Raw genomic sequence first — 111,305 nt, forward strand, 5'->3', positions numbered from 1 at the left:
ACAGAGACCGTATTTAACACTGTTTACAAACCACACCGACCTGCTCCTTTTACATATATAATTGGCTTCTTAGGTAATATCTGTGTTTTCGTTTAAATATCACATAACAGTGTATATAACAATAATGATAATAAAAAAGCTAACCGAATTTTATAACATACATGTATAATTCATTTGTCACAAAAAATAACACGGGCAGTCACTTGAAACGTCATGATATATACACGTGCATTTCAAAAGGTCTCCAATACTTTTAAATGACATACGTATCAATTTACTTGTAAACGTTTCTGTCATAATTTGCGTGCCCCTGTGTTTTGGCTGAGGTGACCAAGATTGCATTTTACGGTCTCGGAATAGCAGTTGAGACTGCTTGTTTTACACATGTTCATAGAAATTTAACTGTCGAAAACAGATATATCTAGATTTAATATCCCATGAAAAGTTACATAATATAAGACCACGATCGAGAGCATCGTGGGTAGCGATAGGCCAAGGACATCTCCTTGCGGGCGGTGTATGGGATTTGCAAATTGTTTAGTCTAGATGAAATAAATGATTATTCTAATTACTGGTTTATGTAAATAATGAATGTACTTGCAATATTTTCAACGTTGGACATTTTTGTTTTGCTATAATTAATAGCGATACTGCTATCGTTTGTGCGATGAGATGAGATGAGGAGGTTTTGCCGAGTCATCTCGGTTTTCCCTGTCGACACCAAAATAAAACTTGTATTGTAAGGTATTGACCGTGTATTCTGTTTATCCTGCAACTTTTTCATTATACATACAGAAGATGGCATTCAAAACGAAAGCAAATTGCCTGTTATTTACACGATTTCGCTCAAATCGAAACACTTCTTTGATGATCAAGAAAAGCTGCATTCACTAAACCAAATGAGTAGGTACTCCTTTTTACTACCGTGGGAAATATGTAAGCGACGTCATTCCGGTGATTGTGACGTCACTGTTTGGCGGGACTGACTGCCGTTTCATTCACTCCTACTAAAAGTGACGTCACTGGAATGTTCGGGATCAAGTCATCAAATTTAGAAATTGAATCAAACGAAAGAAATTAAACATTTATTTACTGACATAGTAATATTTTCCTATTGCAACTATTACAGGAAATTCTTATTATCCGGTATCGAGTTCTGTGTCCGACCTAATGTCGATATTAGAGCTGAAAATGCATTGTTTCTTGATATCGTTCCGCTTCTTTTGTTGACTTTAAATTCGTAAAATGAACTTTACCCGCGAAGGGCGTCAGAACGCTTGTTTTCAACTGGAATAAACACCGTTGTGATAAAGACCTTCCAAGTAAGGCAATTAAATGAATATTTTGATCAGAGAAATAGGGGCACAAAAAGTCAATTTTCTCCAAAAGTAAGCAAGTTACACTACATTAATTTTGCTGGAACACTTAAAAAATCGTTCTGATTTCAGAACAATTGGAATTATGAAGATACCTCTTACAGTAATTTTATTATTATTATTATATATAATGTAAGTTAATAATGTAAGTTGATAATTATTATCTGATATTATTTAGGCAAAAAACACAAAATAAGATAAAAATGAAAAAAAAATATAGAGAGGTTTAAGCAAACTCTTCCCGAAACAGCTTAGATAATCTTTAAATGCCAACTACTTTTCCGAAACGACTTTATTTTTTTAAATCGAAAGATAGGATTTATTATCTATTGTAGAGTAGTAAAGTTATTAACTTACCTTTAATACAAAACGTATAATCATCTTCTGAACAATAAAATAAATATAATGTTCATTTTCATAACGCGGGTTGTGTTGTGTTTCACGCCGTCGTTATTTGACTTTCGCTGTGCCAGACGGCAAAATGCATCTTCCCTGTTAATATAGATAACACAGGGGATTTTACATTTGTTTAGTGTTGCAATATCATATCATATATCATAGATTAAAAATTTCTTGTGTTATATTTGTTTTTAAGAAATCTTTTATTTGGGTTCGGAAAGGTAGTGGGCTTTTTTAATAAAATCGGCAACTTGAGACTCTATTCTAAACCAAAGATGTATATGACTTATTCACTTATAAATACTTGCTTAAAAAATAAATATCCACCATATTCACAAGAATACATTACTTATCGTAAATCCAAATATATATTTTTCTGTATTGCGATTGTACTTAGAACTGAAAACATTTTGATCGTAAATAACTTAGCTATTCGCTGAATACTAATACATGTACATTGTGTAGTTGATTATGAGCATGGTGCTGAATCTGTAGAATATATATTATTATAAAGAGCCATGAAAAAACAATATTTCTTTGTTATAAGTTATTCTGTAAAAAACGTACATCACATAAGATGTAAAAGTATTTCAGGAAAAGTAAATACTCACGCTACATTTTCACAATTATATTGCCATGGCTCTTCACAGTTCTCCAGTACAATACGAGTTCCACGACAGTGAGTGTCTTGGGTTGCTTTGACACTTAGATCCATGTCGCGACACTGTGTTGTGCCCGATATGCCATGGAATACTCTCACCCTCATCAACTTTCAGCTCACCATGCTTGCCCTGTAGAAGATTATATGTTATACTTGATCATGTATGTGTCCATATATGTGTCAGTATGTCACCAACCATCATTGTCTAGATCTAATTTACTTTGTGTGTCTTTTCAGACCGTGTTCATTGCTGAATAAACACCTTATGACGTTAACTGACTTGAGTCCCATTTATGAACACGGTGAGATCTCTAAAGTTCATCCTACCACATCTCCACAATGCCAGCTGTTGCCTGCCCTATCCCTGACTGCGACTTTGTCACGGAGGACCTGAACGCCACTATCGTTGCGGCACTCATCACGGCTTACTCCGCTGTACACAACTCGGGACAAGCAGAAAAAGTTGAGAAAGTCAAACGACCAACGCTCATGATCAGCGCCGCAGGAACTAGTGAAGAGTGGGCCTACTTTGAATCCCGCTGGTCTGATTACGTTTGTTCCACGAAAATGGAGGGACGCGATAAAGTAGTTCAGCTACTTGAATGTTGTGACGAACCACTCCGCAAGGATTGAACTCGATCTGCTGGTGGTAATCTCGCGGACAAACCTGTTGCAGAGGTTTTAACCGCCATTAAAAAGCTAGCAGTGCGCGAGGATAACACAATGGTCGCAAGAGTAGCGTTACATAACATGCGACAGGATCGCGACGAAAGGACAAGCCGGTGTCTACAAGTTTGTAATAAAATGTCCTGGATGTGCGAACGACGTCAATTACACTGTTGCTATCATGCGAGATGTACTAACACGTGGGATTTCCGAACCGGAACTACAACTCAATCTGCTCGGTCACAAGAATCAGGACATGACACTGGAGGAAGTATTCCGATTCGTATAGGCAAAGGAAGCCGGTAAACGTTCTGCTTCTAGACTATCCGACTCCCACCCGGTTGAGGCAGCCAACAGTTCATACAGGAGAGGCAAGTTTGACAGATCAACACCAAAGGATATATCTAACAAGACAGATCCATGTGCGTATTGTGGAAAGAAGGGTCACGGCAAATCGGCCCCTGCTCAAATTCGCAAAACCGAGTGTACAGCGTATGGACACATGTGTGAGCATTGTCATCGACAACATCATTTTGAAATTGTGTGCAGAAGTAAGGATAATCCAAAACCATCTGATCGAGGCGCGATTTCTGGAAGTGCATCATTTGACGCTGTGTGTACTGCTCAATACTACAATTGTATCGTTAGCGAGTCCGGTATGGAACGTTCTATCCGTATTGATCATCACATCTACGATGAACTGACAAATTCCTTGGTGAAAAAACGATCACAACCACAACCATTCGTGAATGTCAAGGTTCGTGTTACACGTGAAGACTATGCGGCTTTAGGCTTCAAGCTTCAACGTGATACCCGCACCATGCCATTACAGGTTATGGCCGACACTGGATGCCAGAGTTGCCTAGCAGGCCTCAAAGTCATCCGCCGTCTTGGTTTACGCAAATCTGAACTCATACCGGTAACAATGCAGATGTACACTGCTATATATACATACAGCGGCACCAACATTCTCGGAGCAACAATTCTTCGTTTGGCGTCCGAAGACAAGGCAGGCAATATCAAGGAGACGAGACAAATGACTTACGTTACAGACTCAACAGACAAGCTCTTCCTCAGTCGCGAAGCCTGCGCCGTCTTAGGTATCATTCCAGAATCCTTTTCGCATATTGGCACTCAAGACACCTCTGCATACACCAATGCTACTTCGTCTCCCGTTAACCGCCAGGATGCACCATGCGATTGTCCTACACGTGAACAACCTCCACCGCCTCCGACGAAACCTCCTTTCCCAGCTACAGCGGACAATGTCGGCTGGTTAAAAGATTACCTCCTCGAGTATTACAAGTCGAGCACATTCAATACGTGTGAACATCAGACCTTACCTCTAATGAACGGACCACCCATGAAACTGATGGTAGATCCCAACGCGAAACCAGTTGCCCATCACACACCTATACCCATTCCGATTCACTGGCAAGATGCAGTGAAGGCTGGATTAGATCAGGATGTCCGTCTTAGGGTTCTTGAACCCGTACCGATCGGTAAACCTGTCACTTGGTGCCATAGAATGGTTGTTTGTGCGAAAAAGAACGGTACACCTCGACGCACCGTGGATTTCCAACCCTTGAACGCGCACGCCACTCGCGAGACTCACCACACTCCTTCGCCATTCCACCAAGCGCGATCTATTCCACACGGAAAGCAATTGACATTATTTGATACTTGGAACGGTTATCACAGTGTACCAATTCGCGAGGAGGACTGACACCTGATTACATTCGTCAGACCTTGGGGATGGTACCGCTACAAAACTGTGCCCCAAGGCTACATCGCATCAGGCGACGGGTATACTAGACGTTATGACGAACTTGTCTCGGATATCCCTAACAAAACCAAGTGTGTCGACGATGTGCTCTTGTGGTCCGACACTGTTGAGGAGAGCTTCTTTCAGGTTGTACAATGGCTTGACATATGCGGACGTAACGGGATAACCCTCAATCCTGAGAAGTTCCTATTCGCCGAAGACACTGTAGAATTTGCGGGATTTGAAATCACCAGCGATAGTGTTCGATCATCACAGAAATATTTAGGTGCTATCTTGGACTTCCCTACGCCGAAGAATATCACAGATGTGCGATCATAGTTCGGACTAGTCAATCAGGTAAAATACGCCTTCAGCATGCATCCATTTCGTGAGTTACTCAAGCCTGATCAACCATTTAAGTGGACTGAAGATCTTCAACGAATATTCGAGGAATCTAAACCGTCATCACAAACAAAATTGAAATGGGTGTTCGAATTTTCAATCCAAGTAAACCAATGTGCCTTGTGACGGATTGGTCGAAGTCTGGAATAGGATTTTGGTTGCTACAAAAACACTGTGTGTGTATCAATGAGAGTCCCGTGTGCTGTCGCGATGGATGGAAAGTAACACTTGTTGGAAGTCGGTTCACGCACGCCTCGGAAATGCACTACGTGCCAGTTGAGGGAGAAGCTTAAGCCGTAGCAAATGCTCTAGATAAGGCTCGACACTTCGTTCTCGGGTGTGACAACTTGATCATAGCGGTTGACCACAGACCGCTTTTGAAGCTATTTGGAGATAGATCTTTGGAAAATATTCCGAACAATAGACTTCGCAACCTCAAGGAAAAGACACTACGTTATCGGTTTAGAATGCTACACGTACCTGGCATACGACATCACGCTGCTGATTGCATCTCCAGACATCCTATTGGCGATCCCGATAAACTCGTTCTCAAAGATGACATTGCAACTATGTTCTCATCAACCACTGACTTAAGTGTACTTCATGGTTTACGCACACTGTCCTCCGGATTAACCTTTGTCAAGAACATGTCATAGCGGCAGCTTCAACAACCCTGAATGCCATCGATTTACGTTCTGTAACATGGGATCGTGTCAAAACAGCCACCACAAGCGATGACAACACGCAGGCGTTACTCGTGTTGATAGAATCCTGTTCCGAACACTCCGCATGAACTTCCGAAGTCACCACAGAAATATTTCACACTCCGTGACGACCTTCATACAGAAGATGGTGTGGTTCTTTACAAGGAGAGAATAGTCATCCCACCATCACTTCGACAGGAAATATTGGTCATTCAGCACATCAATGGGTTACTTCAATTACTATTACTATTACTTCAAGAGCTGAGGCTTCAATATTCTGGCCTGGAATCACACCTGCCATCGCGTCGGTTCTGGCATCATGTAATCACTGCAATCGTATCGCCCCGTCAAACCCGAGTGCACCACCAATGCCTTTTGCCACACCTGACTATCCGTTCCAATGTGTATGCGCCGACTACTTTCATTACATGGGATGTAACTATCTCGTAATCGCCGATCGTTATTCTAACTGGCCAATAGTGGAGAAAGCGTTCGATGGTTTTAGCGGCTTGATAGAAAGCCTCCGAAGGACATTTGTTACTTTTGGCATTCCAGATGAACTAGCCTCAGATGGAGGTCCCGAGTTCACTGCCATGAGCACACGTCGATTCCTCGAAAACTGGGGTGTTCACCATCGACTATCATCAATCGCCTTTCCCCATAGTAACTGTCGCGCTGAAGTGGGAGTCAAAACAGTGAAGCGATTGATCATCAGCAATACAAGCACCAGTGGAGATCTTGACACTGATGCGTTTCAACGTGCTATTTTCCAGTATCGTAATACACCTGACAGGGACACAAAACTATCCCCTGCTATGTGCGTGTTCGGTCATCCTATACGGGACTTCATCCCTATACCACCAGGTCGGTACATTCCACATTATACATGGATGGAAACCCTAGCAGCCCGTGAAGAAGCGTTAAGGAACCGACATATGCGTGACAGCGAACGTTGGTCTGAACATACTAAACGTCTTTCGCCACTGGTAGTTGGAGATCGTGTGCGTATCCAAAACCAAGTCGGACCCCATCCCCTCAAATGGGACAAGACCGGTGTTATCATTGACGTTCGCCAATCAAACCAATGTAGTTCGTGTTGATGGGTCTGGATGTGATACCCTGCGCAACAGGAAATTACTCCGAAAATACATCCCTATTATTACCCCTCCAGCGCGTCTGACGATCGATAAAGACATTGCCATTGGCCTTCCTCATCGTTTATTGCTACCTACCTCAACTGATCCAGAAATTGCTAAGAAAGGGAAAGCTTTTAGTAAAAACACAGTTGCGAGTCCCACTCCTTTCACACCGACGGTCACTAGAAATGAGGAACATTTATATCGATCATCACCTGGTAGCATCCTTATGGGCTACTAACTGAAAATCATACAAATGATGGGGCTGACCCGCCCCCTCCCCTCCCCCCCCCAGGGGCCTGGTCAAAAGGGGGTCAATTTGTCTATTTCCATGTAAACGACTTCTTCTCTGAAAGTAAGCATGGGATAGCACCCATATTACAATGGTAGCATCCTTATAGGGTGGGGATTCAAAATTGTACAAATGATGAGGCTAGCCCCCGGGACCTGAGGGGCGGGGTCTAGTTCTATATAAACGACTTCTTCTCTGCAACTAAGCATGGGATTATGCTCAAAATGCAATGGTAGCATCGTGATAGGCTGGGGATTCAAAATTGTGCAAATGATGGGACTGACCCCCGTGGGGCCTGATGGTCTGGGTCAAAAGGGATCAATTTGGCTATTTCCATGTAAACGACTTCCTCTCAGAGCTAAGTATGTGAGATCAATCATAATGCAATGGTAGCATCGTTATAGGGTGGGGATTCAAAATTGTTCAAATGATTGGACTGACCCCCATGGGCCTGAGGAACAGGGTTAAAAGTGGTCAATTTGACTATTTCCATATAAACAATTTCTTCTCTGCATGTAAGCATGGGATTAAGCTCAAAATGCAATGGTAGCATCGTTATAGGCTGGGGATTCAAAATTGTGCAAATGATTGGGCTGACCCCCCAGGGTCTGAGGGGTTGGGTCAAAAGGGATCAATTTGGCTATTTCCATTAACGACTTCCTCTCTGCAAATAAGTATGTGAGACCACTCATAATGCAATGGTAGCATCGTTATAGGGTGGGGATTCAAAATTGTTCAAATGATGGGACTCACCCCCCAGGAGCTAAGGGTGGGGTCAAAAGGGATCAATTTGGCTGTTATCATATAAACGTCTTCTTCCCTGCAATTAAGCATGGGCGAGCACTCATAATGCAATGGTAGCATCCTTATAGGGTGGGGATTCAAAATTGTACAAATAATGGGGCTGACCCCCCAGGGCCTTAGGTGCGGGGCCAAAAAGGTCAATTAGGCTACAATTTTCATATAAATTACTTCCTCTCTGAACCTTTGTATTGGATAGCACATTTGTATGGTATCTATAGCATCATCATATGATTGGGATTCAAAATTAAATCAATTTTGGGGTCAATTTTAGTCTTTGTGATAATTACTAAAAAAATAAAACCAGGTGAGCGATACAGGCCCTCTGGACCTCTTGTTTATTTAAGTCAACCATCATCATATGACAGGCTGTTCAAATCGACTTTCATCCACGGTTCGTCATCCTTCCGTTAACAATTCTTTTTATCACGATTTCTCAGATAGTAGAGAAGGGATCTGTCTCAAATGTCATAAGCATTTCCCCCTAGGACTCTAGTTTGTGCATATTGGGTTTTGGAAATGATCGGTAAACAAGATGGCTGACAGGCTGCTGCCATCTTGGATTTTGAAAGTTGAAGATTTTTTCTGCTATTTTTCAGAAAACACTAAAGAGATTGGTATCAAATTCCATATGTAGATTCCCGTAGGACCTTAGTTGTGCATATTACATTTTGAGACCAGCAGATGAATAAGATGGCCGACAGGCCAACTGAAGTTTGTTACCACTATTCTAATAAAGGGCTGAAGGGATTTGTCTCAAATTTCATATGAAAGACATTTAAAAAAAAAAAATCATATGTAGGTTCCCTCTTGTTGTGCATACTGCATTTTGAGACTGATCGATCAACAAGATTGTGACAGGTAGCCATCTTGGATTTTTATAATTGAAGTTCGTTATTGCTATTTCTCACAAAGTACCTAAGGGATCTTTCTCAAATTTTATATGTAGTATGTACACTGTAGTCAAAGTTTGAAAAGCAGAGAAAAGTTCCCTCTTTCCATAGTCAGAGGTAGATCATCCTTTGGTGGGCGCCAAGATCTCTCTGGGATCTCTTGTTTTATCTTTAAACAATAGCGAGTGACCATGTTGCATGCAGGGATAATTGAACGACATATTCAAAGTTTTGATAATAACAAATAATCATAAGTAAGAATTTATATAACTTCAATCTTTAATTAACAGTTATTTATAATCTATAAATTTGCTAAGAATGAAAAAAATGTACATTTTTTTGTATGATCTTTACCATTTACATGTACGTACATGGTACATATGGAAGACTGACCAACATTTACAAAACAATAACAATGAATCGCTAATCTGGGTGGTCTTTTATGGACAGTATCACCGAAAAGAGAAAATGTTGTTTAAATTTCCATCGACCTCTACAATATCAGTCATTTTTTAAGATTGTTTTATTAGAGATACATGCATTGTAAAAGTGGAATCATTAACGGCATGGATATTGTTACTTATTTTGCCTCAAAGCACTAACATATCAATAAGTCAAAATATTGGCATTAAAATAATTAAAAAGCATAGCACAAATATTATCACAAAACGGATAGTTTGAAAACACACTAAGTAATAATATCCACACATGAATTTTTTCAAATTAACTATACATGCTATGAGAAATAGGTAGAGCCTCTACTGCATCTTTAATACATTGGGTCCATAGTTTTTAACATATATAACCAGTAAATGTTGCTGGTTAAACCTGTCTCCTACTATGAGAAAGTTGCCAGTACTAAATATATTCCGCATTTACACATTACAGAGTTATCTGCTCTTGCAGATAGGTATTAATTGTAACGTCATATGCTTGTGAGCGTAACGTCATACGTTTCGGTGAAAATGACGTGAATTGGGCTCACAAAACAATGACGTGACAATCGATACCTACCTGCAAGGGAGCTAACTCTGTAATATGCAAAGACGGAATAATGGGGAGCAAAGTTAATTCCATATGCATCATTAAAAGAACCTTCAAAAGTAACTAGCAGTTGCTAGCTATAACAGAAAATAAAAAATTTAAATAATAATAATATATAAATAAAAAATTAAAGTAAATAAATACTGCAAAATCAAGGTGACAAAGCACCAGACAGTTTTGATTAGAATTTCTGAGCTGAATTAAAATACTAAATTATCTCCTCCTGGTTTGAAACTTTAGGTCAGACATATCATATTAACCAAAATTATAAAATACATGTACATTTTGTACTATCTAAATCTCTGTTAAAATTAATTTATCAAAGTCGACCAATCCTATCCACAATAAAATGTGTAGAATGGGTTGATGTTTACAACAAGTATGTAATGTCTCTCTTCATTACTCTCTTTATAATTAAATCTGTTTTATTGCACAATTATAGTGAAAGTGTACTATTCTCTTTTATTTCTATAAGAATTATCTAGTGAAATGAAATTAACCTTACTTGGAATGTAAAATGACCAATATATATTTAATATAAACCATAGAATGTTATGGTATAAAATCCTTTACATGAGCTTAGTCTAATTCTATAGTATAATATTCATAGGACTTTTAGTTAATGTATCAAATACATCATATTGCATCAAATTTGTTCATTGATGGAGTTAAACATTTTCTGTTGAAATGAAAAATACAGAATATCAAAATATTGTAAAACAATAGCCAAACTTAATACATATTTTATAATACCTGTATTTGGACTATCAAAACATCATCCTACAAACAAGGATATACTATATTTCAAAATCAATTACATGTATTCTCAATAAATATAAAAAATAATTTGATATGTCACATTTGTTTGTTGTACCTGATTTGAATAGTTTTCAAATTAGCCTATACCTTTCTCATAGATCACATGCATTGACAAATGTACAATTTGTCTGAATCGCTCACCTGCTACATGTGTGTACTTACAATTGGTATTGCTACAGTCTAAATATATCAGATATCCACACCTCTTAGTATTAGTTAAAAGTACCTTAGGATATAAACTGTTTTGGCTTACTGACTTTGAATGAATTCAAGGTCATTTATCTGAACAAACTTCGAAGCCTTTGTCCTAGCATGCTACTTGCTCAAGAATAGGTTTCTAAGCCCGTGTGGTATTGACAAGACGTCCATCAAAGGATATACCATAACTGATCCATGTAACCTTGGATGAAGGTTAACATATATCAAGATCATTCATTATATAAACCAGATAGTTCTTAGTAGCATTTATTGGAGCAAATAGCAGTCCCCTCTTAATGTATGGTTGGTTATTTTTGTGGAGATGATATTTTGTGGAACACTTCTATGATCTCTATATTTGAAACTACCAAAATATTATTTTCTCATTTTAACTTAAAATCATGGATATCCATGAAAATATCATTTCCACAAAAATAAACAAGTATACAGTTTTTAGAAAAAGGCTGATGCCAGAAAAAGGATGTTCTTCAGGCAGGTCAGCTCAACAATTCATAAGACAATATTACTAACAAAATGAAAATAACTACATTATGGTGTGGTTTTGTTATGAATGAAATGACCACTGTCAATCAGTGAATTCTAAAATTAGAGGTCAAATAAAGACTAAACTTTTGTTACACTTTGTATAAAATTGGAATGAGCAGCTATTAGTTCTGTGATGATGTGTTCCTCGATTTCCACGCCACTTTCCAGCTGAGAGTCTGACAATTTGATCACTTTGTGTAAGTCTTTTGTCACAACAATGACTTCTTTCTTTCTTGTTTCCAAAAGGTTAGCAACCACCACCTATAACACAAGTGAGATATAATATATACTATAAAATCCACATAACTGTTCAGATATACAATGTTATACATCTTACAAAATCCACATAACTGTTCAGATATACAGTGTTATACATTGTACAAAATACGCATTACTGTTCAGACATACAATGTAATACATCATACAAAATACACATAACTGTTCAGACATACAATGTAATACATCGTACAAAATACACATAACTGTTCAGACATACAATGTAATACACCGTACAAAATACACATAACTGTTCAGATATACAATGTTATACATCGTATAAAATACACATAACTGTTCAGATATACAAAGTTATACATTGTACAAAATACACATAACTGTTCAGACATACAATGTAATACATCGTACAAAATACACATAACTGTTCAGACATACAATGTAATACATAGTACAAAATACACATAACTGTTCAGACATACAATGTAATACAACATTGTTTAAAATACACCTAACTGTACAATGTAACTACTTTCATATTGGTAACAAACTGCCTTGATATTGACAAAGTGTGCTAATACAAGACAAGAGGCCCAGAGGGCCTGTATCGCTCACCTGTTTTTTTTAAATAATTATCACAAAGACTCTGACAATTAGAAAAATTAGCAAAATTGACTCCCAAAGTATAATTTTGAATCACAACCATACAATGATGCTATTGATACCATACAAATATGCTATCCAATACATAGGTTCAGAGACAAAGTAATTTATATGAAAATAGTAGCCTTATTGACCTTTTTGACCCTGCGTCTATTGCCGTCTAAGGCCCCAGGGGTCAGCCCTATCATTTGTACAATTTCAAATCCCAACCCTATAAGGATGCTACCATTGCATTATGAGTGCTCTTCCATGCTTAGTTGCAGAGAAGAAGTCGTTTATATGGAAATAGCTAAATTGATCCCTTTTGACCCCACCCTTCAGGCCCCTGGGGGGTCACCCCATCATTTGCAAAATTTTGAATCCAAACCCTATAAGGATGTAACCATTGCATTATGAGCTTAATCCCATGTTAAGATGCAGAGAAGAAGTCATTTTTATGGAAATTGACCCCTTTTGACCCCGCCCCTCAGGCCCCCAGGAGGTCAGCCCCATCATTTGTACAATTTTGAATCCCCACCCTATAACGATGCTACCATTGCATTATGAGTGCTGTCTCATGCTTTGTTACAGAGAAGAAGTTGTTTATATGAAAATAGCCAAATTGACCCCTTTTGACCCCGCCCCTCAGGCCCCCCGTGGGTCAGCCCTATCATTTGTACAATTTTGAATCCCCACCCTATAACAATACTACCATTGCATTATGGGTGCTATCCCATGCTTAGTTTCAGAAAAGAAGTCGTTTATATGGAAATAGCCAAATTGACCCCTTTTGAACCCGCCCCTCAGGCCCCCGGGGGGTCAGTCCCATCATTTGTACAATTTTGAATCCCAACCCTATAAGGATGCTACCATTGCATTATGGGTGCTATCCCATGCTTGGTTTCAGAAAAGAAGTCGTTTATATGGAAATAGCCAAGTTGACCCCTTTTAGCCCCGCCCCTCAGCCCCCTGGGGGGTCAGCCCCATCATTTGTACAATTTTTAGTTAGTAGCCCATAAGGATGCTACCTGTCAAATTTTGTTGAAATCCGACCAGCGGTTATGGAGAAGAAGTCGATTGTTGACGGACGCCGGACGCCGGACGGACGCCGGACGCTGCGGTATCCCATAAGCTCACCTCGGTCCTTCAGACCAGGTGAGCTAATAAACTGAACCAATATTGAAAGCGTGCCAATCGAATACATATAACAGCATCTGGAAGATTTCTCAACTCATCATGGTGACTACATCATAATATGACGTCATAGTTTGATGATGACTCATTGACAACAGACAGACCCAGGGGTACATTTGTATGTAACGGTAGGGATAGCATATATTATACATTAAAGGCCCACTACCTTCAGAGGAAAACACAAAGGTTTCTTAAAAACATTGATAACATCAGAAAATATATACCAATGGCCTAAGATGAGGTTACAACACCAAACATATGCAAGATTTCCTGCGTAATGTTTGATAACAGTGGAGATCGAGTTATTTCGCTGTTTTGCCGTCTGGCGCAGTGATAGTCAACTACCGCGCGGTATTTAGGAAGACGGCGGGAAACATAAGACGACCTGCGTCATGAAAACATTTTATTTATTTCAATCAAATTTTTCAGAATGTGATGACACGTGTAGTATTAACGGTAAGTTAATAACTTTAGCGACTATACAAAAATATCGATCTCGTTTTACTTTCCCATTTTAAAAATTAAAAGCCGTTTCGGAAAGGTAGGGGCCTTTAAATCTATTATTATCATGGATTTGCTTACCTGGTGACAGTACTTGGCCAGGGCTTGTTGAGCTTTTTTCACTAAAAGTTCATGATCAGTTTCAAGCTGAAAAACACAATTAAATAATTAACATATTATAAAACAAATGTAATGAAAGTGTACTTTATAGTTAAGATTTGTATGTAATGAAAGTGTACTTTATAGTTAAGATTTATGTGTAATGAAAGTGTACTTTATTGTTAAGATTTGTCACAAATCAGTTTTTGAAAATGTTTCACAAGGTAAATGTCATTGCATGTCACTCTTGTGACCCCCTATGAAAATGATCAAAAATATACTACCACAAATGTACATGTACGCTGTATATGACCTTGAGGAACTGACCTTAAAAGAGACAACAAATGCATTAGGGACCCATTCCTTTACAAGAGGCTGTAACATCTTTGGGACCATCTCAAGGGACAACTGTAGGGGACCATCTCCAGACTGAATTTTATGCTCAGGCTTTTGAAATAAAAGTCAAAATTGTATTAAATGTATATGCATAGATATACAGACATTGAATTACGTATAAACTGTACTTTCATGAGTAAGACATTACCTTAATTATCTTTTTATCTTTACTCTATAGTGCTAATTTACATTAATTTTGTTTTAATTAGTGTTTTTCTGGCTTACCATTTGTTCTTTTGGAATGTAGAAGTCTGAGACAGCAGCAGCTAAGTAGAGCATGACTTTACTGGTAAGAAGACTGATGGCCTGACAGGAGGCATGTAACAACTGTAGGTACTCAGACAAGGTCTGGAACTCCACTCCAAGCAGACGGTCACCATCTACTGCTGCTTGGTGTTTCCCTAACTGTGTACCAACCATCTTCTCAAACTTCTCCTTCACTGTGCATTACGTGAGAGAAAACCATAGAAATATCGAAACAAGTCTACTTTCAAAGAAGAAATAATGTATCTAAAATTGGATAGACTTGCAAAAATATATTAATGAATATAGTATCACACTAGCATAATTTTTCTACATTCATGAAATATGATTAAATCTAGTTTTGATTAGTTGGACATTTGTATTTGACAAATAATTATAATATGCAATATTTATCTGGTACAATGAAAGCACCTCTTTATACAAGTTTCAGACTACCACAATTATTACTTAAGTACAGTGTAGTATATATTTGTCACCTTGAATCTTTGAGCTGGAATCTGTTTTGAACTCTAACATGTCTAGATAATTTATATGTGAAAAGTGCCTAAGGAAAGGTCTCATGGATCTGCTACGATGGAGAAAAATGACAGCATAGCCCTCCTGTAGGAAATATCTTTACCAGTTAAGGTGAATTTCTCACGAACAATTAATGATGGATTGTAAATAACATATTGCTTTTATAGGACTTTTTATGCTATTTTATTTTTCAGGTTTCTTGGTAAAACATCAAACATTGGTCATGGTTGATGTATAATCACTTCAATGTAAAGTGAGAAACTGTCAAAGATAGGAGAAAGAACACTTCTATCGATGTTTGTTTCAAATAAAGGTATTGGTAATTAGATTATCCCCTTATAATCAATTTTGGTGGATTAAGGATTCTTAAAATTCCAGAAATGTTTTCTTCTTTAATTAATAATATAGTCTAGAAGTTCTTAGCATGATTTGATTGTTAAATGTTACACAAATTAAATAACACAGTACAGATCTGGTTACAGGCAGAAAAACTTTGACATCCAAATGTTATTACAATAAATCATAATGTCTTTTAAACAAGGATACTCAGCTGATGATGCCCCTCTTGTTCCACTGCTGAAATTATCAAGAAAACGAACAGTATTGCTTTCAAGAGGTACCTTGGTCCCGCCAGACTGAAACAACAACAAAATAATAAATTATTACAAACAATGCGCACATAATAAGACATATGCACTAATAATAATGTTTATATTTTTTAGTTTAATGAAGTTTCAGGCAAAAAAATAGCAATTGTAATTGTTTGAGTTATTTTGTTTGTCATATTTGCATCATCATTTTGGGCAGTAATGTTGAATTTATAATCATAATATACAGTGTAACTTGTCTAAACCAGATGTTAACGGGACCATGTCTATTTGTTCGTTTATACGTACAGGTGTCTGGTTTATAGAGGATACGACCTTTTCATAGTTAACCGCGATGATGTAGCTATATTATAAGACTCTTTCATATGTGGATATGAAGGATAGGAATATTCTACCCGAGGGTCACAAAATGTAGTAAAACCCGAGGCTTGCCGAGGTTTTTGCATCATTTTGTGATCCCCAGGGTAAAATATCCCTATCCTTCATATCCACTTATGAAAGAGTATTTTTCTTTCATATCTCAACGTTTTATTGCAATTTTACAACTATAATATCCCACCATTTTGAAATAAAATGGAAGTCACTGGAAGTCAATTTTCCATACATGAAAAATTATGTGATATTTTCAACACAAATTCAGTTGTTTGCATCTTTTATAGTAAAACCAGTCATATTTGCGAAAAAAAATGTTATAATTTTGCAGAGTAAAAAGAGATTTTGTTGACGCTGTGACGTCACCAGGCTTTATTGCATGGGTAGCCATGCAATACAGCCTCAGGCGACATGAGTTTATTGCCCTAGACCAGCCAGTATTACACCCATAGGTATGAAAGAAATAGCTCTGAATGATGGACAGCAGATGTAAGATCTAGAGCTGCCCCATCAACCATAGTGTAGTCAAAGCATCAAGCCGGAAAAAATGATTAAAAGTATTCTCAAATACATGTTCAAGTGAAAATTTGTCACTATATACAATCTTGCCCAATTAAGTGTCAGCAGACATAAAACTGATTCATTATCGGACAGTAACTTTGATTCAAAGGCATAAATAGATAGTGTTTATTTTGGTTGCTACGTGTGGTCAAAACATTGTTGCCGGTTTGCCCAAGTTATTTTGCAAAAAAAGGTAATAGTAATTACCGTATTCGACCCAATAAGCGCCCATGTCCCTATAAGCGCCCCTCCCCCTTTTTGAGGCCTCAATTTCAATTGCCCAGGCATAAATAAGAACCAAAGCTACGTAAAACAGTATAAATTTGCAATAATTTTGACTTATTAGCACCTTTTCATTTTTATCAATTTTTTAAGCGCTCTGGGCGCTTATTAGGTTGAATATGATATACAAGATTACTAAGAGAAGTCTGGTTAACAGAGTAGATAAGTTCCAGTTTATAGAGGTTTTAGTTATTACTAAATTGTATTAAGAAACATGCCTGGACCACACAATTTAATTGGTTTGGACAAGTTTCCGGTTTGTACAGGGTACGGTTTACTGCAACAATGTTTAAGGTTAACACGACGAAATACTTTTTAACATTGTATTGTATATGATATCCAACAAATGTAATCAGGATGGAATAATTAAGACCTCATAAACGTGTAGGAGTAGGTACAGTTTAGACAAGTCATATACACTGTATATATATATTTATTTTGAATTTTTTTTTTTTTTTATGTTGTTTCAGACCTCTCTTATTTTAACAACAATGAAACGACAAGGAGAAAATGTAGCAACCTGACCAGGATTCCCGGGACCCTCCCAACACTAGACGAGTGCTATACTGACTGAGCTACATGGTAACTGATCATGCTACAACAACATTAACCTCCCCTTCCCTCGTAAATTTACATTGAATTTGTATCTAACAACTGCAAACTAAATCTACTGGTCTATCGTACTATACTTCAGCAGGGGCAAATCATCTAGAGCTGCATGTACATGTTCTACTTTCAAGAGCTATAAATAAGAGAGATCTCAAACAAGAGGCCCACAGGGCCTTAACGGTCATATGACTACCTTGGCAATAGTAAAATAATTTTCATATGGTGTCACTTTGTCAGGACCATGTCAGGATCATTTTCAATTTCTTTCAACAAATTTTATTTCAAACAAGAGGCCAAAGGGCCTTAATATGTAGGAAATTAATTAGATATAGTGTCATCTTCGATTTGGGATCAACCAGAGATGTAACAACACTTTGTTGGGACCATGTCAGGATCATTTCATGCAAGTTTCAGCCAAATCGCATTGGTAGAACTTGAGAAGAAGTTCAAAATGTGTTTTCAAGATGGCGGCTGTGGCGGCCATCTTGGATTTAGGATCGACCCGAAAAATAACAACACTTTGTCGGGACCATGTCAGGATCATTTCATGCAAGTTTCAGCCTAATCGCACCAGTAGAACTTGAGAAGAAGTTCAAAATGTGTTTTCAAGATGGCGGCCATCTTGGATTTCGGATCGACCCGAAAAATAACAACACTTTGTCGGGACCATTTCAGGATCATTTCATGCAAGTTTCAGCCAAATCGCACTGGTAGAACTTGAGAAGAAGTTCAAAATGTGAAAAGTTAACGCACGGCGGACGACGACGGACGAAACATGACGACTATAGGTCATCCTGACCCTTCGGGTCAGATGACCTAAAAATGCTAAAGGATAAATAATTAAAAGCTTATAACATGGATCGCCAGAGACGCTAGATCAGTCAAAGACGTTCAGTTTTCTAATTCAAATTATTTTGTCATGCAATGGCTGAATACCATTGTGAATGCTTATATGTAGTCTTTGAGACCAAAACAAAACTCTTACAGACATGTACGTGTGACAGTCAACAATCTGTTGTCGGTAGTAAACTTCATCAGTCGCCGATCTCATAGCTTCATCAGTCGCCGATCTCATAGCACTCAAACAGCTATAATGTCTTCATTTTCACTCCAAATTTTGCACAAAGATGCATTATAGCCAGGGGTAGACACTAACATTTTCACCTTAGTAGACCAGAGTTTGTTATCTTTGGCAGCTAGCCCTGATTCTGTTGTAGGGGCCCGTTTTAAGAGGATACTTTAATTTAATTTCAACCTAAGAACTGTGACGCGTGGGAACAAATACAAGTTACTAAAGAGTAATTATAGACTGGATATAAGAAAATACTAATTTTTTCTCAACGCGTCGTCAACACATGGAACTCATTATCAGATACGGTACCGGTGGACGATGCAGAAAACATCGACACTTTTAAGAGCGGACTGAACAATTTCTGGAACCACCACGATTTAAAATTAAATCCCAGCTGTTTTCATAACCTTCGGAACCTGAAGAAATAACTGTGATGGGTCAGAGAGGCCACCGGCCTATTACACGAAGACCTCAAGGACCGGTTACAGGTAACGTTAACGACTTTACTTCTACTGTAATTCTTAACGACTATATGAGTATGGCTGAATACCATTATAAATGCTTAAAGGCAGTCTTTGAGACCAAAACAAATCTCTTACAGTAATGAGGACAACAAATCTTCCTTTCTCCCTTTGTCTCTCCACAAAATCATTCAATGTTCTTCCTTTCTCCCTTTGTCTCTCCACAAAATCATTCAATGTTGATCGTATAGTATCGTATTTGTCAGGCACGGACACCTGTCGAAGAAAATTTGAAATGCTTTCGGCCATCTTTCAATAATCAATGTTACATAGGTGCTTGTGATCTTCAACCACAGAAGGGCCTTGAATTCAAACATACAGATGTTTAAGACAAAATGAGAGGACGATTTCGACCTCCTTTACAGGAGAGTTCCTGTGTTTGTTATCTTTCAAGGTTGATTGTAAGTGTCCCATATATTCATCCCTCTAATTATCATATCTTCATTTTCAAGTCTTTTCTCTCTGATCAACGCCCTCATCTTTCGACAATGAATCGGAAAATCACAAGTTTGTAAAATGACACTTTTAGGAACTTCAAAAATGTTATCGTAAATTTTGTGGCTGCATACATATAATGTACATGTACATGTGCCAGTATGCCAGTAACCAGGGCCGTTTTCGTTTATTCGGAACAACCGGTTCGACCGTTGATTAAAGTCATTATATCAAGTATAAATCCTGACGGACCTGCAATTTTTGATCCAGGTCCGTCTTTAATTAATAAACGAACTACTAGGTCCAACCATTCAAACCGTATAATCGAAAACGGGCCAGTTCTAATCTTACTTGCATGTTTTGAAATATTTGGCTGCACAATATAGTCGATGGCCTAAGGCTATAAGCTTTAATGGACTTTTCACAAAAGTTAAATCTGTATGATTTGGACAAAAAACAAAGCTCTAATAACAATGCATACAGTTTTGTGATTATTGTACTTCTTTGTCGACTGTTGTTCAAAAGGGATTGGATTATTGAGACAAACCAATTCCAGAAGTTGGTAAAGATTAGATTTGTTAAGAATAAAAACCATTTGGAGAAATTTGAAATTAGCTATAATGCACACTTTCCATCGTATGCCCATAGCGAACCTGGGTTCATTTTAGCCCGAGATACTCTGGCCCTGACACCAGACTTTGTCATTAATATGACAGATAAATGTCTGGTTTAGGCCCAGAGCGAAGTGCTTTGGTAATGGGCCAGGTTATCTCCCATTCAGACTGACCTCCAAGAAGCCCTACTTACCTTGGTCTTTTCAACAAATGAATAGTTTATCTACTCAAATATAACAATCCATCAAAATTAGAGGTGATTTACATACTATGAGAAAATGGCGACAACGAGGAGGAAGATTTAAAGTTGCGTAAAGGAAACTAATGTATTGACATAATAAAACTTGCATGCATGATAAAATGGATTGCTATGAGTAGATAAATTATTCATTTGTTGAAAAGACCAAGTTAAGCGACGCTTCTCGGTAATAATGTTTTGTAATTAGGCTCAATTGGAGATGACCTGGTCTGATACCAAACAGTGTAGGCGAGTTCTACCTTTTGATATAGCACTGCGCTCTGGCCCTACACCAGACATCTATCTGTCATAATGTCTAAGTCTGATGTCAGGACCAGCCTATCTCGGGCTAGGTTCATTTGAACCTGGGACCTCCAAACACTAGCTGGATCACAAGGACCTGGCACAAATTTCTAACCAACAGGGATAGAGAAAAACAGATATATTTTTTGATACAAGATTTTTTATAATAAATGGGTTTTATATATTTATATATAATCTCCTTTGGGGTGTTGTGTCCCACACTTTTTTAGAAACTCCATTTAAACATCAAAGTGCTTTTTTACTTTGACCGGAACCGCCTAAGTCATTTTAAGCCCACCATCATCAGAAGGTGGGCTATTCGAATATTGCTTTTTGTCCATGGTCCGCCGTCCTTCCGTCTGTTAACAATTCTTGTTACTGCTATTTCTCAGAAAGTACTGAAGGGATCTTTCTCAAATTTAATATGTAGCTTCCCTTTGGGCCTTAGTTATGCATACTGCGTTTTAGGACCAATCAGTCAACAAGATGGCCACCAGGCAGTCATCTTGGATTTTAATACTTAAAGATTGTTACCGCTATTTCTAAGAAAGTACGGAAGGGATCTCTCTCAAATTTCACATGTAGATTCCCCTAGGGGTCTAGTTGTGCAAATTGTATTTTGTGTCCAATCGATCAACAAGATGGCCGATAGGATGCCATCTTGGATTTTGACAATTGAATTTCGTTACTGCTATTTCTCTGAAAGTACTGAAGGGATCTGTATCAAATTGCAAATGTAGGTTTCCCTAGGGGTTTAGTTGTACATATCGCATTTTCGGACAGAACGATGAACAAGATGGCCAACAGGCCGCCATCTTGGATTTTGATAGTTAAAGCTTGTTACCACTATTTCTCAGAAAGTACTGGAGGGATCTGTCTCAAATGTCATGTGCAGGTTCCTCTAGCTCCCTGGTTATGCATATTGCATTTTGGTACTGATCAATAAACAAGATGGCCGACAGGCTGCCATCTTGGATTTTGATATTTGAAGTTTGTTACCGCTATATCTCAGAAAGCGCTGAAGGAATTCTTCTCAAATTTCACATAAAGGTTCCCCTAGGTCCTTGGTTACGCATATTGCATTTAGTGACCAATAGGTCAACAAGATGGCCGACAGGCCAACATCTTGGATTTTGGCAATTGAAGTTTGTTACCGCTATTTTTCAAAAAGTGCTGAAGGGAGCTGTCTCAAACTTCATGTGCATGGTCCCCTAGGTCCCTGGTTACGCAGATTGCATTTTGGGACTAGTAGGTCAACAAGATGGCAAACAGGCCGCCATCTTGGATTTTGACAATTGAAGTTTGTTACCGCTATTTTTCTGAAAGTACTGAATGGATCTGTGTCAAATTACATGTTTAGGTTCCCCAAGGGGTCTTGTTGTGCATATTGCATTTTGGGACCCCTATTTTCTTTGTCAGACATAGATCATTCTTTGGTGGGCGCCAAGATCCCTCTGGGATCTCTTGTTTTTTAGGAACGCTTCTCAATTTTACTGATCATGACCAGCGCAACACTACGGAACTTCAATAATTTGCGTAATGCAGTCATGATCTGTTAAATTGTTTTTTCAACAACTGTATATTAAGTAATTAAGTAATGTTATTGATATAGGGATTTAGAATTACATATGTAGGTACTATTAAATGATCTACAGCAACATTCTATTGATCTTTCCATCTGTCGTCAGTCGAGTCTGTACGCATGCCTGCTGTCGTTATTGGTAAAGGAGTCTTTTGAGCTACCAAATTGCAGCTTTGTTATCTCACGAGGTTAAGGTCAATGTTCTTGTTATGTCCTTTACTACATTAACTGTTTAGTTATTTCTGTAATTTCAGGTGACACCAATCCAGACATGTTCATTAGACGGTAAGTGATTTCATCCTTAGTAACCAGAATGAAATGGCATCTCTCACTATAATGCTGACAAAAATTATACTCTTTTTCAAAGAAAATAATTTAGTCAGTGTTTATCAATTAATATCAGAAGCTATAAGTATTTAAGTGTAGCGTTTCTTCAGATATGATAGCACTTAGGCTAAGTTGAGATGCTGTTGTATATCATAAGTCCGGGATGGAAGGTGACTACTGCAAGGAAAACTAGAAAACATCCCTTTAAAATTCACATAAAGATCCACGTAGTAAAATTCACAATAAATCCATTAGGAACGCACACACTGGTACACTGTTTCACTTAAGATCATTCACTAGGTGATATCCATAATTGCGAAGTATTCAGTACATCCCAGGTATAATTTCCATAGTCACAAAACACACTAAGTGTGGTAGAATAAGCTGAAGTATTATATCTTATCTTGAGATACTTGAAGTAAGTCCTAAAGTTTTCATGTAATCTGTCGTTTCGTCACTTACACCCCCTTATATACCTCTTTCATACTGTTCTCTAGTTAGCTAAAACCTCGCTCCTCCGACCTTCATTCTCATGTTCATTGGCTGAATCTTACTATGATTACGTATTTCTACCTACTTCCATCCCCCCTCCCAACCTCACTCTAATTGGCTGGCCAGAGTGACCACTAACTAAATTTAGCTCTCTGTTACTATTAATACGAGCACCTTACGCAACCTGCCCATCAAACTGGACCCTAATACACAGCCCTATTCGTAAACAACTCCTTATATGGAAAACGGAATGCAGTGCCCTAGCTACCTAGGTATACCTAACGACCCTAGATGGGCATGTGCAGGTGGCCACCTGGTCCCTTACTGTCCTATATATGTATATATACACTATACATACTGCACATATATAAACTAAAACTATCAACTAAATAGTATAAAACTGTTATTTTACAACACAAATAAACTTTAATTTTAACAACTAATAAAAACAGCGTAACATAAATTTACACGTTACATAAGCTTAAATACGTATTTTATACATTGTAGCTTTCCCTAAAAACATTAATGAAAGTTATACATTTGTATGAAATTGATCTTATCTAAATCTTTGATATAACATTATTTTGTACACTTACTTGGAATACAGTGTATTTACATGTATATAATCCACTTATACAGGACATTACAGAGAGTTGGCATTGTCCTTCAACATGTTGTAAGTATACCAGAAACTAAGTTTTCATAATTTAAATTTTATCCTAATATTGTTCCCAATATAACACAGTAGTTAGGGTGTTTCTTGGTTTCTAAAAAATGAGATAACTAAGAGAGTCTCTGGATTTATCCATTATTTTAAATCCATATTTTGTAATTTTCTCATTTCTTGCAACAAGATTAATTGTATCTGAAGTCAAAATATGATTTATGAAAAATAAAATGAACCAGAGCTTTGAAAGTACCCAATGACAAATAATGATCCATATTGCTGTGTCTCTAATTAAATATTCAAATTTTTTATCTTAATTGAAATGTTTGTAGAAAATGGCTGCACCAAAATCTAGCTTTTCTAGTGTAGCCGAAGATGAAGTGCTGTTACAAACTATAAATAGTACTGGAGTTATTACTCTGAATAGACCTAAAGCCCTGAATGCTCTCAACCTGAATATGATTCGACGGATCTACCCACAAATGACAGTAAGTACAACTCATGGTACAGATGACTTTTTAGTAGAAAAAAAGGAAAATCGACCCACAAATGACAGTAAGTACAACTCCTGGTACAGATGACTTTTTAGTAGAAAAAAAGGAAAATCGAGTTACATTTGACCTTATCTATGATTATAGGATTTCATATATAAAATAATATTATTTCCTGCATCACCAGAGACCCTCAAGTAATTGCACTACGTTATTCTATACTTATCAGAAAAGTTTAGCATAGTGTACCCTGTATATATAGTTTCCTGCAATTTTCGCTTGTTCTTTATAATAGAGTTGGGAAGAGGACCCTAAGATGAGAATGGTGATCATTAAAGGGGCTGGAGAGAAGGCATTCTGTGCTGGGGGCGACATAAGAGGTGAGTGATGTTTCTCTATGACCCTGGGAGGAGAAGAAGGGAGGTAGATAATGTTATCAGTAATCCTGAGGGGTGTGACATTCAAGGTAGATAATGTAATGTGTCTTTGTATAACCTTGAGGAGGTAGGAAGAGGCATTAGCAATCCAGATATGAACATTTAAGTCCTGCATAACCCTTGAGACAGTGGGATGATGACTTTAAATGTAAAAATGTCCTCTGTAACCTTACCTGTTGCAAGGATATTTATCCCTAAAAACAAGAAACAGATTGATAGGTATATCTCTCGCTGTAGTTTTAACTCCTTTTTGAAATACCTTAACTATGACACCTAATCATAGAACATTTATCATGTGGATTTTACCCTTCATACTTCTCCAAAGGCAAACAAAGCCAAGCTTTCCATCCCCTAGAACACATTTCAGCTATAGTAATTACTAGCATGTGGTGAGGTGAGGTTTGTGTCAGACCACATATAAACTTGGTACTATCCTTCCAACTCTGGGTTAAAAGCTCAAGGCTTATGTAGGCCAGTCAGTTCTAGAAACTATCAGTATAAATTGGTAAAAAACCTGCAGGCTTTCTGCTACATTCAAAACCTAGTGCATATTTAGCCCACCATCAACAGATGGTGGGCTATTCAAAACGCTTTTTGTCCGTGGTCCGTGGTCCATCCGTCCTTCCGTCCGTTAACAATTCTTGTTACCGCTATTTCTCAGAAAGTACTGAAGGGATCTTTCTCAAATTTCATATGTAGGTTCCCCTAGCTAGGGCCCTAATTGTGCATATTGTATTTTGGGACCAATCGGTCAACAAAATGGCCGCCAGGCAGCCATCTTGGATTTTGATAGTTAAAGTTTGTTACCGCTATTTCTCAGAATGTATTGAAGGGATCTTTCTCAAATTTCACATGTAAGTTTCCCTAGGGGCCTAGTTGTGCATATTACATTTTGGGACCAATCGGTTAACAAGATGGCCGACAGGCTGCCATCTTGGATTTTGATAGTTTAAAGTTTGTTACTGCTATTTCTCAAAAAGTACCAAAAGAATTCTTTTCAAATTTATTTTACAGTTTCCCTTAGGGCCCTAGTTGTGCATATTGCATTTTGGGACCGATCGATGAACAAGATGGCCGACAGGCCGCCATCTTGGATTTTGACAATTGAAGTTTGTTACAGCTATTTCTCAGAAAGTACTGAAGGGATCTGTCCCAAATTGCATGTGCAGGTTCCCCTAGGGGCCTAGTTGTGCATATTGCATTTTTGGACCGATTGATGAACAAGATGGCCGACAGGCCGCCATCTTGGATTTTGATAGTTAAAGCTTGTTACCACTATTTCTCAGAAAGTACTCCAGGGATTTGTATAAAATTGCATGTGCAGGTTCCCCTAGGGTTCTGGTTGTGCATATTGCATTTTCGGACAGATTGGTGAACAAGATGGCCGACAGGATGCCATCTTGGATTTTGATAGTTGAAGCTTGTTACTACTATTTCTTAGAAAGTACTGAAGGGATCTGTCTCAAATTTCATGTGCAGGTTCCCCTAGGTCCCTGGTTATGCAAATTGCATTTTGGTACTGAACGGTGAACAAGATTGCCAACAGGACGCCATCTTGGATTTTGACAATTGAAGTTTTTTTCCGCTATGTCTAAGAATGTACTGAAGGTATCTGTCTCAAATTGTGTGTGCAGGTTCTTCTAGGGGCCTAGTTGTGCATATTGCATATTGGGACCAATCGTTAACAAGATGGCCGACACACCGCCATCTTGGATTTTGATAGTTTAAAGTTTGTTACCGCTATTTCTCAAAAAGTACCAAAAGAATTCTTCTAAAATTTCATGTACAGGTTCCTTTAGGGCCCTAGTTGTGCATATTGCATTTTAGGACCGATCGGTGAACAAGATGGCAGACAGGACGCCATCTTGGATTTTGATAGTTGAAGCTTGTTACTGTTATATATCTCAGAAAGTAGTCATGGGATCTTTCTCAAATTTCATGTGTAGTAATATGTAGTAAAAGCTTGAAAAGCAGAGAAAAGATCTCTCTTTCCTTTGTCAAACAAAGATCATTCTTAGGTGGGCGCCAAGATCCCTCTGGGATCTCTCGTTAAATGACTAAAGTTGATTAACCAAAACAAAGACAAGTCTTTATTTTCCCTTTTGAATTTTATTGAATTTATGAATTCACTATATATATATTCAATTTTGAAAATGATTTGGTTTTCAGCTGTGACAGAAGCAGGAAAGGTTGGAGACCCACTTTCTCAGAATTTTTTCAAGGAAGAGTACATCTTAAATTTTAAAATAGGTAAAGCTGCTCAGGCTTAAATGAAAAAATTTGAATATGTTAGACTATATCTAACTTCAGATGAACTCTTAATATTGACATTTGACAGAATATGAATTATACATATAGTCATTTATTAGATTCAACACTTGATGTACTAAGACCTTATGTAGATGAATTAATGTTATTGACATGTGTCTGTTATTTTGATAATTGCAAACATATTAAAAAGCAAATGTGAAATGCTGATGGAATTTTGTGCATTGTTTCACCTTGTAGGTTTAGGTCAAATATCTGAAGGTAATTATTTAACTTGTCTGATGATTTTCCCATCCCAGGTACATATGATATTCCTTACGTGGCCTTTATCGATGGAATCACCATGGGAGGCGTAAGTATTTTCCTAAGATTATTTTGTATTCAATATCAACACCTATTAACTGTAAATCTAACTGAGATAAGGGAAGCCTGATGAGAAGTTTATGTAATTTATATACTAATATAGGTATTTAATGTCTTTATTTGTAGGGTGTTGGATTATCTGTTCATGGAGATTTCCGTGTAGCCACAGAGAAAACTTTGTTTGCCATGCCAGAAACAGCAATTGGTAAGCTATTACTTTAGATAATGGTCAATAGTGATGGATATTTAATATCTCCCTACTAAAAATTTCTTCATAATTAACTTACATAATATATAATTAACTTACATAATATATAATTAACTTACATAATATATAATAATAATAATAATACTGTTAGAGGTATCTTTTTTATTCCAACTGTTCTGAAATCAGAATGATTTTTGAAGTGTTCCAGCAAAATTAATGTATTTTAATTTACTTACTCATGGAGAAAATCAACTTTTTGTGTCCCTCTTCCCCCGATGCAAAAATTCACTTGGAAGGTCTTTATCACTACGGTGTTGATTCCGGTTAAAAACAAGCGTTCTGACGACCTTCGAATTTGCTGATTTAAACTCAACAAAAGGAGTGGAACAATATAAATAAACAAGATATTTTCAGCACTAATATCGAGATTAGTCAGGCATAGAACTTGATACTAGATAATAAGAATTTCCTGTAACAGTTGCGATAGGAAAATGTTACGATGTGAGCAAATACGGTATATGTTTGATTTCTTTGTTTTGTTCACCATTTCTAAATTTATATATAAAAGAGCGAGTCCAACACAGTAGTTCCTTCCATTAAGCTGATTTTTTAATCAGATAGTTGTTGACATGTTTCAACCATTTCTAAATTTGATGATTTGATCCTGAACATTCCAGTGACGTCACTTTTTAGTCCTGTATGAGCCCAAGTGATTTGACCTTGCAAGCTTGCGTTTTGCATTCATTTGTGGTATAATGGTGGCAATTTGCACTCATATACAGCATAGCATAGTTTAAAATAATTGTGTAAGTTTACCTTGAAAGATTTTATCATTTAAATGTTACTTTGACAAAAATAAAAAGAAACAGTAGGCCTTACTGCATTTGTTGGTGATACCATGCTTTGTTTAATAGATGAAATTCATGAAATATTTCCCAAAAAACATCATTAGCATACTTCTGAAACATTAAATTAATGATTTGAATTGAATTTGTTTGAAATTGTGTGTAAAAAATCTATTTTGGTCTTCCGCCATCGAAAACCGATGAAACCGAGGTACTGGGTCGCTACCATTGTATCGTGATTTTTTTCGTGGGTTTTGGGTTTTTTTTTTATATTCATTGAAAAAGTAGGGATCTTTAGTCCAAAAAGTTTCGGAAATAGCATTCATTTCTTCATATATTTGAGTTGAATACATCACATCAGACCTGTTCCCGACATCGACTGTAGGCCTACATTGTACTTGCAGTTATTGTGATTTTTCAATATAGTAGAATTTTACGATGCATTTGCAGTATGCTCGATTGAAAGATATATTCTAAAAAAAGATAGTGTTGTACAATTTCTTACAGCATATAACTTTGATAGTCCATGGTAACGTTATGAAATAAAAACTGTTGTTTTCTCTGTATCAATATATTAATACAATACGGGCCTGCATGCATGCTCTTGGCAAAATCAAACTGATCCCCCTCAGGAGTGTCTTCATCGACGTTCAAGCATTTTGGCAAAAAATCAATAAACAACAAACAAACAAACAAAGATTAGTGTATACCAGGTATATTAATGAACACCGAAAAACTTTGTGATTTGTGATCAATGTGTTATTACCATTTTTTTCTCACTTTTCTTCATTTTGAAACTACAGCTACATGGAAATGACATTTACAAAAGTTTTTCTATTCCAAAATACTAAATCATACTATTTGCTTAGATAGGTGATTAAAATAACAGTGTTATCTACTTATTATAAAAAAATCACTGTGTATATATATATAAATAAGCAGGAATCTGGCTTAGTGTTAACGTGAATATCTTCTGATCTTTCGATTCTCACCACCTGCGGCATTTTTTTTAATATACCTTGCAAACATGCATATTTAAACTATTCACAAAATCTGGTGAGGGCTACATGTACATGTAGCTATTACTACAAAATATGTAATTATATATCTGAGGATTTACATCGGATACACGGTCAGTATCTTAAAGTAGGCCTATAGGTTTTATTTTGGTGTCAACACGGAAAGACGAGATGACTCTGCAAACCGCGTCATCTCCTCTCACCGCACAAACGATACCAGCATCGATATTGATTACAGCAAAATAAAAATGTCTAACGTTGAAAATATGGGTTTGTATATTCATTATTTACATAACATAAACCATTCTGGACGGTAAAACAAATCATTTATTTCATCTAGGCAAATAATAATTTTCGAATTCCATAAACCGTCTGCAAGGAGACGTCCTAGGCCTATCGCTACCCACAATGCACATGATCGTGGTCTTATATTATGTAACTTTTCATCGATTATTTGATCAAGATATATCTGTCTTCAACAGTTATATTAAGAACTATGAATATGTGGATGGAACGTGTGTACAAGATAAAGACAACCCATCTCAACTGCTATTCTGGGACTGTAAAATGTAACATTGGTCAGCTCAGCCCAAACACAGGGATATTCGAATTATTCTTCATGTAAAATATGTAATTGCTATGTATGTCACGTCCACATTACTGAAAAATGCGAAAAATGAATTATGTATTATGTAGATATCGGTTATCTTGTATACTAAATATTTTTCTTAAGATTTTGCAATACCAATGATAATTTTCAAAATAATTCACAGATGATACAGCTCTTCTAAATCAAAGACTAGACCAGCTAAGTATACATACATTCCATAACCATTGGTTGTTTCCTATCGTCCAGGTCTGTTTCCTGATGTTGGCGGTGGGTACTTCCTGCCTAGACTTGGTGGTAGTCTAGGAGTGTTCATGGCCCTTACAGGCTTCAGACTGAAGGGACGACATGTACAAAAGGCTGGGGTGGCAACTCACTTTGTCCAGTCTAACAAGGTTTGTCCAGTTCTTTGTCCAGTCTAACAAGGGTTGTCCCGTTCTTTGTCTAGTCTATCAAGGTTTGTCCCATTTTTTGTCCAGTCTAACAAGGTTTGTCCAGTCTAACAAAGTTTGTCCAGTTCTTTGTCCAGTCTAACAAGGTTTGTCCCTTTTTTGTGCAGTCTAACAAGGTTTGTCCCGTTCTTTGTCTAGTCTAACAAGGTTTGTCCAGTCTAACAAAGTTTGTCCAGTTCTTTGTCCAGTCTAAAAAGGTTTGTCCAGTTCTTTGTCCAGTCTAAAAAGGTTTGTCCAGTTCTTTGTCTAGTCTAACAAGGTTTGTCCATTCTTTGTCTAGTCTAACAAGGTTTGTCCAGTTCTTTGTCTAGTCTAACAAGGTTTGTCCCGTTCTTTGTCTAGTCTAACAAGGTTTGTCCAGTTCTTTGTCCAGTCTAACAAGGTTTGTCCAGTCTAATAAGGTTTGTCCAGTTCTTTGTCCAGTCTAACAAGGTTTGTCCAGTTCTTTGTCCAGTCTAACAAGGTTTGTCCAGTTCTTTGTCCAGTCTAACAAGGTTTGTCCAGTCTAACAAAGTTTGTCCAGTTCTTTGTCCAGTCTAAAAAGGTTTGTCCAGTTCTTTGTCCAGTCTAACAAGGTTTGTCCAGTTCTTTGTCCAGTCTAACAAGGTTTGTCCCGTTCTTTGTCTAGTCTAACAAGGTTTGTCCAGTTCTTTGTCCAGTCTAACAAGGTTTTTGTCCAGTCTAATAAGGTTTTGTCCAGTTCTTTGTCCAGTCTAACAAAGTTTGTCCAGTTCTTTGTCCAGTCTAATAAGGTTTGTCCAGTTCTTTGTCCAGTCTAACAAGGTTTTGTCCAGTCTAACAAAGTTTGTCCAGTTCTTTGTCCAGTCTAAAAGGTTTGTCCAGTTCTTTGTCCAGTCTAACAAGGTTTGTCCAGTCTAAAAGGTTTGTCTAGTTCTTTGTCCAGTCTAACAAAGGTTTGTCCAGTTCTTTGTCCAGTCTAATAAGGTTTGTCCAGTTCTTTGTCCAGTCTAAAAGTTGTCTAAAAGGTTTGTCCAGTTCTTTGTCAGTCTAACAAGGTTTGTCCAGTTCTTTGTCCAGTCTAAAAAGGTTTGTCCAGTTCTTTGTCCAGTCTAACAAGGTTTGTCCAGTTCTTTGTCCAGTCTAACAAGGTTTGTCCAGTTCTTTGTCCAGTCTAACAAGGTTTGTCCAGTTCTTTGTCCAGTCTAACAAGGTTTGTCCAGTCTTTGTCCAGTCTAACAAGGTTTGTCCAGTCTAACAAGGTTTGTCCAGTTCTTTGTCCAGTCTAACAAGGTTTGTCCAGTTCTTTGTCCAGTCTAACAAGGTTTGTCCAGTCTCTTTGTCCAGTCTAACAAAGGTTTGTCCAGTCTAACAAGGTTTTGTTCTTTGTCCAGTCTAACAAGGTTTGTCCAGTTCTTTGTCCAGTCTAACAAGGTTTGTCCAGTCTAAAAGGTTTGTCCTTTGTCCAGTCTAACAAGTTTGTCCAGTTTGTCCAGTCTAACAACAAAGGTTTGTCCAGTTCTTTGTCCAGTCTAACAAGGTTTGTCCAGTTCTTTGTCCAGTCTAACAAGGTTTGTCCAGTTCTTTGACCAGGTGTCCAGTTTAACAAGGTTTGTTTGTTCCAAAGGTTCTTTGTCCAGTCTAACAAGGTTTGTCCGGTTCTTTGTCCAGTCTAACAAGGTTTGTCCAGTTCTTTGTCCAGTCTAACAAGGTTTGTCCAGTTCTTTGTCCAGTCTAACAAGGTTTGTTTTGTCCAGTTTCTTTGTCCAGTCTAACAAGGTTTGTCCATTCTTGTCCAGTCTAGTCTAACAAGTTTGTCCAGTTCTTTGTCCAGTCTAACAAGGTTTGTCCAGTTCTTTGTCCAGTCTAACAAGGTTTTGTCCTGTAGTCTAACAAGGTTTGTCCAGTTCTTTGTCCAGTCTAACAAGGTTTGTCCAGTTCTTTGTCCAGTCTAACAAGGTTTGTCCAGTTCTTTGTCCAGTCTAACAAGGTTTGTCCAGTTCTTTGTCCAGTCTAACAAGGTTTGTCCAGTTCTTTGTCCAGTCTAACAAGGTTTGTCCAGTTCTTTGTCCAGTCTAACAAGGTTTGTCCAGTCTAACAAAGTTTGTCCAGTTCTTTGTCCAGTCTAAAAAGGTTTGTCCAGTTCTTTGTCCAGTCTTACAAGGTTTGTCCAGTTCTTTGTCCAGTCTAACAAGGTTTGTCCAGTCTAACAAGGTTTGTCCAGTTCTTTGTCCAGTCTAACAAGGTTTGTCCAGTCTAACAAAGTTTGTCCAGTTCTTTGTCCAGTCTAACAAGGTTTGTCCAGTTCTTTGTCCAGTCTAACAAGGTTTGTCCAGTTCTTTGTCCAGTCTAACAAGGTTTGTCCAGTCTAACAAAGTTTGTCCAGTTCTTTGTCCAGTCTAACAAGGTTTGTCCAGTTCTTTGTCCAGTCTAACAAGGTTTGTCCAGTCTAACAAGGTTTGTCCAGTTCTTTGTCCAGTCTAACAAGGTTTGTCCAGTTCTTTGTCCAGTCTAACAAGTCCAGTTAACAAGGTTTGTCCAGTTCTTTGTCCAGTCTAACAAGGTTTGTCCAGTTCTTTGTCCAGTCTAACAAGGTTTGTCCAGTCTAACAAAGTTTGTCCAGTTCTTTGTCCAGTCTAACAAGGTTTGTCCAGTTCTTTGTCCAGTCTAACAAGGTTTGTCCAGTTCTTTGTCCAGTCTAACAAGGTTTGTCCCGTTCTTTGTCCAGTCTAACAAGGTTTGTCCAGTTCTTTGTCCAGTCTAACAAGGTTTGTCCAGTTCTTTGTCCAGTCTAACAAAGTTTGTCCAGTTCTTTGTCCAGTCTAACAAGGTTTGTCCAGTTCTTTGTCCAGTCTAACAAGGTTTGTCCAGTCTAACAAAGTTTGTCCAGTTCTTTGTCCAGTCTAACAAGGTTTGTCCAGTTCTTTCAGTAACAAAGTTTGTCCAGTTCTTTGTCCAGTCTAACAAGGTTTGTCCAGTCTAACAAAGTTTGTCCAGTTCTTTGTCCAGTCTAACAAGGTTTGTCCAGTCTAAAAAGGTTTGTCCAGTTCTTTGTCCAGTCTAACAAGGTTTGTTCCAGTTCTTTGTCCAGTCTAACAAAGTTTGTCCAGTTCTTTGTCCAGTCTAACAAAGTTTGTCCAGTTCTTTGTCCAGTCTAACAAGGTTTGTCCAGTTCTTTGTCCAGTCTAACAAGGTTTGTCCGGTTCTTTGTCCAGTCTAACAAAGGTTTGTCCAGTTCTTTGTCCAGTCTAACAAAGTTTGTCCAGTTCTTTGTCCAGTCTAACAAGGTTTGTCCAGTTCTTTGTCCAGTCTAACAAGTCCAGTCTTTGTCCAGTCTAACAAAGGTTTGTCCAGTTCTTTGTCCAGTCTAACAAGGTTTGTCCAGTCTTTGTAACAAGGTTCTTTGTCCAGTTCTTTGTCCAGTCTAACAAGGTTTTTCCAGTTCTTTGTCCAGTCTAACAAGGTTTGTCCCATTCTTTGTCCAGTCTAACAAGGTTTTCCAGTCTAACAATTTGCCAGTTCTTTGTCCAGTCTAACAAGGTTTTTAGTCTAAAGTTTTCAGTTTTGTCCAGTCTAACAAGGTTTGTCCAGTTCTTTGTCCAGTCTAACAAGGTTTGTCCAGTTCTTTGTCCAGTCTAACAAGGTTTGTCCAGTCTAACAAAGTTTGGCAGTTCTTTGTCCAGTCTAACAAGGTTTTGTCCAGTTCTTTGTCCAGTCTAACAAGGTTGTCCGTCCATTTGTTCTTTGTCCAGTCTAACAAAGGTTTGTCCAGTTCTTTGTCCAGTCTAACAAGGTTTGTCCAGTTCTTTGTCCAGTCACAAGTCTAACAAGTTTGTCCAGTTCTTTGTCCAGTCTAACAAGGTTTGTCCAGTTCTTTGTCCAGTCTAACAAGGTTTGTCCAGTTCTTTGTCCAGTCTAACAAGGTTTGTCCAGTTCTTTGTCCAGTCTAACAAGGTTTGTCCAGTTCTTTGTCCAGTCTAACAAGGTTTGTCCAGTTCTTTGTCCAGTCTAACAAGGTTTGTCCAGTCTAACAAAGTTTGTCCAGTTCTTTGTCCAGTCTAACAAGGTTTGTCCAGTTCTTTGTCCAGTCTAAACTAACAAGGTTTTGTCCAGTTCTTTGTCCAGTCTAACAAGGTTTGTCCAGTTCTTTGTCCAGTCTAACAAGGTTTGTCCGTTCTTTGTCCAGTCTAACAAGGTTTGTCCAGTTCTTTGTCCAGTCTAACAAGGTTTGTCAACGGTTCTTTGTCCAGTCTAACAAGGTTTGTCCAGTTCCTTTGTCCAGTCTAACAAGGTTTGTCCAGTTCTTTGTCCAGTCTAACAAGGTTTGTCCAGTTCTTTGTCCAGTCTAACAAGGTTTGTCCAGTTCTTTGTCCAGTCTAACAAGGTTTGTCCAGTTCTTTGTCCAGTCTAACAAGGTTTGTCCAGTTCTTTGTCCAGTCTAACAAGGTTTGTCCAGTCTAACAAAGTTTGTCCAGTTGTTTGTCCAGTCTAACAAAGTTTGTCCAGTTCTTTGTCCAGTCTAACAAGGTTTGTCCAGTTCTTTGTCCAGTCTAACAAGGTTTGTCCAGTTCTTTGTCCAGTCTAACAAGGTTTGTCCAGTTCTTTGTCCAGTCTAACAAGGTTTGTCCAGTTCTTTGTCCAGTCTAACAAGGTTTGTCTTGTGTAACAAAGTTTGTCCAGTTCTTTGTCCAGTCTAACAAGGTTTGTCCCATTCTTTGTCCAGTCTAACAAGGTTTGTCCAGTCTAACAAGGTTTGTCCAGTTCTTTGTCCAGTCTAACAAGGTTTGTCCAGTTCTTTGTCCAGTCTAACAAGGTTTGTCCGGTTCTTTGTCCAGTCTAACAAGGTTTGTCCGGTTCTTTGTCCAGTCTAACAAGGTTTGTCCAGTTTTTTGTCCAGTCTAACAAGGTTTGTCCCATTCTTTGTCCAGTCTAACAAGGTTTTTCCAGTCTAACAAAGTTTGTCCAGTTCTTTGTCCAGTCTAACAAGGTTTGTCCAGTTCTTTGTCCAGTCTAACAAGGTTTGTCCAGTCTAACAAAATTTGTCCTTTTCTTTGTCCAGTCTAACAAGGTTTGTCCAATTCTTTGTCCAGTCTAACAAATTTTGTCCAGTTCTTTTCCAGTCTAACAAGGTTTGTCCAGTCTTCTTTGTCCAGTCTAACAAGGTTTGTCCAGTTCTTTGTCCAGTCTAACAAGGTTTCAGTCTTTGTCCAGTCTAACAAGGTTTGTCCAGTTCTTTGTCCAGTCTAACAAGGTTTGTCCAGTTCTTTGTCCAGTCTAACAAGGTTTGTCCAGTCTAACAAGTTTGTTCATTCTTTGTACAGTCTAACAAGGTTTTTCCAGTTCTTTGTCCAGTCTAACAAGGTTTGTCCAGTTCTTTGTCCAGTCTAACAAGGTTTGTCCAGTTCTTTGTCCAGTCTAACAAGGTTTGTCCGGTTCTTTGTCCAGTCTAACAAGGTTTGTCCAGTTCTTTGTCCAGTCTAACAAGGTTTGTCCAGTCTAACAAGTTGTCCAGGTTTTTCAGTCCAGTCTAACAAGGTTTGTCCAGTCAGTCTAACTTTGTCCAGTCTAACAAGGTTTGTCCAGTTCTTTGTCCAGTCTAACAAGGTTTGTCCAGTTCTTTGTCCAGTCTAACAAGGTTTGTCCAGTTCTTTGTCCAGTCTAACAAGGTTTGTCCGGTTCTTTGTCCAGTCTAACAAAGTTTGTCCGGTTCTTTGTCCAGTCTAACAAGGTTTGTCCGGTTCTTTGTCCAGTCTAACAAGGTTTGTCCGGTTCTTTGTCCAGTCTAACAAGGTTTGTCCAGTTCTTTGTCCAGTCTAACAAGGTTTGTCCAGTTCTTTGTCCAGTCTAACAAGGTTTGTCCAGTTCTTTGTCCAGTCTAACAAGGTTTGTCCAGTTCTTTGTCCAGTCTAACAAGGTTTGTCCAGTCTAACAAGGTTTGTCCAGTTCTTTGTCCAGTCTAAAAAGGTTTGTCCAGTTCTTTGTCCAGTCTAACAAGGTTTGTCCAGTCTAAACAAGGTTTGTCCAGTTCTTTGTCCAGTCTAACAAGGTTTGTCCATTTGTTAACTTTGTCCAGTCTAACAAGGTTGTCCAGTCTAAAATGGTTTGTCCAGTTCTTTGTCCAGTCTAACAAGGTTTGTCCAGTTCTTTGTCCAGTCTAACAATGTTTGTCCAGTCTAACAAAGTTTGTCCAGTTCTTTGTCCAGTCTAACAAGGTTTGTCCAGTTCTTTGTCCAGTCTAACAAGGTTTGTCCAGTTCTTTTCAGTACTTTGTCCAGTCTAACAAGGTTTGTCCGGTTCTTTGTCCAGTCTAACAAGGTTTGTCCAGTTCTTTGTCCAGTCTAACAAGGTTTGTCCAGTTCTTTGTCCAGTCTAACAAGGTTTGTCCAGTTCTTTGTCCAGTCTAACAAGGTTTGTCCAGTTCTTTGTCCAGTCTAACAAGGTTTTGTCCAGTTCTTTGTCCAGTCTAACAAGGTTTGTCCAGTTCTTTGTCCAGTCTAACAAGGTTTGTCCAGTTCTTTGTCCAGTCTAACAAGGTTTGTCCAGTCTTTGTCCAGTCTAACAAGGTTTGTCCAGTTCTTTGTCCAGTCTAACAAGGTTTGTCCAGTTCTTTGTCCAGTCTAACAAGGTTTGTCCATTCTTTGTCCAGTCTAACAAGGTTTGTCCAGTTCTTTGTCCAGTCTAACAAGGTTTGTCCAGTTCTTTGTCCAGTCTAACAAGGTTTGTCCAGTACAAGTTCTTTGTCCAGTCTAACAAGGTTTGTCCGTTCTTGTCCAGTTAACAAGGTTTGTCCAGTTCTTTGTCCAGTCTAACAAGGTTTGTCCAGTTCTTTTTGTCCAGTCTAACAAGGTTTGTCCAGTTCTTTGTCCAGTCTAACAAGGTTTTCGTGTCCAGTCTAACAAAGTTTTCCAGTTCTTTGTCCAGTCTAACAAGGTTTGTCCAGTTCTTTGTCCAGTCTAACAAGGTTTGTCCAGTTCTTTGTCCAGTCTAACAAGGTTTTGTCCATCAGTCTACAAATTTGTCCAGTTCTTTGTCCAGTTAACAAGGTTTGTCCAGTTAACAAATTTGTCCAATTCTTTGTCCAGTCTAACAAGGTTTTGTTCTTGTCCAGTCTAACAAGGTTTTTCCAGTCTTTGTCCAGTCTAACAAGGTTTGTCCAGTTCTTTGTCCAGTCTAACAAGGTTTGTCCAGTCTAACAATTTGTTTGTCCAGTTCAAGGTTTGTCCAGTCTTTTTGTCCAGCTCCAGTCTAACAAGGTTTGTCCAGTTCTTTGTCCAGTCTAACAAGGTTTGTCCAGTTCTTTGTCCAGTCTAACAAGGGTTCGTCCGTTCTTTGTCAGTCTAACAAGGTTTGCCAGTTCTTTGTCCAGTCTAACAAGGTTTGTCACTTTCTTTGTCCAGTCTAACAAGGTTTGTCTTGTGTAACAAAGTTTGTCCAATTCTTTGTCCAGTCTAACAAGGTTTGTCCAGTTCTTTGTCCAGTCTAACAAGGTTTGTCCAGTCTAACAAAGTTTGTCCCAGTTCTTTGTCCAGTCTAACAAGGTTTGTCCAGTCACCTTAACAAGTTTTGTCCAGTTCTAACAAGGTTTTCCAGTTGTCCAGTCTAACAAGGTTTGTCCAGTCTAACAAATTTGTCCTTTCTTTGTCCAGTCTAACAAGGTTTGTCCAGTCTAACAAAGTTTGTCCAGTTCTTTGTCCAGTCTAACAAGGTTTGTCCGGTTCTTTGTCCAGTCTAACAAGGTTTGTCCAGTCTTTAACCAGGTGTCCAGTTTAACAAGGTTTGTCCAGTTCTTTGTCCAGTCTTAAAAAGTTTGTCCCATTCTTTGTCCAGTCTAACAAAGTTTGTCCAGTTCTTTGTCCAGTCTAACAAGGTTTGTCCTGTTCTTTGTCCAGTCTTACAAGGTTTGTCCAGTTCTTTGTCCAGTCTAACAAGGTTTGTCCTGTTCTTTGTCCAGTCTAACAAGGTTTGTCCCATTCTTTGTCCAGTCTAACAAGGTTTGTCCAGTTCTTTGTCCAGTCTAACAAGGTTTGTCCAGTTCTTTGTCCAGTCTAACAAGGTTTGTCCAGTTCTTTGTCCAGTCTAACAAGGTTCGTCCTGTTCTTTGTCCAGTCAAAGTTTGCCCTGTTAAAAGTCTTTACTAGATATAAATAGACAAGACAATTTTCAGCTTTAAAGGTTTATAATTGTAAAATCAGCATTGAAACGAAATGTTCTTTCATGTGACACTTTTTAGTTGAAATCATTCTTATATCCTTTATCATCATTATTTCTACTACTAATATGTTCCATTTCTGTTTAAATCAGATTTCTGAATTGGAGGCAGCATTAATTGGGCTTGATAATCCTAGTCACCATGACATTACGACTGTGATAGAAGATTTCCAAAGTAAAGTAAGTTGTATGATAAAGATAGAAGATTTCCAGAGTAAGGTAGGTTGTACGATAAAGACAGAAGATTTCCAGAGTAGGTCGGTTATCGATAAAGACAGAAGATTTCAGAGTTGGTAGGTTGTATGATGTAGACAGAAGATTTCCAGAGTAAGTAGGTTGTATGGTAGGTTGTATGATAAAAACAGAAGATTTTCAGAGTTAGGTAGGTTGTATGATATAGATAGAACATTTCCAGAGTAAGGTAGGTTGTATGTAGGTTGTATGATAAAAACAGAAGATTTTCAGATTAAGGTAGGTTGTATGATATAGATAGAACATTTCCAGAGTAAGGTCGGTTGTATGGTAGGTTGTATGATAAAGACAGAAGATTTCCAGAGTAAGATAGGTTATATGATAAAGACAGAAGATTTCCAGAGTTAGGTAGGTTGTATGGTAGGTTGTATGATAAAAACAGAAGATTTCCAGTGACTAACTCAATTTGCCCTCTTCTACTTCAAAATTATACATTCCGTTTAGCTCTTCTGTTTCTAGAAAATCCTTCATCTATACACTGGAAGATCTCCCCAAATGATTTCTGTTTTAGAAGATCACAAATCGAGTTGTTGTCTACTTAAAACTGGATAGTTCACTCATGTTTTACTATGAAGAAGAGATCTTGAATTAAATTACCATATTAAAGAAAGCTTACACAAATAAACTGTCTTACTTGCTACTCACAAATAAACAGGTTATTATTGAAATTTCACCTTTTAAACTGATTAAATGCAGTGACCAATGCATATGATGTTACTATTAATGCAGATTTCCGGGAGCTTTCTTCAGTTTTACACTATTATATCTTTATTAATTTGTAGGACATGATAAAAATGTACACAACCTAGGATAAGTTAGTTTATTTGCAAAATTAAAACAAAGAAAGTATTAAATGAAAAATATTAAATAAATTTTAATCAAATAAGGGAGATAATTCAGGTATTTGATATAAATGTTGTAAGTAATAATGTCACTGTGTACATGTATGTGTTTGAACAGCCATTAAGGTTTGAACATTTAATAAAAAAAATGATCAAGCCTGATTAATAATGTGTTGTAGAGTACTGATGTTCCAGATGAAGACTTTATTCTAAAGCCTGACATGGACAAGATTAATAGATTATTTAGTGCTAAAACATTGGAAGGAATATTTCAAGATTTAAAAAATGATGGTTCAGATTGGGCAACAAAACAGCTACAAACACTACAAAAAATGGTAAGTTTTTATTGTCCAGATAACAAAAGACCTGCACTTAGTGTCATCAGCAAAGTGACTAAGTATTAAGCAAATTTATAAAATACAGTATGTCTGTCAGTTTCAAGGTTTTGTTTCATTTGCATAATAAAATTTTGATATTTTATGTTGACATGTTAAATAAAATTAAGCTAATAACTTACAAGAAACAAACACTTATCAAGTTTTTACACAAAATGATGTGTCCCTTTTAGTCGCCAACCTCTATGAAGATCACACTGCGGCAGATTTTAGAGGGGAGAAATCTGTCGCTAGGAGACTGTTTACAGATGGAATACAGACTCAGTCAGAGATGTATAGATGACAAAGATTTCTACGAAGGTGTTAGAGCAGGTAAATCACAAAAAGTATTAAACTGGACCTGTCAAAATTCACCATAACTCACAAAATCTAGACACCAGTGACATATTTAGAAATTCATTGACATATATAATAACAATAGTATTATATAGTTCCCTAGTTATGTAAATCGCAAAATGCAATCTCCGTGAATATGTCCAATATAGGAAACCATGAAGTATTGACCCCACAAATTTAAAGTGCTTTACACATGTGATGTACAGTACTCAACTATGTAAAGTAAATTTTAATTTTACAAGCGTCCTACTGATATTGAACTATTATGGTAGTAAATATCTATCATGTATATTTTTTATTGATCATTAACAATTTATATGTCAAAATGGTAATGTTGATTTTATCTCCACAGTGCTTGTAGATAAAGATCAGAGCCCTAAATGGGACCCCGCTACCATTGAAGGAGTTACTAGTGATAAGGTTGACTGGTACTTTTCTGTACTGCCGGCTGAGAGGGAGCTGCAGTTATGATAAACAGTATCAAATGATATAAATTAATGATAAATCCAAAACTTTATATTGACATGACACAGAAGAGTACTAAAGGATTACTGTTGTTTTCATGGCTGTTATGTATTCATGAATTCATATACAATGAACAACGAATGTTGGGATTGTTTCCTGTGTTAAACCCACAAGTTAAACCAAGAAAGACAGTATACATTTCATGTGAGAAAGTTTGTGTTAATCTTGTAAAAATGGATTTATTTTGGTGCAAATGAACTGGTGCAGTTTATCAAATGGTTACAGAATACCACAACTTAACAGTTTGCATTTAACAGTATTATTTTTCACCCATACTTATCTTCAGAGTTCCACAGTCTCATCTGTATATATAAGTACTGCGGTACATGTATGTAAGTGCTATCAGTATGACAGATTGCAATATAATTACAATATAGACTTTATAAATACAGATGTACATGTTTCTTTCTCAAATCATAGAAATATGCTTAAATCATTACCTAATTTATATTCAATTCATTTGAATTGTCCATGTTGGATTTGTGATAATCTATGATTAAGGTTACCCCCATATCTGTCGCATGCTACATCATATTTTGTTTCTTACTTCCAGAACAACTTTAGTTCATGAGGCCAATTTTAATTCTTAAAATCTTTAAGTAATGAGATTTGGCCAATACTTGTATGGACATTATTTTTAACTAGATCCATGTATTTGATAATTTAGACTGCAAACATTAAAGTGAATACTTCCTTAAAGATGCTCCGCCGCTGACAGAGCATAAATGATATTCATCATTTTAACAATAATTTGTGTTTAATCGTGTGTACATATGTCTAATTAACACAAAAAATAATGTAAAAAGATTTATTTTGCCTTTGGTGCATGCACAATCAGTACTTCATTCCATATAAGATATAATGCCACGGAATTTTTTCGGGATGCAATTAATTATTCTTAATATTTTTAACTTGAAGTAAAATTAGAATCTCAAACTTTTCAATGATGGTAATGGTGTAAAGTAAGTAACTTTTGTAACTGAAGAAAAATACCAAATCGTCTGCTCCAGCATCTTCAAATTTTAGTATTAAAGTGATTTTGTATATAAATGTGTTTTCAGAATACCAATCTTTGTATTACCTTGTCATTTGATGTTATAAAAGTTATCAACTACCTGTTTATAGTTGACATTATTATGTAACTAGTCAGTCAAATGGATTAACAGGTAAATAGTATTGTTAAAATCTTTATGCTTTTTCAAATCATTATGATCATTATTTTGAAATTAAGATATTAAAATTATGTACTGTATCACCTTCTGAAGAGAGATCATTCATACATACACATGGACTTATACAAATATGATAAAATTAGAATGACACATGATGATTAAAGTTATTGCATTACATGTATAGTATAGAAAGTGGTTGACTTTAATAAGGGAGCTTATTATAAATCGAGAAGATATCTGTATTTCCATTCACTATTCACTATTACTATAATAGAGTAACACTGCTGTAGTAAGTATATATGGACACCAATAACACACTAAGCATGACCATTATGACGTCATTAATATTGACTCGGAAACGTGAACTGGTCACCATCAACATTGGTGTTCCATTGTATGGATTAAATCATCACCAATAAACGGTTTATATAGTCAAACCCCAACAACTTAAATGGGGAGACCTCCAAAATGAGATATAATGTAAGTATATTAGTATTAAACTATCGTTTTAAGGCATAGATACTTTGTGTGTCCTCTCATTTCTCCATGATCCCCATGAATGAATTGTGTGTCCTCTCATATCTCCATGAATGAATGGATCCGTTTGTAAAAGGTAGGTAACTCTTGGAATATAACTTGTTTTGAGAGTCGCTAATAAATAAAAACTGAAGGAAGATGGAATACTTATGTTTTGTTTGTTTGTTTTATAATTTCTTTATGGAAGAATTAAATACAGCAATTTATTAGGTTGACCTTGTGAACCTATGATACAGTTATGCATTTTGACAATAAAAATGGCAAAGCTATTCAACGAATGATTTTTCTCTCTGAAAGATTAGTCAAATGATTACACCGTATATCATGACACAGACAGAGCATACTTTAACACACATTCAGCTCCATATGTGGTACATTAAGTTTGTGGATAAAAAACTTCACTTAAACAAGCGATCCAGGAATGTTACACATTATTATAGGTCTGACCAACAGGTAATACTAATATTGTTACCAGTCACCAGCAGAAAAAATGATTCCAATGCATACCTGGGATGTAAATTTCTAACATTTTAAACTCGTGCTTAACACGATAGATTTAACTGAAACAAGCCTGTACTGAAACTGGGACGATTCAGAGTGATCAAGGGAGATGCACACACTGACAGGTACCCAATTGAGCTGAACATTTGTAAAGTAATGCAATGTTTAAAAAATGAGATAAGTCCATGCATGTATGTATATCTGTGTAATGTTTTTGGGCCACATGGAGGGAGAATTAAATTTTGTCATATGTAAGCTTAATAAACATATCAATTATTCCACAAATTGTCTCATCAGCATGCGATCCAGAGATCTGAAATTATAAGCCTGTAAGCTACGCTGGGGTGAAGGACTACGACATTCGTTCAAAAACTTTACTTCATTCAATGTCACTGGCCAAGAATAAAATCATTAACAACTTCAAAAGGATTTATAAGTGAATCTTAATGGGGCTTATATACGTCCTTGCAACTTCTTATTAAAAGGTCCACTGTTATTTTAATTTTCAAAATGAGAATGTAAAACGAGATTGATGATTCTGTAGAGTCGCAAAAGTAATTACTAGTAAGCTTACCGTTAATACTACACTAATCACTACCTTCTGGATAAATTTAATTAAGATACATGTTCATATTGTGGGTCGTCATTTATTGTTTCCCGTCGTCGTCCTTTACCGCGCGCTCGTTGACTTTCACCGCGCCAGACTGCAAACAACGAAATGAATCTTTCATGTTTATTTATAACCGAGATTACGCGGGAATCTCGCATTTGCTTGGTGTTGTAACATCATATTAGGCCATCGATATTAATTTTATTATGTTATCATTGTTATAAAGAAACTTTTAACTTCTGTTTCGGAGAGGTAGTGGGCCTTAAATGTCATTAATTCATAATTATAAACGAACAACAAGGTTCCACCGTCAGTCAAACATCAGAGCCATGTTTTTAAAAATGTTTTGAACTTTATTGATATTCCTAGATATTACCAAGGATTTATAAGTGAGATTTATTACGTTTTACAATATATAGATATAAAATAGACCTGCATGTTGTAAGTAAATCAGAGAAATTAAAGTAAAATGAAACAAATAAATTCCTTGGTACTTGGATCGTTTTCGATTATGCGGTTTGACTGGTTGGACCTAGTTGTTCGTTTATGAATTAAAGGCGGACCTGGTGATTTTATATTGTTATGAGACGAGCCTGACAAAGCCCTCACAGACCTGTATCATGAAATAAAGACTTTTATAAACGAAAACGGCCCTTGTCTCTTGAAAGCTAATTTTCTTCGGATTTATGTTTGCAATATTTTTTTACTTATGTCAGAAATATTTATGTACATGTAAGTAATATGAATAAATTCATCGAAAATAAACATATACCGAGACAGTGTCCGGATATGTTGGTCCTATTTTGCTATCAATTTACATGTCGGTGGATATTATCGTAAAGACGCTTGTAGCATGAACTATCCTTATCAACAAACGTTTACGCGAGTCTGATTTGTCACGCTTGTTTGTTTATGTCATTTCTATTTCCGTGTTCATGGACCGGTGTTTCTAGAATAATTCTTTTCTCGTTATAACATTAACATAGAAGTGTATTTTATATTCATGAACAGTTTAGTCTATGGGAAGCCTTCTGTCAAGATTAACGTCACTGCCAGGTATTGTATTTCTGATTATCATCGTGTCATTTTTGTTGTCATGGAATAACTGTAAACACATCCTCGCAGTACGCTACATGTAACAGTTTCGGCACATCTAAATTTATTGCTCTAATATATATTAGACCAAATAGACCCAATAATACAGAAAGATTTATCGGACTAACATCCACGATACTCCAGATGATATGTACATGCAAGCATTGTCATTTACTTTTAATCTGTTAATTTGCATTTGGAATTCTGAATTCTAAATAATTGCCAGACACTGAACGCTGGTCGGTGTTTTTTCTGTGAGTACTCCGGCTTTCCTCCACCCACTTACCTTGTACGTCCTTACGTAATCCTGACTGTAAATAGGGCGTTAAACTCCGAATTAAGTGTGTAGGGCTTCAACTACATAATCAGATACAAGTTACATGTAGGGAGTTTCACAAGACCATAATATTTAGGACAGATGTCTATCCATAATACAACAATGTTTTTCATATATATTCTATGAGAGTCTTATTAGACCAAACACAAGTTACGTGTAGGGAGCTTCACAAGACCACCACTCTCCGACTAAATAAACATTCATTAACACATTTGTCTTGCTCCGTTTCTTAAAGAGTTTCATGCTATTGCCTCTAGTTCTTATTGAAGACATGGTAAAGAGTTTATCAAGTTTATTAATAGCTTTCAGGATTGTATATGCTTCCAACAACATCATTCCTTTTACCCCTATACTAAGATTTGAAGTCCTAGTTTTAAGTCTCGAATACAATGGAAAGTGTACTCGTTTAGATGCCATACGTTTGACGTTTTCCATTGTTATTTTGATATGTTTAGCAGCACGGTAACATACCTGTATGTCGTATAAAGTTTGGTCTAATGAGACTCTTGTACAATATGAGAAACATTGTTGTATCTTTGCAGACAACTGTCCTAAATATTAACCCCAGGATTCTGTTGCGTATGTTAACGGATTGACTCAGAGCCAACATTGACAAAATGCTTGGTGTAGTGTTTCAAACTTTCACCTTCATGAGCCCAACCATGTGTACCGCCCTATACAAGTTGCTCATACGACCGCATGTTGACCACTAACGCTGGATAAACCAGTTCCGGAAAATGTGCAATGTAGAGTTTCAACACTAAAACACTCCGTATGAAGAACGTATTCTGTGTACTAACTTTGGAATACATGGGCTTTCGTGTGGACACGATTCAAGTTTTTACTAAAAAATATTGACAACCTGACTACGCCCCTGCATGAAAACTTTTCCAACCAGCAACAGACCATAAACATACTAGGCCTAGAGGTCATTCAAAGAAACTAGTCAAAAGCAAATTTAGACTATACATCTCACTTCACTGGCAACTTGTTCAATAACAGAATTCTCTCTCGAAGGAAGTACATGTGTGGTCTCATCATCTACGATAAAGTGTTTCAAATATTGGAAAGGTCATAATGCAAAATCCCAACTATCTTTTGTTGAATATTAAAACCAACATTCTAAGTAAATGATCGAAGTCGAATCGGATCAATATCAGTATCATGGACATAGAGATACTGCTATGCCTGCTTTAAAATTCTACCATATTGTGAAGTATTAACTTTTTTAACTACTGGGGCGATTTTAAAGTGTTTTTAAATCGTGATAACTGTTTTGTAAATGTGTTGACATTCAACAGTGTGTATATATTATACAAACAGTGATAACGACACTTTTTACGCAACCTGAAGTCACAAGTTAAAGGTACGCGTCTAGTTTATAAGTACAAGAATTACGAAAAGACAATATGTTATACAAGCTGTCGAGCTTACTAAAATTTCAACAACACATGATCGCTGAATTTCATTTTGTTAACAAACGCTACGCGTAGGTCTTTTTCTCTCTTAACACTGTTTATTTGTAATCGCAGATTGAAAATAATATTTAGAGTTTTGGTCTCTACTGCCGATGTTCGGGTTTTTGTGTTAATAGTCATTTGTCAATTCAACAGTGTTATCAATGTCATATTAAAGTTCGTTCGATTCAACTGGGTTGATATTATTCCTTAAGCTTAGAGTCATATGCAAACAGTTTCATAGCTTAACAACGTCAGGTAGGTCATTTATATATTTATCAGAAACAGAACGGGACCCAGCTAGACACTGCCCTCTGGTACTTTAGTCGATCGTTAAATCTACTAGCCCAGACTTAAAACCATGAATGACTACTCTTTGTTTTAAGTTTGAAAGAAAGTTTTCAACCCATTTTACCACGTTTCTAGTATTGCAATAGCAGGTCGATCTTCCTTCAAAACATTGATGGCTCTTTATCGGTGGGTTGAGGACTTGCCAAAAATTAGGTATTCTTTACATAGGTTAGTTACAGAAACAACTGATTGTGCTTTTTTTCTTGCGTATTTCCAAAGGAGCTTGTATTATTTTTTCATGTTTTACACCAGGCCCTTTTCATAGACATAGTGCTAACGTCTAATCTGTAATGTTGCACACATTACCACCTGCTTTACAATGTAAGTAACGTACCCACTTGCGCCTTTTGTGGCAGATTGACTGCTGTGCTTCAATGTCACGATGAGGTATCCAGCGTTGTCTTACCTGAAGTCGTCTTGTTTACTGATATTGTTTCTTCAAAACGTTTGGTAAGGGTTTCAACGTAGACTTTACAGACTTGATTAGTTGTCTTATCGCCATATTGTAGTACTGTATGTTTGAACATGCGACAGTATCGAGTTCCTCGCGTATATCATTATATTGACCTTTGTGGCTATTCTTTCTATCAAGTTGGTCTTACTCTATACAGCTTGACAAACAGAACATATGAATTTAAAAGTTATTAAACATGGTCGCTACGTCAAGACATGGTAAATAGTCAGCATCTTCGACCATACCTTTCTCATTACTAAAAAGTCGGTCCAGAATTCTGGAGTTCTGGCCATCTCTGTATCTAGTTGGACTTTTTTAGTGCTGCCAAAAAAGTGTCGCGTACAAATTCCAGGAACCAGCTAAATATGTATGTATCAGATGAATTTGAAGCCAAGTTTGACCAATTTATTTCTGGAAAATTTAAGTCCCCGGTAATTAACAGATGGCTAGCATTCCTAAATAAAAATTTCAAACATTAGATTTTAGTAGGTTGTTGAAGCTGTTAGGGCTTCGATAAATGTTAGTAATCAGACGCTTGCGCTTGTCACCATTTTGAAGTTTAACTTCTACAGATAAACATTCTTCAAAGGTTGCTGTGTTTTCTACCCTTTGAACAGTCAGGTATCTAAATCTGGGTACTTTCTAAAACTTCTCCTCTAATGGTAATACTTTTTCTTTCCAGTCAGCAAACGTAAACTAGGATATTTTTCATCTTTAAGCAATGTAAGTTATTCCATTTTGTTTGTAGTGAGAGTAACCAAATTTGAGGAAACAAACGAGGAAGTCCTTAATATGGTCACTATTAACATGGCTAACACTTATGTCTTGGTTGTTGTTGTCTTCATTATGGTTCCATGGACGAAAGAAAGTTGCATGTTGGGAACCCCTCCCAAAGATGGTTTGGTCAGCATCAATATCTGTACAAGTGTCCAGGTCATAGTAGTTGGACTCAGAATAAAGATTGCCATCGCAGAGTCGCTGAGCTGGTGTTATTAGACTAAATATAGGTGCACTGTGTCTAGACGCAGAAGAGTCCATTGCTTGAGCTGGGTCCAGATCCAAGACTGTGTAATGTACCTTTGGGGTTGTTTGACTATCATCTGTAGGTGATGATTTTTGCTCCTTTCTTTGGTTTTTACTTGGTCTCTTTTGATAACAATCGGAGATGGGAAACAACTTCATGATATTGACTTTGTCTTTTTTATAACTTATTTTTATTCAGTTTTTCCTATGCAATACACATTACATAATAATTTCCTTATCATTCTCACTGTTACCATCCTCACCTCTAAATTATCAACCATACATAAAAAATACTATCTCTATCATCATCATTTCATACATCCTCAAGTAGTCATTTTTGCTCCTTCTTTCTTTGGTTTCTACTTTGTCACTTTTGATAACAATCGGAGATGAGAAACAACTACATAATGTTAACCTTTGTCATGGATAGTTCTGTAACAGGAGAGGAGAAAATGTAGCGGCCATACCGGGGCTTAAACTTGGTACCTCCTAACCCTAGCCAGATGCTCTTCCGATTGTACCTGGTCGCCGGTAATTGACCCAGTCAAGTCATGCTACATCCATCTCTCCTTTCACAAAATCTTTTCCCTGGACAACATAAGATCAAGGTCCTTATACACCCACTGTAGGTATTTAGTTGAGTTCCAATTTTGTTACTGGAGAGAAAATATAGCGATTACACTAGGGCTCAAACCCAGAAGTCAAAAAAAAAAGACTGGATTAGCTAAATTATACAAGTATATTATTTTAATTTATATTAGAATTCCTCAAATCATGTAGCAGGATGAAACCACAATAGGTTTCTGGCAAAAGGGGTTAAGCTACAAACACCTCCATTGATGGAATGCTATTTTGTGTCTTTGCTTATGAAATTGATTAAACAGTATGCATAAACTTTTCGGAGATGTTGATTACTTTTTGATGAAAATGATTTATATTCACATTTCTAAATAAAACTTTTCATCATATTCCAATAGTGCGGAAAATGTCTACGTCCGAAGGAAATCCTGAATCCATTATCAAAGTTCATCCTCACAGTGGGCATGCAAACCGTGCTTGGGAACACATGAAGAAAAGCCAAAAAGTGATAAAGAAAAGTCTTGTTGAAGATCCTGAGTCACCAATTCCCGAGAATCACCTTCGATTTGTGTGTATTTCTGATACACATAGTCGAATTGAGAATGGTGCATACAAGATACCACCTGGAGATGTTCTCCTACATGGAGGAGATTTCTCTATGATCGGACTACCAAAGGATATACACAAGTTCAATGAATACCTTGGTAAGTTGCCCTTCTAAATCACTTCTTTATATCTAAAACAAATTTGGTAAGGCGAAGTGATGAACCGTCAATTGAGACTTACATTTTTTCTATAACTATCAAATTCTTGAAAAAGAATATCTAAATTGTGTAAACATTGAAGGAGCGTGATTCACATTTGCAGTTCATATGAATTTCTATAACATCATAATCAGTATCAATGGAAACAATGATTTGTCTTTCCTCCCAGGAACTTTGCCCCACAAGGTGAAGGTTGTTATAGCAGGGAACCATGACCTGACCTTTGATGAAGAAATGGTGAAGAATCATCGCCAAAATTTGAGTATGATGTTTGGTGTAAGAGAACAATTTTATGAGGCTTACATGGCTGAGAAGAATTTGACTGATGTCAAAGAACTGATGACAAATTGTGTTTATCTTGAGGATGCCTCTGTAGATATTCATGGAATCAAAATTTATGGATCACCATGGTAAGTTTAATGTTGTTATACAGGGTATCAAAATGTTGATTGAATTATTTTTATATTACCTCTTCGGGCACTTGTTAACCTGGCATATTACAAATGCCCTCTGTAGGCTTATATATATCCGTGTGTTTGTATACCCACTTTGAAATTATTTACAATTTCCCTTGTTTTGTTTTACAAAGGTTTGTGTGTAATGTCTACTTGTAGGCAGCCCGAGTTTGGAGGATGGGGATTCAATTTGCCACGAGGTCAGGCACTTTTAGACAAATGGAACATGATCCCAGACGATACAGAGATTCTGATCACCCACGGGCCTCCCATTGGTGAGTCTAATGATACAGACTGTGAGGATGCTCCTGGACAACCATTTACAATAGTAGTATATAAATAATGGTCCAAACTGTACCTTATTCTGACTCATTTCACACAATACAGGAGACTGTATTTACTTATAAGTTTGGTGGTATTCCATTTCTTTAATTTAAACCTTAAACCATGTCTATTTCCTGATATTTAAGGATTAACTTGCATAGATTTTTTATGTTATGGAGATATAACACAACAAGAGGCCCATGGATCTTAACGGTCATCTGACTCATGGCACAAAAACAACAAAGTCACAGTATAAAGTAGTGGTTAATAATTAATATAAGCAATACAAGGAACTCCTTTGTTGAAAATGTAAGTTTCTGAAATAGGTAAAGGTCATGTATTGAACAAACTTGGAAGCCCTTCATCCATATATAGTTGTAACCCATTCAAAGATTAAGGAGGAATAAGATTTTAAAACCAAATTTCAGCAAAGCTCCAATTTTGGACCCCCGCCGTTCCATCCCCATGTTTGCATGTTGTTTGCCATCCCTTGAAACCCCTATAGATCAATTTTCGTTGAGATCGGAGACCAAAACCTGAAAACATAAAGTGGGCCAGTGGCCATCTTGGATTACCAAAATCTTTATATAAAATATGATTGTCCTTCCCTAATGATGTTTTACGCCAAATATGGAAAAAAGCCACTCAAGGGTTAAGTAGGAGTAGGATTTTAAAGATAAATTTCATTGAAGTTCCCCCTTCTGAGCCCCACCCCTCTGTCCCCAGGGGTCAGACTGAGAAATACTCAAGGGATCTTTCTCAAATTTCATGTGCAGGTTCCCCGAGGGGTCTAGTGCATTTTCTGACTTATCGGTCAGCAAGATGATCGACGACAGGTAGCCATCTTGGATTTTGATAATTGAAGTTTGTTACTGCTACATATCTCAGAAAGTACTGAAAGGATCTTTCTCAAGTTTCATATATAGCACGTAGTAAAATTTTGAAAAGCAGAGAAAAGATCCCTCTTTCTGTTGTCAGACATAGATCATTCTTTGGTGGGCGCCAAGATCCCTCTGGGATCTCTTGTTAAGCTTCAATTAAGAAGATTTGCCCTTTTGGGGCCCCGCCCCTCAGCCCCTAGCCCCTAGGGGTCGGACCTATCTCATTTATATAAAAAATGATTGTCTTTCCATAATGATGTTTCATACCAAATATGGATGAAATCCATCCAAGGATGAAGGAGGAGTAGGATTTTAAAGCTAAAATTACGAACATTTGCCCTTTTGGTGCCCCGCCCCTCTGCCCCTAGGGGTCAGACCTATCTCATTTATATAAAATATGATTGTCCTTCCCCAATGATGTTTCACAGCAAATATGGATGAAATCCATCCAAGGATGAAGGAGGAGTAAGATTTTTTAGCTTAATTAAGAAAAATTTTCCCTTTTGGGGCCCCACCCCTCAGGGGTTGGACCTAATATGGATGAAATCCATCCAAGGATGAAGGAGGAGTAAATTTTTAGCTTAAATTAAGAAAAATTTTCCCTTTTGGGGCCCCACCCCTCAGGGGTTGGACCTATCTCATTTATATAAAATATGATTGTCCTTCCCCAATGATGTTTCACACCAACTATGGATGAAATCAATCTAAGGATGAAGGAGGAGTAGGATTTTAAAGCTTAAAATAAGAAAATTTGCCCTTTTGGGGCCCCACCCCTCAGGGGTCGGACCATGCTCATTTATATAAAATATTATTGTCCTTCATCAATGATGTTTCACACCAAATATGGATGAAATCAATCGAAGGATGAAGGAGTAGTAGGATTTTAAAGCTTAAAATAAGAAAATTTGCCCTTTTTGGGGCCCCATCCCTCAGCCCCTAGGGGTCGGACCAGGCTCATTTATATATGATTGTCCTTCCCCAATGATGTTTCACACGAAATATGGATGTAATCTCTCAAGGATTAAGGAGGATTAGGCTTTTGTATAAATAGTCTTACGCACGACGCACGGAGCACCGCGCATGGCGCACGACGACGGACAAAACATGATGACAATAGGTCATCCTGACCTTCGGTCTGAGTGTACTCTAAATAAACCGCCAGCGAAGCGGTTTATGATGAGAGTACACTCAGATTTTTGTGTTATATCTCCATAACATAAAAAAATATTCATTTTACTCCTTATAATTCAAACTAAAAATAATCTCTTTAATACTCAGAATTCACTTTGGGACTCTTTTGTCTATGAAATCATTACGCCGTCATCTCAGCCAATCAAAAGCAATGTCACAAACGGTGACGTTATTTTTTCCTTATGGACTGATAAAGTAATTTTTTAAGCCAAAAAAATGAAAATGCTCGTAACAAGCAAAATTGAATTATACAACGATAATATATACTGTTTGATTAAAGGAGCAGGGATTAATGATTGTTATCACAACAGCCATACAATTTGTGCAGTTGTCTCCCCTGTTTACAGGTCATGGTGATCACACGTTTGATGGGACGAGAGCCGGCTGTGTGGAGCTCCTTTCTACAATACAACAAAGAGTTCGGCCTAAATACCATATATTTGGTCACATTCACGAAGGTAGGGACACAGTACATAAGATGATAGCGGTTAATCAACAATTATTTTTTAAAGGTCTTTTTCATTTTTGCCTAAAACAATTAATCCAACTATGATAAAAGAATCCATTGCAGAAAATATATGGTTCTTTTTAAAATTTCACGCAAGCTTAGATGGCAAATGGTGAAAGATGTAAGAAAACAAAAAGCCACATTTTGGACATCACATTTTGTTTGACTGTTTTTGTATGCTTGATAATCTGTTTCCAGAGCAGGAGGGATGGAGGTAAAATGATATATTAGGGAGAATGCCTGCTATCTAATGCCATTGACTTTTGTCAATAAAATTGTTTGAAATTGAAGGATGTTTGCATGTAAATCTTTTTACACAGAAATCAAGCCTTTCTCTAGTCAGAATTTTTTTTTTGTATGAAGATGTTTTCAAAACAACTGTGACTTCACAGATGATCACAAATAGTCAATAAAACCCCTTTACTTTATTAAATATGGCGGAAGCTTTGAATGACATTGCAAACGTAAGTGAACTATCTATACTTATTTGAAGGTTATGGAGTAGTAAAATATCTATACTTATTTGAAGGTTATGGAGTAGTAAACTATATATATACTTATTTGAAGGTTATGGAGTAGTGAACTATCTTTACTTATTTGAAGGTTATGGAGTAGTGAACTATCTAATTTGAAGGTTATGGAGTAGTGAAATATTTTACTTATTTGAAGGTTATGGATTAGTAAACTATCTTTACTTATTTGAAGGTTATGGAGTAGTGAACTATCTAAACTTATTTGAAGGTTATGGAGTAGTGAACTATCTTTACTTATTTGAAGGTTATGGAGTAGTGAACTGTCTAATTTGAAGGTTATGGAGTAGTGAAATATTTTACTTATTTGAAGGTTATGGAGTAGTAAAATATCTATACTTATTTGAAGGTTATTTGAAGGTTATGGAGTAGTGAACTATCTTTACTTATTTGAAGGTTATGGAGTAGTGAACTATCTTTACTTATTTGAAGGTTATGGAGTAGTGAACTATCTATACTTATTTGAAGGTTATGGAGTAGTGAACTATATTTACTTAATTGAAGGTTATGGAGTAGTGAACTATCTTTACTTATTTGAAGGTTATGGAGTAGTGAACTATCTATACTTATTTGAAGGTTATGGAGTAGTGAACTATCTTTACTTATTTGAAGGTTATGGAGTAGTGAACTATCTTTACTTATTTGAAGGTTATGGAGTAGTGAACTATCTTTACTTATTTGAAGGTTATGGAGTAGTGAACTATCTTTACTTATTTGAAGGTTATGGAGTAGTGAACTATCTTTACTTATTTGAAGGTTATGGAGTAGTGAACTATATTTACTTATTTGAAGGTTATGGAGTAGTGAACTATCTTTACTTATTTGAAGGTTATGGAGTAGTGAACTATCTTTACTTATTTGAAGGTTATGGAGTAGTGAACTATCTTTACTTATTTGAAGGTTATGGAGTAGTGAACTATCTTTACTTATTTGAAGGTTATGGAGTAGTGAACTATCTTTACTTATTTGAAGGTTATGGAGGTAGTGAACTATCTTTACTTATTTGAAGGTGGTTATTGAGTAGTGAACTATCTATACTTATTTGAAGGTTATGGAGTAGTGAACTATCTATACTTATTTGAAGGTTATGGAGTAGTGAACTATCTTTACTTATTTGAAGGTTATGGAGTAGTGAACTATCTTTACTTATTTGAAGGTTATGGAGTAGTGAACTATCTTTACTTATTTGAAGGTTATGGAGTAGTGAACTATCTATACTTATTTGAAGGTTATGGAGTAGTGAACTATCTTTACTTATTTGAAGGTTATGGAGTAGTGAACTATCTTTACTTATTTGAAGGTTATGGAGTAGTGAACTATCTATACTTATTTGAAGGTTATGGAGTAGTGAACTATCTTTACTTATTTGAAGGTTATGGAGTAGTGAACTATCTATACTTATTTGAAGGTTATGGAGTAGTGAACTATCTTTACTTATTTGAAGGTTATGGAGTAGTGAACTATCTTTACTTATTTGAAGGTTATGGAGTAGTGAACTATCTTTACTTATTTGAAGGTTATGGAGTTGTGAACTATCTTTACTTATTTTAAGGTTATGGAGTCACCACTGACGGAGTAACAACCTACATCAATGCATCCACATGTACACTACGATACAAAACTGAGAATGCCCCTGTGATATTTGACTTTCCTATCCCCGAGGGACATACGAAGGAGGAGGCGCTTAATCTCTGTGTACAACCAGCTTTACCTGTAAAAAAGTCATCGAACGTACCATCAAACAAGGAGGAGGATATTGAAATTGAATTTACTGAAGACGCTTGAAAAACAGGTTGCAAAAGTAGTTTGAGAATGTGAGAATACATTTTGCAAATAACTTCTTGTCTTTCTGTGGACATATTTTACTTATCTTAAATTGGACAGAATCTATTTGTATTTCTTTGGGCAAGTTTTACTAATCATATCTTTACATTTTACAATTGGTTGGTGTTTTTTTCGTCATTCTATACTATGGCATTACCGCATTGTATACTTAATATACGACAAACTATACCATTAAAGTAATATGAACACCCACATACACGTACACCCTGTTTGCCAAAAGGCCCACTGACAGGATAACTGATATATTGACTGGTTGCTGAAGGCTCAGTAACCATGGTGATTATTGAATTTCTAAAAATTATATAAAAAAAAATCTTATGTCGTAGTACTGGTTTGGTTCACAAAGACATATTGAATTCCTAACAATAAATGTTTTTTAATTGTGTGTATATGCGTCTTACTAGCTCAAAAATATATATAAAATAATTCATTTTGCTTTTTATACATGTGCAATCAGTATTTCATTTCATATAGGGCATAATGACTTGATTTTTTTTCGGGCGTAATTATTTTAAATATTTTTATCTTTAATCAAAATAAGAAGCACAAACTTTTCAATGATGGTAATAGTTTAAAGTAAGTAACTTTTGTAACTAAAGAAAAATTCTAATTCCTCTGTTCCTGTTCCTGATTGAGAAAAAATACCACTCGTCAGAGGTGGGGCATCTTCATGAAACCACAACCCGAAAATGTGTAACAGTTACCAATAATTGTCTTGTAAATTTGCTTTCATATAGATTTTGTTTTAATGCATTTCATTTAAAACAAGCTTACACAGAATGGGCATTTTATGTGTTCTCAACAGAGGCTAGATTGGCCAAGTAGTTATATTGTAGGGTGTTCTAACATAACAGATAGACTAAGCTACTGTGATATATATGTATATGTGAAATGTGTTCTATCTATAATAAACGTTGTTTTATAACTTTATATCATTTAATGCGATATGTAAATTATTTTCTATTGATGTAACTTCTATTATCACTTTGTCTCATTTATTTAAAATAAAATTACGAAGTTTTTAAACCAGTGGTATGATAGTTGAATATCTCACCTACTCGGGTTTACACGTAAACGAAAGTCACGATGTCACAGTACAATGTATAATTAGAGTGTGAACACAGTTGTAAGTGATATATTTTAATTACTGGTGCAACTGATTCTAAGAGCAAAGGTGTTGATCCGCAACATTTTTATTTACAAAGATAGGAAATAAATATTACTTATCATAATTTCAATACAAGCTAAATTCACATTTGAAATGTGTTCTGAATAAGAAATAAAATATTGACAAAAGGAAAAGGCAAAACTATGTCACTGAGTTTGTATAATATGCCGATTTTATGTTGGGTCGAGTCCAAAAACAGCTTTGATATGCACAGAGACATAGATAATTTGATTATTAAATTTCTATGTCTCTGATATGCAGAAGAAAAAAATGCATTCTAAGTGAAATTGATAGTTGATAGAGGTCGGTGGTTTGAACTTTTACTGAACAAATATGATCATTTTTCCATAGACGAGTACGAAGAACACTCGTTCCGTCATCGAAATCCATGGAGTCAACAAGAAGGTATCCAACCACCTGTTTGTGATTACCTATTTCTAGACGTACACATTCATGACTTCCCACCACACTTTATATAGATATACAGAAAATAAATCCAAAGTCGAACACTTATACACAGAAAATGTCATGTTAGGTGATTTCTTCACAGCCCATGTTATATATGGCCTGGAACACGGGTCTAGTTAGCCCGCGGGGTATGTTGTGGTGGTCAAGCCGGATATCTGGGTAAGGTCAATTGGCTATTAGTGTTGATTCCAAACCCATCACTTCACACCTGTGCTGTGACAACTAGGAAGCTAAGGTAAGCGTCGTTTTCTAAATCTGTAAATATATTTTGCGGTCCATGTTAAATTTCCATTATATCTATACGAAACACTAGACATTTTCTTTTGCGTTGATTTTTCCCAATGACTTTAATACCATCTGTTGTAATTCTTATTCATATCCTACAGAATTTTATTTTTTTCTGAGATTCGGGAATGAGAAGTTTAATGCAATATTCAAAGCTAGACATCAATTTATTTTTATCAAACAATACCAAATGATTGATTAATGTTGAATTTGGTACTTACGACCATTTCATACATGCAATATGTCAAAACTGACGAGTCGAGACTGTACCTCATCATTTCTTACCGAGTTACATCGAATAACGATCGCCACTTTTTTATTTCAACTTAAACATGCGATTTTTCACGGAAAAGTTAGAATCACTATTACTCTTTGATAGTCAAAGATATATGTACCTTTATCACAATCAAACATGATATGTTTACTGCGAACAAGGAGCCAGATGGTTCGTTTCTTAGTTTCTGGCTCTTCGGTAGTCTTTTTGTTGGTATCCTTAATTTTGGACTGTCTAACCATGTATCACATCAAGCAAGTATGGAATGAAATTTTGGGACAGAAATAACCTCCTTTCAGCATGTTATTTCTTAGTTTACGCACACGAATGTAAGCAATATACTCGCCACAAAGAGACAAGACGATCGTATTACAAATGTTAAATAGAGACATGTGGATAATGAAGTCGTTGTATATATTACAGGTCCGGACAAGCAGAATGAAGGTTCTATACTGCGTCATCGCACTGTCCCTGTTCGTGTGTGCGATGGGACAAAGTTCCGACACAACTACCGCGACAGAGGAGCCCAGCAGGTTTCTCAAAGCAACATCCATAATATTTTTCTTCATAATTGACATTATATTTGATCTCTGGTTAGAGGAAAAGGAGCCCGCCCGCTGATGATCACAGTATGGCGAACTACCAAGCACAGGTAGACTAAAAAAGTTTCGGTGGAAAATGGGGATTATCACATGAATGAACTGAACGGTTAACTACACAAGAAACATTATTTGAAATCAAAATATATGAAATAAAACCTATCAATACCAAAACGTATCTAGCTTATGTTTGGAACAAACCCTACACTTGACTTGATGTATTTCTTAAAACTGCACAAAGGCTTTCAGCAATGCGTGATGGAAATATATAGAAGTTCTATCTGCAAGTGTTTCAATATGGCGGTAAAACCATTAATCATATGATAATCATGTGTGTCTGTTGTCTCAGTATTCAAAATCATTTATTGCAAATGTGTCTTGATTCCCATGTTGGTTTTGTGCTTTATGTTCGCCCTGATTCCCATACTGATGTTACGTTGTATGTTCGCCCTAATTTTCATTTTGGTTTTGTGCTGTATATTCGCCCTGATACCATGTTGGTTTTATGCTTTGTCTGCTCTGATTCCCATGTTAGAATTACGTTGTATGTTCGCCCTAATTCCCACGTTAATGTTGCGTTGTATGTTCGCCTGATTCCCATATTGGTTTTGTCCTGTATGTTTGCCCGGATTCCCATGTTGATGTTGCGTTGTATGTCCACCCGGATTCCCATGTTGGTGTTGTGCTATATGTTCGCCCTGATTCCCATTTTGGTTTTGTTCTGTATGTTCGCCCTGATTCCCATGTTGGTGTTGTGCTGTATGTTCGCCCTGATTCCCATTTTGGTTTTGTGCTGTATGTTCGCCCTGGTTTCAATGTTGGTGTTGTGCTGTATGTTCGCCCTGATTCCCATTTTGGTTTTGTGCTGTATGTTCGCCCTGATTCCCATGTTGGTGTTGTGTTGTACGTTCGCCCCAATTCCCATGTTGGTTTTGTTCTGTATGCTGGTTTTGGTTCGCGGCTAGTATTTTGAAGGTATGATTCATCATCATTGACCGTAAAATGACGGGTAAATGTATTCCAGGTAGGCTCACCTGACTGCTAGTGATTATTAGCGCCTCCGGGAAGGTCCTATAGTATGTAGGATTCTCTTTTTAATAGTCCGTGTCGAAATACGCAATCTTATACTGTTGATCTGATGTACAATGTGCTCATCAGAAGTTAAGAATTAACATTAAAATGTCATTACATGAACGTGTACATCCCCAGGGGTTACTATCACTGTCACTCCATGCACCCCGGAATAATTGTGTCATAGAAAATTAAAGGCTCTGTATGCGACAACAGTTGAGACAAGTAGTTTGGTCCTTAAACGCAATTTGGTAGTTTTTCTACGGATACTCCGAATTCCTTCACCTAAATTTAGCACTTCTATTTGGTTGTAAGTAGAATGTCTAAACTGCGTTGTAAATACACCCGGTGTACTTACATCCGACTGCTACAGTATATAGACCGTAATGTAATCTGTGACAGACACGCACATGTCACGCTAAGCAAACATCGATATACCATGTACTGGGCAGGCTGACTACTGGAGCTTCTGGTTGTGCAGGGATCACACGCCTATATAGTCAGGTAAATTCTTCTTATTTATCACAAATATCTCACTGTATCCAAGAGTAACTATATGGTAACCATGCATGCAGCATCAGTATGGCATTAATATGGCGAGAGTTCTGTATTTGGTATTTGTTGTAGTGATAACCTCGAAAGTCTCCTCAATCGTGATCAGGACATAGGCCTACCACCTGGTGGTTTTTTTTTACCTACGACTCCATTCCAGGAAAAGAGTTATAGTTCCAGGTACTACACATATGGGGGCCGGTATGCTGTGAAATATGGACGTATAAAATCAGTCGTGCAGAAAACCACTCTTTAAATTAATAAAATAAAATTAAAGTCAAATTATTATTCCACAGCTTAAAGAAATTCTTGAATTTGATATTTTTAAGATAAAAATAAAAGAGGAAAAAAAATATACCCAAGATTTTCTTTAACTTTAGTTCATCGGAACGTTTAGCAAACCGCCGGTGAGAAAAGCTGAAAGGGTCCAGATACATGTACATCAATAAAATTGGAAGTTTTTATGTCAGGTTCTTTGTTACCACCGAAATTTGTCAGGGTTCACATTGTCAAATTAATCAAATTAATTATTTCTGTAATTATCTGATTATTGTGACAAAACCGGACCCGGGTGCGGTATTCCTAAGTATTCCTTGGTAGCGTGCAGGTAGTACCCAGCACCCAGGTCGCAGTTTCTGTCTAACCTTATATTTTGTATGATCCGTAGGTTAAGACTTCAAGTCTCTACGATTGCTTATCCGGAAATAATCCAGTATAATAAAAGACTCAAGCCAGTAATAAAAGTTAAAGAATATATTATATAACTGAGAAAGTCACAACATGTGTTAAATAAGAATGATAATCTCCATAATTCCAGTAATCTCACAGAGGCTAAGAGCCGTACTCTTGAAACTTATGAGTCTTTCCTGAGAAATCGACTACTGACATCTCACAGAGGCTAAGAGCCGCACTCTTGAAACTTATGAGAGTCTTTCCTAACGTCACCGTACCCCATTTGGTACACGACCCCTTTTGGTACAAAATTAGGGTTTTCCCCTCTAAAATCCTAGTTACTGTGTTTTGTTATTTTATACTATTGTGATATGAAAATACAAGTATAAAATGACAATTTAAACTCAAATTTGACTTCGATCGTCTAGATTATATTCCTATACGCCTACATCGAAATGGGCGAAATGGCCGTAAATGTTAGCAGTGGGTGCCGTTGAGCCATTCGACGGCTATTTTATGCTACATTGTTATCCGTTTTCATCTAAAGTAAACGCATTAAATAAATCTCTATATCACTAAAATTCTTCGGATATCATTTTCATAACGATACCTCTTTTATTAGCGCAGATACGCCACTTTTCTTAGTGTAACACCGCAATTCAAAAATCCCGCTTCGCCATTTTTGTTTTTACTACCAATGCGCATGCCTCAACGTTGCTGACTAAAACGATCTACCAGGCCAGGTGCTCAGTTGGGGGTTTAATGAGATCCGGATTTATAGCAAGGATATGTATTATGTGTTGGTGTCAATTATTACTTTCTGTCTATTAATCATTAAGATTGTAAGATAACCTACATGCACACCGTATGAATTTTTGTCTTAAATAAAATGAGATAATCAAACAACAGACCATTGACATTTCCCCAAGACAATGACATACAAATGTACTCAGTACAGATACATGTAACTTAATGTAAGCAATATCTCAGTAGATTTTTTTAAAGTGGTTCCTCAAAATTATAAATGACTTAATCCAGATTTGCAGGCAAATACTATTTCATTGTTAATAGAGTTCATTACACAAAAACAGCAATAAACTGGATCAGTGTTGAGAATCACCATGGGGATTTAATGTCACATGCAGTCATGGAAAAAATATAACATTGAACTTACATGTACATCCTAGATCTTTCATTATATAGAAGACATTGCTCACAAATATTTCATTTATTCTCTCTCTCTCCATCTTTTCTATTTACATTAAAAAGGTAGTTGTATTCTTGATTTAAAGTTGCAATGTTATAAAATATAATATATAGATATAAAAATTCTTAAACAGGTATGACAAATTCTGCATTTCTGAAAACTGTGTTTTAGGAATCAATATTGATATACCAACCAAAATATGGTCAGTGCATAGCATCAAAACTAATATCAATGTGAGGCCATGTATACACACACATGTATAGATAATTCATATTCCAATTGCAAGTGATCCTGAATTGAACAAACGTGGATCATTTATTTTCATCTGTAACTTGTAAGAAGATATTGTAAGAATTGTAATTGTGTGTTCAGTCAGTATTGTTGTGTTTAAATGAAACTGTACTACCTCCTTAGGCCCTATTGCATCCATTTTTATCCACTAATGAACTTAATATGCAATTATACAGTGTACCTGCATGTATTACCTAGTACCTACAAGTATAAATGTACATGTACCAGGTATATATTGCCTGTACCTATACTATTACCATGCATACTCTATATTGTGATTCCCAGTATTATAACTTTAAAGAAAGAACAAATTGATATATTAATGAGTGCTGTAATGTATTTACTGAAAATTAACAAGCATAATTAGGGCAATTCCAGTTATAAACTAGATCTTTTTTCTTAAAAATCATACTTAATTTCACAGTAAAACCATTTTCTGAGACATTCACGTCTTCATATAGGTTTGCATATGGCAATATGTTCCAAAATTATTGTGCTAAATGCTGAATGCTGCAGTTTTCCAATGAAGAAAAGAAATTTTGTAACAGATGATAAACTCAGGAAATAAAAAAAATATTATGGTTTCCATGCATTTAATACTGTCTGGTTTTTACATATAGAAAAGGTATGTGTAGCCTCAAGAAATTCTTCTTATATTATGGGGGTTTCCATACCTGCTACATAAACAAAATAGAAAATTAGACATGAAAAATTATACCAGGTACAGAGCTATTGATTATAGGGTATCTTTGTTCTATAGGGAACAAAATGCACCATGTACAGGTAAAAATACAATATTATTGCATTGACATGACCATTATGAGGACTTTTCTTAACCTCTTATTTGTGGTCTTCCAGTAAAAACGGACAGGATATATTTATATATATCATTCCCTGTATAATTTTACCATTTTACAGATAAACTCCCAGGTAAAAATGATTTACATGTAGATAATTAATTACATATAATAAGTTAACAGAAGGAAGGATATCTAGTCATGTGGTGATTTATATACCCTGTAATTGAATAGAATGGTATTTGTTTTACCATAAAAATATCTATATATGCTATAAAATAATTATACATGAATCACATGTATTTGAATCCTCTTAATAAATTAATATGGGAAAATTTAAATATGTAATGTTTTGTAATGCAAACCTTTTAAAATAAAAAATGGAAGATTATAACAAAATTGAGTTGTAAAAAATTAAAACAGAAGAGTGTATAAATTCATTTTGTATTGTAATTTATAAAATTATTTCTAAATATCATACATACATAATACATAAAAACATGTTTAATTACCCAATATACCTACATGTATCTATCTATGATTTTGTTTAATTTTTCATATAAATAACATTTATTAACAAGTTCTCAACCTCATGATACAGTTGCATAACAAGATTTTCAGCAAGTATGTACTATTATGCATTAGCTGTGTATTGAGGGCTAAATGAAGTCTTATCAAATTAAATACATGCACATTATAAGGTTTATATACATTTTACATACAAACAGTTCTGAACAAGCTCTTTTTTCACAATATGTAATGTACACTACATGGTACAATTAATAAAATCTTATATAAAACCAGATACCATATCTTATAATTATGTTCTATTTGCTTTATTTCTAATGCTTCATTTGGAGAATGGATACTGGATAGATCTATAGTATAGGCCTAGTTATAATATGGACTGTTTAGGCATGTTATTTCAAATTTTATATGCAAATGAGCAGGTGCTTGTTTCGTTTTGATAACATATTTTAAAAAGTTTTGAAATTTGGTATTTACCGGGATTATAGATTGCAGAATATTCTGAAACAGGTATGTTCTATTTTAAATCAGTTTATATGAAGAAGTGTAGTGGATATTCCTCATATTTCAATTGTAACACCAAACCGTCTTTCAATTTCACTGAAAAATACGGGAAATGACTCGCCAGATTAGGTAGTGTTTTGAATGGCGGTACTTTTTAAATAATCGTCGGTAAATATCAAAGACAGTCACACAGAATGATGAATGAATACCATACCTTTCCATCAAAGTGCATAAATTAAAATTTCAGCATATAAATCGAGAATCTCAAAGCAAAACGTCCCGTGTACCAAAAGGGGTCCGCTCGCTGTATCAAAACCGGAAGTGACGTAGTGAGGAATAAAACCGGTCTATTTTTAGCTTGCAGTTACGACGATAATTTTTTTTTATTGTGGACGTACACCCCAGAGGCAGTCCTTGTCAGAAACTGACAAACATTGAATCACAAGGAATGCATATTAAAAATATCGCAAAAAATATGTCAAATTTGTACCAAATGTGGTACGGTGACGTTAAGCTTGTCATAAAATACATATACTGGCTGGCGACATATTATCGTGAAAAAATAGCGATTTTTCTCGATTTTTTTCTAAACGTTGTATTTAAATTTAGATTTTTAGAGTTGTAAATAAGCTTTAGTCCACAACACTTTAAATAAATAAGCTTTAAGTGAATTTATATGATATTTTACAATAAATACAGCCCTTTGAAAAAAGTCGGTCAAATAGGTTTTCGTGTCATTTTTTTTACTGAACATATTATCGTGATTTTTTTCAAAAAAATATTAAAAATAGTTACGTGTGATGGAATAAATTAAATTTGGTATCAACATAAAGATAAACATTTGAACTATTTTTAAAAAAATAATTGATGTAAAAACTGCGTTTCAAACGAGAGAAAACGTGTATTGTTTATAACATGTCAAATCGTTAGATTACGCTGACAGGGGAAATGAAGAGGTCGCCATTTACCAATCTATTTCTGGCAAAATGACAAATATTTCTCACATGTCTGTATAAATTATTAGCATTCTGAATAAATATAAAAGATATTTGAATGATTTCTGATGGTGATTAATTCTTTAAACAATAAAATAGCAAATCAAATCGGCATTGTTTACTACCTTGTATTTTGTCGTCTGGTCAAAAGCGCTTGAGTGACCCAGATAAGCGTTCTTTTCTAAGATTGAATTACCTCCCTTATAACATTAGTTTTTTGAACGCTCTTGTCTGTCATCAGAGGAAGCAGACGATATATAAATCGGGACTATTATCTTAGAATAAAGCCGATATCATGCATTCCCCTGGGCTTATGTTGTACTTGTGAGGTAAGATTTACTGAAATTTGGTATTTTTATGTTAAAAATTAAATTTTCTACTAAATTTGAAAATATTGTTGGTAATTTTGGTAGGTGTCATCTTTCTAAACACAAAACCGTTTTAAAATCGCATTCAGTGTAACCCGCCAATCAAAATCACGATAATATGTTCTTCACGATAATATGTCGCCAACCAGTATAGTTACAATAACTCATAACGTCACCGTACCCCATTTGGTACACGACCCCTTTTGGTACAAAATTAGGGTTTTCCCCTCTAAAATCCTAGTTACTGTGTTTTGTTATTTATACTATTGTGATATGAAAATACAAGTATAAAATGACAATTTAAGCTCAAATTTGACTTCGATCGTCTAGATTATATTCCTATACGCCTACATCGAAATGGGCGAAATGGCCGTAAATGTTAGCAGTGGGTGCCGTTGAGCCATTCGACGGCTACTTTATGCTACATTGTTATCCGTTTTCATCTAAAGTAAACGCATTAAATAAATCTCTATATCACTAAAATTCTTCGGATATCATTTTCATAACGATACCTCTTTTATTAGCGCAGATACGCCACTTTTCTTAGTGTAACACCGCAATTCAAAAATCCCGCTTCGCCATTTTTGTTTTTACTACCAATGCGCATGCCTCAACGTTGCTGACTAAAACGATCTACCAGGCCAGGTGCTCAGTTGGGGGTTTAATGAGATCCGGATTTATAGCAAGGATATGTATTATGTGTTGGTGTCAATTATTACTTTCTGTCTATTAATCATTAAGATTGTAAGATAACCTACATGCACACCGTATGAATTTTTGTCTTAAATAAAATGAGATAATCAAACAACAGACCATTGACATTTCCCCAAGACAATGACATACAAATGTACTCAGTACAGATACATGTAACTTAATGTAAGCAGTATCTCAGAAGATTTTTTTAAAGTGGTTCCTCAAAATTATAAAATGACTTAATCCAGATTTGCAGGCAAATACTATTTCATTGTTAATAGAGTTCATTACACAAAAACAGCAATAAACTGGATCAGTGTTGAAAATCACCATGGGGATTTAATGTCACATGCAGTCATGGAAAAAATATAACATTGAACTTACATGTACATCCTAGATCTTTCATTATATAGAAGACATTGCTCACAAATATTTCATTTATTCTCTCTCTCCATCTTTTCTATTTACATTAAAAAGGTAGTTGTATTCTTGATTTAAAGTTGCAATGTTATAAAATATAATATATAGATATAAAAATTCTTAAACAGGTATGACAAATTCTGCATTTCTGAAAACTGTGTTTAGGAATCAATATTGATATACCAACCAAAATATGGTCAGTGCATAGCATCAAAACTAATATCAATGTGAGGCCATGTATACACACACATGTATAGATAATTCATATTCCAATTGCAAGTGATCCTGAATTGAACAAACGTGGATCATTTATTTTCATCTGTAACTTGTAAGAAGATATTGTAAGAATTGTAATTGTGTGTTCAGTATTGTTGTGTTTAAATGAACCTGTAATCTACCTCCTTAGGCCCTATTGCATCCCATTTTTTATGCCACTAATGAACTTAATATGCAATTATAGCAGTGTACCCTGCATGTATTGCCTAGTAACCTACAAGTATAAAAATGTACATGTACCAGTAATATATTTTGCCTGTACCTATACTGTTACCATGCATACTCTATATTGTGATTCCCAGTATTATAACTTTAAAAGAAAGAACAAATTGATATATTAATGAGTGCTGTAAATGTATTTACTGGAAAATTAACAAGCATAAATTAGGGCAATTCCAGTATATAAACTAGATCTTTTTTCTAAAAAATCATACTTAATTTCACAGTAAAAACCATTTTTCTGAACAATTCACGTCTTTCAATAGGTTTGCATATGGCAATATGTTCCAAAATTATTGTGCTAAATGCTGAATGCTGCAGTTTTTCCAATGAAGAAAAGAAATTTTGTAACAGATGATAAACTCAGGAAATAAAAAAAAAATATTATGGTTTCCATGCATTTAATACTGTCTGGTTTTTACATATAGAAAAGGTATGTGTAGCCTCAAGAAATTCTTCTTATATTATGGGGGTTTCCATACCTGCAACATAAACAAAATAGAAAATTAGACATGAAAAAATTATACCAGGTACAGAGCTATTGATTATAGGGTATCTTTGTTCTATAGGGAACAAAATGCACCATGTACAGGTAAAAATACAATATTATTGCATTGACATGACCATTATGAGGACTTTTCTTAACCTCTTATTTGTGGTCTTCCAGTAAAAATGGACAGGATATATTTATATATATCATTCCCTGTATAATTTTACCATTTTACAGATAAACTCCCAGGTAAAAATGATTTACATGTAGATAATTAATTACATATAATAAGTTAACAGAAGGAAGGATATCTAGTCATTGGTGATTTATATACCCTGTAATTGAATAGAATGGTATTTGTTTTACCATAAAAATATCTATATATGCTATAAAATAATTTATACATGAATCACATGTATTTGAATCCTCTTAATAAATTAATATGGGAAAATTTAAATATGTAATGTTTTGTAATGCAAACCTTTTAAAATAAAAAATGGAAGATTATAACAAAATTGAGTTGTAAAAAATTAAAACAGAAGAGTGTATAAATTCATTTTGTATTGTAATTTATAAAATTATTTCTAAATATCATACATACATAATACATAAAAACATTTTTAATTACCCAATATACCTACATGTATCTATCTATGATTTTGTTTAATTTTTCATATAAATAACATTTATTAACAAGTTCTCAACCTCATGATACAGTTGCATAACAAGATTTTCAGCAAGTATGTACTATTATGCATTAGCTGTGTATTGAGGGCTAAATGAAGTCTTATCAAATTAAATACATGCACATTATAAGGTTATATACATTTTACATACAAACAGTTCTGAACAAGCTCTTTTTTCACAATATGTAATGTACACTACATGGTACAATTAATAAAATCTTATAAAACCAGATACCATATCTTATAATTATGTTCTATTTGCTTTATTTCTAATGCTTCATTTGGAGAATGGATACTGGATAGATCTATAGTATAGGCCTAGTTATAATATGGACTGTTTAGGCATGTTATTTCAAATTTTATATGCAAATGAGCAGGTGCTTGTTTCGGCGTTTTGATACAACATACTAATTTTAAAAAGATTTGAAAATTGGTATTTACCGGGAATATAGATTGCAGAATATTCCCGAAACAGGTATGTTCTATTTTAAATCAGTTTATATGAAGAAGTTAAGTGGATATTTCCTCATATTTCAATTGTAACACCAAACCGTCTTTCAATTTCACTGAAAAATACGGGAAATGACTCGCCAGATTAGGTTAGTGTTTTTTGAATGGCGGTACTTTTTAAATAATCGTCGGTAAAATATCTAAATGACAGTCACACAGACATGATGAATTGAATACCATACCTTTTACCATCAAAGTGCATAAAATTAAAATTTCAGCATATAAATCGAGAATCTCTCAAAGCAAAACGTCCCGTGTACCAAAAGGGGTCCGCTCGCTGTATCAAAACCGGAAGTGACGTAGTGAGGAATAAAACCGGTCTATTTTTAGCTTGCAGTTACGACGATAATTTTTTTTTATTGTGGACGTACACCCCAGAGGCAGTCCTTGTCAGAAACTGACAAACATTGAATCACAAGGAATGCATATTAAAAATATCGCAAAAAATATGTCAAATTTGTACCAAATGTGGTACGGTGACGTTAGAGGCTAAGAGCCGCGCTCTTGAAACTTATGAGTTTCATATCCTATAACCAAATAATCCCAGAAATAAATACTTAGACAACTCATAGAGGCTAAGAGCCGTACTCTTAAAACATGTGAGTGTCTAAATCCTAACTTAAAAAAAGTAACCAATTTAGTCTGGCGCTATTATCCTGCGAGAGCGTAGTGACCGCTCCCTGGTACCGGTGAAACGGAGTGACGAGGCCCTGTGCTCACCCCTATTTATAACCTTTGGCCTCGGGCGAGGCCAGGCCGCCCGCTGATTGGCTGAAAGCTTCGGTTGGCCTGTCTCACACCCGAGACCTTACGCAAAGGAACTATAATATAATACCTCAGATACTATAAAAAATACACATCGTATACAATGCATTTGTACCTAAATCAAATATACAAATATTCATAAACAATAAAACGATCTAAGTATAATAGCAGACATTCTTTACAATTTTTCTACAACGAATACACTCGAAACGCCGGCTATGTCATTTTGACAACAAGTTGTCAGCGACGAATACATGAATGTCAACGACGACATTTACAGCTAAATAAAGTCGTCTAACAATGAAATCGACGGTATCACAGCGAGATAACTAACACAGGGGTTTGTACATTCATTGATTTACGTGTAATGCCGATTAGTTAATCTTATATCGAACACATTCCACACACTAGTCATGTTTGTGTATTGACGGAAAGATCGAGATCGTGACGTGATGCACTCGTACATTATTTCAATCACTCTTGTATCTTAACAGTTAATTCATACAATGCAATAACTCAATGAATAACAAACAATCTTCAGCATTTATATTTCTATGTCCACAGCATAAAACTGTCACGCTACGTCCTAGCGCTATTTATGTCAGAATCTTCAAATATTCCCTACCGCACAGTATCGTCTATGTAAACTGGAACACCCTAAGTTAACCACAGGCCACTAACCTGTTTTGTTCTGGAACACCTCGATCCGATACCTGATCGGATATATGCCCAAACCACAGGCTACTAGGCCTATTTTGTTACAATATTAAACCAAACTAAAGAATACAATTGTTTAGTGACTTGACCGTGTTTTAATGTTTTTCACCTGAATGGTTTAAATTTAAAAAAAAAAAAAAAAAAACCACTTCATTCTTCAATTTGAATATGATTAAATCCAGTCGTTACTCAACGCCACATCGCTACACACGTTGGTTAGGAATTACAGCTTCACGAAGTCTACTGTGTGTTGTAATCTCCCTTCTAGTTGAACTCTTCAAAAGCAGCATGCATGACGACCGACAACGATCTCACTTGTCGGTCGTCGCAATGAAAGTACGAGTAACCCTGTTCCTCTTGTCCAGACAGCAGATTTGACATTCTGGCTGATGTAGATGTCCGGCCGATACCCATACCAGAATGTCCGTGTCTGGGCTAGGCACAGTATAGGCCTACTGTACTGGGCAAGGTGGAATCGATCCCAGTGAGTATTAACTGTTACGCCTAACGTTACTTTTTATATTGTAGCTTGGCTAGACCTAGTGAAGAGAGACAACCCGAACTGTGACTGTGCATAAGTGTGTCAGAATGATTTGAAAACTAAAGAGTAAATATGATTATGATTTAAGATTCATACCATATTTAGATCTATTTGTTTACTGAGGGACATATTTAAAAAACGCTATGCTGTATCATTTTTTAATATTCACCACGTAATGTTAGTGTTATTCTTTAACGGTTTTTGTGTACATATTTGTAAGTAATAAGCTGTCATCAATTTACTGGAACACATGTAATGTCGACCATTGGTTCTCATTAAAATACGCTTTAAATGGCAAGCCGTTGTGGTTTTTACCTATTGAAATGAAGATATCTGTATTCAAATTAAAGATATCTGTATTTCTACAACTATTAGAGATGAATCTGTATTAGAATAAGAGATATCTGTATTTGAATTACAGATATCTCTATTTAAGGATGTACTCCTCTGAGAAGTCAAAATTTTCTTGTATTAAACTTTTTTTCTCATATAGATTTTTGGAAATAGGAGTTCATACCATGAAAGAAAATGGAAGAAAAAACATATGTCCGTGCGCTCGTTTTTGAGCTATTGTCACTCAAAGATACCAAAATGACAAAATAGTGGATTTTATTGGAATTTAGCTGTTTTGACCACATACACTAGAATTTAAAGTCATAATTCCCTAATGAGGTGTTTGATATGTATGGATGTTTATAGAATTTATTTTCAAGTAGTCTTCATTAAAAATATATCAGTTATGATTAATAAGAGTAATATTTTTTCTCAAAATAACAACATATGCTACCCCTACCCCTTAATTTTGAGCTCCAAAATGCACCATTTTCAGCCATTTTTGTCAAATTTAACCCTTTTAAAGAAAAAGTTCTGGTATTAAACTTTTGTCAATAGTTTGCATATCAATAGGGAAAGGGTAGTTCTTTCTAAATCAGACAGAAAAATGGGGGGTCCGTGTGCTTACTTTTTTGCTCCATTTAAATATTTGTTATTTTTCAATATTTTTGACTAAAAAATAAAAGTGCTCAAATTACCATTAAATGTAGAAATAAAGTGACAAAAGTGTATCATTTCACACATTAATGTTCAATATTTTAAATAACATGAACCCAGTGAAGATTTACAGCAAAAATTAACTTAATACAGCTGAAAATGCTGACGCGGTGATGATTTAAGTAAAAACAATTTAAGTAAAAAATGGGAAAATGATGGCTCTTCTCAAAGCCAAAAAAGACACAATTTCAAAATGGCCGCCAAATGGGCCATTTCTTAAAATCGTTGTGTAAAAAAATCGACTAAAAATAGAAATGTAATTTTTTGACAAAATTTGCTACAGACCACATGCTACGTATATTGATAAATCGTATTTGAAAATCTCATAACGTTTTTTATCTATGTCAAAACGAGACTTCAACGGGACTGAAACCACAGAAGAATACATCCTTAAAATAGAGATATCTCTAATTAAACACGAAATAGAGATATCTCTAATTCAAATACAGATATCTTTATTCAATTTAAGATATCTTTATTTCAATAAGAGATATCTGCATTTCATTATAAATAAAGATATCTGCATTTAAATAAAGATATCTTTAATTCAAATACAGATAACGCTAATTCAATTTAATTCAATTTAAATAAAGATATCTTTAATTTGACAATGATTAAAGATATCTGTAATTTAAATAAAGATATCTCAATTAAGATTAAAGATATCTGTAATTCAAATAGAGATATCTGAATTTGAAATAGAGATATCTGTTATTTAAATGAAAATATATCAATTTTCAGTAGAAATATAAATATCTGTATTTAAATATGACATTTCTTTAATTAAATAGAGATATCTTCATTTTAAATAGAGATATCATTAATTAAATAGAGATATCTTCATTTCAATAGGTAAAAACCCAAACAGATTGCCATAAGGCCAAGGCTATTTCCTTTTCTCAATGGTTTATTGCTGAATCCCATAACCCGTGTAAATAAAAATACAAAAATGTGTATTGATTAAACCAAATTTAATTCTGTCATTACGCTCAACGCTCAATACTACATTTATATCAGGTACTCAACCTACAAGTTGTTTGATCGAGGTTTCTTTTACACGGTGGGGAATCACGCAGTTCGTGTCAACTCATCAGTCCAAAACAGTACGTGTTTACTCATCCTTTTAAAAAACCAAAGTATTAGAGCCTAACAATGAACATGATGTTTTCTGCCAGAGAGGATAGATGTGCAATTGAATGTAGACTATAATATTTAGACAATATCACATTTAGAGCGAATGGCCCGTCAAAACCCAGAAAATCGTCTATGTAAACTGGAACACCTCGACTCGATCCCTGATCGGGTATATGCCCTAACCACAGGCCACTAACCTGTTTTGTTACATCTTAAACACTGTATCTTAAATGTAAACTGGAACACCTCGATCCGATACCTGATCGGATATATGCCCAAACCACAGGCTACTAGGCCTATTTTGTTACAATATTAAACCAAACTAAAGAATACAAATGTTGAGTGACTTGACCGTGTTTTAATGTTTTTCATCTGAATGGTTTAAATTTAAAAAAAAAAAAAAAAAAAACTTCATTCTTCAATTTGAATATGATTAAATCCAGTCGTTACTCAACGCCACATCGCTACACACGTTGGTTAGGAATTACAGCTTCACGAAGTCTACTGTGTGTTGTTAAGAAGGCTTTAAAACAATAAAAAATGATATGATATTGTTCTGTTTTTGTCTACTTTCGTCAATATAATTCATTATAAAAAACCTGATAAAAGTCATTTTATCAGGTTTTTAAAAATGATAATTTCTGAGTAAATTACTGAAATTAGAAACAATATCTATTCATTTTATACTGTTTTGAAGGCTTCCGAACATGATTATAACATTTATAAATTGATTCAAATACCGGAAATGTCTAACCCCGGAAGTTGCAATTATGCTACGAAAGTTTTGAATTCGTAGCATAATTGCAAATTGTTGGGGTTAGACATTTCTAGATCTAAATTAACTATATCAAACATTTAAACACGTTTTACACTAATAAAATACAACATAAATGAGAAGATTCTTTTTGTTTTTTGCATATTCATGTCTAACCGCGGAATTTGCAATTATGCTACGAATTGAATTCGTAGCAAAATTGCAAGTTCGCGGTTAGACAGAAATAAGTGAAACTTGCGTAATATTTAATCATAATTCATTATAGTTTTGCTGAAAAATAATGATTACAATGTTTAAATTATAGATATCACACTATTAATGTCTAACCCCCATGTTTGCACTTATGCTACGAATTCAAAACTTTCGTAGCATAATTGCAACTTCCGCGGTTAGACAATTCCGGTTGTTTTATTAACTTTTGAATGTTTTGAAAATGTTAAGAAGGCTTTAAAACAATAAAAAATGATATGATATTGTTTCATTATCCTCTAATTTCGTCAATATATTTCATTATAAAAAACCTGATAAAAGTGATTTTATCACGTTTTTAATAATGCTAATTTCTGAGTAAATTAAAGCATTTATAAACAATATCTATTCTTTTCTTATGGTTTTGAAGGCTTCCGAACACTATTATAACATTTAAAAGTTGATTCAAATACCGGAAATGTCTAACCCCGGAAGTTGCAATTATGCTACGAAAGTTTTGAATTCGTAGCATAATTGCAAATTGTTGTGGTTAGAAACTTCCGGTTGTTTTATTAACCTTTAAATATTTTGATAATGTTAAGAAATTGTAAGCTCACACGCGCTTGACAATAACGTGACGTCATCAATACATGCGGCGTAACCGCGGCGTGCATTGTAGATGACGCATAACGACGTTGCTGTATAATGACGCAACGAAACAGCTGGAAACAAACAGGAATTTCGTGTTTTTTCTACAAAGTATGGGAGAAAAAGAATCAAACATGGGTCTATCAAGTGGACAGGGATATCTCAACCCTCGTGAAAGATATTGGCCGTCAACCCTCGGCAAGCCTCGGGTTGACCAGCCAAAATCTTTCACTCGGGTTGAGATATCCCTGTCCACTTGACAGACCCATGTAAGATTCTATTATTCTCCCATACTTCACAGGGAAATCCCGTGGTTGCTGGGGAAAAGATATCTCTATCTTTCACAGGGGGAGTAAGACAGTTCACACGCGCTAGACAATAACGTGACGTCATCAATACATGCGACACACATTGTAGATGACGTCATCAATTTTGACGCCTAACGACATTTCTGCGATAATGGCGCGATGGTAAAGCTGGAAACCAAGTGGAATTTCATCATTTTTCTGCTATGTATGGGAGAAAAAGTATCAAACATCGGTCTGTGAAGTGGACAGGGATATCTCAACCCGCGTGAAAGATTTTGGCCGTCAACCCTTGAGAAGCCTCGGGTTGACCGCCAAAATTTTTTCACAAGGGTTGAGATTAAAAGAATCTTACATGGGTCTGTGAAGTGGACAGAGACATCTCAACCCGAGTGAAAGATTTTGGCTTGTCAACCCGAGGCTTGCTGAGGGTTGACGGCCAAAACTTTTCACGAAGGTTGTCTGTGAAGTGGACAGGAATATCTCAACCCTCGTGAAAGATTTTGGCTGGTCAACCCGAGGCTTGCCTAGGGTTGACGGCCAAAATCTTTCACGAGGGTTAAGATATCCTTGTCCACTTCACAGACCCATGTAAGATTCTTTTTCTCCCATACTAAGTAGAAAAAATGATGAGATTTCACTTGGTTTCTAGCCTTTTCATCGCGCCATTATCGCAGGAACGTCATTATGCGTCAAAATTGATGACGTCATCTACAATGCGCGGCGCAGTTACGCCGCATGTATATATATTGATGACGTAACGTTATTGTCTAGCGCGTGTGCGCTGTCTGACACCGCCCTGTGTAAGATAGAGTTATCTTTTCCCTAGCAACTGCGGGATATCCCTGTGAAGTATGGGATAAAGAGATATCTTTTTCCTAGCAACCACGGGATATCCCTGTGAAGTATGGAGAATACTGGAGTCTATGGTAGCTATCGCCTGCTTTGAAATACTTCTTATACTTCGACCTTCAACAAAAAATATCCGACTGGAAAAAAAACCCTGGTCGTTTGTAAACCTTCCATATGTCTTCCAATTGTTTCGTCGGTGTCTTTGCAAGCTCGACGCTTGCTCTGCAATTTAAAACACATGATACCCATGATGGATGCACTTCTGGCTCTCCCTGTCACCCAAAGTGTAATATGTAGTATTCTTGAGGCATACTTGGCAAGTGTGTTATTATGTAGCTATTCTTCACACTGTAGGATGTCGTCTGCAATGCCAGGACAGAAAAGAATGATTCCCTCTACGTTAAGCAGTTCTAAACTGGTATTTGTTATTTTCCAACAGGTTGACAATACCCCTTCGTTCACATTGCAAAGGCAGGTATCCATAGCCTCCTTAACAATTTTGGGTATTTCTTGTAAATATTAGGCCTAGTACTGACGTCGTCTTGAACTTCTTTGAACAACTTTGAGACTTGATATTCACTATCCAGTGGTTAAGGTGGAGCATTATCCTCGTCGTTATAGGACACTCCTGGAGGTTCTGCTCCCGTGTTGTTCAACTTCACACTTTTCAAGACGGCATGCTCTTTCGTCTCTCATCAGGTTCCAGGTGAAATGCAATGAATCCTTTCAAAGTTAAAATATCGTGAAGTGTGCTATTTCGTTGCCTTTCGCTTCTCCTTCCCTTCCTTCCTTTCCAGAGTTTTCATGCAATGTATTCTCTCGGCGTTCATTCCTGAGTCAAAGCCTCTAGTCTGGATCTATTTTAATTTACTGCCGAAGTAACTATGTCCTCTCCATTAGTTTGCCATTGTAGTCTCTATAATCTCTTGCATGTCCCTTTCTGATCATTTTGGGCACCCTTGACACTCAAGTTCCAGTTTGTGTCGAAAGTTGACACTGAAGCGCGAGAGCTCTCAGTACTGTAAGTTATCTCATGGATTAGTTCTGCGTCTCATCACGGTCGATGATATCTGTGCGCTTAAAGATGCGATGTTCTTGCAGAAGTCCGCTCTACCATGTTGCTTGGACTGACTCTCCTCTCGCTATAGTCTATTCGATTGTTGGTGTTGGTTCTTTGTTCTCACCTTAAGTTTGTGATATAATTAACTGTATTCATTTGTATTTCAATGTAAAACAAATAATTATTTATTCTTTTGTAAAGCAGAATCTAGTCAGACATGTAGGAGTACTTACTATTTAAAGTTTAAAGTTTATCATAGTGGTGCGATTATTTGGTGCTAAATATGAGATCCGCATGAGTATATTTTGTATATTTTATTCAAATTAAAACACAGCTTTAAGTTACTTCTGTTAGAGCCATATTTCACCTGAACATTCTAATTCGGGGGGAACTGCAAAAAAAAAACCCGATCTGTTAACATTAGGTATATTTACGTGCCAATATAAATTATTTCATAGTTTCAGGAAGAAAATGCATCTGATGAGAGATACATTTGAAATATTTGTAAACTACTTAAATTTTAACAATAAATTTCAACCAAGATTTTAAAATGTATTGTACGTAGAATACGTAAACAGTAAGAATAAGGAGTCTGATGTTCTATGTAGAGATTGATGATGATGAATTGTGAAAAAAAGTAGAAAAATTGGTTAATAGATTAGCTGGAAATAAACCACTGTCAAGCGCAGTCAAGGGACGAGTACTGTTAACACTATTGATACATAACTGTTCTCCGTGATATAACTCTGTTTGACACAATTTGTTACTGAATTTTAGCCGAGAATCACAAATGATTGAATTTTAATGACCCTGTAGTATGCTGCATATTCTTGAATTGAATTAAATCCGATACGTATTTACAATGATCAACGACAGTAATTAATAATAATAAATTATTACATATACTTGTACCGAATAGTCTGCAATACACGGTTCTGTTCTGATATTTTTTAGTCCCCGTTCTTTTATTTATGTTTTGTTCTTTTTTATAGATTCCATGGGCTCAAAATATCCTTTCATTCCATTTCCAGTAGAAATAATGCTTACCATATAGCCGATTATTTTTTTCTGGCTTGATATTTTCACGATTTCGCGGGTCTTCGCCATGGTCGGGGAATTTTGTTCCTTGACATGTCAAGAGTAGGTTGAATTATACATACACCTTTAATGCGAAATCACAAAAGTTTGATCCGCTAAAAGTTAATTTCATAGTTTTAGATTACAAACCGCAAAAATTTCGACCCGCGAAAATAACCGACTATACGGTTTTATATCTCACTATTCAATATTCGTATTAAAGCAACCTTTGCCTGTTTGTTTCAGCTGCCAAAAGAACATGTGTGTGGTGGGATTGTTCTCGTGGATCATCTTACTATCCCTTGTTCATACAGCTAGGGGAGTGAAAGAGAGATGTCCTGTTCCATGTTCATGCTCATACAAAGGAGAGGCTGCCAAAGTGTTAGATTGTTCAAATCTTAACTGGGAAAGGCTCCCGTTAAATTTCATCTTCCCCCCATCAGTGGTAAATATATCGCTTGCATACAACAAATTTAAAGTGCTTCTTAATGGAACCTTTACAAATTTGACGAATCTCCAGTCGTTGAATATATCACACAACAGATTGTCCCGTATGGACTACTCATGCTTCGAAGGACTGGAATCGTTAACGACCCTTGATATTAGTTATAACGAACTCAAGATGACAACAAATGTGTACACTCCAGGGATATTTCGTCATCTTAAGAATTTAACATTTCTAGATATCCATGCTAACATCAGGCAGTCCACAACGGATCAAAAATACCCAGATGAGGCCCTTTCGGAACTAGAGTTTCTACAAGAACTAATGATGGACGGATTGACCGATGTGACCTTCGGACAAGGGTTCCGAAAATTAACGCATCTGACTGTACTGGATATGTCGGTACGGGACGATGAAAGCTCGTGTGTCCTGATTAACGTTCATAATACAACATTCAGCAGCCTGAGCTATTCTACACTTTCTTTGTTGAAGTTGGTGCAATGTGATATATACCGTATAGCACCCGGGGCGTTCTCAATGCTTACATTCTTAACAGAACTAGACCTGTCTAAAAACGACCGCCTTACATTTAAAGGGATGACAAATGCGAGTGTTGGATTCAATTTAACGAACATTCAAGTTGTGCATCTGAATGGTATTAACAGACATAGTGATCCATGGACTCTAAAACAAGATGACTTTGTTCATTTCCACGACACGAACCTTAAAACGTTAACACTGGATTCCAATAGGATCACAAATATAGAAGTTGACGTTATAGATGTTCTACCCATAACTCTTCAGTTACTGACAATCCGTGAGAACTATTTGACCGATGCACACTTCCTTGCTGAATTAGTTCGCTTGGAAAACCTTTTAGTTTTTGACATCAGCTATCAGTTGCATTACACCATGAGTCTGGGTATTATACCCAAAAATGAAATTACGTCTCTTGCAGCAAGCCAAGAGAGTCCAGAAGACCCAGAAGCTGTAGAGGGAGACCGGGGGAACACACAGACATTTGAAACCAAACCAATTGAAATGAAAAATACAATGAATTATTCCATTATGCACCATGACAAAAGAACCGAAAATGATGTGATTAAATTGCCTTTCAGACTAAGAAAGGCCATTGGAAACAACCTTAAGATTGATCCTTTGTCCGCGCCACCCGTTACTTTTGATGCCAACAATTCTCTGGAATATCTCGATCTGTCGTCCAACGGAGTGCATGCCTGGTACGGCAAGTGGTCAGGTCTTCACTTCTTGAGATTTTTAAATGTTTCTTTTAACGGCATATTCCGCGTAGCTCCGGACACGTTCGGTGATATGGCTAGTTTGAATACCCTTTTTCTGAATGGAAACAGACTGGGCGTGAGTATAATGCAAGATAAACAGTTCCTTACGTTTTCTAACCAAACAAAGCTGATCTATCTGAATTTGAGTGACAATGCTTTCACTGATCTCCCTGAATTCATTTTTGTCAAACAAACAAATCTAAAAATATTAGATCTCCGGTATAATTATTTGACGGCAATTAATTTCCGAATGAAGTCTTTAGGCAGAATAAAGGAGATAAACCTGTCAAATAATACAATACGTGAGCTCACTCGTATCAATATGGAAGAGATTGACTATTTAAGCAAGAAGTCAAACTTTACTATCGACTTGACCGGAAACCCTCTGCTGTGTACGTGTGATCAGTTAGAACAACTCCGATGGATGGCTGTCAGCAAACCTGTCTTCCGGAACCTAAAACAGTATACTTGTAAGGCCAATAATGGCAGCTTCGCCAGACTTCAGTGGTTAGACGACTTGGTGGGAGGGATGGAAATAGACTGTATAGCCGAGGAGGTAATCCTAATTTGTGCAGTTGTGTTTTGTGGACTGTGTTTTATACTTGCGTTAGCCGCTCTCGCTTATTACAAAAAATCCCGCCTTATGTACCATTTCAGTGTAGGCAGAAAACACTGCAACCCACTGGGAACGAAAACACCAAAAGGAACAAACATTCAAGTTGGTGAAGAAAATGAAGAACAACTGAAATATACGGTTTATCTCTCCATGGCATCATCCGAGGAAGGAAACAAATTCGCAGAACAATTAGAGGAATATCTTACAGATAAAGGTATATCTGTGTGCATACCCGAGCTTAGTGGTCAAAGTGGTATGAATGAAACAATAGCCATAGTTCAGACTATGAACAAGTGTGCATGCATTCTAGCTCTTATTGACAACGAATACATGGTGTCTTTTCCGAGGCTTTTCGAATTCGAAGTTGCTGTCACAGAAGGGATTCAGAACCGGTTCAGTAACCTGATAGTAGTTTTATTAAAAGACTTGGACAATAAACATCTTCAAATGAACGATTTCGTCGCCATGTTCTGTCGAGAGAACTATTTCTTTGACGGTCGAAAATCGCAGGGTCGATTGTTTAGTGAATTAGAAAATGAAATCATTAGATACAAAGAGTTTGTGGACCGGAGGAAACAATTACCATAACAAGAATGATGATAGTTTTCACGTCCTTGTTTATTGTATGAATATTTCAACAATGAAGAAAGATTTGGAGTTGCCAGCATTACGCTTACCGAGTACTGCCCAGACAAATTTCTTCATTCAAATTGTGTATTTATATTGACTTGACCGACCCACGCAAGAACTTTCATATATATTAAATGCCGTATCCTTTGTAACCACACAATATTCCGGTGAAATATGAGATGCAATATTATTCTTGTTCACATTAAACGACGAAAGATTGTCTTTGTAAGCGTGTAAATTTCAGTTTCGCTTTCGATAAGGTTTTACCTGATATCTAGAAGAAAAAATCTTTATTTTCTATCATAACCCATGACCATTATGCTGTTACGAATACGGTACTATCTGAATCTGTCCCTTAGCTTTATACATTGAATACTTATAATGCCTTATTTAATTACTAGAGCTGTGCATTTATTTATCATTTTACTTTGTAATTTATTTTTGTTTATAATAAAAAGCAAAACTGTTTCATATGGATTTATTTTAAATATTTGCTTGCTATATTTAAGTCAAATTGTTCCTTATCTTGTCAAGTAATTAGTAAGCAGAAATCTTCCAAATAGCGCTATGTCTTGCCTCGAAATCACATGTTCATACATTACGTAGATTCTCCACAGTATACAGTATCGACCAAACCAGCCAATGAGGATTTGTCGTTGAATTACGTAAAATAGTGAATGAGTTCCAAACAATGTGATAGGACAATGTTAGCAGTAAATGTCTCCATTCTTATCTATCAGGTGATATAAGTCTGCGCTGGAAATTGTCCTGTCTATCTTCTGGCTTTTGATGGTTACATAAAAGTTTCTCCAAGTTTCTCAGCTGTCTCGACTTCCAGAATCAAACTTGAAGATGTATTTGTGTTGATTTAACAGCAATCCGTACCAAGGTGCAACTTCGCTAGCCAAGGTTTTCAGTACGATACTCTCCCTCCCTCTTCCTTCAGGGAGAGTTCAGTACGATACTCTCCCTCCTTTTTCCTTCAGGGAGAGTTCAGTACGATACTCTCCCTCCCTCTTCCTTCAGGGAGAGTTCAGTACGATACTCTCCCTCCCTCTTCCTTCAGGGAGAGTTCAGTACGATACTCTCCCTCCCTCTTCCTTCAGGGAGAGTTCAGTACGATACTCTCCCTCCCTCTTCCTTCAGTAGGAGAGTTCAGTACGATACTCTCCCTCTTCCTTCAAGGAGAGTTCAGTACGACGCTCTCCCTCCCTCTTCCTTCAGGGGGGTTCAGTACGATACTCTCCCTCCCTCTTCCTTCAGTACGATACTTTTCCCTCCCTCTTCCTTTAGGGAGAGTTCAGTACGATGCTCTCTGTTCTCCTCTCTCTCTCTCCTCTTCCTTCAAGGGGGGGGGGGGGTCAGTACGATACTCTCCCTCCCTCTTCCTTTAGGGAGAGTTCAGTACGATACTTTCCCTCCCTCTTCCTTCAGGGGGTTCAGTACGATACTTTCTCTCCCTCTTCCTTCAGGGGGGTTTCATAACGATACTCTCCCTCCCTCTTCCTTTAGGGGGGTTCAGCACGATACTCTCCCTCCCTCTTCCTTCAGAGGGGTTCAGTACGATACTTTCTCTCCCTCTTCCTTCAGGGGGGTTTCATAACGATACTCTCCCTTCCTCTTCCTTCAAGGGGGGGGGGGGTTCAGTACGATACTCTCCCTCTCTCTTCCTTCATGGTTAGTTCAGTACTATACTCTCCCTCCCTATTCCTTCAGGGAGAGTTCAGTACGATGCTCTCCCTCCCTCTTCCTTCAGGGAGAGTTCAGTACGATACTCTCCCTCCCTCTTCCTTCAGTGTGGTTTCAGATACCATGCCATTTATCAAAGATACCATGCCATTTATCAGGGATACCATGCCATTTATCAGGGATACCATTTTCTCACATAGCTAGCCATGTAAGATAGAGTTGTCCCATGAAAGACAGCTATGTAAGATAAATCTATCTTACATAGCTGTGACGTCACAATTGCCGAACAATCAAATGACGTCATATCAGCCAAAGTTGGCGTCATTTTTCATCTATTTCGATTGATTTGACGGATTTATTTACCATTTCATTTGTTTAATTTGCATTTCAAACCATTCTTATCTATCAGGTGATATAAGTCTGCGCTGGAAATTGTCCTGTCTATCTTCTGGCTTTTGATGATTACATAAAAGTTTCTCCAAGTTTCTCAGCTGTCTCGACTTCCAGAATCAAACTTGAAGATGTATTTGTGTTGATTTAACAGCAATCCGTACCAAGGTGCAACTTCGCTAGCCAAGGTTTTCAGTACGATACTCTCCCTCCCTCTTCCTTCAGGGAGAGTTCAGTACGATACTCTCCCTCCTTCTCCTTCAGGGAGAGTTCAGTACGATACTCTCCCTCCCTCTTCCTTCAGGGAGAGTTCAGTACGATACTCTCCCTCCCTTTTCCTTCAGGGAGAGTTCAGTACGATACTCTCCCTCCCTCTTCCTTCAGGGAGAGTTCAGTACGATACTCTCCCTCCCTCTTCCTTCAAGGAGAGTTCAGTACGATACTCTCCCTCTTCCTTCAAGGAGAGTTCAGTACGACGCTCTCCCTCCCTCTTCCTTCAGGGGGGTTCAGTACGATACTCTCCCTCCCTCTTCCTTCAGTACGATACTTTCCCTCCCTCTTCCTTTAGGGAGAGTTCAGTACGATGCTCTCTGCTCTCTCTCCCTCTTCCTTCAAGGGGGGGGGGGGTCAGTACGATACTCTCCCTCCCTCTTCCTTTAGGGAGAGTTCAGTACGATACTTTCCCTCCCTCTTCCTTCAGGGGGTGCAGTACGATACTTTCTCTCCCTCTTCCTTCAGGGGGGTTTCATAACGATACTCTCCCTCCCTCTTCCTTTAGGGGGGTTCAGCACGATACTCTCCCTCCCTCTTCCTTCAGAGGGGTTCAGTACGATACTTTCTCTCCCTCTTCCTTCAGGGGGGTTTCATAACGATACTCTCCCTTCTTCTTCCTTCAGGGGGGGGGGGGGTTCAGTACGATACTCTCCCTCTCTCTCTTCCTTCATGGACAGTTCAGTACTATACTCTCCCTCCCCATTCCTTCAGGGAGAGTTCAGTACGATGCTCTCTCTCCCTCTTCCTTCAGGGAGAGTTCAGTACGATACTCTCCCTCCCTCTTCCTTCAGTGTGGTTTCAGATACCATGCCATTTATCAAAGATACCATGCCATTTATCAGGGATACCATGCCATTTATCAGGGATACCATTTTTCTCACATAGCTAGCCATGTAAGATAGAGTTGTCCCATGAAAGACAGCTATGTAAGATAAATCTATCTTACATAGCTGTGACGTCACAATTGCCGAACAATCAAATGACGTCATATCAGCCAAAGTTGACGTCATTTTTCATCTATTTCGATTGATTTGACGGATTTATTTACCATTTCATTTGTTTAATTTGCATTTCAAACCGTTTTACCTAAGATTTCTTGTTTATATTTATTAATATAAATCAAACTTTGATGAGCTCTTTCGAATGGCGTTCTTATTTTTAAAATCGATCAATTATTTAAGAAGTTAAGATTTTGAAACAAAATGGCTGCCTCACCTTTCGTGCAAGTAACTCGACAAGCAATGTGAGAAAATAACTCTTTCACATGTAAATTATGTAGGATAGCCTCGGTTCTGACCCAAAGTTCTGTACCCTCGGGTGGAATAGTATGTACACATGAAAGAGTCATATACCATTTATCAGGGATACCATGCTATTTATCAGGAATACCGTGCCATTTATCAAGGATACCATGCCATTTATCAGGAATACCATGCCATTTTACTATCATGGATTCCATGCCATTTATCAAGGATACCTTTCCATTTAACAGGAATACCATGCCATTTATCAGGAATACCGTGCCATTTATCAAGGATACCATGCCATTTATCAAGGATACCATGCCATTTATCAAGGATACCTTTCCATTTATCAGGAATACCGTGCCAATTATCAAGGATACCGTGCCATTTATCAAGGATACCATGCCATTTATCAGGAATACCATGCCATTTTACTATCATGGATTCCATGCCATTTATCAAGGATACCATGCCATTTATCAAGGTTACCATGCCAATTATCAGGGATATCGTGCCATTTATCAGGGATACCGTGCCATTTATCAAGGATACCTTTCCATTTAACAGGAATACCATGCCATTTATCAAGGATACCATGCCATTTATCAAGGTTACCATGCCATTTATCAGGGATACCGTGCCATTTATCAAGGTTACCATGCCATTTATCAGGGATACCGTGCCATTTATCAAGGTTACCATGCCATTTATCAGGGATACCGTGCCATTTATCAAGGTTACCATGCCATTTATCAAGGATACCATGCCATTTATCAAGGTTACCATGCCATTTATCAGGGATACCGTGCCATTTATCAAGGATACCTTTCCATTTATCAGGGATACCATGCCATTTATCAAGGTTACCATGCCATTTATCAGGGATACCATGCCATTTATCAAGGTTACCATGCCATTTATCAGGGATACCGTGCCATTTATCAAGGTTACCATGCCATTTATCAAGGATACCATGCCATTTATCAAGGTTACCATGCCATTTATCAGGGATACCGTGCCATTTATCAAGGATACCTTTCCATTTATCAGGAATACCGTGCCAATTATCAAGGATACCGTGCCATTTAACAGGAATATCATGCCATTTATCACGAATAGAAGAGACCCTGCCATTAGGGATAACATGTCATTTAACCTCACATTTTATAAGCAAAGGGAAATCAGTGAAAATCAGATTCTGAGATAAAAAGAACACAAAAGTCAGTATAAAGGTAAAGAACACAAAAGTCTGTATAAAGGTTTGACAATCAATACATTACTTAATAATAGATATCACATACAATATAGGAGTATAACAAAATTTTCATTCTTTTTCTCGTCCCTTTCTGTCATTGTTTCTCTGATATCATATTATTCTGCCATTCACCTTTTTCTTCTTTGATATAACCATGCTCGCTCACAATCATTTATTGGCAAATTAATAACTTATACAAATTAAAATGCATAGAAGCAGACGTACACAGTAACACATCAACAAACAACAGCCAGCCCTCTTGTTCCAATAGGCTTAACATTGTAAGTTAAGGATAATGGTTTTCATGATCTCTAAATATGAAGTACAATAGGTCCACCAAGTTATCAGGATAATAAAGACTGATTAAAGACAATCAAAGTACATAATCTCTAACTGTTTGTGTTTTATGTAAAATTTGTTTGTAATTTTATTAGACTGCAGGATACAGACATCTTCTTCAGGTGATTGCACACTTCCCCTTGTCCTTCAATGGCGTGTGAAATACGCTTGATGTAATCTTATCATTCATTTACAGACACTTCTTTTTCACAACTTGTAATTTTTTTTTCTTCTATTTGATCTTGCAAGATCCCCACCTAGGGCCTTATTTTGTCCCAACTTCCGTAACCCCCACCCCTGCGCACACACACACCAAATTTCTGCAAGCTAATCCCCACCCTACTGCCCTACACTTAAGTCCTGTTAATCCCCACCCTTCTACCCAACCCCCATTTCCTGCTATCTCCGACCCCCAAGTTGTTGTTTCATTCCCCGGATACTTTCCACCAATTGTTTATCAGCTGCTCCACATTTCTGTAACACTAAATTCAGGTCCTCTTCACTGTGATTCTCAAATGCAGCCTCTGCAGCAGACTTCTTTTGACTGAAAAATGTAGTTCAACAAAATTTAGAGAATCAGTCATATTTGACAACACCCATCTAATTATAATGAGGGTATAGTTTCTTTACAGGAAAACATGCAAGTAAAATAAAAAGGATGATAATAATCGTTTAACTGAAGAAAACCACTCCAATCTAGACAATGCCCCCCAGATTCACTAAGTAAATTGTGAACAAGCAAATTCGTGGAATTTCCATCCCCCACTTTCAGGACATATTGTAGTTTAAACATTATTGAGGTTAGGTTTAACCTTGATTGAAACATGAAAAAATAAACTGAAGTCTTATTTGGATGTAAGATGTGTAAAATAATGTCTGCTGAAAGTGACTATTAAATTTGTCTAAGCTCTTAAAGCATTTTACTTCGATACTAACTTTTAAGTTTTTTTGTTACAATTATTGCACAGAGAATGGCAGAAAATGAAGTTTTTTGTACATCAAAGGGCCGTAACTCCACCACATAATGTAACAAATCGAACTTGGTCAAGCCCTTAAGGCATTTGACCTTGTTACCAAGTTTGAAGAAAATTGGTTAATATCTACTAGTTATTGCAGGGAAATTGCAGAAAATGACCTTTTTTTTTAACTAAATCAAAGGGCCATAACTCTGCTAAATAAGGTCTGTCGCAAGTGGCGATCGAACTTGGCGGAGCCCTTAAGACATTTAACTTTGTTACCAAGTTTGAAGAAAATCGGTTAATATTTATTATGGTTATTGTACGGAAGTGGCAGACAATGACTTTTTTTTTATTCAATCAAAGGGCCATAACTCTGCTCATCAAGATCTGCCAAAAATGGCAATCAAATTTGGCTAAGCCCTTAAGGCATTTAACTATGTTACCAAGTTTTAACATTTTTTAGTTATTACACAGAAACTGCAGAAAAATGGCATTTGTAGTAAATTAAAGGGCCATAACTCTGATAAATAACATCTTCTGAAAGAGTTGAGCGAACCTGGCCAGGCACTTAAGGCATTCAACCTTGTTACCAAGTTTGAAGAAAATCGGTTAATATTTATTACAGTTATTGTACAGAAGTGGAAAAAACTGACTTTTTTATTTAAGCAAAGGGCCATAACTCCGCTGAATAAGGTCTGTTGAAAGTCACGATCGAACCTGGCTAAGTCCTTAAGGCATTAAACCTTGTTACTAAGTTTGAAGAAAATCGGTTTACATTTGTAACACTTATTGCATGGAAATGGCAAAAAATGATATTTTTAGTAATTCAAAGGGCCATAACTCCATTAAATAAGGTCCATCGACAGTGGCGATCATACTTGGCTGAGTCCTTAAGGCATTTAACCTTGTCACCAAGTTTGAAGAAAATCGGTTTACATTTGTTACAGTTATTGCACGCAAACGAAGTGTGACAGACAGACGGACAGACAGACAGACAGACAAACCCAAATAAATATCCCACGTTTCGGAGAAAGCCGGGGATAATAAATGGATGCATAATAAATACCCTAGAATGAAACACCCTCATAAAGGGGTTTCAAGATCACTATTATTATAAGCCGAAAATAGCATAAACTTATATCAATTGTGATATCAAAACTTTGTGTCATAATATAATGATAATATTGCTGGGAAGCGCGACTATAACCATATCTTCTCAATGACATTTTGAAATCTCAAAATTGTCCTATTCACATCATGTTGCCATGTCCTTTGCACCCCAGAAGAATTACCACATCACCTCAGTCTAATCAAATCAATATTATAAACAGTGAAAGATAGCGGACAGTTATTGCCCAAACCTTACCCAATCTTCAGCAGGCATTTGACCTTCTGATCAGGTTGAACTCTGACTATGTACTTCATGGCCTCTGCTACATTTTTGTGTTTGGAACATACTTCAACAAATGCCTATAGAATAACAGGAATTTAAGACATAACTTTATTGTATAGAGTAGATATAATAGTATTTGTGGCTGAAATGAACAATTTGATATATATAGTATCATCAGGTAAGAGGATAGAATTTGGTTTAATACAATGTGGTAAGAATTTCAATAAAGATACAATTGTATATGAATATTATATCAAAATTCCGTCATCCAAAAATGTTTAGGCTACATCTTTTATTAATAACTTAAAATCCTAGATTAACAAGGACATAGTCATTCAGATCCCCGCCAATGGAGATATCAAAGCTGAAGTAAGTTTGATTGTGGAGACTTATGTGTATGAGAAAAAAACAGGAAAAAGGAAGTTGAGCTAAAGAAAGATGGAATATAATTCAAGTAGAGCGGGGCTGCAATTGTTGAATCAGGTATACAGCCTTGACATTTATATTAGACTATATACACAAAGATGGGTGGAGTTTTGCAAAGTAACATTTACCATTTACCATGATATTTTCAGCAATGTTTCCATGGTAAAGGAAAAAGTGCAAAAAATGAAAACCTAAAAATAGCAAAAGGCACTACTAGACCATAAAAAGAATGTGTCTATGAAGTTTCATGGAAATATCTCTGCTGGTTTTAGAGTTATGCTCCAGAAATGAACCTGCTACAAAAACATGATATTTTCAGCAATGTTTCTATGGTTACCGAAAAAAGCACAAAAAGTGAAAACCTAAAAATAGCAAAAGGCACTACTAGACCATAAGAACAATGTGTCTAAGAAGTTTCATGGAAATATCTCTGCTGGTTTTAGAGTTATGCTCTGGAAACGATTCTTACACAAAAATCTGCCATTTTCAGCAATGTTTCCATGGTTACAGAAAAAAGTACAAAAAGTGAAAACCTTAAAATAGCAAAAGGCACTACTAGACCATAAGACTAATGTGCCTATGGAGTTCCGTGCATATCTCTCAACCAGTTTTCCAGTTATGCTCTGGAAACGAACCTGGTACAAAAATATGATATTTTCAGCAATGTTTCCATGGTTACGGGAAATAGTGCAAAAAATGAAAACCTAAATATAGCAAAAGGCACTTCTAGACCATAAGAACAATGTGTCTATGAAGTTTCATGGAAATATCTCTGCTAGTTTTAGAGTTGTGCTCCGGAAACGATTCTTACACAAAAATCTGCCATTTTCAGCAATGTTTCCATGGTTACAGAAAAAAGTACAAAAAGTGAAAACCTTAAAATAGCAAAAGGCACTACTAGACCATAAGACCAATGTGTCTATGAAGTTTCGTAGAAATATCTCTTCTGGTTTTAGAGTTATGTTCCAGAAACAAACCTGGTACAAAAATATGATATTTTCAGCAATAATTCCATGGTTACGGAAAAAATGCAAAAAATGAAAACCTCAAAATAGCAAAAGGCACTACTAGACCATAAGACCAATATGTGTATGAAGTTTCGTGGAAATATCTCCACTGGATTTAGAGTTATGCTCCGGAAACCATTCGTATGGACGGACAGACGGACGGATGGAACCCATTTGTATATCCCCCGCCAACTTCGTTGGGCGGGGGATAATGAAGGTTTATCTGGTGATATATATTAATTGCTATCCAAAGGATTCAATGCAATGAATGAAATATTCTCTTTACCTCTAATCCAACAGGTGGTTTCTTTGACTTAGAGAATCTCTCTAACTCGGCCCATTCACCAGCTTCTCCGAGGGCATGCATCCGCAACCACCAGTATCTATAACAGACAGGGAAGGTTTCATAGGAAATTCACTCAATAAAAGATTTAATGGGACTAATTCATGTATCATATGATAACCGAAAATATTTCTGTGGGACTGGTATCTCCTGCGGTGATAGAATGTAACTCAACAATCTTTGTTAGCCTGGAATGTCATCTTTTAACGTCATTTCATTACCAAAAGAATCAATAGTCCGGCACTAAGTTTGTAGGGTTTCGCATGGTATGTGAATTAGTCCATGTCTTAATTAATTATCAAAATTGTATTACCTTCTTTCTGGCACTTTGAACTCCTTGCGAAGCTGTTCAGCAGGTTTATGGCTGTTTTCCATTATAAGTTTATATATGGTTTGGTGAAGAGACAGGTCCATATATGGGCGGTTAAACTCCTCCTCCATCCGACGCTGGTACTTCAGTAACTTCATCTGTTCATCTGTTTGCTGTAATATAATACAAATATAACAATACATTCCTTTTTCATAAAATATATTTGTATGAAAAACATCTATAAACACAAATTGGTCCTATGAATACTGAACTGGTATGTAACATAATAAGAAGGATAAGCCACGTGTACTGGTTTCATATATAATAAAGTAAAATAAACTGTGACATCATCAACTCACACTGATCACTATTGTCTATCACCAGATATCATCACAAATCGGTGAAATATTTGACCTACCTTGACAGCAAATTCATTCTTGGCTCTAGCGTAGCAGTTCATGGCTTGTTTCAGTGTTTCACACCTGTCGTCAAGTCTCTGTAATCAAATCAAAACAGATGGAATCAGATTCAATCACCTCCATCCTCACTTACTAAATAAATCTGTTTATGACTAATGAGTAATTACATGTACAGTATGTTTCTTTTTAATAACTCTTCGTGGCACTTTTTTCTAATTTCTAAACTTGGGGTTCAATTGATTTTCTCTCTAACCTTTCATCAACTTAATATGCTGACAAACATATCCAACATAAAAAAATTCTTGTTTCAAAACTACCCAAGACTCCATGGAATAAGACCTACCTCATCATCAAAACTTTTGACAACCTTGCAGTTGGCTTCCTCCAGGAAGTTATCCTCCTGGTAGTATAGATCCTCCATCATCTGAGGGTTCTGATGGCGACAATACTGTAACAAGATAACTTACAAATTACAACAATATTGTCACAGGTCATTATATGTAAACTTCATATTCTACACACACTTGTGTATCATGTCAGTAGAATAGAACTGAAGAGTTGAGAAAGCTTACCTGTATGAAGAGAGAATAGGCTATGGGCATGTTTCTGATGTTCATGAAGAAATCTCCATCCTTCATGTCATTTTTCATCTTTAAAAGTACGGTGTAAACTGCAGTAAAATAACAAAAACATTTCAGAAAATTTTAACATCACTTAAACTTTTTCGAAATTTCAAAAACGCAATTGCATTGAAATAACTATCAGTTTTTTTCAGACTATTATAAAATAGGAAAACAATTTCAGACTATTATAAAATAGGAAAACTGAGTTTTGGGATAAAACATTTTACTACCTTGCCATTCTCTTTAAATTTAGACTGGGCCAGCATATAGGGTTAAAAGGTGAAAGTTAGAGAGGTTTAAACAGGAGGGTAATCAAAAATACCTGAACACTATGCCTTTGCCTTAGAAAGTGCCAATGTGTCTCTAAAGGTTAAGGGGTTCAAGGTTGATGAGTTGAATAAAGGTATTAATGCCTTAAAAGGTTAAAGGGTGACTAAAAGTAACGGTAATTAGCATACAGGGCCAGGGTGTTAAGGGTTAATGATAAGAGGACTAAAACGCACCTAAATCTGTGTCTCCACTCTCTATAGCCTTGGACAGAGCTAGTGTGTCTCTGCTCATCTTCATTAGAAGGGGAACCTGCTGAGCTGCTCGGGGTTCAAAGTCCAACAGCTGAGGACAGAACATATCAACAAGGATATTAACAGGTGAATGTTTACATAACAAAGACAATTACTGTTAAACCATAACTTACTGTAGATTTCATGCAGTTTTAAACTGTCAAGATCAACTCTATCGACCTCTGTCAATTTCAGCATTACATTAGAATATAATTTTGATACTAAGACCTGTGGTTGGTGTTTGTAATGTCCCATAAACTGGTCTTACAATAAAATATGTAATGAATTAAGGCTTAAGTTTGCCTTTATCACATCATTCTACAATTGTTTCCCTTTTCTTACCCTGATAGCCAGGTCTGTTCGTCCACACTCCAGGGCTTGACTAGCAATATCACAGTATGATACTCCAGGTGTATCACCGAGTTTCTGAGCAATTGCTCTGGCTATTGTCTCATCGTCTTCATTCTTCTGTTTTACCTACAATAGGAGAACAGTTAAAAGTTTTCATCAGGAACACTTCAAGTCACTTTTAACTTTCAAGTTCATATTTTTTCTTGAAAATGTTGCATACATAAAATTAATAATAAACAGCATATTATAGGATCATACAGTCATTTTGTTTATTGCAAAATAATTGAAAATATAAATTATCTTAACCATCTTGACACAAATATGTAGTTTCTAAAAAGAAAAAATATTCTCTTCATACAGGTGTAAGACATATATGCTATTTCAACTGACTACTTCCACAATCTTATATGACATCATTACATATTTGAGCATTGAACTGCATTCAGTTGGCAATTGTGGGAGTATGAATGCCAAGTGGACAATGGCAAACTAAATGAAGCATGTTAGCACAAAATTTTATCAATGTTAGACATTTGATTAACATCTAAATTCATTATACCACTATGTTTATGGCAAATATATGCAGCATATTTCCTCTTTGTCAATGAAATACATGGTTACCTTATAACAGGCCCAATGTGCCAGAATGCGACTTGCTCCCTCTTGGTCTGGAATTTTGAGATACTGGCAGATTTTGATGGCGAGGTGAAACTTCTTCCTGAGCACCAACCTGTCAATCATCACAGCCATAGAGAGGTGTTCCAATCTGACACCAAGATAAGGCTGTTTTTTTCTTTCTTTAATATGAAAATCTTAAGAGTGCTGAAGCTTATTGTAAATAAAGAAGTTCTTATAAACAATACATCAGTATAAGATAGTGAAATGACATGGTTTGAGTACAATAAATCCACACATTCTTGTGTTTTACCTTCCTGTGTCTGTGGCATCATACAGTTTCACCATATATCTGACTTCACAATTATCAGAAGGTGAGACTAATTGTACACAAATAATGCAATTTTAATATTTTGAAACGCATATTGATAGGTCATTATTTTAAGTATGGGAGAAAAATGACCAAATATGGCTCTGTAAACATAACTAAGATATCTCATTTCTACAGATAGAATCTTGGCAGGCCAGCAATCGGCAAGCCTCATGCTAGAGTGTTAATGTCTGTCACACAGTTTGAGTATCTCTGTCTCTTTGACAAACTCATTTAAGATTCTATTAATTTGAAATAAATTAGTGATTTTTTTTTCATATGAGACTAAATTATGATGACATCCTGTAGCCCTGTTTAACCTCCTGATGAGGACAGGAATCTCTGATCAGACAAGGATACTGTGTGTAGGTGATTGGGATGCCGATCTTATGATGGCGGACCTGGTTAATGACACGTAACATCTGACACATGTTTACAAAAGTCTCAGGGCTGTAATCTGTGAGGAAACACTTCCCAAATGTCGCCGCCTGTAACAAATTATAAAAGGAGCTCATGAAAGTAAAACAGGTACTGTTCAAACTCATGAGGGCCATAATGAATATTTTCAAATGGTAACAGTAAAATAAATTAACAAATCTGAATCAAGTAGAATTTCAAACTTAATACTGCATTTTTTCATTGTGATATCAAGATATCTTCAAGTAACAAGAGGCCCAGAGGGCCTGTATCGCTCACCTGGTTTGTAATGCCAAGTAATGTTCTGAATACAGCTTCATTGTTTCTTTTCTGAAGGAGATTTAATATTAACCTCTAAATCCCCTATTGGGCCCCACCCCTCCTGCCCCCAGGGGGTCAGAGCCAAAATTTATACAAGTTCTGTTCCCCTTCCTCCAAGGATGTTTGTGGCCAAATTTGGTCACAATCTAAGCAAAACTCTAGGACAAGTAGCGATTTATAGGATTTACCTCTATTTCCCCTATTGGGCCCCACCCGTCCTGCCCCCCCGGGGGCCAGAGCCAAAATTTATACAAGTTCTGTTCCCCTTCCACAAAGGATGTTTGTGGCCAAATTTGGTTACATTACATGCAGAACTCTATGACTAGTAGTGATTTAAAGAATTTACCTCTATTTCCCCTATTGGACCCCTGGGGTGTCAGAGCCAAAATTTATACAAGTTCTGTTCTCCTACCCCCAAGGATGTTTGTGGTCAAATTTGGTTACAATCCATACAGAACTCTAGGACAATTAAGTAGCGATTTATAGGATTTACATCTATTTCCCCTATTGGGCCCCGCCCCTTCTGCCCCTGAGAGGTCAGAGCCAAAATTTATACTTGTTCTGTTCCCCTTCCCCCCAGGATGTTGATGGCCAAATTTGGTTACAATCCATACAGAACTCTAGGACAAGTACCGATTTATAGGATTTACCTATAGTTCCCCTATTGGGCCCTGCCCCTCCTGCCCCGGGGACCAGACCCAAAATTTATGCAAACTCAGTTCCTATTCTCCCAAGGATGTTTGTGGCCAAATTTGGTTAAAATCCATGCAGAACTCTAGGACAAGTAGTGATTTATAGGATTTACCTCTATTTCCCCTATTGGGCCCCGCCCCTCCTGCCCCCGGGGGGTCAGAGCCAAAATTTATACAAGTTCTGTTCCCCTTCCCCCAAGGATGTTTGTGGCCAAATTTGGTTACAATCCATGTAGAACTCTATGACTAGTAGCGATTTAAAGGATTTACCTCTATTTCCCCTATTGGGCCCCGCCCCTCCTGCCCCTGGGGGACCAGAGCTAAAATTTATACAAGTTCTGTCCCCCTTCCCCCAAGGATGTTTGTGGCCTAATTTGGTTACAATCCATGCAAAACTCTATGACTAGTAGCGATTTAAAGGATTTACCTCTATTTCCCCTATTGGGCCCCGCCCCTCCTGCCCCCGGGGGACCAGAGCTAAAATTTATACAAGTTCTGTTCCCCTTCCCCCAAGGATGTTTGTGGCCTAATTTGGTTACAATCCATGCAAAACTCTAGGACAAGTAGCGATTTATAGGATTTACCTCTATTTCCCCTATTGGGCCCCGCCCCTCCTGCCCCCGGGGGGTCAGAGCCAAAATTTATACAAGTTCTGTTCCCCTTCCCCCAAGGATGTTTGTGGCCTAATTTGGTTACAATCCATGCAAAACTCTAGGACAAGTAGCGATTTATAGGATTTACCTCTATTTCCCCTATTGGGCCCCGCCCCTCCTGCCCCCGGGGGGTCAGAGCCAAAATTTATACAAGTTCTGTTCCCCCTCCCCCAAGGATGTTTGTGGCCAAATTTGGTTACAATCCATGCAGAACTCTATGACTAGTAGCGATTTAAAGGAAATGTTGACGGACAGACGGACGGACGGACGGACGGACGGACGGACGGACGACGGACGACGGACGCCGCGCCATGACATAAGCTCACCGGCCCTTCGGGCCAGGTGAGCTAAAAACTACAACTTTGAGGCTACAATATTTGTCTGTATTCATTGGATTATACTTTTGTTGTTTTTCACAAATGTTAAATAAAACTGAAAATCTATAAACAGAAAATAAAACCAGCTGCCTTAATAAGCATTAGATACTAATGTGAGAAAGAAGGATTATTTTGAATCTTGTGTTGAAAATAATATCTTAAACCATCATACCATATGCAAAATCATTTAGTTATATTTGTGGTCTTCATCAGGAATCTAGAACATGGAAAATATATATTTGACAAATCTGTTAATCTATATTACAATTAGTAATATGATACTACACACCCTTAATAGAGCCTTCTGTTTGTCTGTCTCTATCTCAAACCCTGCCGCCTCTATACACTGGTTTACAGCGACTTCCAGCTTATCTTTGATCATACGGATATACTCGTCTGCTTTCTGCGATCCTTTCTATAATATCATATTCAAATGTTATTAATGCTTGGAAATAATTAATTTTCCCAGAAAAAAGAAACATTGAACAAATATTACTTGTCATCATCTTCAATGCCTGTTTTGCATCAACAATTTAATGATACTTTCATACACAGGCATGAGAAAATACATTTGTATAAACATTTCATACATAATACATAACAAAACATGCAGCAATCATTCTCAGCCAGATTCATACTTTATGCTTGATTATCTTTTTGCTAGCACATTGTTTGAGTTTAAATACTTTTAAGTTTATGAAGATAGCAAATAAAAAGTAAATATCGGAATCACTAGAGCTATGATTATCCAATCAACTTGTTCAAACTCACGTGAAATTCTCGGGATGCTTCATACAACATAGCCCCTGGCTCCATAGATCCAATTTTAAATATGTGTTCTGTTACCTCTGAAATAAAATAAATGACACGTCTTGAAATAATATAGGAAAGTAAAATGTAAAGTGTTTATATCAATTTTTAAGTATGCATGCCAAAATGATAAATCTGATTGCCTGAGTGTTTATCTTATTGCTGTAAACAAACATATAGTGATAAATGTGATAAATACTCAAAAGATTTGAGCTACATGTAAAATAAATGACATTTTGCAATGTTTTCTACAGAAATGACATAAAAAGTGTACTAACAACAGAATTATATATTGTATCGTAACTAGTGGAACATGAAATAATACTAAAACCTAACTTACCTGGTACTTTGTGTAGGTACTCATGTTGGTAATTACCAATGATTCTGGTGCCATCCATCTCCTGTACCAGGTGGACAGGTGACTCAAAGTTATATCTGACCATGGGATAAGGAACTGATCACTATAAACTAACTATCTTACCTTTATTACACTTCTGAATATTATTTTTTACAATATTTAATACAGAGCAGAATACCTGCATAGACAGGGCTTTAGGTTTATACATACAGTATACGTCTAAATCAGATGTCACTGGGACAAGCATATTTGGCCGGTATATACAGGTGTCTGGATTATACAGGTTTAAATTACAACAATCAAGAATGAATGATATCATACAATAACTTAATTTAGACAAGGGCCAGTTTGGACAAGTTATACTGTATTCTCAATAAATACAGTAATCCCAAACCTTGATTTTCATTGAAATTATAAACGACTACAATATGTCATGAAGTAATTAAGAATTATAGTTATATCTACATTTTGCTATGGAATACAAAGAAAGTATTAAAGGCCCATTACCTTTCCGTAGCAAAATACAAAGGTTTCTTAAAAAACAATAATAACATCAGAAAATGCATACCGATGACCTAAAATAAGGTTACGACACCAAACATATGCAAGATTTCCTGTGTAATATATGAAAACAGTGGCGAGTCAATTCGCTGTTTTGCCGTCTGGCGCAGTGATAATCAACCTACGCGCGGTATTTAGGACGACGGCGGGAAACATAATACTACCCACGTTATGAAAATAAACATTTTATTTATTTTAATCAAATCGTTCAGAAGGTGATGATAAATGTAGTTTTAACGGTAAGTTAATAATTTTTAAGACTCTACAAAATTATCGATCTTGTTTTACATTCCCATTTTAAAAAATAAAAGCCGCTTCGGAAAGGTAGTGGGCCTTTAAGACTTAATTCCAATACAAAAAAACAAGAATTTCAAAGGGATTGCACTTGCATACACTTGAAGGAAAAAGAGCCATTTTGCCGATCTACATTGACTAAATATATGAAAAGCTTGCAGGTAATAAACATCTCAATGCTAGACAAATGACTTCAGAATGAGTAAGGATACCGTATCCAGTCTTTCTGTGGCCCTACCACTACCATCAGTGTACCCCACAGGGCCACCACAGCTCCGATCCCACACCTACAAGGTCAAGGTCATTCGTAGATGTCACAGTTTATTAAAACAGCAAAACATTGTATTTCAAATATAGGTTAAGCAAACTCATAATGATATAAATTATTAAAGGTTTAAATTATAACAAGCCATTATAATTCAAAAATAGTTTTGGTTAATCAGTAAAGTCACTGCAAACCATACATATTATTTATCAACAAAACTCTATATACATAGTGTTACCTACCACATCATCTGGCGTGGACAAGTTTCTGTTTTGGTGTTGAATTCACAGTAAACTTTCTGAAAGCAAAGATTTTATTGTTGCACTTCAGAATTAGAAATGCAGAATGTCCTATGTATTTGAATATTGAGACATTGACAATTTAATGTTCTATAACATCTTTATGATCTTAAAGAAGCTAGCCATTAAAGGTTGTGCTATAATTTGGGTACGAGAAAATGCTTGTTAGCATGTGAACAGGAACTCCTAAACTTTTAGCCTCAATGACCTTTTAGCGGGCTAAATTTTAGTGAAATTAACCATTCTAGCGAAGAGGGCATATTAACATATAGTTGGTTGATGGTGAAGTAATACTAGTGACTTAAAGTTAAACACTGACAAAATTTTCTCCCCAATTCAAAATTTTCACAAAATGTTAAATATCATAAAACAGTTTAAAGCAAAGCAGGAATCCAGAGTTAGATTCCGAGTGAGATATTTTTTCTAAAAACGGTTCATCTGTCTTCTTTTAATTAAGACAGCAAGCTAAAAAACTTTAGTAATACTGATGAAGAAATCTAGTATGAAAGAATACAACACATGTACCTGTAAATCTGAGGAACAGATAAAAATGACCCCGGTGTCAGTGTAGAGCGCCAAGAATTTGTTGTTGAAGGACAGCGCCATTTGTATGTATTCTTTGACTTCAGTGTTTGTTTGAGGTGTCTGGAAGAAATGAATCACAATTGAAGACATCATCTTCTATATGTCGGGGATGTATGGAGATATATGTAGTCAAAGTGTATCTAATAGTACAATGTATATTACAACACATATTATTCTCAGATATCTTTTATAATGTCCTGGTGATTTCCAGTTATTTGGTGAGTAGGTAAGATAATGATAATAATTATGTATACAAAAAAAGTACATTTGTAATTGCATTAACATTTGTCTTCAGCAACTATGAAACATTTAACATTAACAGGTACTACAGAAGTACTGGTAAATAAGTTAAATCATGCTAACCATTTGCTTTTCAATAACTAAGAATATCTTGGACAAAATCAAAGTAACCTTCACAGGACTGTCGGTATCATTTACCTGGTTTTGATATTGACCACCGTGGTCAATCAGGAAAAGCTCATTACCCTTAGCAACCAAGGCTCGAGACTGTCGGTCCAGATTTAATACAGCCCAGCTGCTGGGAGCTGACTGTAACCCTACAGAAAAGAAAGTCAGAGTCTAACTTTTTTTTTTAGAATATAACTTTCAGACACTCGATTTGTAGCTCTTCTGCTTCTGAAAGCTCTTCCATCTATGAGGTGGAAGATCTTCTGAGAAAACTTCCCTTCTTATAAGAGTGCAAATCAAAAGAGTGAGTTCTGGTTACAAATTGAATAAAAATAAAATAAAATACACCATTGAAACATCCCAAAGGACAAAACAATTACAGGAGACAATCAGTCATTACAATAGAGTAATGAAGTTACCTGGGACCTCGGCCAGCCTACGAATCCTAGGATCATCTACACTGTTGATGATGAAGATACGGAATGTACTAGTGAGCACAGCTATTCCTGTTCCCTGGAAACTGTTAAATATCTCACAGTCGATCACCTTCACGTCCTTGGCTTCCTGTGTCAAGTAAATGATTTTGAAACATCATTAATTACAGTTTTACGCACTACTTTATCACAGCAAAATGGCAATCAAAGAGGTTCATAAATGACTATATTTGGTTTTGTGATCTTTTAGTAAATATACTTCTTCGGTAGAATCATGCTACAATACTGGTAACTCATTTACAGTAGAATCATAATACAATACTGGTAACTCATTTACTGTAGAATCATGCTACAATACTGGTAACTCATTTACTGTAGAATCATGCTACAATACTGGTAACTCATTTAGGGTAGAATCATACTACAATACTGGTAACTCATTTACTGTAGAATCATACTACAATACTGGTAACTCATTTACAGTAGAATCATACTACAATACTGGTAACTCATTTACTGTAGAATCATACTACAATACTGGTAACTCATTTACTGTAGAATCATACTACAGTACTGGTAACTCATTTACTGTAGAATCATACTACAATACTGGTAACTCATTTACTGTAGAATCATACTACAATACTGGTAACTCATTAACTGTAGAGTCATACTACAATACTGGTAACTCATTTACTGTAGAATCATACTACAATACTGGTAACTCATTTACTGTAGAATCATACTACAAACTGGTAACTCATTTACTGTAGAATCATGCTACAATACTGGTAACTCATTTTACTGTAGAATCATACTACAATACTGGTAACTCATTTACTGTAGAATCATACTACAATACTGGTAACTCATTTACTGTAGAATCATACTACAATACTGGTAACTCATTTACAGTAGAATCATACTACAATACTGGTAACTCATTTACAGTAGAATCATACTACAATACTGGTAACTCATTTAGGGTAGAATCATACTACAATACTGGTAACTCATTTACTGTAGAATCATACTACAATACTGGTAACTCATTTACAGTAGAATCATACTACAATACTGGTAACTCATTTACAGTAGAATCATACTACAGAACTGGTAACTCATTTACTGTAGAATCATGCTACAATACTGGTAACTCATTTACTGTAGAATCATACTACAGTACTGGTAACTCATTTACTGTAGAATCATACTACAATACTGGTAACTCATTTACTGTAGAATCATGCTACAATACTGGTAACTCATTTACTGTAGAATCATGCTACAATACTGGTAACTCATTAACTGTAGAATCATACTACAATACTGGTAACTCATTTACTGTAGAATCATGCTACAATACTGGTAACTCATTTACAGTAGAATCATGCTACAACACTAATAACTCATTTACTGTAGAATCATGCTACAATACTGGCTACTCATTTACTGTAGAATCATACTACAGTACTGGTAACTCATTTACTGTAGAATCATACTACAGTACTGGTAACTCATTTACTGTAGAATCATACTACAGTACTGGTAACTCATTTCGACATCAACAGCTATTACACATATACTTGTGCCATGGAGTGCCTACCCCTGACATTTAGATGAAATAAAAGCAACAAATACAGTAACAGCATGATGTTATTTTGATGAAAGTAATAGATAGCAGACAAAAAGCAAAGGAAAATTTTGGGGGAGGATAGATGCTTAGGTATACTGACCTGGCCCATACCAAACATACGTTTGAAGTTCAGAAACATATCGTAGGAAAGGACCATGCCATCATCCTGAACACAAAGCAGGTCCTCTGTGTTTGACCAGCCCATTTTGACCACTTGACCACTGCTCCACTATAACAAAACAAATAGTAACACCAAAAGTTATTTTCTTAACATATCTTCTTCTCTCTACATTCAAGAATTATTAAAAGAATAACTTCAGATTGTGCCATAAAAACTATGAAAAGTATGTTAAAATAATAGCTACTGTTTGGGGTAATAAAATAATCAAAATGACCATTAAAATAACAATTTCCAATGGTTAAATTATGATATGAATGCTAAGGAAAATGAAGTAATATTGTGTAGATTTCAATCTAGTTCATCCTATCTTGTTATACATGTCTTTCTGATTATGTCACCTAACAAGGACCAGTACTTACTCTCATCTGATGAATAGGGTAACCAGCAGCCGTGAACACTGTTATGGTTGGTTTGGTTGACACCTGCACCCGGGCAGTTTTTGAGTCGTCTCTGTATAGAGCTAGAAGAGAAATATGATAATACACACTGTCTCACCAAAGTATCGTAATGTGCTCAAGGTCTGAGAGCATCGTCATGCGCCATACTAGGTCAATAGAGAACAGCACCCTATGAATCAGAGCTAACTTTCTTTGATTTTGACATGTTTTAACAGAGAAACTCAAATTTTACACCATTCATTTCCTACTTGTATTTATCAACTGGGCCAATGATAATTAAACGGATATCCGAGTTTGTACACAAAACACGCCGTGCTATGTAACTCTCCTGCTGCCTCTTGTTTTAGGGTTAATCTTACTAGGAGAAATATATTCCGCTCCATTAACCTATATAACAAAACCTGTACATAATTACATAAGAATTTAGTATGCCAAAAATTAATTGATTTAAATCATCCCTCCTTTAATATTTAAGTCTGTTCAATAAAATGTAATCCCTCTTCCAACAAAAGTCAACTACATATTCAGTCAAAGAGATGGTGTCTCCTGTTATTCAATAATCCAAAATAGGAGAACAAGCTATCAATAAACAAAGTAAAACAACCCCAATAGTGAATACATACCAATAGGGCCTCCATACGGGGCTGCAGCCACAGTATATTTGTCAAGATCTATCTCATCACTCCATCCCATAGCATAGAGCTCATTTTTCCTGACAGAAGATAATGGAGATTTTAAGCATAGAAAACAATACATTTTTAAAATTGTTTTCATGAAAGCTGACAAAACATATTCACCAAGCCTTGACTGTATCTTGAATGGAATGCCGAAACAATCATAACTGTGTAGCAGGTTCATGTTCATAACACAGTCAGTAGAGCGGTGAACAGTAAGTCCGGGGTCGTGGGTTCATGTCCGGCTGGCGGCACATTCTTTGTTACATTTGGTGCCATAGACCACTCCAAATGAAAGCTAAACAAGATTGAGAGGCTTTGTTGGAGAGAGAACCTGGGTTGGTCTGGTCAGGGGCAAACATATTTGAAAGGGGAGAGGGGAGGGGGAGTATTGTTGCAGGTTTTTAATTGTACATAGTGATACGATCTCCTTCTACCTTTGCACTAACAATTTCCCATTCGGCTTGAGGCACACTACTCTTGCCCTGTAACTGTACTAAACACAAATGATCAGGAGCTGATTACTTCAGTACTGTATCTATTATTGATTTTTTGTGTAAAATGAGCTGAACTGTGTGTGTTTGAATAATCTATGACATTGATCGCACTGACGCAACATGCTTTTTCGGATCAATGATAGAACCAGAGCCGTTTCCAATTATACACTTTGACTTGTTGGACCTTAGTTATTCGTTTATGAATTAAACAGTTTGGGCACAACTCTGCATAAGGGTAACAGTTATCCATTTGAGTAACAGTTACTAGTTTGAGTAAATTGAGACAATGAAGTTTGTCCCATTTTGATTAATAATGTACTAATAAAGTTATGTTAGTAATGGTGCCATGTCAAAATTATTACACTCTTTTTGATAAAAAAAGTCTAAAAACAACTTCATGCATTTTTCTTTCTCAGAATTCCTCATTTGGTTAACTTAATCATTACTCAACCTGTTACCCATAAGGGTAACTGTTGCCCTTATGCAGGGTTGTGTCCAACCTGTTTAATTCAAAAACGAATAACTAGGTCCAACCAGTCAAACTGTATAATTGGAAACGGCTCTGGTTCTATCATTGATCCTAACCTGTTAAAGACCGGCCTGATGATTTTATCTTGTTTTCAGACGAGCCTTGGCAAAACCCTCACAGGCCTGTATCAAAAACTGCATGCCCATCGTGATTTATACTTGAAATAATGACTTTAACCAACGGTCGAACTGGTTGTTCCGAATAAACGAAAACGAAAAAGTGTTTTGATGGTGCCGGGCCAAGGTTTGATTCCTGGGCCGTTTTCGTTTATTCGCTTACAGACCTGCAAGGGCTTTGCCAAGACTCGTCTGATAACAATATAAAATCACCAGTTTCTTCTTTATTTCATAAACGAACAACTAAGTTAGGTCGCAGAAGACAAACCGTATTGGCACTCGACAAGAAATGTGTATTTTTTCAGGTAGGCAAGTATATCGATAAACGCGAAAGATAAGCAAGTCTCTTACTTGAAATAAAAGTCACCAAGCGGATTCCAGTCCGCAGTTGCCATGTCGGCTTAGTTCTATTGAAGAAAATATCAAGAATTGATTTCCGGAGTGTTCGTCTGATGAGACTGCTCCGCCTTCTTTCCGGTATGATGTAAGCGGCCTACTTTCAATTTCAACTAATTAGTTTTACTACCATAAATTCGACAATATGTTGATATCTTTTTCTGAAATATTTAAGTTATATTGCCCCTTAGTGCAAAATGGCTGATATTATTTTAATTTGACAACATGATTTTCCGTTCTAGGCTGTATTTTGTAAGTGCTTAAGCGGAGGCAATACTAGTTTTAGAAATGATAACGGAAAATTCCGGATCTTAGGTTATCCGTTATGTACAATAGCATTTGTGCACATCCAATGCTGATATGACCAACATGCCGATAAAGGAACATTGATAACAATAACAAAATTCACAGAAATGAATAAAACCAAAGCAATGAAATTAATAAATAAAATGAAAATTTAAATAGTTATATCAGAAACATACATAACAGTTTCTGCATATCAGTGTGCACATTTTGTTATTTTCTGAATTTATATATATAACAAAGAAAAACCCCGAAACATTAAGTACCTAAAAAAGATGATATGCATCCGTTTCATTTTATTTTAAATACTGAAGCTTTATTAAGTAATGACGTTCTTTACAATGACCAAATAAAGGTTTGTGCGGTGACTTTATAATTAGGCAAAAAATATTAGAATCAGGGTTCGGTTGTTCAAAATGTGGTTAACTTATTTACTTGATTAGTGAAATGTTAATTCTTATTTGGTGCAAAAAAAAAAAAATCAGCAAGCAAGTAAATAAAGTAGATGTTATAGATTTTATATTAACGGTTCACTACTTTCCGAAATGGCTCTTAAGTTTTAAAATGGGTATGTAAAACGATATTGATAATTTTAGAGGATCGTAAAAGTGATTAGCTTATCGATAATATTACACTTATCATGATCTTCTGAAGATTTCAAATAATTAATATAAATAAAACGCGGGTAGTAAGTTATCTTTCCTGCCCTCGTCCTAATTAAAGGCCCACTACCTTTCCGAAACGACTTTTAATTTTTAAAATGGGAAAGTAAAACGAGATCGATATTTTTGTATAGTCGCTAAAGTTATTAACTTACCGTTAACGCTACACGTGTCATCACATTCTGAACAATTTGATTGAAATAAATAAAATGTTAATTTTCATAACGCGGGTCGTCTTATGTTTCCCGTCGTCGTCCTAAATACCGCGCGGTAGTTGACTATCACTGCGCCAGACGGCAAAACAGCGAAATAACTCTCCACTGTTACATTACGCAGGAAATCTTGCATATGTTTGGTTTTCTAACCTCAGCTTAGGCCATTGGTATATATTTTCTGATGTTATTAATGTTTTTAAGAAACCTTTATGTTTTTCTCCTGAAAGGTAGTGGGCCTTTAACAGCGTTAGTTGTCTATCAACTGCGCCACGGTAAAATAGCGGAATGAATGTTCCCCTTTAACATACATTAAGGCCGTTTTCGATTATGCGGTTTGAGATTTAAAGACGGACCTGGTGATTTTATATTGTTTTCAGACGATCTTTGACAAAGCCCTCACAGGTTTGTATCATAAACTGCAGGTCCGTTAGGATTTAAATACTTGAAATAATGACTTTTACAAACGGCCGAACCGGTTGTTCCGAACATAGGCCAACAATATGTACTTCCTTATGTCATTGATTTTAATTTTTGGTATCAAAAAGCTAATGGGCATTTAAATTTGGTATAAAAAGAAATTAATTAATCTTATACTTACGTTAGACCACACTATTTTTCTGCTCATTCCAGAATTAATACTGAAATACATTTATCAAGGACGTATATGAGAAACTTAAAAATCCTTGCATTTATACACAAAATATATGAGAATTCACCTTTTAAACCAGAATCGAATCGCAAACAATGTCATTGTTAATTTGTAATATCAGAAGGTAGTCCGCTACACACTAGTATTTATTTAAAGTGAATAGTCGGGCAAAGAAAACCAGTCTAAATGCGTTCATTGGCCTTCCAAATGTTCTCACATATTAATACGACGGTCAAGTTCTGCTTAGTTTCCCAGTTCTGACCATTAAAGTAAAGAAAAGTTGAAAGCATTGAAAGCGAGGCTGCGTGGAAATGTAACCACGGACATAGTGAGCCGGGAGGACGTTTTAGAATTTCCATACTTTAAATTAATTTCTTCGTTCGCAGACAGATTTTGACGAGAGATTTTATTTTTCCATTTCATAAGAAATTATACTGGATACATTCACACCATTTTTACCGACTTTAGCCATCCTTGCCCGACTGTTCACTTTAAAGTTATATGTGTTAATTTTCGCCCAGTTACAGCACATATAACTTTAGGTATATATTAGGCAGAAAAAATCTATGTATGCAGATTAAGAGAACTAGGCACTCATAAATAACAACATTTCGTGTTAAAACCATATATATTATTATTATGTACTCTTCATTTTGGAGGAAAATAGATATAAAATATTGAAATTGATAAGACAGCCATTCCAAAATAAATGGTCCCATTTTAATATAAACACGATGAAAAAATAAAGTCGTTCAAAATATCAATATTATACAGAGATTGATGGTGTAACTATAACATACTCGTCGTATTATTCAATAAAAATACTATTTAGTGATGGCTTGTCTAAATTTTGATCGTTGTGAAGTATTATTTCAAAATATGTACGCCAAATTATTTCTTTCTAAAACATCCGTAACGCAAGCTGATAGTAAGAGGTCTCATAAATCACGGTAAAATTATTTTTATTATGGGTGCTATAATTACAGATACGTTTTAATTTTGAAGAGACATTATGCGTTCAAAAATTGTTTGCAATTACATTGGTACTAACATCCGTAACATTTGGTCCGACTATTTCTAACATGTATAATTCCTCTGAGCTCTGTATTTTTGAAGTCAATGATGTTGCAATTCGTTTTTATGGACTGTATACGTATATTTGTTCACAAATATTGATATGCAGCAAACCATTTGTGTTACTTCACATCAAATCCAGAATTATATGTCAATACCTAAAACACCTAGTTTTCCTTTCCATCCATCATATTTTACTAAATCGCTACTTCATTCTAACAAAAATCATCTACTAAATCTATTGGTGATGTTCAAAACCAATGATTGGACAGGAAAAACGATTCTTAAGGTTGTTAAGATTCTTAAGGTTGTTAATCTTTGCCAATAATACTTCGTTACGGATGTAAGACGTTATGCAGGTTAGAAAACACACCTTTGAGAATCATTCGAGATAATTCTGATCAAGAATCATTTGTTATGATTTGTTCCTTTACCATAACATGATTCGAAAATGTGAGCAACTGATACATACCCGTTTTAATTTTATCAAAAAACATGTTACGGAGGTTAGCGTCTTAAATACGACACTCAATATTGAAGACGATTTAGACAAATAATTTTGAAATAGTCATTCTGACTCTAAATTTGGGATTGGGTCATATTATCTATCTACTAGTTAAAGAGAAAAAGTACATATAACCATAATTTCTTTGCGGTTATATTTTATATTCTGTTATCCTTAATTTTAGTTACGGATGTTAGGTGGAGTTCGGCGACATTGTGAAATAAGCAATACAAAAAAAGTGTATCTGACGATCCTTTTTAAACAAAAAGTATAAGATTCTATACATATGTCAAAGTCTTGCCTCCACCAAAAATCAATATTTTACCATAAAGAATATTGAAATGTACTAGATCTTAACTGTTCTATAAGCGAAGCGACATCGAAAAAGGCAATTTTCAAGCTTATTCTAAGCAACATAGACAAGAGATGGGTGGTGGAAATTACATACAACTGACAACATAATTGTAAAATCTGCAAGCGACAGCTTCTAAAAATTTTGAAGAAAAGTGGGACCATTTTTCTGGAATGGCTAAAGAACGATTGCACTAGTCCAGCACCAGCTTGTATGGGAATCGAGTAAGGGGAAGTAACTCTGATAACAACATATTTACAAATGCATTTCATTCGAAGACCAATATATCGCGTAATGGTTAAATAGTTTCTTGTACAGTACTTGGATGCACTTTTGTTACAGAGCGCTTGCCATTTAAATCGATGTCAGAGCAGTTCATTAGTTATACATCTTTACGTTAATTCTCATTCTAGTGGCGTTCAATAGATACATCAAGTTCAATGAATTTCGTAACGGTTTAATCATGGATTAGTTTTAAAAAGAAGCATGACCGCGGTCAAATAGAGAACATTTGTAAGTTGTAAACGTGACATCGGCGTTACAAGAGGAAAGTTGTAAACGTGACATCGGGGTTACTAGAGGAAAGTGACTTAGGGGGATACAAGAGGAAAGTTGTAAACGTGACATCGGGGTTACAAGAGGAAAGTTGTAAACGTGACATCGGGGTTACTAGAGGAAAGTTGTAAACGTGACATCGGGGTTACAAGAGGAAAGTGACTTAGGGGGATACAAGAGGAAAGTTGTAAACGTGACATCGGGGTTACTAGAGGAAAGTTGTAAACGTGACATCGGGTTACAAGAGGAAGTTGTAAACGTGACATGGGTTACAAGAGGAAAAGGGTAAATGTAACGTGACATCGGCGTTACAAGAGGAAAGAGGAGGAAAGTTGTAAACGTGACATCGAGGTTACTAGAGGAAAGTTGTAAACATGACATCGGGGTTACAAGAGGAAAGTTGTAAACGTGACATCGGGGTTACTAGAGGAAAGTGACTTAGGGGGATACAAGAGGAAAGTTGTAAACGTGACATCGGGGTTACAAGAGGAAAGTTGTAAACGTGACATCGGGGTTACTAGAGGAAAGTTGTAAACGTGACATCGGGGTTACAAGAGGAAAGTTGTAAACGTGACATCGGGGTTACTAGAGGAAAGTTGTAAACGTGACATCGGGGTTACAAGAGGAAAGTGACTTAGGGGGATACAAGAGGAAAGTTGTAAACGTGACATCGGGGTTACAAGAGGAAAGTTGTAAACGTGACATCGGGGTTACTAGAGGAAAGTTGTAAACGTGACATCGGGGTTACAAGAGGAAAGTTGTAAACGTGACATCGGGGTTACAAGAGGAAAGTTGTAAACGTGACATCGGCGTTACAAGAGGAAAGTTGTAAACGTGACATCGGGGTTACTAGAGGAAAGTTGTAAACGTGACATCGGGGTTACAAGAGGAAAGTTGTAAACGTGACATCGGGGTTACTAGAGGAAAGTGACTTAGGGGGATACAAGAGGAAAGTTGTAAAGGGGGATACAAGAGGAAAGTTGTAAACGTGACATCGGGGTTACTAGAGGAAAGTGACTTAGGGGGATACAAGAGGAAAGTTGTAAATGTGACATCGGCGTTACAAGAGGAAAGTTGTAAACGTGACATCGGGGTTACTAGAGGAAAGTTGTAAACGTGACATCGGCGTTACAAGAGGAAAGTTGTAAACGTGACATCGGGGTTACTAGAGGAAAGTGACTTAGGGGGATACGACAGGAAAGTTGTAAACGTGACATCGGGGTTACAAGAGGAAAGTTGTAAACGTGACATCGGGGTTACTAGAGGAAAGTTGTAAACGTGACATCGGGGTTACTAGAGGAAAGTGACTTAGGGGGATACAAGAGGAAAGTTGTAAACGTGACATCGGGGTTATTAGAGGAAAGTTGTAAACGTGACATCGGCGTTAGTAGAGGAAAGTTGTAAACGTGACATCGGTGTTACAAGAGGAAAGTTGTAAGCGTGACATCGGCGTTACAAGAGGAAAGTTGTAAACTTACATGGGGTTTACAATTTCCCCATGTAACCCTTACGTCACTACCTACCTACCTGGTCTACCTGGCTTCGGTCTGTTAGTGAGACGTAATCATTGATGCTTAGTTGCGCCTTTTTCGTCACGTTCACAACTTTCCCCTTATACCCCTTACGTCACGTTCACAACTTTCCCCTTGTAACCCTTACGTCACGTTCACAACTTTCCCCTGTAACTCTAACGTCACGTTCACAACTTTCCCGTTGTAACCCTTACGTCACGTTCACAACTTTCCCCTGTAACTCTAACGTCACGTTCACAACTTTCCCGTTGTAACCCTTACGTCACGTTCACAACTTTCCCCTGTAACTCTAACGTCACGTTCACAACTTTCCCGTTGTAACCCTTACGTCACGTTCACAACTTTCCCCTGTAACTCTAACGTCACGTTCACAAATTTCCCTCTGTAACCCTTACGTCACGTTCACAACTTTCCCCTGTAACTCTAACGTCACGTTCACAACTTTCCCTCTGTAACCCTTACGTCACGTTCACAACTTTCCCGTTGTACTTTCCCCTGTAACTCTAACGTCACGTTCACAACTTTCCCCTGTAACTCTAACGTCACGTTCACAACTTTCCCCTGTAACCATTACGTCACGTTCACAACTTTCCCGTTGTAACCCTTACGTCACGTTCACAACTTTCCCCTGTAACTCTAACGTCACGTTCACAACTTTCCCGTTGTAACCCTTACGTCACGTTCACAACTTTCCCCTTGTAACCCTTACGTCACGTTCACAACTTTCCCCTGTAACTCTAACGTCACGTTCACAACTTTCCCTCT

The 111,305-nt window shown here is 36.4% G+C and overlaps 6 protein-coding genes and 2 long non-coding RNA genes across 16 annotated transcripts; 5 read left to right on the forward strand and 3 right to left on the reverse strand.

Moving 5' to 3' along the window:
* Positions 1 to 9,366: 9,366 nt before the first annotated feature.
* Positions 9,367 to 19,855, reverse strand: LOC138320589 (phosphopantothenate--cysteine ligase-like). 6 transcript variants are annotated; one of them, XM_069263667.1, is made up of 8 exons: positions 19,712 to 19,855; positions 19,652 to 19,669; positions 16,095 to 16,183; positions 15,509 to 15,645; positions 14,994 to 15,208; positions 14,700 to 14,819; positions 14,355 to 14,420; positions 9,367 to 11,963 (listed from the first exon to the last, which is right to left on the reverse strand). In XM_069263667.1, the coding sequence occupies exons 1-8, from the start codon at positions 19,820 to 19,822 to the stop codon at positions 11,781 to 11,783; spliced, it is 939 nt and encodes a 312-aa protein (XP_069119768.1). In that variant the 5' UTR covers positions 19,823 to 19,855; the 3' UTR covers positions 9,367 to 11,780. The 6 variants fall into 6 exon arrangements, with proteins under 6 accessions (XP_069119768.1, XP_069119767.1, XP_069119770.1 ...); XM_069263666.1 differs by having other exon boundaries at positions 19,652 to 19,855; XM_069263669.1 differs by lacking the exon at positions 15,509 to 15,645 and having other exon boundaries at positions 19,712 to 19,852.
* LOC138320590 (uncharacterized) lies at positions 15,537 to 19,619 on the forward strand. Its single transcript, XR_011208216.1, has 3 exons — positions 15,537 to 15,659; positions 17,842 to 17,953; positions 19,353 to 19,619. It is a non-coding gene; the product is annotated as an uncharacterized lncRNA (long non-coding RNA).
* Positions 19,856 to 19,896: 41 nt separating the features above from the next.
* Positions 19,897 to 43,292, forward strand: LOC138320591 (3-hydroxyisobutyryl-CoA hydrolase, mitochondrial-like). Of its 3 annotated transcripts, none has more exons than XM_069263674.1 (13): positions 19,897 to 19,974; positions 23,000 to 23,030; positions 24,204 to 24,240; positions 24,564 to 24,719; positions 25,018 to 25,102; positions 27,329 to 27,409; positions 27,727 to 27,779; positions 27,917 to 27,995; positions 30,719 to 30,864; positions 39,181 to 39,267; positions 40,361 to 40,516; positions 40,750 to 40,888; positions 41,265 to 43,292. In XM_069263674.1, the coding sequence occupies exons 2-13, from the start codon at positions 23,017 to 23,019 to the stop codon at positions 41,381 to 41,383; spliced, it is 1,152 nt and encodes a 383-aa protein (XP_069119775.1). In that variant the 5' UTR covers positions 19,897 to 19,974; positions 23,000 to 23,016; the 3' UTR covers positions 41,384 to 43,292. The 3 variants fall into 3 exon arrangements, with proteins under 3 accessions (XP_069119775.1, XP_069119774.1, XP_069119776.1); XM_069263673.1 differs by lacking the exon at positions 19,897 to 19,974 and adding an exon at positions 20,009 to 20,080; XM_069263675.1 differs by lacking the exons at positions 19,897 to 19,974; positions 23,000 to 23,030; positions 24,204 to 24,240; positions 24,564 to 24,719 and adding an exon at positions 24,779 to 24,786.
* A 1,863-nt stretch (positions 43,293 to 45,155) lies between these two features.
* LOC138320593 (metallophosphoesterase MPPED2-like) lies at positions 45,156 to 59,019 on the forward strand. The gene is made up of 7 exons (XM_069263678.1): positions 45,156 to 45,313; positions 49,952 to 50,257; positions 50,487 to 50,727; positions 50,932 to 51,047; positions 53,516 to 53,626; positions 55,759 to 57,922; positions 58,670 to 59,019. The coding sequence occupies exons 1-6, from the start codon at positions 45,277 to 45,279 to the stop codon at positions 55,989 to 55,991; spliced, it is 1,044 nt and encodes a 347-aa protein (XP_069119779.1). The 5' UTR covers positions 45,156 to 45,276; the 3' UTR covers positions 55,992 to 57,922; positions 58,670 to 59,019.
* Positions 59,020 to 60,298: 1,279 nt separating this feature from the next.
* Positions 60,299 to 81,697, forward strand: LOC138320592 (toll-like receptor 4). Of its 2 annotated transcripts, none has more exons than XM_069263677.1 (2): positions 60,299 to 60,420; positions 78,484 to 81,697. In XM_069263677.1, exon 2 carries the CDS (start codon positions 78,497 to 78,499, stop codon positions 81,182 to 81,184), a length of 2,688 nt encoding a protein of 895 aa, XP_069119778.1. In that variant the 5' UTR covers positions 60,299 to 60,420; positions 78,484 to 78,496; the 3' UTR covers positions 81,185 to 81,697. The 2 variants fall into 2 exon arrangements, with proteins under 2 accessions (XP_069119778.1, XP_069119777.1); XM_069263676.1 differs by lacking the exon at positions 60,299 to 60,420 and adding an exon at positions 69,684 to 71,090.
* On the reverse strand, positions 63,215 to 64,985 carry LOC138320595 (uncharacterized). Its single transcript, XR_011208217.1, has 2 exons — positions 64,441 to 64,985; positions 63,215 to 63,312 (listed from the first exon to the last, which is right to left on the reverse strand). It is a non-coding gene; the product is annotated as an uncharacterized lncRNA (long non-coding RNA).
* Positions 81,698 to 85,261: 3,564 nt separating the features above from the next.
* Positions 85,262 to 86,029, forward strand: LOC138322096 (zonadhesin-like). Its single transcript, XM_069266152.1, has one exon. It carries the CDS (start codon positions 85,262 to 85,264, stop codon positions 86,027 to 86,029), a length of 768 nt encoding a protein of 255 aa, XP_069122253.1.
* A 49-nt stretch (positions 86,030 to 86,078) lies between these two features.
* LOC138320596 (vacuolar protein sorting-associated protein 16 homolog) lies at positions 86,079 to 104,799 on the reverse strand. Its single transcript, XM_069263679.1, has 23 exons — positions 104,649 to 104,799; positions 103,105 to 103,193; positions 102,443 to 102,543; positions 102,003 to 102,131; positions 100,252 to 100,396; positions 99,863 to 99,981; positions 99,365 to 99,484; positions 98,783 to 98,838; positions 98,488 to 98,562; positions 97,403 to 97,497; positions 97,024 to 97,100; positions 96,542 to 96,667; positions 94,153 to 94,280; positions 93,429 to 93,573; positions 92,799 to 92,933; positions 92,400 to 92,508; positions 91,846 to 91,943; positions 91,617 to 91,721; positions 91,273 to 91,350; positions 90,858 to 91,027; positions 90,488 to 90,584; positions 88,742 to 88,845; positions 86,079 to 86,960 (listed from the first exon to the last, which is right to left on the reverse strand). Exons 1-23 carry the CDS (start codon positions 104,690 to 104,692, stop codon positions 86,816 to 86,818), a joined length of 2,490 nt encoding a protein of 829 aa, XP_069119780.1. The 5' UTR covers positions 104,693 to 104,799; the 3' UTR covers positions 86,079 to 86,815.
* Positions 104,800 to 111,305: the final 6,506 nt, after the last annotated feature.

The sequence above is a fragment of the Argopecten irradians genome, chromosome 4, assembly GCF_041381155.1.
Source record: "Argopecten irradians isolate NY chromosome 4, Ai_NY, whole genome shotgun sequence".
Classification (NCBI taxonomy): Eukaryota; Metazoa; Mollusca; class Bivalvia; order Pectinida; family Pectinidae; genus Argopecten; species Argopecten irradians.

Excerpts from the sequence above, each read along its gene's own strand:
- LOC138320592 (XM_069263676.1), top strand. The coding sequence starts at position 71,002 with ATGTCCGGCCGATACCCATACCAGAATGTCCGTGTCTGGGCTAGGCAC. Across the intron at positions 71,091-78,483 it reads GCAAGGTGGAATCGATCCCA|CTGCCAAAAGAACATGTGTG; the intron begins GTGAGTATTAAC and ends TGTTTGTTTCAG.
- LOC138322096 (XM_069266152.1), top strand. The coding sequence starts at position 85,262 with ATGGATTCCATGCCATTTATCAAGGATACCATGCCATTTATCAAGGTT.
- LOC138320596 (XM_069263679.1), bottom strand. The coding sequence starts at position 104,692 with ATGGCAACTGCGGACTGGAATCCGCTTGGTGACTTTTATTTCAA. Across the intron at positions 98,839-99,364 it reads TCTGTTCCTCAGATTTACAG|AAAGTTTACTGTGAATTCAA; the intron begins GTACATGTGTTG and ends CTTTGCTTTCAG. Across the intron at positions 97,101-97,402 it reads GTACCTACACAAAGTACCAG|AGGTAACAGAACACATATTT; the intron begins GTAAGTTAGGTT and ends ATTTTATTTCAG.
- LOC138320589 (XM_069263666.1), bottom strand. The coding sequence starts at position 19,822 with ATGGCCGAAAGCATTTCAAATTTTCTTCGACAGGTGTCCGTGCCTGAC. Across the intron at positions 15,209-15,508 it reads TTCCAGCTCAAAGATTCAAG|TGAAGGAGAAGTTTGAGAAG; the intron begins GTGACAAATATA and ends CGTAATGCACAG. Across the intron at positions 14,421-14,699 it reads CATTTGTTGTCTCTTTTAAG|CTTGAAACTGATCATGAACT; the intron begins GTCAGTTCCTCA and ends TGTGTTTTTCAG.
- LOC138320591 (XM_069263673.1), top strand. Across the intron at positions 24,720-25,017 it reads GGATCTACCCACAAATGACA|AGTTGGGAAGAGGACCCTAA; the intron begins GTAAGTACAACT and ends TCTTTATAATAG. Across the intron at positions 25,103-27,328 it reads TGCTGGGGGCGACATAAGAG|CTGTGACAGAAGCAGGAAAG; the intron begins GTGAGTGATGTT and ends TTTGGTTTTCAG.
- LOC138320593 (XM_069263678.1), top strand. The coding sequence starts at position 45,277 with ATGGGAAGCCTTCTGTCAAGATTAACGTCACTGCCAG. Across the intron at positions 45,314-49,951 it reads AAGATTAACGTCACTGCCAG|TGCGGAAAATGTCTACGTCC; the intron begins GTATTGTATTTC and ends ATATTCCAATAG. Across the intron at positions 53,627-55,758 it reads ATTTGGTCACATTCACGAAG|GTTATGGAGTCACCACTGAC; the intron begins GTAGGGACACAG and ends ACTTATTTTAAG.